The 144,179-nt window shown below is 44.3% G+C and overlaps 1 protein-coding gene across 3 annotated transcripts; it reads right to left on the bottom strand.

Moving 5' to 3' along the window:
- Positions 1-23,507: 23,507 nt before the first annotated feature.
- On the bottom strand, positions 23,508-104,882 carry LOC122553818 (transmembrane protein 121). Of its 3 annotated transcripts, none has more exons than XM_043698185.2 (2): positions 104,769-104,882; positions 23,508-26,600 (listed from the first exon to the last, which is right to left on the bottom strand). In XM_043698185.2, the coding sequence occupies exon 2, from the start codon at positions 25,903-25,905 to the stop codon at positions 24,967-24,969; it is 939 nt and encodes a 312-aa protein (XP_043554120.1). In that variant the 5' UTR covers positions 25,906-26,600; positions 104,769-104,882; the 3' UTR covers positions 23,508-24,966. The 3 variants fall into 3 exon arrangements, with proteins under 3 accessions (XP_043554120.1, XP_087846233.1, XP_087846234.1); XM_087990107.1 differs by lacking the exon at positions 104,769-104,882 and adding an exon at positions 103,987-104,373; XM_087990108.1 differs by lacking the exon at positions 104,769-104,882 and adding an exon at positions 96,222-96,689.
- Positions 104,883-144,179: the final 39,297 nt, after the last annotated feature.

Raw genomic sequence — 144,179 nt, 5'->3', positions numbered from 1 at the left:
ACAATTGAGAGTCAACCATATGTAGGCCAGACTCTGTAAGGATAGCAAAGGTCCTTATTTGGAGGATATGAGTGAGCCAGATGTTTTTGTTTTGACAATCGACAATGGTTCCTTGGTCATCAGTAGATTCTTAATTCCAGATTTTTATTGAATTCAAATTCCACCATCTATCATGATGGGATTTGAACCAGCATCCCTGAATATTAGCTAAGTTTCTGGATGAGTAGTTTAGTGATAATACCACTAGGCCATTGCTTCTCCATTAACTGTTTTAAAAACCAGTGTTTAAAGGATCACTGTATGTTTTGAAAAGTCAGCAATCTGACTCACAAGGCAAACATCATGTAAACAGCTGCCTGGAACAAGCAGGAGTTGAAGTCTGGGTTCCAGACGAACTTGAGCTGAGGGGTTGTGCACAGATGCAACTCTAGCTGGCAACAAGGAGTTGATTGGTCTATGGACAAATGACAAGTTATCAAAGACACAAGCCTTTGGTTACCAACAGCTGTACGGTTGGTTCTTGGGTAACTGAACAGCTTGTGACTGGGAACAAGACAGAGAGAAGTGTTGATCTCCATTAGCTCAGGAGCTGATTTTCTGTTCTTTGCAGTCAAAAACCACTTTAAACCCGAAGAGATCCTGTTTAATCTTTTCTTCAGCAGTTGTTGCAAGCTGCAAACTGATAAATTAGATTTTTCTTTATAAATAAATCAGCTACCTTGTGTGTCTTATGAACTAGTGGAAGCATCCAGAGAAAGATAACTGAAAAGCCAAAATTCTGAACAGCATAAGAATGCTAAGGATCATCTCAGCAACCCATGAATAGAAACCACTGAATTGTCTTCCCAGTTTTTCTCCATCAAGAACTTACTTTCCCTGCCTGTCTATGTGTGTGTGTGTGTGTGGGCGCGCGCGTGTGTGTAAGCAGGAGTTTAAAAACAGGTGAGAGTTTTAATTTGCATCATATGCTCTCAGTTTATAATTGTTTATCTCTAGCTAGGGTCTAATTACTCGGAACAAATAACAAACCTTGTCAACTACTGAAAGCTGGTCTGTTAACCTGGGACTGGAAATGGATAAATTGAAGAATTTTGTGTACTTATTTTAACATTTTTAACTTTAGTGACAAGTCCATGAATCCTGGGGCTTGTGCACTCCCCGAGTGAGGTGTAACAGCATTTAAATATCCACTTGGATTGCCATAGCCTGCAGGACTATGGGTCAAAAGCTGAAAAATGGGAATTTCCAGTAATTCGGAGTGACTATACGTCAAAAAGTGCTGTGAAAGGTGGAAAGCAATTTGGAACATTCTCAGAATATGACATGTGCGATATAAATGTGACTCTTTCTTTCAAAGTATTGCTTTCACTGATCTGTGCTGAATGGATTATGCCAGTGAGTCCAATGGGTTAACAGCAAGAGCTTTCTACCAGTCATATTACATGGTAATCTCAGAGGTCCATCAGAAGATGTACACACGCAACATTATCGAGTTACAAAGCCAGGATCTGTATTGTAATGTAATTTCACCGACATGATGCAACCTGGCCTTTGCTGCCTTGTCTGTTTGTTTGAGTGAAGGGGGATGATATCATCTCCATATTGCTCATTATCTCCAGCGTTTCGCTACTTTGAGATTTTGTGGTGCTAGTGACTCACCCTCACTGAGTAGAGGGGCCAGTCAACTTTCTCTCAGGCTAGAATACCTTGTTATTAGATTGCGGGCAGACAGCTAATGGGGAACGAACGATTACCGATCACAAGAAAAGACAGTCAGGCGGAGGGAAAGAGATCACAGGAAATGAGGGGTTGCAGCTTGGATCACAAGATGCAAGGAAACAGAAGCCTAAGGGAGAGATCCCAGGACGCAAGAGGAGAGAGAGGTTGTGGGGGGCTGAGTTCATGAGGGAAATTGCCCACAGGTCACGCAGCAGATCACAGCAGGTTTACTTGAGGGATGGGCCTGGGGCAGAAAGAACCATGAATAGTGTAGTGCCTCACTTTAATATGATAATTGCTTCTCCTCAGGCTGAGGCTTGAGGTCCTGGGATGTTTTCCTTCCAGTCTGGTTCAATGTGTTCAGAAATGGCTGATAAGGCCATCTGCATGATCTGCAGCCTCTGCCAAAGGCAGGGCACATGCTATTGGGAGGTTTGCGCTGGTGGTTTATTGGGAGGTTTGTGCTGGTGGTTTATTGGGAGGTTTGTGCTGGTGGTTTGTAGGGAGTTTGTGTCCATGCGTTGTTGGGAGTTTGTGTCCATGCGTTGTTGGGAGTTTGTGTCCATGCGTTGTTGGGAGGTTTGTGTCCATGCGTTGTTGGGAGTTTGTGTCCATGCGTTGTTGGGAGTTTGTGTCCATGCGTTGTTGGGAGTTTGTGTCCATGTGTTGTTGGGAGTTTGTGTCCATGCGTTGTTGGGAGTTTGTGTCCATGCTTTGTTGGGGGTTAGTGTCCATGCATTGTTGGGAAGTTTGTGCTGGTGGGTTGTAGGGAGTTTGTGTCCATGCTTTGTTGGGAGTTTGTGTCCATGCGTTGCTGGGAGTCTGTGTCCATGCGTTGTTGGGGGTTTGTGTCCATGCGTTGTTGGGGGTTTGTGTCCATGCGTTGTTGGGAGTTTTGTCCATGCGTTGTTGGGAGTTTGTGTCCATGCGTTGTTGGGAGGTTTGTGTTGGTGGGTTGTAGGGAGTTTGTGTCCATGCGTTGTTGGGAGGTTTGTGTCCATGCGTTGTTGGGAGGTTTGTGTCCATGCGTTGTTGGGAGTTTGTGTCCATGCGTTGTTGGGAGTTTGTGTCCATGCGTTGTTGGGAGTTTGTGTCCATGCGTTGTTGAGAGGTTTGTGTCCATGCGTTGTTGGGAGTTTGTGTCCATGCGTTGTTGGGAGTTTGTATCCATGCGTTGTTGGGAGGTTTGTGTCCATGCGTTGTTGGGAGTTTGTGTCCATGCGTTGTTGGGAGGTTTGTGTCCATGCGTTGTTGGGAGTTTGTGTCCATGCGTTGTTGGGTGGTTTGTGTCCATGCGTTGTTGGGAGGTTTTTGTCCATGCGTTGTTGGGAGTTTGTGTCCATGCGTTGTTGGGAGGTTTGTGTCCATGCATTGTTGGGAGGTTTGTGTCCATGCGTTGTTGGGAGTTTGTTTTCATGCGTTGTTGGGAGGTTTGTGTCCATGCGTTGTTGGGAGTTTGTGTCCATGCGTTGTTGGGAGGTTTGTGTCCATGCGTTGTTGGGAGGTTTGTGTCCATGCGTTGTTGGGAGTTTGTGTCCATGCGTTGTTGGGAGGTTTGTGTCCATGCGTTGTTGGGAGGTTTGTGTCCATGCGTTGTTGGGAGTTTGTGTCCATGCGTTGTTGGGAGGTTTGTGTCCATGCATTGTTGGGAGGTTTGTGTCCATGCGTTGTTGGGAGTTTGTTTTCATGCGTTGTTGGGAGGTTTGTGTCCATGCGTTGTTGGGAGGTTTGTGTCCATGCGTTGTTGGGAGGTTTGTGTCCATGCGTTGTTGGGAGTTTGTGTCCATGCGTTGTTGGGAGTTTGTATCCATGCGTTGCTGGGAGGTTTGTGTCCATGCGTTGTTGGGAGTTTGTGTCCATGCGTTGTTGGGAGGTTTGTGTCCATGCGTTGTTGGGAGTTTGTGTCCATGCGTTGTTGGGTGGTTTGTGTCCATGCGTTGTTGGGAGGTTTGTGTCCATGCGTTGTTGGGAGGTTTGTGTCCATGCGTTGTTGGGAGTTTGTGTCCATGCGTTGTTGGGAGTTTGTGTCCATGCGTTGTTGGGAGGTTTGTGTCCATGCGTTGTTGGGAGGTTTGTGTCCATGCGTTGTTGGGAGTTTGTGTCCATGCGTTGTTGGGAGGTTTGTGTCCATGCATTGTTGGGAGTTTGTGTCCATGCGTTGTTGGGAGGTTTGTGTCCATGCGTTGTTGGGAGTTTGTGTCCATGAGTTGTTGGGAGGTTTGTGTCCATGCGTTGTTGGGAGGTTTGTGTCCATGCATTGTTGGGAGGTTTGTGTCCATGCGTTGTTGGGAGTTTGTGTCCATGCGTTGTTGGGAGGTTTGTGTACTCTCTCTACCACCTCAGCTTTGTGTTTTCATGTTCCCGATTAAATCTCTTGATATTTGTATTGGTGCTATTCTGTTCGAACTGATTTCATTTTGCTTAGTTACACTGCTGTGTCTCCAGTGAATTAGTGTGAGTATGTAATCTCTTCAGGGATGCATCCCTTAAGTCTTTTACCACTGGACTAGTCTTTCAGTGTCCCCAGTGAATCTCCTGATGGCAGCTGTTCAAATCCCACCATTGCAGATGGTGAAATTTGAATTCAGTAACAAGTTGGAATGAGAGAGAGAGTGTGGTGCTGGAAAAGCACAGCCAGTCAGGCAGCATCTGAGGAGCAGCAGAGTCGATGTTTTGAGCATAAGCTCTTCATCAGGAATGGGGAGGCGCCCAAGGGGGCTGATTGATAAATGGGATGGGGGTTGGGGCTTGGGGGAACGTAGCTGAGAATGTGATAGGTGGATGGAGGTGCGGGGTGATGGCAATAGGTCGGATGGGAGGGTGGAGTGGATAGGTGGGAAGGAAGATGGACATGTAGGACAGTTCAAGAGGGTGGTACCGAGTTGGAAGGTTGAATCTTGGATAAGGTGGACGGAGGGGAAATGAGGAAACTGGTGACATTGATCTCGTGTGGTTGGAAGGTCCCAAAGCGGAAGATGAGGCGTTCTTCTACTGGGCATTGGGTGGCTAGAATTTGGTGGTAGAGGGGGCCCAGAACTTGCGTATCTTTGGCAGAGTGGGTTAGGGAGTTAAAGTGTCCAACCACAGGGCGGTAGGGTTGATTGGTGCCTGTGTCCCATCTCCCCACTGTAGAGGAGACCACATCGGGAGCAATGGTCACAGTAGATGAGGTGTTTGGATGTTCAGGAAAATTTCTGCCGGATGTGCAAGGCTCCTTTGAGGCCTTGGATGGAGGTGAGGAGGGATGTGTGGGCACAGGATTTACATTCTGAACTTGCAGAACTTCCAACTTGCGGAACATTTCAGAATGCCATAAATTCAAACAGCCGTAATTCCTGGACCTTGAGTGTTGGCTAGAGACACAGAGATGCATGCTCGAGACTGAAGGCTACATGGATACCATGTTTTCTGAGGCGGTCACCCTATAGACAAAGCAGCTGCAAGCAGAGAGGAAATGGGTGATCACCAAAAAGAGGCAAAGGGTGAGGCAAACAGAAAATCCCCAGTGGCTATCCCACTCAAACACCATTTCTCTGTTTTGAAAACTGGTGATGGTGTGGGAGAACAGCAGTGTGGATTGCCTGGCTATGCAAGGAGGGAGAAGCTGGAATTCAAGGGAAGTAATGTGGATGACTCAACAGTGGGGGTTGCAGACTGGCATTTCCGTGGCCACAGATCTGACTGCAGGATTGTGTGCTGACAGAGATAGGGACAGGGATGGCAATTGTACTGTTCTTGATCATCATGGGGATCAAAGTTTAGGAGAAGTAGGCAGGAGAATGGAATTCAAGCATGATCGAATGGGGGAGCATCTTGATGGACTGAAAGGCCTAATTCTGATCCTACATCTTATTGTCTTATGAAAGGCTGCAGGAAGTCCAGAAGGGGAAGCATAATAAGTTAGAGATTGTGGTACACGTTGGTATCAATCATGTAAATAGAATGAGGTCTTACAGCAAGAATATAGGAAACTAGGCAATTAAAAAATAAGACCTCAAAAATTGCAATCTCTGGATTTCTCCCGGTGCCACTTGTAAGGAATTACAGCAAAAGAAGATGAGGGCAGATGAATGTGTGACTCAGATGTTGGCGTAGGAGGGAGCAGTTTAGATTCCTGGATCACTGGGACTGTTTCTATGGGGGGAGGGGAGCAGGGATGAGTGACTTGTACCAATGAGATGGTCTGCACCTGAATCAGAATGAGACCCATGTCCTCCCAGAAGGATTTCCTAGTGCTGATGGGAGGAGCTTAGACTGCTACAGCAGGGAGAGGGGACACAGAAGATCAGTACAATATGAACACAGCATAATAGAGTCAAGGGACCAGAACAGACAGAGTTCAACAATATTGTGATTCAGGGGAGTAAGGCGAAGCTGGTTGACCTCAGCTTTCATGTTAGGGGTATTATGGATAAGACCGATACATTAAGGATATGGGTTGACATGTGGAATTGCGATAATGTTGCCATCACAGAGATGTGGCTGAAGGAGGAACAGGACTGGCAACTTGACATTCCAGGGCATAGGCTCTCCAGACAAGACAGGGTAGAGTACCTAGTGGAATACCACAGGGATTAATGCTGGGGCCCTTATTGTTTGTATGAGAATGTGGGGAAAGGGGGTGATAAATATGTTTGTGGATAATACAAACAGCCAGGTGGTTGATAGTGAGGAAGAAGGTCTTAGGTTACGGGAGGATATGGACAAGTTGGTCAAATGGGCAAATCAGTGCCAAACGGAACTTAAGCCTGGAAGTGTGCGGTGATGTGCTTCAGAAGATGGAACAAGGGGAAGGTGAGAGAGTACACAATGAATGGCAAGACAATAGGAAGCTTAGAGGACCAGAGGATCTTTGGGGTACTTGGCCACAGATCCCTCTTATTGGCAGGGCAGGTTACCAGGGTATGTAAGAAGGTATACACTAGCCCTTAGCATTCATAGTTTGGTTTTTAGAGCAGAAGGGTTATGCTGGAGCTGTACGAAAGTTTGGTTTGACCTCAGCTAGAGTATTGTGTGTTGTTCTGGTCACCTCACTACAGGAATGATGTGATTGCACTGGAGGGGGTGCAGAAGGGATTCGCCAAGATGTTGCCGGGTTGGATTAGCTTTGAAGAGAAGCTGGATAAGCTCTTTTCTTGGGTTGTCTTTTTTGAAGCAGAGAAGGCTGAGAGGGGACTTGATTAAGGCCTAAAGGTGACAGGGACAGAGTAGATAGGAGGCAGCAATTCCCCTTAGTTGAAGGGCCAATAATAATAAGGTGTAACTTAGTGATGAAAGGCAAGGGATTTAGAGGGGATTTGAGGCAAAACAATTTCTCCCAGAGGGTTTTGGACATTTGGAATGCAGTGCCTTGGAGGGTAGTTAAGGCGGGAAACCTCACAATCTTTAAAAAGTACTTGGACAAGCACTGACTTCAGGACTACGGGTCTGGTGTTGAACAATGGGATTGGTGTAGATAGGCAGGCACAGACCCAATGAGCTCCTTCTGTACTGTATAACTGCGTGACTCGAAGAGTTGGCATCAGGTTTCCCAGTTTTACCAACTTAACTTGATCCTCTCCAACTGTCCGGGTGGGGTTCAAAGATCATCAAGGAGTTTGTTCGCTGTTGTTTGGTATGATGTAGAGGGTTCCATGAGGTTGGGCTTGAGTCATGGGAGGATATTAAGGGACCAAACGGTCAGAAGTGATGAGATGTCATGACAACACCAGTAGGAATATATCCAGTGACAGTTAGCAAACGGCAGTTTTAATCAAATCCCCAACACAAACACCCATCAGTGTACAGCCAAGTCAACTGCTGAGTTGTAATCTGGTTTGCCAAGGATTTCTGAGATCCATATGTGACCTCCATTCATTGCGAACAACTTACAAATAGGCATAAAATAAAACACTCTTAGGCCACAGACATGTTTCTATTTTCAGTTTTATGATGGAAATGGGATAAGGTTTTCCATCAAACCCAATTTACCAGACATGATTATGAGGCAGAAATCGGCTTACTGAGATTACATGAACTTCCAGCAACAGGTAAAGAGAACAGAATAAGGGAAGTAATTGTAAATTTTCAAGCGAGGCAGGAGGGCAGGCAAAGCATTTTTAGAAAAGCAAGAAGCAATTTGGTCAGGTCGAGGGAAACGCGAGTTTAGTTTATTCACAGAGCCAGGAAATATGCAAAGTTAATGATGGCTGATTGCAAGATCAGCACTGAAGTGTTACAAATGGCAATTTGCAACTTAGATAAGGAAAGCAGAAGATACAATCCTTTATTAACCTCTCTAACTCCATTTTGATTTAGTTCCTTCCTGCTTCCCTCCCCATGCTGCCGGTGTTTCATGAGAGATTCGTTTGATATCGACAACAAGTAAAGCAGCAATGAATCAAACATTGTGTATGAATAGTTGGCAGTGGTCATATACTGTTATTGCTGTATTACACTCCAAAGTACCTTTATACTGGTTGTGAGCTTTGGTCACAAGGTTATAGGGTTCAGTGGAAGGATGATTTACTTGAGGCTGAATCTTGTGGGTTTTTTTGGCTAAGTGAAAATCACGTGCAGTTTGGTGAAGTGATTCTCGCCGTGAGGCTAAGCAAGCTGGGGATGACAGTGGTTAGCACTGCTGCCTCACAGCGCAAGGGACTCGGGTTTGATTCCAGCCTCAAGCATCTGTCTGTGTGGAGTTTGCACATTCTCCCGTGTCTGCGTGAGTTGCCCCTGAGTGTTCTGGTTTCCTCCCACTGTCCAAAGGTGTGCAGGTTAGGTCATGGGGAATTGCCCCATAGCGTGCAGGGATGTGCAGGCTAGGTGGGTTGGCCATGGTAAATGCAGGGTTTCAGGGATTGGGTGGGATGCTCTTCGGAGGGTTGGTGTGGACTCGATCGGCCGAATGTCCTCTACCTGCATGCTAGGGATTCTATGATTCTAAGTGTTCTCTCTCAGTTGTAACAAACTGGCCACATTAATTGGGGTGTCATTCCTCACGGTGAGAATCACGTCCAATGTTATGCCTCATCTTAATCACATGCCTTTCCTGAAGTAATTTGCAATTCATTGGAATTGACTGGCAACTACAGCCCCAGTACCATTGCTTTCAAAAGACCATTGTGTACCTGGACAAGCCCTGTCAGTCTGGTGGTGCCCTGCATGGTTACTGACATTTACCCTGAGCATTGTCAGACAGGGGAACATCAGTACCTTGCTTGGCCCTGGGTTTCCCGTTGGATGGGGTGATGCACGGACAGGATTTTCTTATCAGCCCCTCTGGGACTGGCAGTGGAAGCCACAACACCAGACCATATCAGCCCCGGCCCAAGGTTGACCAACCCCCACGCCGGTTAGTGCAGTCTCAGCCGCCTGCAGGAAAGCCCATTCTGTAAGGAGAAGGTCGATGTTCATCTCCACTCTGCCAGTGTAGGTGGCACCATTTTCTCTCTGGCACCTCTTACTCTGCCCCACCTCCCATCAAGGCTCCTGCTCTACCAATCTCACCATTGCCAGTAACACCTTCCCCTCATCCACCCCAACCCCAACACCACCTAGCCCTGCATACCCTCTGTGCGGCATGCCCACTCACCAGGGGAACCTCCCCAACTGGGCTGACAGTAGCACCCACTTCCATCTCCCGTGAAACCCGCCTCTCTCTCTCATTCCAGGAGCACAACAGCTCCTAATAGGGCGGAAAGATTCAAGACATTTGGTGTGTGTTGCCCCTCCTTCAGCACCCCATCCCTTATCAGCATAGGGTACTGAGGCGAGCAGGGACTGGCCTCCGAGGATGGCATCTCCTGGGCGAAGGCTATCCCCCATTGACTGGACTGAAACTGGCTGAAACTGGCAAAACTTGCCATCCTTGCAATTCTACTGCATGTATCTTAGAATTTCTCAATAATGTAACAGATTACTGTTTAAGCATGGTGGTTTCAGTGGTTCGCAAGGCTGTTGCACACCGCCAGGGACCCGGGTTTGAATCCAGCCTCTGTGTGGAGTTTGCACATTCTCCCCAGTGTCTGTGTGACTTTCCTTCGGGTGCTCCAGTTTCCTCCCACAGTCCAAAGATGTGCAGGTTCAGAGGGTTGGTCGTGCTCAATTGGTCAGAGTGTCCGGATATTGGCAGGTTGGGGTGTATTAACCATGGGAAATGTAAGGTTATAGATTAAGATGGGGGGTGGGTCTGGATGGGATGTGGTGTGGATTTAATCGGCTGAATGGCCTGTTTCCACATTAGTGGTTCTATGATTCTAAGTAGATTCTTTATCTAATCTCAAATGTTCATGTGCAAAAGTGTTTAGTGATATGAAGTTAAACTCGACAGCACATGAGCCTCCCTCAGTCACCCTGCTCTTCCTAAGTGTCTCATTAGCCACCAAATCACAGATTAGAAATCCAAGTATTTTAATATTATGCAGTGTAAACACTGAGCATTCATTTCTTCTCGTTGGGATCAACAGGGATTAGTTGATTAATTTCACCCATTATTGTCGCGTTTTTATACCCACCTATAAGTGTAATAATCCAAGGCTAATCACAATTAATGATTCTGTGTGAAACATATTTTAAATGGTTTGAGGGAAGGAAATCCTTAAACTGATCAAAATAATCCCCCCATTGACACACAGAAAAATTATACATTTTGCAAACTGATTTGTATAAAGCATTCCGTTCAATTCTTTGTCTTTCCAGGCAGACTCTGCTGTCTCCACTTGGGCAATGATGACTGCACCCTGTATTAAGAGAGTCTATAACTTCAGACCAGTCCCAGTATTAGCTTTGGAGACACCCAGAGGCTCAGATTACAGGGACGGGTGAAATAACTGCACAGAGGCTGGTATCTTGTCACCAAGTCACCCTTTATTCACATGCGCACAGTACATGGGCTCTGATCAGACATCTGAGCCAGTTCCTAGAGTGAGGAGAATTCCTGAGACACAATAAAGAAAAATAAAGAAATCAAAGCAAAGTCCACCTGAAACAAAGGGGAGAGACAAAAGAAAAACCTGCTCAGTCGGAAACCCAACAGCAGTAATAACATACTGACTGTGTGGTTCAGGCAGTTCGGAGGTCAGTCCCTCTCCCTAACACTCAAAATGGAGAGTCCTTCATACACTGATCCAGCTTCCTCAGAGACAGCTCTCAGAAGCTCTGACACTCCTATTTATTTTTTCTTCTTTCATTTTGTTTAGTACCCATGTCATGTGTGTGTAGGTGTGATTCTTGTTTTTTTTTTAATTTTTTTCCCCCTGTTATCCCGAATGAGCCCTCATTTGTGGGCGGCACGGTGGCACATGGTTAACACTGCTGCCTCACAGCGCCAGAGACCCGGGTTCAATTCCCGCCTCAGGCAACTCTCTGTGTGGAGTTTGCACATTCTCCCTGTGTCTGCGTGGGTTTCCTCCGGGTGCTCCGGTTTCCTCCCACAATCCAAAAAAATGTGCAGGTTAGGTGAATTGGCCATGCTAAATTGCCCGTAGTGTTAGGTGTAGGGGTAAATGTAGGGGAAAGGGTCTGGGTGGGTTACGCTTTGGCGGGTCGGTGTGGACTTGTTGGGCCGAAGGGCCTGTTTCCACACTGTAAGTAATCTAATCAAGTAATCTAATCTAATCTTATTTAAATCTTTGAACAGGATCCCTGACCCTCCTGTTTATTATGTTTTTCTCTTTTTTTCCTGACACTGCTTTGTTCATTGCTTTACCGCCTAGTTGCGGTAGTGCTTATTTTTTTCCCCCCAGCACCCATGTTGTGTGTGTGTGCAGGTGTTTCTCTTCTTTTTTTTTCTTTTTCTTTGTTTTCTTCTTTTCTAGCATCTGACCCTCCTGCTTAAATTTTTTTTTCGACCATCCGGTTTATTTTTTTTGACCCTCCTGTTTATTTTTTTTCCTGTTTTTTTTTTAATTTTATTTTTTCCACCCCCACACTACTGCCTAACAGTGGTAGTGCTTATTTTTCCAGCACCCATGTTGTGTGTGTGTGCAGGTGTCTCTCTTGTTTATTTTTTTCTTCTTCTTCACACTGGTCCAGCTCCCTCAAGAGCCAGCTCTCAGATTGAACAGAACCTCTGACATTCCATTTTTTTTCCTTTTCTTACACTACCACCTAACTGCGGTAGTGCTTATTTTTTCCCCCAGCACCCATGTGTGTGTGTGTGCGCAGGTGTCTCTCTTGTTTATTTTTTTCCTTTTTATTTTCTTCACACTACAGTTTTTTTTCTTTTTTTTGTTTTTTTTTCTTTTTTTAAATTAACCCCCACACTACCACCTAAGTGTGGTAGTGCTTATTTTTTCCCCAGCACCCATGGTGTGTGTGTGCAGGTGTGAGACACAGCGAAAGTCACAAAGTGCATGAATCTTTATTCAAGTTCCACCACAAGGAAGATAGGAAAACACCCGGGTGGCCAGTGACAAACACTGCCCTTCACATCAAAGGGCAGTGCTGTGTGATCAAAACAGTGAAGGGGAGGGTAGGGACTCTCTCTTGTTTATATCTGTCAGCCAGGGCTCCCTGATTGGGGCTTTAACCTGGGACCAATCAGGAAATTCATACTCAATAAGATCCACTTGGCCAACCTTTTTCCAGTCCCAACAACAGGTTCATAGCTTGCATTGCCTTGCGATAAGAAGATTGACAGGCGATTTAATCAAGATGTTTGAAATGTTAGTCTACTTCCTCTGGTGGGGGGTCATCAGCAATGCAAACATAACTTTAATGTCAAAGCTGGTCCAAGAGACATATCAAGAAAATGGGGTAAAGAAATTGGGATTCTTGTCCCCTGCTGGGGAACTAATGATGGCTCAGCTTCACCTTTATTTTTGGGAGGGCCCACTTTTCACAGACAGGTCCCCTCCCTTCCAGATCAGTAGAATGTGTTGTCCACAGATCACCCATCCTAAAGACCCTGTTGATGATGGGAGGAAATTTCAGGGTTTGGGTGAGGGGACATGTCAGCAAGGGTAACCTCAGCTGGTGCAGGATTTGAACCCACACTGTTGGTATCACTCTGCAAATCCAGCCATCCAGTTAACTCAGAGAAAGTGAGGATTTTTTTTATTTCAAAAATATACTTTATTCATAAATACTTTGATCTATACAACTGGGCATGCCATACATATGTACACATTCCATTTCTTTGCGTATTGAAACAGAGTAATCGTTCTTATTTACAGGTTGATGCGATTACATTGAGCTGAGGCGCCAGCGGAGCCCAAATGACCGCGTGGGCCCCCTGTTCTTCTTAGGCAGGCAGATGTTACACGGTGGTCTTTCCCCACCGCACCTTGGCGGCAGCTGCCCCAAGCTTCAGCGCGTCCCTCAACACGTAGTCCTGGACCTTGGAATGTGCCAGTCTGCAACACTCAGTCGGGGTCAACTCCTTCAGCTGGAAGATCAACAGGTTTCGGACCGCCCAGAGAGCGTCCTTCACCGAGTTGATGACCCTCCAGGTGCAGTTGATGTTCGTTTCGGTGTGCGTCCCGGGGAACAGGCCGTAGAGCACGGAGTCCCGCGTCACGGCGCTGCTCGGGACGAACCTCGTCAAACACCACTGCATTCCTCTCCAGACTTCTTCTGCATTGACACATTCCAGAAAGAGGTGTGTGACAGTCTCGTTCCCCCCCCCCCCCGCAGCCGCTTCGAGGGCAGCGTGCGGTGCGGCAGAGAGTCCGGGCGTGCATAAAGGATCTCACAGGCAGAGCCCTTCTCACCACCAGCCAAGCCATGTCTTGGTGCTTGTTGGAAAGTTCTGGCGATGAGGCATTCTGCCAAATGGCTTTGACAGTCTGCTCAGGGAACCGCTCGACAGGATCCGCCCTCTCCTTTTCCCAAAGGGTCTCAAGGACACTATGTGCTGACCGCTTCCTGATGGACTTGTGGTCAAAGGTGTTTTTCTCCACGAAGGACAGGTGATACGGAACGGTCCAACTACTCGGAGCGTTCCGCGGCAGCGAGGCCAGGCCCATCCTTCGCAACACCGGTGACAGGTAGAACCTCAGTACATAGTGACACTTGGTGTTTGCGTACCGGGGATCCACGCACAGCTTGATGCAGCCACACACAAAGGTGGACATCAGGGTGATGGTGGCATTGGGCGTGTTTTTTCCCCCATTGCATCGGTCTTTGGACATTATGTCTCTTCGGACCCGGTCCATCTTTGATCTCCACACGAAGTGGAAGATGGCCCGGGTGACTGCGGCAGCACAGGTTCTGGGGATAGGCCAGACCTGTGCCACGTATAACAATACTGAGAGTACCTCACACCTGATGACCAGGTTTTTTCCCGTGATGGAGAGCGACCGTTGCTCCCATCTGCCTAGTTTCTGTCTCACCTTCCTGATCCGCTCCTCCCAGGTCTTGATGCACGCCCAGCCCCCCCGAACCAAATACCCAGCACCTTCAGGTGGTCAGTCCTGACGGTGAAGGGGATATAGGATTGGTCGGCCCAGTTCCCGAAGAGCATGGCTTCGCTCTTGCCTCGGTTTACCTTGGCCCCCGAGGCCCGTTCGAACTGGTCACAGATACACATGAGTCTGTGCACGGACAGCGGATTCGAGCAGAAAACGGCGACGTCATCCATGTACAGGGAGGCCTTAACCTGCAGACCCCCGCTGTCAGGAATAGTCACCCCTCTCAGGCTCGCATCCTTCCTGATGGACTCGGCAAATGGCTCTATGCAGCACACAAACAAGGCAGGAGAGAGAGGGCAGCCTTGCCTGACTCCAAATCTGACTGGGAAGCTATCTGATTCCCACCCATTGATTGAGACTGCACTGACAATGTTGGTGTAGAGCAGTCTGATCCAATTACCGGTTCCCTCCCCGAAGCCCATTTTGGAGAGAACATCTCTCATGTACCTGTGTGATATCCTGTCAAAGGCTTTCTCCTGGTCCAGGCTGATGAGGCAGGTGTCCAACCCCCTGTCCTGCACGTGGGCGATCGTATCTCTGAGGAAGCTGTTGCAGGACGGTCAACCCGTTCACTCTTACCCGCTGGGGCGTACACGTTGATTAGTCTCACGGGAGCGTTTCTGTAGGTAACATCAGCAACGAGGAGGCGCCCGCCCATCACCTCCTTAACCTCGGAGATGGTGAAGTTGCCTCCCCGTAACAGGATACCCAGGCCCGAGGAGCGGTTATCGTTACCCCCGACCACACTGACGGCCCATGGGCCCACAAGCTCGACCATCTCCTGTAACTGCTGAGGTGCGGTATCCCACACTCCTGCAGAAACAGGACATTGGCTTTCACGTTGGCCAGGAAGGCCAGTGTTGAAACACATCGCGCAGATTTTATTCTGCGCACATTGATAGTTGCAATTTTTAACCCCACTTTTTTAACAAGTTGTAAAGTTACCCATGTCCGATTGTCGCTGGTCCTGCCCCTCTGGGGTAGCTGTCTACTTCCCCATGCAGAACACAAACTGCTGGACCCTCGCAGGGCTGAGGTAGCTGTCCAGCTCCTCACTCGGCCCATTTGCCCGCTTCAGTGTCATCGGGCCGCAACCAGGGTCCACGCTGTCTGTTTCTATATCTGACAGCGGGGCTGTCAGAGGGTCGCTGCTCCCAGTGACCTGGAGCTGTGTGGCGGTGGGGCCCTCCTGGCTTTCACCTGGTAGGGGGTGGTGGTTTCCCATTTCCTCAGGAGGTTCATCCCTTGGTTGGCAGTTGCTGCTCTCCTTTCTCCTCTTCTTTTGGTGGCGGCCCTCCTTACGCCCGTCCTCACCCTCCGAAGAACTGTCCGTGTCTTCCCCATGCAGCTGCCTTTTCCCCTTTTTCTGGGAGGTCTTGGTGGCCGGGTGGGTTTTCCTCCTCTTGTTTTGCACCACGGTCCATTCCTCTGCCTCCTTCTTTCCCTTCTCTACCTCCTCTTCCTCCACCTGTCCTGTCGGAGCTTCGCTCGGCAGCTGTCCCTCTCCAGTAGCTGTCATCTGCTCTGCTCCGGCCTGTCCTTCCTTTTGCGTGCCCCCAGACACCATTCCCTTGCTGGTTTGCGGTGCCTTGCCGTCCTTTTGTGGCCCACCTCCGGCCATCTGCGCATAGATGGTGGCCCCTCGTCTTGGGCAGGCCTTGTACACGTGGCCCGCCTCCCTGCACAGATTGCAGTTTTTTTCCTCCTTGCATTCTTTGGTCGGGTGGCCAACCACTGGCTGATTTGAGGTTTTGGTCTCCACCTAGGTGAGGTCCTAACATTTCAGTACAATTCTGGTGTCCCCTTGGGTATGTGGTCAGGTGAAGACCTCAGTAAAAGTTCTGTTGTAAGGCAGTAATGGATGTCTTATTGGACAGCGTGTTTTGAGCAACATATTACTGTGTAACACGGGACACCCCTTTAAATCTGGTTTACATATTAATGTACCAGCAGAAAGAATGTATGGATAAAGGCATTAAATAATAATTTACAAATTGATGTAATTGTAGCCATTGATAATATTAGTTATTGACAAAATAGTTTTTAATCAAAACAATAGTCCAGATGTTCAAGTTGGTTTTGGAAGCAAATATATTTTCGTGGTGGATACTGTGGGTGACTTTTTCACTGTTGTTGACGGAGTTAGATCAGCAAACTTGACAGACTGGACAGTACTGCAAGAGGTTTTGTAATATTTGAACTTCGAGCTTTATTACTTTATTTTCAACTTAAGGTCTGCAATGTGTAACTTCTAACCTTGTTTCATACAGTTTACACTATAATCACTGCAATGTTTAACTTTAAACTTAGTTCTTTCCTTCTGCCTTGATCTTCGGATTCTGTGTGTAGGTATTTGCACCTAAGATGCAAAGATGGCACCGTGTGTGGCGACAGTTTACACTTTTCAATGTACTTCTGTATTTCAGTACATGTAATAAAATCAAGTTCCAGATATAGGGAGACTTGGCCTTGCTTTAAATAGTAAGTCATGATTATCTTCTTGTATTCAAAATTTGGCTAGGAGTGCCGACTGATATTCTATAATTGGGTGGTATGAGTGAATTTAAACATCTCCATGACCCTTTTTCAATGAAAAAGGTTGTGGAGTTGTAAACAAAGGATGCCTGCAATTGAGCATTTTGCTCTTGCACTCATCAGAACTCAAATGCAAGAAAAGCACTTGGAAAAATGGGGACACCAATTTATACAGCATGAGAAGAGCATGCTACTTGGTTGGGCCCTAATAGGCACCAAAATGCAGCGGGAACAGTTGACTGCCGATCTTATTTTTCTGACCAGGCAAGTAGACGCTGAATGGTCCAAGTGGTGCCATGGAATTGTGGCAATGATTGGCAGCTTTCGTGAACCCACTCTTCAACGGAAGGTGTAATGCATGTCCAAATTCCTTTTGGTCCACGTGGAAACGGAGTCCTCGTGCTATCCTGAGAGGTGGGCAGTTCTCTCCTGAACCGCAGGTGAAGCGAGCTGTCTCACGCTGCTGCTTTGCGATAAACACATGTAGTTTGTGAGCTCACTAACAGGATGCTACCATAAAGTCAAAACGATATTCTGCCCACCACACTAACTGATACGTGTTTTAGTGCCAGAACGATGCTAGATATGTAGGCCATATGCCCCAAGAAATGGTGGACCTTATCCTATGGAGTAGTCACAGTGGAAAACATGTCAATCACGCTTAAGCCTCAGAATACTCTGTGCCACCATTAGGTGTGATTCCTGTATTGGTCATTATTTATTAAATAACTCCGACTGTGCTAAGAAATAAATTGGAAAATAATTCAAGATTCTCATGTATTGTGATGCATGTACTAACAATAGGACCCTATCTTGAGTACGCAAAAGGAATTTGCACACACTTCGCAACTTTTTTCATTTCCCTGTAAACCCATTGAACGGGCCTGGTTTTGTGGGCGGCACAGTGGTTAGCACAACTGCCTCACAGCGCCAGAGACCCGGGTTCAATTCCCGCCTCAGGCGACTCTCTGTGTTGCACATTCTCCCCGTGTCTGCGTGGGTTTCCTCCGGGTGCTCCGGTTTCCTCCCACAGTCCAAAGCTGTGCAGATTAGGTGAATTGGCCATGTTAAATTGCCCGTAGTGTTAGGTGAAGGGGTAAACGTAGGAGTATGGGTCTGGGTGGGTTATGCTTCGGCAGGTTGGTGTGGACTTGTTGGGCCGAAGGGCCTGTTTCCACACTGTAAGTAATCTAAAAGGGGTCATGGAGACTATCAAGCTCTGTTGCATTTCCATGGCAATACCGAGACCAACTGCTTCATCTAAGAACCAAGTCTGGGGATTTGAGGTTTGTCCTCATTTCCCTGTAAACTGGTTGAACGGTAGGGTTTGGGGCCTGGTTTTGCTTTTCCTCTCCCTTGTAAAATTTGCTGTCTCCTGTATACAGCTGTAAATGTTAACTGCATTTTATAAACTCTTTTGTAATTGTTTAATAAAATAATTTTTATAAAATAATTTTTACAAAATAAACAGGGAAAAACACAAACACAAAAACAAATCAGGGGCATGTGAATGATTTCTCCTCGAGTAAGACGCCTCTGACACTGCCCGGTCTCTGAAAGTGAACAAAAAAAAGAAAAAAAAAGGAATCAAGTCTGACAGTTAACTGTTCTTACTGCATCTCCATGCCAACGATGGCTCGACCAAGCAGTGCCCTTTTCCTCAAACTGTAGGACTTGAATTGTAGGAATTGATATCCCCTTTTTTCCAGTTGGTTTCTTGCATCCTAATTCTGATGACTGCAAATAAAAAGCTTCAACTTGTCTCCTTTTATCGTGTGAGCCTTTTTCACGTTAGGTAACCCAGTGGAACCACAGACTCCTTAGCACAATTGGTGTGAGGGGTTTATTGATTACGGAGGCCAGTTGGTATTGAATTTATTGCTTACAATCTCTCTGGAAAGTTAATACTAAATTTGTTCATTGGCATTTCAATTGCCTTTTGTCTATTTTCTGTGAATACATTATACTTAATAAAAAACATAAATCAAAAGCAATTAGGTTTTTCTTAAGGTGGAATAATGATTACCATAATAAACCTAGGCAAGTGAATGGAGGGGAATCATAACCCAGGGTGGTATGGTGGTTCAGTGGTTAGCACTGATGCTTCACAGCACCAGGGACCTAAGTTCACTCCTAGCCTCGGGCAAGTGTCTGTGTGGAGTTTGCACATTCTCCCCGTGGGCGGGTTTCCGCTGGGTGCTCCCGCAGTCCAAAAATGTGCAGCTTAAGTGGACTAGCCATGGGAAATGAAGGGTACAGGGATACAGATGCTCTTTGGAGAGTGGGTGTAGGCTAGATGGGCTGAATGGCCTGCTTTCACGCTGCAGAGATTCTATGATTGTTGCACGGAATGAGTTGCTGGATACATGAGTGAGTTTCCCAAGAAGTGGACGCGTCGCGGGAATTTTAACTTTCACTGTGTTGAAGGCCTGTTAGATTTGGCTGACATTTTTATTCGGTCTGTAATTTCCAGGTAAGAGGAAGCTAAATATGAAATATCAAGGAAGATAAGGATAACACCCAGCAGAGGAGCATAAATATCACCACAGAGATGTTGGAAACTGTTTCTGTGTTGCCAGTTCAACGTAATTCTATTTGGAATGTCAGTTGTGTGTTAGCTGGGAGCCATATCACTCGAATCAATGCTGACAAAATCTGAACTCTATCTTGTGAAGCAGTGATGGCGTTCACATTAATAGACCTCACGACTGGCAGATACCTTTGTCTGTTACTGGCTGTTGGCAGTAAGGTTACCTGCTGGTATGGATATTGCTACATACTTCTATTAGTTTTGACAATGACTGAAAGCCTGAAGAGGAAGAAATGGGGGCATGTCTGTGGCAGTGAGTGAGTTATACCATTGCCTTCTCCCTGCCAGGTTAACATCTCTTAAGTTTCATTCTAACCCAGATGAAAACGTTGAAGCCAAGATTTAAAAAAAAAAGAGATGATTTTCATATTTCTGACAGACCAAATTAATGGAATCAAACAAGGAAATACAATAAGATTGTTAAAATTGTGGGAAAACGCCTACTTCTATATAGCACCTCTGCAAATCTCAGGCCGTCCCAGTTCTACTGACAGCAAATACTTCTGAAGTTGTCTTCACTGTTGTGGCGTGGAGAAATGTAGTACCTTATTGTGCACAGCAGCAGCCTACAAAACAGCAGAGTGACAATGACCCAGAGTGTTGTCTGATTTGAAGGAGATCTATAGCTCTAGAATCCCAGCTCCCCCCTCGCCATCTTCAAACTGGTGCAATGGGACCTTCTGGTGTCTTGTCCTGCCAGTGCTGGCCCCTGCTTGATTGCTGGTTCCAATCTCATTGACCAGCAGCTCACTAGGTCAGGCCATCCCGTCTCTGAGGGGGAAAACTGTGAGACGTTCCCATTCTGGAATTCATCTCTGCTTTCTCAACGTGGGGCTGTGGGATTTCAGATCGGGTTGTTCACGGGGTTTAATACCACCCCACCCACCCCACCCCTCCAATTCTTTCCAACACTGAAGCAAGAGCACGATTGGCTGAATCACATTCATTTGAAACAAGTTGTGACCGATGACCCAGGTTTTATTGTGAATCGATGAAGAAATGCAAACAACGAGCTGAGGACCCATTTTTGTGCAGACAACATGAGCGAAAATCAAATGCAGAGTTTTAATAGCGTTGATTGTATTAATGATCATCATCTAAACCGTAACACATTCTTTAGCTACGTGGTTTTGCATATCTTATTTATCCTTTGATTACTTCAGTATCAGGCCTGTGGTGTTTGTCAAACAAATAAGGTTAATTTTGCTTCAGCAAATCAACTTGGTTTTCCAATAATCTCCCTGTTAGACAAATCACAGACAGCCAAAATAATGTCTTGCAGTTCAGAAAGTGACAGGGTTAGAGTGACTGACAGTTTTCCCAGTAATGGCAAGGACAGTCTGAGAACATAACACAAACAAGCACAGGACCTTGAAATCATGTGGCTCCGGACTGAAAATTAAATAAGTGCTTTGCTCTGCCTCAGTGTTCGTCCTTTACAAACATTAGCTTAACAATATGCTTCGTAAACCCCAATAACGGGTGGCTACTTATTAAAAATGGTGGTTCATTCTTTAATTCTTTTCACAATTTCACATCTTTGACCAATGAGGGTGCTTCATCACCACTGTCAAATCATAGAATCACTGAACTGGTTTGATGCAGGAGGAGGCCATTCAGCCCATAATGTCTGCAATGGCTCTTGGAACATTTTAACCTCGTGTCAACTTTTGCCTTTTCACCCAACCCTGTTTAAAAAGAATCAATCATCCAATACCCTCTTGAATACCTCACTTCCAGGCAGTGCATTCCAGACACTAATTACTTGCTGAGTGTAAAACTCTGATAGAGTTTTCAAAACGTATCTCCTCTTTCTAATCTACCCTCAGCACTGGATCGATTCTCGTAAACCTCTTCTGTATGCTGGCTAGTGCATTCACATCTTTCCATAGCGTGGCACCCAGAACTCTGGATAGATCTCACCTGGAATGTTGTGCAGTGTCTCCTGTGATTTCAGCTTAACCTCCCTGCTCCACTACTCTATGCCTGTCATATTGAAACCTGAATACTGTATACCCTCTACTTGACCTGTCACATTTAATAACTTATACACATATACACCCTGTTTTCTCTGCTCCTGAACACCTTTTAGAATAGTCCCCTTTCCTTTGCACTGTCTCTCCATCTTCTTTATATTCCATTTACACTTCATATTTCCCTTATCCACCTCATCCATCAATGTGTCTGCTGTCCTTTTGAAGTGCCACACAGTCCTCCTCAAAGAATTGTAGAATCTCTAGAGTGGGGAAGCAGGCCATTCAGCCCATCAAGTTCACAACAACCCTCTGAATAACCCTCTCAGACCCACCCCTCTAACCTATCGCTGTAACCCTCCATTTCCCATCGCTAGCCTGAACACCATGGGACACGATGGGCAATTTAGCATGGGCAATCCACCTAACGTACACATCTTTGGACCGTGGGAGGAAACTTGAGCAGCCAAAGGAAACCCACGCAGATGCAGGGAGAATGTGCAAACTTCATACAGTCACCCAAGGGTGGAATCAAACCCTGGCCCTGTGAAGAAATACATCTAACCACTGAACCACCGTGTCACACTAAAGTTTACAATTCTCCTAAGTTTTGCCTCATTTGCAAACTCAAATTGTCTCGTGCATCCAAGTTCTTGATCATTTATGTATATCATGCAAGGCAAAGTTCCTAACATGACCCCTGATGAGCTCCATTATCTTTTTCCAGCCTGAAAAATACCCATTAGCCATTATTCTATGTTTCTTATCCCTCAGCTAACTCTGTATCCACTTTACTACTGTCCTTCTTCATTCTATAGTCTAACTTTCCATCCAGGACAAAGCAGCCCACTCGATTGGTACCATATCCACAAGTATCCACTCCATCCACCACTGCTGCTCAGTAGCAGCAGTGTATACTATCTACGAGATGCACTGCAGAATTCACCAAGGCTCCTTAGACAACACCTTCCAAACCCACAACCACTTCCATCTAGAAGGAAAAGGGCAGCAGATGCATGGGAACACCACCAACGGCAAGTCCCCCTTCAAGCCGCTCACCATCCTGACTTGAAACTTTATCGCTGTTCCTTCACTGTCAAAATTTTGGAATTTCCTCCCTTAACGGCATTGTGGACCAACCTACAGCGGGTGGACTACAGCAACTCAAGAAAGCAGCTCATCACCACCTTCTTAGGGATGGGCATTAAATGCTGGTCCAGCCAGTATTGCCCACATCCCACGAGTGATAAAATAAAACCACAAGTCTCGTGTCCACGTACACCTCACCAATAGCCTTCCCCTCAGCAACCCTCTCTGTTGCCTCTTCTAAGAAGTTAGACAGACATGATTTTCATTTAATAAATCCATGATGACTCTTCCAATCAATCCACATTTTTTTCCATGTGACTCTTAATTCTGTTCCAAATGATTATTGGTTTCAGAAACAAAACCATAAGACATAGGAGAACTAGGCCATTTGGCCTAGAGTCAAGATTCGAATCCGAGGAGCAGGAAAATTGACATCCAAAAAGTTGATTTTCCTGCTCCTCGGATGCTGCCTGACCTGCTGTGCTTTTCCAGCAACACTCTAATCTCCAGCCTCTGCAGTATTCACTTCCGCTCATTTGGCCTTGAGTTTCCTCCCGATGATTTCATGATAATCCTCAACACCACGTTCCTGCCTTTCCACCATAACCCTTGATTCCCTCCCTGATTTAAAATTCTGTCCATCTCAGCCTAGAACCCAGCCTCTATAGCCCTCCGCAGTACAGACTTCCTCAGATTCACTGGCCTCCTGTGGGTGGGGGTGGAATTTTCCTCATCTCTATCCTAACCAGGTGACTCCTTTTCCTTTGAGTTTGCTCTCTGGTTTTAAACTCTCCCAAAATGGATAACAATCTCCTCACATAGAGCCATACGGCATAGAAACAGACCCTTCACAGTCCAACCAGTCTATACCAGATATAATCCCAAAACTCAACAACTCCCACTTGCCTGATCCCAGCCCATGCTCCCCCCACCCCTCCCAAACCTTTCCCATTCATGTACCTATCTATGTGTTTGCAACATCTACTCTGTCAAGTTCCCTAAGAATCATCCATGTTTCGATGAGGTCGCCTCGCATTCTTCTGAACCCTAGTGAGTACAGTCCATTCATTGCTGAAAATGTATTGCTGGAAAAGCGCAGCAGGTCAGGCAGCCTCCAAGGAACAGGAGAATCGACGTTTCGGACATGAGCCCTTCTTCAGGAAACGTCGATTCTCCTGCTCCTTGGGTGCTGCCTGACCTGCTGCGCTTTTCCAGCAATACATTTTCAGCTCTGATCTCCAGCATCTGCAGTCCTCACTTTCTCCTCACAGTCCATTCATTCCCAGGATCTGCCTTGTCAACCCTCCCTGGACTGCCTCCAATGCCAGTACATCTTTCTTTAGACAAATAATTCCAAACTGCTCCAGTTTCACAGCATTCCAGCTCTGGTCTGTAGGATGGGGTGGAAAGGGGTGGTGGTGGGGGGGGGGGGTAGGTTTGGAGGTGAAGTGAGGTAGGACTCACCTCAGAGGGGCTGGATCAAGGTTCCCAGTATTGGGGGTGGGGGGGTTGGTGTATTTGGTGGCTGGAGAACCACTTAGTGTCACCTTGCTGCCGAGCTCCTTCCCAATCATCCCTACGGAGTAATCTCGGCAACTCCCTGGCCCCCCCCCACCCCCCCCACTCCATGACTCTGGTCTGGGATCTATATTTGGACTTGAATGGGTAACACTGACCAGCAGCTCTTGGTGGTTTGGATTTTCACATGATAATCAAGCATACGGTAGACCTTCATGATAAAGAGGTCAAGTGGGACTCACGGCAGTTTCCTTCACATTGAGGGAGAACTCCCTTCTCTTATCCATAAGGAAGAGTGACCCACTGCTTGGAAGAGTTGCAATTCATGGTTTACTCATGATGTAAGCTGGAGCCTAACGTCAATGTGTTGTAAGTGCTGGGGCAATAGTATGAGACAGCAGCTTCCAATAAGAATGATTCAGGTCAACGTTTCAGAAGTACTGAGCAATTTTCACTAGAATTGCAGAAGTCCAGGTTTAATTACAATCGTGAGTTTGCAAGTGCAAAGGAAGTGAAGGACAGCACATGAGGTGTCACCAACCCCAAAAGAAAAGGGTGATGATTCAAGGGCGATATGTCACATATCAAAACATGTTTCGCTGTTTGCCTTTCCACCTCCAATCTTCCTCCTGCCTTTAAAATTTGACAGAGATTTATGAAATAATTTAAATATTCTGTTCCGAAAATACAGCTGCACCTCAAAATATGTTTGTAAAACAGTCACTTAAACATGTTAATTCGTACATTAGAAAGTTGAAAAGTCTCATGTCTTTAGAACGACAAACCAATGCGCCGTCAGCTGTGGAAAATAAATGCATTGTGTTGCAGCCTCTCGTGGTGAGTTCAAGCTAGAGTTTCCATCCAAACCTTTAGTTATAGTTTGAAGAATTTATGGTACCATTCCACAGCTCCGTTCATTCCCTTGGTTTTCCACATTGTACCTGAGATGTAGTAAGAGGCTGGTGACTGAAGACCAAAAGGAGGAGGGGGAAGTGAGAGACAGGATGAACACAGATCATTGGCTGCCCATCCACACAACATTTTTGGACAGGGCTAGCTAAAGTCCGGCGTTGTTTCCTTCCAGTTGGCCCACCAACTCCTCTGCCCAGGCCCCCAGTGTGTTACGATGCACTGCTTTGCCACATTTGTGTCATGTGTCCACTATTTCCCTCGTTGGCGTTTGGTCCTGTGGAATGGCTTGTGTTTCATGGATTGTCTGATTGTGCGGAATGGAGTTCTGCTGCAGTTCAAGGGCTATCGCATTCTCTGGGAAATTCTTGACCTGCTTCTGGTACTCTACAAAAGTGCAAGTCTTGGTCGCGATCGCGATGACGTTCTTACCGATAAATATAGTCGAAACCCGGCTGTCTCGAAACAAGACCATGTTAATTGCCCGGATGAATATTGTGACCACGTTGATGGTTACCAGACTTAAAACAGGGTATAGCATCATCTTTTGAGGGGCTATGTACTCACCTTGCATGCTGATCTCACTGAGAGATACACACGGCAGAATGAGCAAGAGAATATAGCAGTAGAAAAACATGAGGCCCTCTGCCCACATCGGAAGGCCAGACTTATGTGGCTCCCAGAGATTGGCCTGGATGTCCAAAATATCCAGCAAGTCCAAGGCTACCCAGAAGAGGCGTCCTCGCAGGTCTTCCTTCTTCCTGAAAGTCCTGACATAGTCCATGCTGTCCAGGGCGATCAAGATGAGGTACAGTCCAGGCACACAGATGGAAAGGAGTAGGGTCAAGGCCTTCCGTGCAACAGTGTCCGTGCTCTTCTTCTCAGCCTTATAGTTCTGAAATATAAAGTAGAGCTTAATCTCGAGGACAAATATATACAGGAACCAGAGGATCATGGCGTAGCCACGCTTGGCGGTCTTCACCTCGGCTCCAACCCAGACAGCCACGTACCGCAGCACGATCAGGAAGCAGATGTCTCCGACCAAGACAATGATACAGACGCCAATTTTCCGAGGCCCCTGGTTCTGCTCCACCAGGTAAGCGTCCATGAAGGCCATGCTGCTCATGATGACGATGGTGGAGAGGCAGACGTGGCGCCGATCCGGTGGTGGCAGCACCATGTTGGTCCGTCAAGGAGCTCCCGGCACTCCAAGGGGGTCCTGACCAACTAATGAACTAGACAGCTCAGCCAAAGCGTCGCAGCTCCTACAGAGTAGGATGGCTTGCATGAAGCCGATAGCCTCCGATTCTGTGCTCTGAAAGGAAGACGAGTATTTCCTCCGACGTCTGATCCTTTAAAGATTCAGTAACGTTAATGAGCAACTTCAACCATCCGCAATCCTACTGCGGGCGGGGTGTATGTTTCTTGGCTAAACCAACGCTCCGAGGTGCTGTGCACTTCAAAGGGAAAGCAGTGCACAATTTCAAATGGAAGAGGTAAACAGATCACAGGAATCCATTAGCCCTGGTGAAAAGCATTATACATCTGACCTGTAGACACAAGCTAGGATTAATGACTTGGAATGTTTAATCCAGGAGATGGTGTACCCATTCAGTGCAGTGAGAGTGGAATCAGCCTGAGATGCATTCCGAACTGATTGATCACCAATTTGTAGGCGGAGTGTGCAGTGGGCTGGAGTAATTCATCAGCTGCATTCTGTGCACTGGAGCTGTGATCTTCCACTCTGCTGCACGGCCTGTGCCATTGTGCTGATCATTGTTTACCATGAGAGCGAAGACCTCCTCTCTGGAATCCTGATCCTGGTTTTCATCTTGAAATCCATCTCCGCACTAATTTGAAACAATTGGATGAGCTCTGGGAGAAATGGGGTTGGGGTGGAGAGAGAAAAGAGAGAGAGAGATGAGTTAGTGTTGAAAGATTGTACTGGCTCATGCTCACGATGGTAGATTGCTGTACTGCTAGTTCAGCAGAGAACGGTGTACAATTTTGAAAGGGCTAGTTTATGAATAGGAAAGGTTTAGAGGATCTGGTCGGCATGGACGAGTTGGACCGAAGGGTCCGCTCCCATGCTGTACATCTCTATGACTACGACTCTACAGCTTTCACAAATAAAACACAGATTTAAAAGTCCCTGGCCTTTGAACGGACATCTAAATCTTTTGTCATGCAGCCTGTGGTGCTTGGAGCTGGTAATATTTCAAAGGATGTCTGAGGGTCTGTCCAGGGCAAGTTACACACAGGATGGCCAAGACACTTATACATCTGACGTGGTAGCGCTGGGATCCACCAATGAGGTGGGATAGGAAATGCAGAACAATGCACCGTTCAGAAATGCAAGGCTATCATTCATTCCCCAAACACTGCAAATATGAGCAATCAGATTTCTAAATCAGGGAGAATGGGAGACTGATAACACATTCAGTTGGGGCAGGAAGACAGGTAACAATATTACCCCTGCCTCTCAATGCAGCAGAGTGACAGCCATGGGCTAGAAACTACTCAGAAACTGTTCTCCACGAAGCTGGCCTGGAAATAGGAGAGGAAAGCGGGGGGATGGGGGTGGGTGGGGTACCACTTTGACCACCTGTTCTTGATCATTAGCCACAGCTTTAGGTTGTGTCACTTCATCTGTCCGAAAAGACTCGATATATCCTTCAAAGATGTCACCCATTTACAGGGCTCTCGACAGTTTGGTCATGCAGTGCTGGATAATGTTTGTGGATCAAGATGAATGAACACTTGTTACGAGACTATGAGCATTTTCCTCACTAGCCTGGTAGAAAAGCAACATACATAGCACCAGACTCACGGCCTTCAATATAACATTTTCATATGTTACCCGCCAGAAATCTTCTTTAATTGCTAATCGGAATGTGATTTCCCTTAACCATGAGATTTCCCAATGAGATTTGGCTGTCAGACCAAAGTACATCATCCCGTTCTTATTAGCACACCTGCTGTATCATACTGTATTTGATCACTTTTGCCTGTATCTTTCTAATTCTAAAGCCAGTGACAGTGAATGGCAGCTTTAAACTAAACACATTCCTCTCTGAGGAACCCCAGCACAGCTCCTTACAGACATTGCAAAACAAATTTGAACACGATAAATAGGTCATTAGAGATCAGGATCTGAGAATACAAGATAGAAATGGTAGCATTTATCTCACAATAAACTGTGTGAGGTCCAAATAAGTTCACTTAAATAGGTGTCCCAGTACAATCTTTCAACACTAACTCCTCTCTCTCTCTTTTCTCTCTCCACCCCAACCCCATTTCTCACAGAGCTCATAATCCTCCATTGAAAAGGATTACATATTCTTCCAGCTTACTTCATCCATCCCAAAAGGCCCTATACATCCTCCATTTACGTTATAATCAGGCTGGTTATCTCCACTGCCTTCTTCTGGAGTTGCTGCATGTGCAGAACACAAAGAAATCCAGTTAACCAGAAATTGCATTGACTGACATCTTCCATGTTGAATCATAGAATCCAATCTTTTAAGTTTTTCTCATTCTGCACTTTTATCTCATTGCATTGGTTACATGTACACTCTTATGATGGTGAACCATGCTCTACAATGTCCATGCCTAGTCTGTGTTCAATCTCACTGATGACAGCAACGGTAAGGAGTAAGTGAAGGTGGGGTACAATAATTAATCTCAATGTCCTTGGTTGGGGGGGTGATAGAAACATCTAAGATCCTCAACCAACTGTTGGAGATGAGGACAGAATTTCCACAGGCTAATGCTCTCCTCCTGGCACACCTTCCTCCCTCTTTCCCTTCCAGCATTTTTAAAGGACAATTCTTATCACAACAACCTGATACAATCAACTATTCCCAGAATTCCCTTCCCACTGGCACCACTCTGCTAGAATGGAGCAGATGCAACACTTGTTCTTTCACCTCCTCCCGTTCATTGGATGAACGTGTCATTTATTGTCGCTCCCTAATTGCTCAGAGGGTAGGTTAAGAGCTAACCACACTGTTGTGATGATTCAGAGATGCCGGTGTTGGACTGGGGTGTACAAAGTTAAAAATCACACAACACCAGGTTATAGTCCAACAGGTTTAATTGGAAGCACTAGCTTTCGGAGCGCCGCTCACAACCACCTGATGAAGGAACAGCGCTCCGAAAGCTAGTGCTTCTAATTAAACCTGTTGGACTGTAACCTGTTGTGTGATTTTTCACATTGTTGTGGGTCTGGAGTTACAGCATTCCTGAAGAAAGGCTCATGCCCGAAACGTCGATGCTCCCACTCCTTGGATGCTGCCTGACCTGCTGCGCTTTTCCAGCAACACATTTTCAGCTCTGGAGTCATATGTAGGACAGACAAGAAAGAATGGCAGTTTCCTTTCTTAAAGAAGGACTTTAGTGACCCACTTGGGTTAATTTCCCAATAATTGACTTGGATTCATGGTAATCATTAGACTCTTAATTCCAGATTTTTATTGAATTCAAATTCCACCATCTGCCATATTAGGGCTCGAACCCAGGTTCCCAGAACATTACCTGGATCTCTGGGGTAACAGTACAGCGATAATACCACTAGGCCCTTGCCTCCTCTTTATAGTCTTGCAGTCTGCATTTGGATTAAGGAGGAAGAATGCCCCGGTACTGCCCCAGCTAGTGCTGCACTGCCTGACCTCATGTCCTCCTCCCATTTCTCACCTGAACCAAAAGGAGGCTGGAGCTAGATACTCGAGATCACCATCTCCCGCTGATTCTGATAAACAGCAGCAGCAGCACACCCGTGACATTTGTTTTTGGCAAAATCCTGAGAGAATTTGTGGAATAAACGTTATGGTGAAGACTGACTAAATAAATTGCCTGATTTCCTTCAGACATCCTCTGCACTTCTCTCAAAGCGGGTGAAGGTGAAATGGAGAGCATGCTAGGAGAGGTACTTAAACTCTTCAATAACATCCTGTTTACTTCAAAACAAGTGCAAAAGGCTACTTTAATGAGTGCAAGCAGATATTTCAAGTGAAAGTCAGTCTTAATGAGTCTCTCCCTGGCTGTTAACAGGACAGGCACTAGACTAGGAAACCAGAGGACAAAGGTAATGGTCAGCAGCTAAAGAAACTTCAATACACTTCGTAAATCTGAAATTAAAGCTAATCTAAGAGCAACCACTGCAAATTGTCATAAAATTCCATCTAATTCGCATGTGTCCATTAGGGAAGGAAATCTGCCTTCCTTACCTAGTCTGACTTACACGTGACTCTACACCCACTGTAATGTGGCTGGCTCTTCAATGTTTTCTGGGGTAGCATAGCAAGTAACACAGTAGTACCAAACTGCTATGACGCCTAAGTGAAACAATGAAATTGGATGGATCACTTGGCAACGACCAAAGCACCAGAAACAAAGCCAGCCCTGTCAATTGTTACCAATATCTGGGCTGCCGAAATAGTGAGAGCTGTCCCACAGGCTAGTCAAGCCTATCTTGGTGTTTCTTACGGAGTTGTACCTTAAAAAGTTTCAGACATCACCGCCATTCTGGGTATGTTCTGTCCCATTGGTAGGACAGTCCCAGTGGAGGTACAGGCACACTGGTACACAGTTGGGAGGAAGCTGTCCTGGGAGCCCTCAATATTTACTTTGGACATCATGAAGTTCCACAGCATAAGGCCAAAAATGGACAAGGAACCGTCCTGCTGATTGCCATGTACCATCCGTTCGCAGTGGAAGAATCAGTATGCCTCATGTTGAACACCAAAAAAAGAGGACTCAAGGTAACGATAGAAGGTACTCTGGGTGGGAGATTTCAATGTTAATCATCAAGAATGTCTCAGACACACAACTACTGATGATCTGGCCAAGTTCTAAAGCGGCTGGACTGAGTCTGTTTTAAATGGTGAGGTAACCAAGACAGAAAAATCTACTTGCCCTCATCCATATCCATTTATCCATCACAGATGACAATCCACGACAGTATTGGTAGTAGTGACCACTTCACAGGCCTTGTGAAGACAAAGTTCTTTCCTTACAATGAAGAGATCCTTCACTGTGTTGTGTAATGCTACCACCACATTAAACGAGAGATCTTTCGAACAAATGTCGAACCTCAAAGCCGATCATCTGTAAGATGCTATGGGCCATCACAGCAGCAGAATAGTATTCAACCAAAATTAGTAACTGCATGATCCAGTGGATCCCACACTCTACCAATATCACAGAGTGATCAACTCTGGTTCAATGAAGGATGCAGGATGGCATACTAAAAGCCCACAACAGGCATAGATAAAACTGAGGCATCAGCCTGGTGAAGCCACAATACAGGATGACTTACAGACCATGAGGAGCTGTGGGGGATCATATGGTTGATGACATGAGGTGGCCTAAGTTAGGAACGAATGGTGCGTGGGGAACATGAAGGCAAGTGAGGGCTGGAGAGAAAATTCAAATTTATTCTTTCAACTTTGGATGTACTGCCACATCCCTGAGGCAGGCGAATCTGCCTCTGCATCTGGCTGTCCCTTCAATTCTGCCAGGGTCACCCCACCCCAAATTCTAATCCAGCCTGCAAATCCAATGACAATTTGAAGGCTCATATTCCTGAAGCCAGGAATCCTCCTGTCTTTGCTCGGCTGGCCCGGAAGTGAAAACCCAGGTTAGGACAGTGGAGATTCTGTAGTGCTAGATCTGCAACTGAAAACATCACCCCCTCACCCTGCCAGCCACAGTGCTTGGAGTAACATATCTCACACCTCACTTTGAAAATATGCACATCCTCTGGAAATTGGATTGTCTGACTCCCAGTCCAGAGGCATCTAATTGGATTAAAAAAAAAGTTTTCCCACTCTCTGATAAGCATAGGAAGCATGGCTTTGGCAGATGGGTATGTTTGATTGATCAGTGATGAAGTGCGAGAGCAGAGTTGTTAGCAAAAGGAGATCATGTATTGAAACCTCCAGGAGTAGATCCAAAAGATTCTGCCTGACCTGCTGTGCTTTTCCAGCACCACTCTAATTTTGACCATAGTTTCTCCCTGTCTACCCTATCAAAGCCTCATATTTCTGAACATCTCTAAAGAACCTTCTCATTCTGAAGAGAACACTCCCAGATTCTCTATACTGTTTTCAAAGCAAGAGGCTCTGTGCTGTTATGAAGGCACAAAGAAAGCCAACGTTGGTCCTATAATACCTTCACGTAGGCCTCATTAATAACAGAATCTTACAGATCTGCAACCTGTAGGAGCTAAGTTCTGCTTTAACTGATGATTAGTGACTGCATAATGCCACTATCCCTGCAGTCCTTTTCTGATAGCAGTTTAATTCTGTTAAGCTATTGAACCAGACTTGTTTCTCAAGACAAAGGGACACATTAATACAAAGACATTTGAGTAGGATCCGGGGACATTTGGTCGAGATGCCATACTTCCTTGTGTAGGAAGTAAAGTGGCCTGCTTTGATTCTGTTGTCTATTTGATTTTTTTTTCAGCTAGCAAATTAACATCCCCCGTTAAAACCCCCATTGAGATTAAGTAACCTGCTGCACAGAAAGTTTGAAAATCAGTCAGGGATATCTTGGTGTTGCATTTTTTGCATACCCTCTTCCAATATTTGGTTTAATCAGTCCCCAACGGCACGCAGTCACCTCTACGAGCGGTGGATTTTGAGGAGATATAGTTCAACAAAGAGGCGGCAATGGCCGGGTGGTGTTATCACTGGACATTACCAGAGACCTCAGATAATGTTCTGGGGACCCAGGTTCAAATCCCACCGTGGCAGATAAAGGAGTTTGAATTCAATAAAAATTGGGAATTAAGAGTTTATTGACGACTATGAATCTATTGTTGATTGTCAGGAAAACCCATCTGATTCCTTAATGTTCTTTAGGGAAGGAAACTGCCATCCCTACTTGGTCTGGCTGATAATGTGACTCCAGACCACAAAGAAATGTGACTGACTCTTAACTGCCCATTAGGGATGGGCAATAAATGCTGGCCTGGCCGGAAACGCCCACATTCTGTGAATGAATGATTTAAAGAAAGGTCATTCGACAATAGGATGAGTTACGTTTGTACAATGCAACCCTCTTGGGGAGAAACTGTACTCCAGGGGGTTGACCTTCCATCTATTGTATCTGGATGCTCAGACTGACTGGTTGGAGGCTTTCTACATCTGTTGATCATTGGGTTTGGACTGCCTCAATCTCATGATGTGTGGGTTTGAGTCTACACCGGATAGCAAGTGAGAGACATGGGAGAAACTGTGCTCCATTGCTGCAGTGGGGAATGTGCTTCTAAGATTGTAACTGAGTCGTAGTGTTGGAAAAACATAAGAAAAATGTATCCGGTTTCGAGGGGGTGCAAGTACACACTTCCAGGATACCATGTGGGCAAAAAGGGCTACATCATAAGGACAGGTTACATAAACTAGGCTTGTATTTCCTTGTTTAAGGGATGTCAAATGACACAGTTTACGATGTTAAGATATTTAAGTTTAACTCATTCAATCTTGATCAACTGGGTCAATGGGCTGAAGAGTGGCAGATGGAGTTGAAAATTTGTATAAATGCAAGGTTATGCCTTTTGGTAAAACAAACAAGGGCAGAACTTACACAATTAAAAGTAGGGCCTTGGTAGTGTTGTAGAACAGAGAGCCATAAGAGTTCAGGTACGTAATTCTTTGAAGTTTGCATCACATGTAGACAGGGTGGTTATGAAGGCATTTAGCACACTTGCCTTCATTGCTCAGCCCTTTGAGTATGAGAGTTGGGAAGTCATGTGGAGGTCGTACAGAACATTGGTGTCCTCTTCTGGAATACTGTGTCCAGTTCTGGCCGTCCTGTTCTAAGAAGGAAATTATTACGCTGGAGAGGGTTCACACGGAATTTACCAGGATGTTGCTGGGAATGGAGGGTTTGAGTTAGAAAGAGGGACTGGGACCTTTTTCACTGGAGCGTAGGAGGTTGAGAGGTGACCTTCTAGAGGTTTATACAACATAGATGGGTGAACAGCAGGTGTCTTTTCCCTAAGGGTGGGGGATTTCAAGACTCGGGACACATTTTTAAGGTGAGAGGAGAAAGATTTAAAAAAAGACATGAGGGTCACTTTTTTTTTAAAGAGAGTGGTTTGTGTGCGGTATGAGCTTCCAGAGGAAGTGGTGGATATGGATACAGTTACAACATTTAAAAAACAGTTGGATAAGCGCATGAATAAGAAAGGTTTGGAGGGAAATGGGCCAAGCACAGGAAGGCGAGATTAGTTTAGTTTGAGATTATGGTCTGGCTGGACCAAAGGTTCTGTTTCCATGGTTTATGACTCCATGACTCTATGTTAAAGGAGTTAGTAGCATAGATACAGAGGAACTCTAGTCTCTGGTGACAGACTGCAGGCAAGAGAGCACTAACTGGAGCTATGTGGCTCTGCAGTGATGTTCACAGAAAGACTTAGTGAAATCCTGGAAAACACGGCTCTCGAAATCTATCGAGGCTAAGCATCAATTGAAAAATTCCAAGCTGAGTTTAATTAGATTGTTAATAACTAAAGGTATTAAGGGCAATGGAAGCAAGGGACAAAGACAGTATTTAGATACAAATCGGCCATAATCTAACTGAATGGTTTAGCAGGCTTCAGCAGTAGATGTGAGGCTAGAGAAGCACAGAGGGTTGGGCAGCTTCCAAGAAGCAGGAAAATCAATGTTTCAGGCTGAAACGCTTCATCAGGGCTGCAGCAGGCTTGATGGAAGGGCCTTAGCGGACCTACCTGTTACTGGGCCAGGGGAGGAGGGGGATCTTTTCCGGCCTGTTCGGGTTGGGTTAAAGAGGCAGGAGTAGCAGATATCTGAAGGTCTGTGCGGACCACTTTGCCGATGAGTTCCCATCTCCGAATGTTTTAGTGTGGGGCTTTATGCATTATCAGGAGCCCATTATCAAGACTCACTGTGGTAGTGTGCTGGAAATCAGATAAGCTGGTTTTCTTCAGCTTCAGAGTAGCTTACTGCAGAGAAGAGACAGAGAGAGAGGTAGAGAGAGAGAGGGGCTGCTGTAGAACTGCTGGTTTCTCTTTGGGGCTATCAAAGCTTCACTCAGTCTTTTTTCACAGCCTGACTTGGTCAGCTACAGGGCAACCAAACACATGGTTGTTGGCAGGTAGAGTACTTCTGTCATTATTAATTGGTCCCTAGTCAACAGTTTCAGTTGTAAACAACCCCTTGGTTCCAGTTCATCTGCATACTGAACTCAACAGCTACACAAAAAAAGGGTTCACAATAGATATCAAATCCCTTGCTTTCAAAACGCGCAGCCACCTTTGTAAATCCCTGGGTTCCAAAACACTTGTCTCCCACTTCGCTCCACACGATTAAAAAGCATCAAGTAAAAAGGAACTGTCTTTATGAGAGGCAATTATCAGACATGTTTCACCATTCTCCAGGTGAACAGGACTTCCTCCCTCCCCACAACTGCAGTGTCCATGACCAGTCCATGGTGAAAACGGAAGGTCCAGGGGCACAGGCTTGAAAGTGATTGTCCAGGGGCACAGGCCAGTTGCCATGGAGACTGCTGTCAGGGTCAGTGCTCCGGTTTAGCATCATCAGCCTTATTTCCCGTTTACCATGGTTCCCTCTCATCTCCCAGACACACTCGCTGCTGCCAGTTGCCCCTCACATTGCAGATTGGCTCTCCTCCTGCCATCCCTCTCAGTCCACCCACCATCGCCAATTGGATAGCGATCTCAGAGGCATGCTCTTGATCGCCAAGCTTCCTGGATGGCTGTGGTTGAAACCTAACTCACGGTCAAAATCCAAAACAAAAGCTTGCAAATTGGGGGAGGCAGTGGTACAGTGGCAATGCCTCTGGGTTAGTATTCCAGGATAACGTCGTAGGGGCTTGGGTTCAAATCCCACCAAGGCAGATGGTGATGTTTGAATTAACTTTTAAAAAGCCACCATTCGTCATGATAACCCATCCGGTTCACTCATGTCCTTTAGGGAAGGGAATCTGCCTTTCTTCCCTGGGTCCGGCCTCCATCTCACAGCAATGTGACTGACTTTTAAACGCCCTCAACTCTATTGGATATGAGCAGTAAATAAGCCAGTGAACCAATAAACCATAATCTGCAACCCATGAATAAATAACAACAAAAAAATGTCAGCATCCAGAAGATTCCACCTGGAGCTGCAATGAAAGGACAGGCTTAGCTCCAAGGCATTCTATTTAATTAACTGGAATATGCATCGACTACCAAGAGAGTAGCTAGGGTCTGATGCAGGAATAATTGTCGTTCCTTATTCTGTTTGCCTGGAGCGAGCTTTGTTCTGCAGAACTGCTTGCATGGAACGTAGCAAAGGAGAAATGTAAAGAGCAGATGCCAGCAAACGGCAGCGATGTCAACTGAATACGCCAAGCCTGAAAGTGGTCCATTTTTTTGGGTCAGATTATTAAGGCATAAGGCAAGTGAACAGAGAACAGGCCCATATTAGCTCACTGTACAGCAGAGCATGCCTGAGGGGCTGGATCGCTCGAGGGACTGACCTGAACCAAGTTGACGCTGACACTGCAGGTCAATTCAAACTTGTTCCTGAGCCGCTGCGGTGGGCACACAGGAGGGTCGAGAGGGCATGTCATCCCAGCAAGTCTAAAAGCTTGCAATGGCGGTAATTTTGAATGAATCGACCTCATTTTAAAACCTGACTTTGATTTATTGTTCGCACACGTACCTAGGTGCAGAGAAAGGTTTTGTTTTGTGTGTAGTACAGGCAGATCATACCGTACAAAGATCACAGAGTAAGGAATACAAAGTTACAGCTGCAAAGACGATGCACAAAAAGGGAGACCAATGTTAGATTTGAAATTTGAGAGGTCCACTCAGAAGTCTAATAACAGCAGGGAAGAAGCTGTGCTTGAACCTGTTGGTACTTGTGTTTAAGCTTCTGCCTGACTGTGGAGATGATAACCAGGGTGGGTGAGGCCTTTGATGATGAAAGGTCCTTCCTGAGGCAGCGAGCAGTGTAGCTGGAGTCAACGGATGGGAAGTCGAGAGTGTGGTGCTGGAAAAGCACAGCAGGTCAGACAGCATCTGAGGAGCAAGAAAATTGACATTTCGGGCAAAAGTCCCTTCATCAGGAACGAGGTTGCTGCCTGACCTGCTGCGCTTTTCCAGCTCTTGACCCCGAGCTCCAGCATCTGCAGTCCTCACTTTCTCCTAGTCAATGGATGGAAGGCTGGCTTGTGTGATGGACTGGGCCGTGTTCACAACTCTCTGTAGTTTCCTACGGTTCTGGGCAGAGCAATTTGCCGTACCCAGTAGTGATGCACCCAGACAGAATGTTTTCAATGGTGCATCTACAAAAGTTGGTGACAGTCCTTACCTAAAACCAGCCCCATGTGAAGGAACGGAGATGAGGATAGGGACAGGGCTCAGTGATTGGGGGTTCCTCTCAGCCTCCTGGGGAATTGAAAGTGTTACTTACCGTGGCCGCTCGGGCCACTGTCCAGCGTCCCATCCTATTTTCCACAAGCGGGCATATTAACATCACCCCCCAACACACTGGTGCTGCCGGGCACATGTAAAAGTCAAGCCAAAATTGAATGTATTTCTCTGGTCAACACCGATCCTCTCCACAAAAGCTGAACACTGCAGATGCTAGAAACCTGAAATCAGAGCAGAAACTTGAGGAAATCGTGGGGCAGGCAGCGTCTACAAAGGGAGAATCAGACTGATGACCTTTCATCGGGAAGAATTAGAGATGCGTTAGGTTTTGGACAAGTGGGAAGGTGGGGAAAAGAACACAAGAGGATGGAAGGCAGGAGAGGTTAAATGACAAAAGTCATGTTGGTGCAGGGCCAGATGAACAGCAATGGAAAAGGATCAAATGATGATAGAGGTGGTGTGAATGGCAAATAGCCATTGTCTGGAAGCAAAAGCAGAAGTACTGAAGAAGGCCTGCAAAGCTTTTAAAACAAAAAGAAGCAAAATGGAGATGGAAATTACCAGCTGTGATTGTTAGACCCAATATCGAGACCAGAAGGCTTCAAGGTTTCAAATCAAAAGATGAGTTGTTGTTGCTCGAACTTTGTTGAAACACTGCAGGAGGTCAAAGGTAGAGAGGCCAACTCGGGAGCAAGGTCAGGAGCTAAACTGGCAGGTAGTCAGGTAAACGGAGGCGTTCAGCAAAGCTGTCACATCCAATCTACGTTCTGTGGAAACACCAGCAATAAGTGCTGGCCTAGCCAGAGACGCCCACAACTTGTGATTTAAGAAAAATAAGAAATAGGAACAGGAGTAGACTATTTGGCCCCTTGAGCCATGGGTGGGGCAGTATGGTGGCTCAGTGGTTAGCACTGCTGCCTCACAGCGCCAGGGAGCCAGATGACTGTCTATGTGGAGTTTGCACATTCTCCCTGAGTGCATGTGCGTCTCCTCCAAGTACTCCAGCTTCCTCCCAAAGTCCAAAGATGTGCACGTTGTATCGATTGGCCATGGGAAATGCAGGGACTGGGTTCGGGTGGAGTGCTCTTTGGAGGGTCAGTGTGGATTCGATGGGCCAAACAGCCTCTTTCCGCACTGTAGGGATTCGACAATTTGAGCCTGCTCAATCATTCAATAGGTTCACAGCTGATCTGACATTCCTCGTGTCTGTTCCTGCTTTTTCCCTGGAACCCTGAATCCCACTGTCGATCAAGAGTATATCTATCTTCACATTTAGTATACGTAAAAGATTTCTCTGGATTTTTTTTTAAGCTGGATTTCTTGCATTTTTATTTTAGCTATTCATTCATGGGTTAAGGGCATCACTGGCAAGACCAGCATTTATTGCCCATTCCTAATTGCCCAGAGGGCAGTTAAGAGTTGACCACATTTCCGTGAGTCTGGTAAGCCAGACCAGATAAGTTGAAACTTTATTGCTGGAACAGCACAGCAGGTCAGGCAGCATCCAGGGAACAGGAGATTCGACGTTTCGGGCACAGGCCCTTCTTCAGACCAGATAAGGATGACAGCTTCCTTCCCAAAAGGACATTAGCGAACTAGATGGGTTTTTCCAACAATTGATTCACAGTCATCATTAGACTCTTATTTCCAGATACTTATTGAGTTCAAATTCCACCATCTGCCGCGGTGGGATTGAAACCCGGGTTCCCAAAACATTATCTGGGTCAATGGATTAACAGACCAGCGATAATACTGCTAGGCCACTGCCTCCCCCTTGTGTATCAGAGAATTTGTACGTCTTCCCAGCCAATGAGCCACCCAGGATTGCTGTGTGCCAGCCAGTGCCAGCAGAGCACTCCTCCCTACCCTCAACAAAAGTGGGTGCCCACAATTAATCTGGGCGTTTCACAGAAACGTGTACGTGTGACAGCTCACTACTGAAAGTTTACTTCGAGGTGGAGAGCAACCACTTGCACTAAACGGCAGTTGCTGGAGACTAACTGCGCTCTGCATAATTAGCACAGCACACGCTGTGATGAGCAGGTTAACTGTTGGTACACAGTGCGTAGGTTGCAATAACAACATTTGATGACTGCCCTGAGCTCCCCATTTCCTGGTGTGTGTGTGGCTTGCGGTCAGGAAATTAGCCCTTCATGGACATTGCACCTTGTAAGGAGCACTGACTGACATTAATAATGTATATGCTGCACTCCATGAATGTATTAAATTTAATTCTTTGAGAGCCTAAGGGGCGTGAAGGGATGGGGGTAATGTGGGGATGCAGTTTGCAGTCAGCAAAAATGCAATAGTTCATAATAAATGAATACTCTCTGTCCTGTAGTAAAAGGAACAGCACATTCTAGAGGAAGCATTTCTGCAACAGGAGATTGTGGCAGCGTTAATGTCACTGGATAGTAATCTCCAGACTCTCACTAATGCTAATGCTCACTATGATTCCCCACCATCATAGCTCGTGGAGTTTAAATCCAAGCTAATAAAAACTGGAATTGAAAACTAGTCTCAGTTAAGGTGACCATGAAACTATCACTGATTGTTCTTGTGGGAATAAAAAGCCTATTTGATTCACTAATGTCCTTTAGGGAAGGAAATCTGCCATCCTTACCTGATCTGGCCTACATGCAGTGGTACCTCAAATGGTGATGGACAATTAAACAATGTAACTGTGGTGGAGGCTCCACAAATATCCCCATCCTCAATGATGGAAGAGACCAACACATCAGGACAAAAGATAAGGCTGAAGCATTCGCAGCAATTTTCAGATGCCAATCTTCAGCCAACTGAATTTGTTCCATGTGAGGAGTTCAAAACTGGAGGGCATAATTTCAGTGTGAGAGGAGACAGGGTCCCAGGGGGGCAACTTTGTCACACAGAGGGTGGTTCGTATGCGGAATGAAGTGCCAGAGGAAGGTGTAGACGCAGGAACAGTTACAGTATTTAAGACGACACTTGGACAGGTATATGAATAGGAAATATTAAGAGGGATACGGGCCTGATCGAGTTGGACCAGAGGCTCTGCTTCCGTCCTGTATGACTCTTCTGAAATGACGTAAACAGCCACTCAGTTCATGGTTGGGTGGGGAACAACAAATGCCAGCATTGCTTGTGACACCAACATCCCATGAAAGAATAAAAGGGCAAACAAACAACAAGAACACAGTCCGACAGAAAGCATCATTTTTCATCACGTGTGCCACATAATGAGGAGGACTGGGTTTACAGAATGTCTCTCAAGGCCTCAGGATATCCCAATTACTTCTCAGATAACAAAGTACTTTTGAATTGTAATCATGGATGCAATAAAGATCTAGTCACCATAGTCTGACCAGCCACAGAGCTGTTCCCTCTTTGAAGAGAGACGACCAGTGGTGGTTTGACCTGAAGGTCACCACACCTCAGGTGAGGGGAGAGATTGAGAAGGAGAGTTCTTCATGGTAACCTCAGTGGGAGCAGAAACTGAACCCACTCTGCTGGCATCACTCTGCATTGCAAATTCCCCAACTCATACTGTACAGGACATGCAACTAGCAATTTACACAGCATTTACATACTAATGTCAAACGGATAACAGCCAGAACACATTTCTTGGTGAAGCTCGTTGAAGGATAAATATCAGCTAAGCCGCTGGAGAAAACTTCCCTGTTCTCCTTCGGAGTACAGTTCCTGGATCCTTTATGTTAACTGAGAGAGAGTGGACAAATCTGAAGCCTAACATTTCATTTCAAAACTCTGCTCCTCCAAGTTTGCACTGCTCCCTCAGTACAGGCAAATTGAAATGAGGACCTCGCTTCTGTACTGAAGATTCTAGAGTGAGACTTGAATTCAGCCATGGAACCCAGGGGCGAGAGTGCTTGCTATTGAACTGCTTCAAAGTGGGTTACATCCAAAACGTAGACGTCTCCGCCTCCTGAAGCTGCCTGGATTGCTGTGTTCTTCCAGCCTCCTGTTGGTCTACTTCCTATTGAACTGCGACTAGCAACTCTATTGGCACCTTCCTGCCTGAATGACAATCCAGCAGAAGTTATGGCCAAGAAAAACTGGCATGAAAAATGGCATCAGTTTGCCTTCCCTGATTACAGATCTATGGAATCTATGCAAGATTACATGATGTTGCAATTCCATTCAACAAATTAAATTGTTCTAAATGCAAGGAATCACTAGCCTTTGTATGGTACCATTCTAGTGCACTTCCCGGACTCTTGCTAAGAACAAGGAATTCTCCCGAACCGACATTTTACTACTCAACCCAAAGCTTCAAATACTCATCAAGGCGTCATAATTGCATTTGCCAATGTTGGGATCTTGCTGCGAGAAAATTGGCTGGTCTGACAGCCTGCAAACCAAAGCTGTGAGAGGAGAAAGATTTAAAAGAGACCTAAGGGGCAACTTCTTCACGCAGAGGGTAGTACGTGTATGGAATGAGCTGCCAGAGGAAGTGGTGGAGGTTGGTACAATTACAACATTTAAAAGGCATCTGGATGGGTATATGGATAGGAAGGGTTTAGAGGGATATGGGCCAAGTGCTGGCAGGTGGGACTAGATTTATTTAAGTATACCTGGTTGGCAGGGACAAGTTGGACCGAAGAGTCTGTTTCTGTGCTGTACAGCTTAATGGCTCTATGACATTTTGTTGGGAATGTACGGGTGCTCTGAGAACGTGACTTTTGATTCACGTTCTTACGGTTTCTCACATCCTCATTACCTTCAAGTCCTGTCCCCCTGTGTTTATTATTTATTTGGTCCGTTTTTTGAAGAAATTTAATCAGTATCAAAAAGGCAACCTTGGTGAGCTGGGAGAGAGGATTTATAAACAGCAGTAAACAGGAGGTGCTAGCACTGAACAGATTCATTGCTTTCTGTGATTCAAATGGTGGATTCTGCACAAGGTCACATTCAGGGTGATGTTTTTATGTCGCTCCTTAATTAGGTTGCCTTCTCCCACTGTTAGTTTGAGAATGAGAAAACGTGTTGTTTAAAAGCCAGTCTCATTTCTGTTCAACAATTTTAAAAAAAGCTCCATGATGTAGATCACAGGAGGAAAGACGGGGTACTTGTTCCTTCACCCTTCTGGATCCTGATTAGATCAGATTCCCTACAGCGTGGAAACAGGCCCTTCGGCCCAACCAGTCCACACTGACCCCCTGAAGAGTAACTCACCCAGACCCATTTCCCTCTGACTATGGGCAATTTAGCATGGCCCATTCACCTGACCTGCACATCTTTGGATTGTGAGAGGAAATCGGAGCACCCAGGGGAAACCCACGCAGACACGGGGAGAATGTGCAAACTCCACACAGACAGTCACCCAAGGCTGGAATTGAACCTGGGACCCTGGTACTGTGAGGCAGCAGTGCTAACCACTGCGCCACTGTGTCACCCTGAGCTGAGGCGTTTCTTCCCCAAACTCTCTTCATCCCTCGTATCCTTTTAGAACCACCCACAACTGTATAATATCTCCTCTTAATTGTTATCAATCGTTAACTCAACATTCCTGTGAAACATCCAGTGATACTTTACCACATGCAAGGCACTGCATAAATACACATAGTGCACTGTTACCTAACCCTCGACTTGGATCCAGGTTTAGAGTTTGACTCAGTCATGAGCTTACTTCTAATAAATGACTACCAGGGGTGGGGAACCTGCGGCGCTCTAGGCCATTGTGTGTGGCCTTTTGAATGAATCCAAATTTTTCAGAACAAATCTTTTACTTTTTATTAATATGGTTTTTTTCGTCCTTTATTATTTTTATTTTAATCTTAAAATGAATGTATTTAAAATACCAGAGAGTAAAAGAAAATTCAATGAAATCATCCTCACAGACTGACCGCCACAATTTAAAAAAATGTGAATTTTGAAGAATATATAATTGAAGTTTCTTGGATGCGGCCTTATTAGATTACAACTAACAAACATGAAAAGGTTTCCCACCTCTGGACTAACCTATTGCTGGAAACGATTTCTGGCACACAGTGGTGGGAGCTGCAAGGCTGAATCATTTCAGAGTTAAAGATTTATACATATTGTAAGTTGATGCCTCCATGTAGACACCAGACATTTCCATCAATGCCCCAGTCACTGATCGTTAAAGGAAAGTTTGCGGAAATGGAGTGTAGAGCACTGTATTAAAATGCGAAAATATTGATACGTTGGAAACATTTGTGCATCCAATCAGGAGCTGACGAATATAGCAAGCACACTGAGGAAGCAGATAATAGACCCTCAAGAGCTTTGGAATATATGGAGCACATACACTGGCGACATGTAGCTTAAATAATAAATGACAGCGTGGCACATTCTGAATTTGGTGACTGTAATGCAAGAAAGCACTTTGGCTATCTATACATCACACTGTGAATTAATGAATTATATAGACAATATATGTCTGCTTCGACCGGGGTATACAGAGGATTCAGGCCATGCATAGCAGGTAAAGACAGAATATACGGAGGGGACCATAAGAATGTACCCTTGACCCTGTATGTGAGGCTTCTGTTGTCCTCATTATTCCAGGTATACATAACTCACATCCTCCCCCTGGTTGAGCATAAAGCAGCTTTAACCTAGTAAAGCATCCCCAGTCAAGTTTGCAGGAATGTTAACATATTACGGGCATGGCTTGCTGCATACACTTGTAATGGTGGGTTATATACAGGGCACATTGTGTGGAACGATTGGGTATATGGATACGTGCCTGTACATACAATACATATTACTGTAAATATTGGGATATACAGGATATAGTCTGGGTCACAACATAGGAAATACATGATGGAAAATAATAGCATATACCAAGGCTTGCAATTTTTAAAGTCCAGGCTTTGCCAGTCTGAAAGCTGAGGAGACCAGTGATGACAGAGTTTTCCATCCCTGACCTTCCACTCCAAAGTGAAAATCAAAAGGAGCGCCGGTTTAGAAAAAAAACTGCTGGCGCACAGATTTTGAGAAATCAGACGCAGAAAGACCAAACGATAAACCTGCAGTGACTTTTCTCTTGCAGAGAACCTCATTAAGGAGCGAGCAGTACAGTCAGTTAAACATAGCTCCAGCCATGCTAATAAAGACAAGAAGCATGTACATGACCATATTACTTATAAAACAGAAAGCATCAGCTCCAGTGTTTACATTAGTGTCCTTTCTCTTTAGCAGATGTTAATCGGAGGCTTTATCTGCCTTCTCCAGTCAACATAAAAAAAATTCCACAGCAATATACAGAACAAACAGAGGGGTTTTAACCCAGTATCCTGAACAATATCTATGCTTCCACCAACATCACTGAAAAAGTGATCATCTGGTCATGATTACATTCCTGTCAACGGCATCTTGTTGTGCCAAAGTAGCTGCTTACAGCCCTTTTATATTCATTCACGGGATGTGGATGTCCCTGGCTGGACCAGCATTTATTGCCCATCTCTAATTGCCCAGAGGGCAGTTGAGTAAACCACATTGTTGTGGGTGTGGAGTCATGTGTAGGCCAGACAAGGATGGCAGTTTTCTTCCCTAAAAGGACATGACTGAGCCAGATGGGCATTTCCAACAATGGAGTTGTGGTCATCATTAGACTCTTAATTCCAGAGTTTTATCAAATTCAAATTCTACCATCTGCTGCAGTGGGATTCGAACCTAGGCACTAGCTTTCAGAGCGCCGCTCCTTTATCAGGTGGTTGTGGCTAGTGCTTCCAATTAAACCTGTTGGACTATAACCTGGTATTGTTATTTGTAACTTTGTACAACTCAGTCCAACACCGGCATCTCCAAGTCATTTCTATTTTAAGATAGGTTACCTTGATCAAAATTTGTATTAGGATTTTGCCCTTCATGTGACAGTTGGTGACTATGCAGCTTATTGGTGTGCCCAGTACAGGTAGCCCCCACCCTATCCGAATCTACAGCTTTCTTAGGAAACCTTTCATAAGCCGAAAATGGCGCAGAGCGAAGGTGTATGATTTATATGGGAACAAGTATCGCCGTTTTTCACAAAACCAAAAACCCTCTTTGGATTCGCAAAAACAGGTACTAATTTAATCTTTTGTAAAAGTGAAATTACATAAAGCGAACGTTCGAAAAGCAGGGGATACCTGTATTGGTGAGTAGATTTGTCAATTTTTATTTGAATAACTAATCTAAATAACAGTAATCAATTTCCAAAGTAAGGGCTTTTTAAAAAAACCATGCATTTCATAGTAACACAATTAGAGGAGTCCATTTCATTCTGTGTCTTTTAGCACCTTCATTAAAAAGGTTTTATTTGAAGGCCTCAGGCTTGCCAGGATATTTTTACCCTGTGCACTCTGAGCACGTGCAGCGTGCAGAAAATTCCAGAAAGGAATCTAGGCTTTCGCAGAATTTGATGGCTCCTTCTCATTTTGACATTTCCTTGTTTCTTGTTATATCCTAAATCCTCAAAGCTTTCACTCCAGGCCTGTGGCAAAATCATATAAATATTTCACAAGCTTGCTTATTGGTTGTGAACTTCTGTCGGAAAGCTGAAGCAGCATACATGAGCAGAAACATAAGAATATGTGAAGAGTTAAGAACTGTCCTTTTTAGTTCTGGAGAATTTCTTTTTCAGTCAATCACCATTTTCTGTAGTACACATTCACCTTAAAACAAATCTTTCAAACCATTTCTTGACCTGGTCTTCACAAAAAGGCTTACATAACTCTGAAATTTGCTTCCTTAAAAGGCCGTGGATGCTTGAAGCCTACAGCAGTTGGTAAATACATTTTCGTAAAGTCTGAACTTCACGGAGAATGGAGCACAGGCAGGTAAATGGAGTTGAAGTACGGGTCAGCCACGATTGAACTGATTGGACTCCAGGGACTGAGTGACCTACTCCTGTTCCTACATTTCCTTATTTTTTAAAATATCCGTCAGTCAGCCAACACCACAAATATGCAGTCTCCACAGACAATGATTCATATCATTACAAGTGCAACAAACAGACATGTCAATCCAGACCAACTTGACCAATCAGATACTGAAGCTCTACGTGGAGCTGCCCTCAGACGTGGCGAATGGGGCATAACATTTGGATGAAGTACAACAAACCAAATGGAACTGAGGACACATCTTTGGATTCACAACGCTAATTATGTTTCTCTCTGCACAGAATGCTACCAGATCTGCCGAGTTTCTCCAGTATTTTCAGTTTTTAATTTCCGGCAGGAACAAACCTTCCTCTCAAATAGTGGGACAACAAAGACTGCCAGTGTAGATACTCTGCACAGAAAGGGATTACAGAGCTCCTCATCAAATTGTGGAGCACATCACTGAAAAACAGCTTCAGTGGAAATCCACAGGCAGCCTACAGAAGACCCATGTTCTTACATGGCAAGCTTTGTCGAGGATATTTGATTTACTGGCATTCGATTTTTTTTTTTGCTTTGCACAATACAAAAGTAGTCAGCCAACATCCAAAAACAGATTATCTGTTTAACTGATTGATTTGTAAAACCACACTGTGCACAAATTGACAAAACTATTGTTGCTCACGACAATGGCTGAATCATCCTCTATTGTGGCGAAGACTTGTGGTGTCACTCTCTGCAGTCATTAACTGAGATGCAGCGTGAAAGATAAATACTTTGTGATATTGATATTTAAAAAAAAAACACAAGCAGTTAATGCATGCCACAACAGAAAAGAACAGCAATGGGAAACAAAATCTCATTCTTATTCGATTCTGAAATGTTGCTTTTCCCTTTCTCCGAACCTGTGCCCTCCTGTAGCGAGGGTCTCAAGAGTTTCCCGGTATATTGAGGTGTAATCTGATTGAGGTCATAGTCATAGAGATGAACAGCATGGAAACAGACCCTTCGGTCCAACTTGTCCATGCTGACCAGATATCCCAACCCAATCTAGTCCCACCTGCCAGAACCCGGCCCATATCCCTCCAAACCCTTCCTATTCATATACCCATCCAAATGCCTCTTAAATGTTGCAATTGCACCGGTCTCTACCACTTCCTCTGGCAGTTCATTCCATACACGTACCACCCTCTGCATGAAAAAGTTGCCTCTTAGGTCTCTTTTATATCTTTCCCCTCTCACTCTAAACCTATGCCCTCTAGTTCTGGACTCCCCAATCCCAGGGAAAAGACTTTGTATATTTATCTCATCCATGCCCCTCATTATTTTATAAACCTTTATAAGGTCACCCCTCAGCCTCCGATGCTCCAGGGAAAACAGCCCTGGTCTAGTCAACTTCTCCCTATAGCTCAAATCCTCCAACCCTGGCAACATCCTTGTAAATCTTTTCTGAACCCTTTCAAGTTTCACAACATCTTTCTGATAGGGAGGAGACCAGAACTGCATGCAATATTCCAACAGTGGCCTAACCAATGTCCTGTACAGCCACAACATGACTTCCCATTTACTCAATACTCTGATCAATAAAGAAAAGCATACCAAATGCCTTCTTCACTATCCTATCTAACTGCAACTCCACTTTCAAGGAGCTATAAACCTGCATTCCAAGGTCTTTTGTTCAGCAACACTCTCTAGGACTTTACCATTAAGTGTCTTAGTCCTGCTAAGATTTGCTTTCCCAAAATGCAGCACCTCGCATATATCTAAATTAAACTCCATCTGCCACTTTTCAGCCCATTGGCCCATCTGGTCAAGATCCCCTTGTAATCTGAGGTAACCTTCTTCGCTGTCCACTACACCTCCAATTTTGGTGTCATTTGCAAACCATGCCTCCTACGCTCACATCCAAATCATTTGTATAAATGATTAAAAGTAGTGGACCCAGCACCGATCCTTGTGGCACTCTACTGGTCACAGGCCTCCAGTCTGAAAAACAACCCTCCACCACCACCCTCTGTCTTCTACCTTTGAGCCAGTTCTGTATCCAAATGGTTAGTTCTCCCTGTTTTCCATGAGATTTAACCTTGCTAATCAGTCTCCCATGGGGAACCTTGTCGAATGCCTTGCTTAAGTCCATATAGATAACATTCAACGTTCTACCCTCATCAATCCTCTTTGTTACTTCTTCAAAAAACTCAATCAAGTTTGCAAGACATGAGTTCCCACGCACAAAGCCATGTTGACTATCCCTAATCAGTCCTTGCCTTTTCAAATGCAAGTACATCCTGTCCCTCAGGATTCCCTCCAACATCTTGCCCATCACCGACGTCAGCTCACTGGTCTATAGTTCCCTGGCTTGTCTTTACCACCCTTCTTAAACAGTGGCACCACGTGAGCCAACCTCCAGTCTTCCGGCACCTCACCTGTGACTATCGATGTTACCAATATCTCAGTAAGAGGCCCAGCAATCACTTCTCTAGCTTCCCACAGAGTTCTAGGGTACACCTGATCAGGTCCTGGGGATTTATCCACTTTTATGGTTTCAAGACATCCAGGACTTCCTCCGCTGTAATATGGACATTTTTCAAGATGTCACCATCTATTTCCCTGCATTCCATTTCTTCCATGATCTTCTCCACAGTAAATACTGATGCAAAATACTCATTTAGTATCTCCCCCATTTTTTGCAGCCCCACACAAAGGCCTCCTTGCTGATCTCTGAGGTGCCCTATTCTCTCCCTAGTTACCCTTTTGTCCTTAATGTATTTGTAAAAACTCTTTGGATTCTCCTTAATTCTATTTGCCAAAGCTATCTCATGTCCCCTCTTTTGCCCTCCTGATCTCCCTCTTAAGTATACTCCTACTGCCTTTATACTCTTCTAAGGATTCACACGATCTATCCTGTCTATACCTTACATATGCTTCCTTCTTTTTCTTAACCAAACCTTCAATTTCTTTAGTCATCCAGCATTCCCTATGGTTACTAGCCTTTCATTTCACTCTGACAGGAATATTCTTTCTCAGGACTCTCATTATCTTATTTCTGAAGGCTTCCCATTTTCCAGCCATCCCTTTACCTGCGAACATCTGCCTCCAATCAGCTTTTGAAAGGTCTTGCCTAATACCATCAGAATTAGCCTTTCTCCAATTTAGAACTTCAACTTTTAGATCTGGTCTATCCTCTTCCATCATTATTTTAAAACTAATAGAATTATGGTCATTGGCCCCAAAGTGCTTCCCCACTGACCACCTCAGTCACCTGCCCTGCCTTATTTCCCAAGAGTAGGTCAGGTTTTGCACCTTCTCTAGTAAGTACATCCACATACTGAATCAGAAAGTTTTCTTGTACACACTTAACAAATTCCTCTCCATCTAAACCCTTAACACTATGGCAGTCCCAGTCTATGTTTGGAAAGTTAAAATCCCCTACCATAACCACCCTATTATTCTTACAGATAACTGAGATCTCCTTACAAATTTGTTTCCCAATTTCCCTCTGACTATTAGGGGGTCTATAATATAATCCCAAAAAGGTGATCATCCCTTTCTTATTTCTCAGTTACACCCAAATAACTTCCCTGGTAGGATTTCCGGGAACATCCTCCCTCAGCACAGCTGTAATGCTATTCCTTATCAAAAATTGCAGTCCCCCTCCTATCTTGCCTCCTTTTCTGTCCCTCCTGTAGCATTTGTATCCTGGAACATTAAGCTGCCAGTCCTGCCCATCCCTGAGCCATGTTTCTGTAATTGCTATGATAGCCCAGTCCCATGTTCCTAACCATGCCCTGAGTTCATCTGCCTTCCCTCTTAGACCTCTTGCATTGAAATAAATGCAATTTAATTTATCAGTCCTATCTTGTTCTTTGCTTTGTCCCTGCCTGCTCTGACGGTTTGACTTGCTTCTGTTCTCAACTGTCTCAGATTGATCTCTTTCCTCACTATCTCTCTGGGTCCCAACCCCAAACTTACTAGTTTAAATCCTCCCAAGCAGCTCTAGCAAATCTCCCTGCCAGTATATTAGTCCCCTTCCAATTCAGGTGCAATCAGTTCTTGTTGTGGTTCTGTTCGCCGAGCTGGGAATTTGTGTTGCAGACGTTTCGTCCCCTGTCTAGGTGACATCCTCAGTGCTTGGGAGCCTCCTGTGAAGCGCTTCTGTGGTGTTTCCTCCGGCATTTATAGTGGCAATCAGTTCTTCTCGTACAGGTCACTTCTACCCCAAAACAGATTCGAATGATCCAAAAATGTGAATCCTTCTCCTACACACCAGCTCCTCAGACATGCATTCAGCTACTCTATCCTCCTATTCCTATCCTCACTAGCTCGCAGGAATAATCCAGATATTATTACTCTCGAGGACCTGCTTTTTAAATTGCTGTCTAACACTCTGTAATCTCCCTTCAGAATCTCAATCTTTTCCCTTCCTATATCGTTGGTTTCAATGTGACAATGACCTCCTGCTGGCCCCTCTCCCCCTTGAGAACATTCTGCACCCTGTCTGAGGTATCCTTGATCCTGGCACCAGGGAAACAACACACCATTCTGCTTTTTCTCTGCTGGCCACAGAAATGTCTGTTTGTGCCTCGGATTAGACAGTACTTTAACACAATCGCTCTCTTGGAACTTGACGTACCTCTCATTGCATTAGAGCCAGTCTCAATACCAGAAACTTGGCTGTTCGTGCTACATTCCCCTGAGAATCCATCACCCTCTACATTTTCCAATACAGCATACTTGTTTGAAATGGGGATAGCCAAAGACGACTCCTGCACTAACTGCCTACCTCTGTTACCTTTGCTGGAGTTAACTCATTTATGTTGCTGTACCTGCGACTTTTCCCCCCTTCCAATAACTGCCATCCATCACATCCCCTCAATCTTGTAAATTCCTCATTGCCTCTAACTGTCTTTCAACCAGTCCATTCGATCTGATAGGATTCACAACCAATGGCATTTATAGTAGATATAATCCTCAGTAACCCATAAACTCCCCTTAAACTCCCACATTCGACAAGAACAGCATATCACTCTACTAAAGGCCACTTTTGCTAATTTCAAACTACAGACCCAGAAAATAGCACTGTTTTATTCCTCTACAAAACACTGCTCCAGGTTAAATCAATGCTTATGACTCATATTTTTACGTTTAATCAAGAGACGTATCTCAATAAAACATATTTATCAAGAAAGAACCCATTCTACTCATTACTGCAGACTTAGTGTAAGGCCAGGCTTAAAATATTCACTTATCTCTTGCTGTGCTGTGACCTCTCCCAAACAGGTTCTTCCAAGGTCAGTTGTGAAGTTTACTGTTTGTCAATTTTCCCAGACGTGCTCCGATGTCCAGTGATACATGAATTCAAACAGCAAAGGCAGTAACTGTGAAGGTTCACTGCTGTGTCAGTTAGCAATGTGGGTTCTTTTCTCTCGCGCTCTCTCTCTCTCTCTCCTGCATTGACCTGACCATGTGCTTCCTTTATCTGTCCCTCTCCCTTTTAAAAGTGCTGTTGTTTTGACTTTTTTTCCTGCAAAGGTCCAGTAACTGCTGCTCCTGGATTCGAGGAAATCACCTCCAACACCTAAAAATACCTCAACAAAGGAGCAGCCTGTTACAGCCAGAAAGTTTTCCAGTCTTCCATCGAGGTGTTTCAAATGTGTAGAGTAATTGCTGGAAAAACCTCTGGTGCAGGAATCGAGACAAAGGCGCACTGAATTAGTGCTAGTTTGTTGAGAACTGAAATCAGGAAATATCTTTTTACAGAGATGGTAATGGAAATCTCTCTCCCTAAATGCTATGGATGCTGGACCTCAATTGAAGTGAAGACTGAGATTGATCAGCTTTTGTTGGAAAGCAGAGCTAAGTTGGGTGAATGGTTTGAGCTACCATAAGCTGATTAAACAGTGGAATACGTTTAGGCAACAAAATGGTCTACTCCTAATCTATTTTCCTTGACAACTACTGAGGTAAAGACTCAACCATTATGAGCTTTGAACATTTTGCGCAGTAGTTCTCCAGGGGTGCAGTCTCACATTGACCTTAACCTGCTGGACAACCTACAGGATGATTTCTCAACAATGAGGACTGTCATAGTATTTGAGTTGAATCACCCACTAACACAGCTATCCTGTCTATACACGTAGCAGCAGCCAGCAATGTACTGCACCCCCATCGAACCCCAGAAACCCCCAGGCCAGACCCCACACAACTTTCTCAAGCCTCCAGGTCACTGATAATGAGTCCTCTTCACTCACTCCTTGCCCACGAGCGATCAAGACTCATCAAAGCTTTAGCATTCAATTCCCTTGCGTGTCAGTGGGAAGCCTGAGGTTAAAAACCAAGTTGCCTCCGCTCTACCAGCTGCTATTCAGTTCTGGCTTATATGTTCAAGGGACTAAGCTCAACTTAAGGCAACACAGTTAAAGCTACTACTGCGATATGGGACTATTCGTGGATATATTTACTTCTCTACTTCCTAATCATCCCAAATGGGCAGATATCTTAAGCACCTCATTAATAATAAACAAAGCTAACGTTTGGAGTACAGCATTTGGCCTCTGTGTAAAACATTTCATCCCTTTAGCACAAAAACACAGGAAAATAGGGGCAGGAATAAGCCATTCAGCCCATCGCGCCTCTGCCATCCCATTTCAGCACGGCTGACCATTGGCATCACTCCATATCCCTTGATTCCCTGAGGGACTAAACCTCTTCTCTATCCCAGCTGAAATAACTCCATGAAGGCTGGAAGTAAAGGATCACCAAGTCACCCTTTACTTACATGCGCCTCGTACGTGTCAGTGAGCCAGTTAGCTCAGAGCCAGCTCCTAGAATGAGGAGAAGCCCCGACACTCCTATTTCTATCTGTCAGCCAGGACCCCATGATTGGACCAGACTAACAGCTTCAATCGGTGGGCCTCTATGAGGTCCACCGGGCTGACCTCATTCAATCACTGCACCAGCCTTAACTGCATTCAATGTTGGAGACTCCACAATCCTCTGGGGCAGAGAATTGCAAAGAGTCACCGCCCTTTGAGTGAAGAAATGTCTTCTCATCTCATTTCACTTACATGCAATTTTCAGCTCCCACTATAAGGGAAAGGTCTCTGAACGTAGGTAATCAGCCAATGGATCAGTGAACATTTCCACAAGCAAAATGGCCCAGAAAACAACCGCTAATAGCACATTCTCATGATGGTGAGATTTACCGAGCCAGGTAGAACTCTTGGCACTCTGAGAACGCTGCATTTCTCCAGCTCTAAATCACTCCAGCACACTTCATTGTCAAAGGCCAATTTTAGCTTCAGGGTCTGCTAACTATTCCATTCAGTTGGCATTCATCAAGAGTAAACATTCACAGATTGTTGCATTCTATATGCTTTTCCTGCTTAACTGTTATTTTTAACCCAGATTTATTTCACACAGCAAATTCCATTCACCCTTGATTTTGATTACAACAAAGGCTCCGTACCTCCATTTTCAAATTCTTGTTCAATCCCTCTACAGCCTCACTATGATTTCATAACCTCGTTCAATCCCCATGATCTCCCAGTTCCTCCAACTCTGACATATGTGCTTCCCCACTTCCCTCACCTCATCATTTGTACTGAACTGTCTTCAGCAGTTGCTTAGGCTCTGATATGCCTTTTGTTATCCTTTCTGGTTCTCTGTCGTTCTTCTCTCACATGCTTGTTTCAGACCTGTCCCCGTCACCCAATTTCATATCTAGCTCCATGTCAAAACTTGGAATACATTCTTGCATGTCAAGCACCTTACGACAATTTTACTAAATTAGTGGTGCTAAGAACTAATGGCTATCAGGAGGAAAATCAGGAGAAGTGTTCAAAAACAGAGTTCATTATGGACACTACAACAGCAGAGATTCTGGCAAGAGTAGAAATTCAGTGCAGAAAGGAAAGGGAGAGATCCCAATCTTGAGATAATGCTTCAGGTAAGCTTGAAGCTGTAATTGTTGAACATTTTTCGTCTGACGTTTTAAGGCCCGATGCGAGTTATTGTATATGAAAAGAAAACAAAACAGAAAGTGTACAATAAGCCAAAAATACATACATATAAATAATCTAGACTACGAGATGGCAGGGTAGGTTATGTTTTTGGACCGCCGACTGTGTGGGAGTTTATGGACAGCGAGACTGCTCCAAGTGGATAATTTCTCCACCTTGAACCTGTCTTGCTCCGTCAGATTTGGGTTTGATGGAGATACTCTGATGCACAAGAGAGATGGAGTTACATTTGGACAACAGATATTGTGGAAATGCAGGATCAGGTATGATAGAAGTTTATAAAATAATGAGGGGTACAGATAGAGTTAATGGTAGTTGTCTTTTCCCAAAGATGAGGGATTTCAAGACTAAGGGGCACATTTTTAAGGTGAGAGGAGAGAGATTTTATAAAAAAGACTTGAGGCAAATTTTTTACACCGAGGGTGGGCCATGTGTGGAATGAGCTTCCTGAAGAAGTGGTAGATGCGGATACAATTGCAATGTTCAAAATACATTTGGAATGGATACATGAATAAGGAAGGTTTGGAGGGATGTGGGACATGAGAGGGCAGGTGAGACTAACTGAGTTTGGGATTATGTTCGGCATGTACTGGTTGGATCGAAGGGAATATTTCTGTACTGTATGACTCTGTGACATGCGGCACAGTGGCTCAATGGTGAGTACTGCTGCTTCACAGCACTAGGAACCCGGGTTCAATTCCACTCTCGGGCAACTGTTTACATGGAGTTTGCACATTCTCCCAGTGTTTGCATGGGTTTCCTCCCGGTGCTCCAGTTCCCCGCTCCCACCACAGTCCAAAGATGTGCATTAAGGTGGATTGGCCAGGAGAAATGCAGGAAAGGGGGTTAGGTCTGCGTGGGGTGCTGTTTGGAGGGTCAATGTGGATTCGAAGGGCCGAATGTCCTGCTTCCACAATATAGGGATCCTCTAATCAAGAGTGCACACAGCAAGTGAGACTCAGGTGAAATGGAGCATTAGTATCCACAGGAACAGACTCTATTTGACAGGCATCATATATTTGCTTCTCATGTTGACAAGGATAAAGACAACAGGACGTTCTGATATAACACGCATGAACGTGAATTCGCTGGAACACAATTGACAAATTGGGGACAGTTTCTAAAGCACAGACTTTTAAAACGTGTGTTGGCTGTAACGCGATTACATTGCTAAAACTTTAAGCGTCGTTTCTAAAGTGTGATTTTTCTATAACGCAGGGTTGCACAAGTACACAATCATCACGTTACAGAAGAACTACCTGAACTAAAATTATTGACATTAGGGAATATCCTTGGGTGTTATTTACATGGATTTCCAGAAGGTATTTGATCAAATATCTCTGAAGAGACTTTTGGCTGAAAATCTGAGACAAATTACTGACCTGCTTAGGAAATTACTAAATTGATAAGATATAGGAAGTATGGATATTAGACTGGCAGTGTAACTGGCAGAATGTGCTTAGTGATATCCTGCAAGAATCTATTTCAAATCCTCGACTATTCCTGGTATTCAGTCACACCTTAGATTACAGGATAGAAAGCACACATTCACTTGTGTCTCTGAACACAAAAGTCAGGAGGCTTGTAAGTAGTGCAGATGGCAGTACAAAGTTACGATACAATATTAATAGATTAAATAAATCAGCAAAGCTGGAAAATTGATTTCAATGTCAGAAAATATGAGCTCATCCACTTTGGATGTTAAAAGGAAATTACAGCAGAATACTTTCCAAATGATGAAAAGCTAAAGCTTGTAGATGCCCAGATAGTGTTGGCTGCCTAGGTTCATAAACCATTAAAATGCCATGAATAACTATAGAAAACAAATGAAAAGACTAATGGAATATGATAGCCAATATATTTAGCCATCTTGAGTTTATGGCTATAGAAGCCATGCTTCAGCTGTACAGAACTGCAGGTGAGACTACATTGGGAGTACTGCAAGCAGTTCTGGGCACCACATCTTCAGAAACATATAACAATCTGGGAGAAACTCAGTACTGATTCACTAATCAATGGACAGTCATCCTTGGGGATTCCAAGAGTTACATTAGTTAGAAGAGATTTCGCAACATAGATTTGCAATATTTGGAATGTAGAAAGTTAAAGGGTAAATTGATCCAGATCTTTAAGGTCTTAAGGGAAACAGATTTCTCATATTGAAGAGTCTAGGATGAGGGAGCAGTGTCTAAAAATTACAGTCCGACCTCCCAAGAGTGAAATTGTCAAGCATTCCTACACACAAAGGGTAGTCATAGTTTTGAACATTTTTCTGCAAACAGTAAGTAATGCTAGATCAATTGTTAATTTAAAATCTGAGTTGGACGTATTCTTGTTATGTCAAGCCTTGAAGGTTTTGAAAAGCAATGGCATCCAAATCAGTGAAAGAAACTGGATTTGGATCTGGCCAGATGTTTGGCTAATTTTAGAGCGGGTGACATTGCCAAAAGCACAGAATAATTGATCCCATAAAGCCAAGCCTCAAAAGTGCTCCTAGAAATGTTTAGATGAAGGTTTTTGTGAATCAGCGGCCTAAAAATGGAGAGGAACTGTTTGGTTACACCATAACCAAAGGTAATCAGATATGATTCCATTGCAAAATTGAGAAGTATATCAAAAATCAAAATGAAAAAGAATTGTTGGTATTAGTGGTAGGTTACACAAAGTCCTTAGATTCAGTCAAGGGCTGAGAACATTATGTCTGAGGTTTAACAACTTTGCAATTCATCTTTTGTAGAATTGAATCCCTACAGTGTGGAAGCAGGCCATTCAGCCCATTGAATGCACACTGGCCCTCTGAAGAGCATCCCATTAAGACCCACATCCCCCACCTTTCCATGCACCTTATAACCCTGCATTTCCCATGGCTAACCCACCTACCCTACACATCCCTGGACACTATGGGCAATTTAACATGACCAATCCAGCTAACCTGCACATCTTCAGACTGTGGGAATAACCAGAGCACCCCCCCCCCCCGCCCCCCACCCACGAGAAAACCCAAGCAGACACAGGGAGAACTTGCAAACTCCACACAATTGCCCAAAGGTGGAATCGAACACAGGTCTCTGGCGTTGTGAGGCAGCAGTGCTAACCACTGAACCACCATGCCACCCACTGAACATTAATAATAAGATATATTCAATGACCAGTCACGGAGAGAGCAGTGAATCAAACAGTGGGAATGCACCAATCCTGGGATTAAAAGTAACCATAAATTGGATAGCAACACTGAAGTCAGGACTATTCTGCAACCCAACAGCTGATTGAAATGTGAAGTGCATCCAACGTTGCCCTTTACATGAAAAAGCCACTTGCAAAATCCTTGATATGAAACTTTGTACTGGGCGAACATGAGAACTGAACCCCCAATCAAGTTGATCAGAACAGCTTCTGAGAAACACCAGAGAAGGGTGCTCAGAATCAGCCAAATTGAGCAAGGAACCTTGAAATTTCTCATGGACAAATGAAAAAAAAAATCTCAACATCATATGGGCCTTGAGTTGAACCAAAGAAACAGAAACCAAGAGTGTAGAATGATGGAAAAACAATTTGAGAATCTGGTATTAGCGACAAAAGGAGATAATTATTCAGAAAGAAAGCACATACCAGGTTAAGGATTGGAGAACTATCGAAAGCTGGAGATGAAGGAAGAATGGCAGGAGTGCACAGAAGTGCACAGAGATTTCTGTGGCTCCCTCATTGACTCTGACTAATTATGAATGGATGGTAGAACAGGCTTTAGAATTTGCACAGTCTCCTCCTGTTCTATGATCCTGAATTGCAATAAACGCTGAATGATCCAACAGTGATGAGCTTACAAATATTTTGCCTTTCAATGAAAGATTGTTGTTTGCAGAAGTTTCTATTATCTTGAATTTCTTTTCCGTGTCTTTGCAAGAGTAAATGCTTAAAAGAAGCAATTCACTGGAAATTAAAATATACCCTTCTACCAACTGTCAAATGGCAGTTTGATATTTACAGATCAAAAGTTGAAGTTCAAAGTTGTGAGAAGATTTGTAGCTCGGGTGCTCGTTGCTGTGGTTCTGTTCGCCGAGCTGGAAGTTTTTGTTGCAATCGTTTCGTCCCCTGTCTAGGTGACATCCTCAGTGCTTGGGAGCCTCTTGTGAAGCGCTTCTGTGGTGTTTCCTCCGGCATTTATAGTGGCCTGTCCCTGCCGCTTCCGGTTGTCAGTTTCAGCTATAAGTTGAAGTTATAAGTAGATCAAAGCCTCTTCCCTCCTAACTATATTTTGTAAGTGATAAAGGAATAGAGACCCACCTGTGTGTCAGTAGAGGACATGAAGTGTTTAGTGAAAGCGTAGGCAAGAGCAAAAGGTTTCAAAGAGCCATTGATTGATTAAGTCAGCAGCTAATGATGTGGAAAACGTTTGGCGGTTATCCATTTAGGACAAGAGAAAGATAAATTAGGATATTTTCTAAATGGCAAGAAACTAGAGTTAGGGCAGAACGGAAATGAGCAAGTGTCCAAGTACAGAGATCACCAAAAGCTGATTGGATGATACACAAATGTAACTGAAAAGGCCTCAAAGTACATCGGGATGGAAGTTGTGTTAAAACTGTACAGAGCTCTGGTTAGAACCCCATCTGGAATACTCCAATCGCCTTTGGGCTCTCCACTCCAGAAAGGGTATCTTAGCCTGGGAGAGGTTGCAATGAACATTCATCAGAATGATACAGGGCTAAATTACGAGGAAATTGACTAAGCTTGCATTTCTTTGAAATGGGGTCATACAATTGATGTGCTTGGATTACTGAAGGAGACATTTAAGAATAAGTCTGTTCAGTCACCTGAAGACCCACGCTGTAAACTCATGACTCTGAATATGCTCAAAATGAGGGAGAGCTGTCACTGACAAAGCAGCTGAATGACTTAAAATAGGGAAGGAATTTCCTTTGGTGGGGGAGTCCAAAATAAAAGAGGAATAGAACTTAGAGCACTTTAGGGGTGAGATCAGGAAGCAATTCCTCATCGAAATCTGTTCATTCCTTACCCAAACATTTGTGGATGTTGAACAGTGGCTCAGTGGTTAGCACTGCTGCCTCACAGTGTCAGGACCTGGGTTCGATTCCAGCCTCGGGTCACTGTCGGTGTTGAATTTGCACATTCTCCCCAAGTCTGTGTGGGTCCCCTCCGGATGCTCCAGTTTCCTCCCACAGTCCAAAAATGTGCAGGTTCAGTGAATTGGCCATGCTAAATTGCCTGTAGAGTGCAGAGATGTGTAAGTTAGGTGCATTAGCCAGGGGTAAATGTAGGGGAATGAGCCTGGGTGGGTTACTCTTCAGAGGGTCGGTGTGGATTTGTTGGGCCCAAGGGCCTATTTCTGCACTGTAAGGATTCAATGAGAAAACTTTAAGACAGTGACTGACATATTTTTAATCAGATATTGGTGTTAGACATTACAGAAACAAGGCAGCTATGATCTAATTGGTGGAAGGGGTTAAAATACCCTACTTCTGTTCCTCTGTTCTGTGGTGTTGATGTTAATGGTCTAATAATCAATTGTCCATCAGGGATTAAATAACTTAATGGATTAATTCATTGAGAAACAAAAACATAAATTATGAAGCAGATATGTCCACAGCTATCTGAATTCTGCGTGCATAGCTTCTAGACTCATAGTAGGCTAACAGTTAGAATTGAATTTTTTAATTCATTCATTTGGTATGAGCATTGCTGGGCAAACATTTATTGTCACTTCCTACTTGCCTTCTTGACTTCATTTATTCCCTATTCCTTATAGCCCTTCAGAACTTGGTGGTGAATTGCCTTCTTGAACAACCGCAGTCCATGTGCTGTAGGTTGACCCACGATGCTGTTGGGGAGGGAACCCCCAAGATTTTGGGGAAGGCGGAGGGGTGGACTTATACAGGTTTATAAAATCATAAAGGACATGGATAGGGTGAATAGACAATGTATTTTCTCTGGGGTGGGAGAGGCTAAAAGGACATAGGTTTAAGGTGAGAGGGCAAAGATATAAAAAGGACCAAAGGGGCAACTTTTTCACAAATAGGGTGTGTATGAAATGAACTGCAGAGGAGGTGGAGGCTGGTACAATTACAACATTTGAAAGGCATCTGGATGGGCATATGCATAGGAAGGGTTTAGAAGGATATGGGCCAAGTGCTGGCAAATGGGACTAGATTAGATTAGGATATCTGGACAAGTTGAACTGAAGGATCTGTTTCCATGCTGTGCATCTCTTTGACTCTAAATCCCGCCACATCAGATGATGACATTTTAATTCAATAAAAAACCTGGAAGTAAAAGTCTAATGTGAGTGTTAAACATTAAGAGTTAAAAGTGACCATGAATCCAATGTTGAAAACCCATCTGATTCACAAATGTCCTTTAGGGAAGAAAATGGCTATCTTTACCTAGTCTGGCCTATATGTGATTCCAGACCTACAGCAATGTAGTTGACTCTTAACTGCCCTCTGGGCAATTAGGGATGGACAATAAATGTCGGTCTAGCTAGTGAAACCCTCATTCTATGAATGCATTAATAAAATTCAGTCAGTCGTGCCGTTTCTGAGGCATTCTTTGTGATCGACAGTTGAGTCCTCTACTAGGGTACCTTGCCAGTCCTTAATAGTGGATTATCTTAAAGGCAATGTACTCCATACAACTAAATAGCCTAGCCTTCCAACAGAAAATTTCAGGATTTACAATAACAAGTGAGAGTTTCAGTAAATTTGCTGATACTTGCGACGGGGATTTTGGCTGGAGGAACTGTCAGGTATTTTCTATCACGGAATGCAATTGCTGTTCCAGAACTAAGTTACCGAGGGATGACATCCAAATTTTGTTCCAGATTAGCCAGTGACGGATCTCATTTCTCAAGCTATTTTGAGTGGTTCAAGTCTTTTGTGGACTTACTGTTTGCTTTCTAAGAGCTTCCATCTCATTTTGGAACTCCTGGTTTTACACCCTGTTGTCTATCAAAGTTCTGTCCTTCTGTTGATTGAGAATATTATTTCCTGTATAAGCTGCATTTTCATCTTTTTTTTCTTGTTTTCTGTGAAACCTGTTGCTGTTACTGTGTTAGTGAAAGAGTGCACCCATCCTACAATCGCCTTCCTGTATTTTTTGTTGTCTCATCTCAACTTTCTATTCCCTTTCCTTCCTTTCAAAGAAAACTAAAGCGAAGGCTAGTACAGGTACACAATCCTTTATCTGAAAAGTTTACCGTGGAGTGGGGAGCATTATTTTGGCATGTGAACTGGTGACCCAACTCCACGCTCACTCGAACCACGTCACTCAGATGTGACATGGCGGTGTAGCCCAGCACTGGCAGGTGTCAATTATTCACACGTGTTTCTGCTGTTAGGTGATTTTTTTTATTTCACTGTGAAAATGTCATTTATTCCAAAATCCGAAAAATTCCAAATTCCAAAGAACAACTGGCCCCAAGGATTTCGGATAAAAGATTGCGTACCTGTAGTAACACCTATTTGTCTGCCCTGTAATTTTATTCTATTATTTGTGTTTCGACAATAGTGAAGTGGACATGACTCTCAATCCCACGGCAATCCCTATACCACAGTTACCTGTGGGAAAAGTCTAGCTGAGGTTATGCAGGGGATAGGGGTTAGCTGCATCCTGTGCCTCACAGCACCAGGGATCAGGGTTCGATTCCAACCTTGGGCGACTGTGTGGAGTTTGCTCATTCTCCCCGCGTCTGCATGGGTTTCCTCCGGGTGCTCCGGTTTGCTCCCACAATCCAGGTGAATTGCCCTCGCTAAATTGCCCATGGTGTTAGGTGCATTAGTCAGGGATAAATATAGGGTAGGGGAATGGGTCTGGGTCAGTTACTCTTCAGCTGGTCGGTGTGGACTTGTTGGGCCAAATGGCCTGTTTCCATACTGTAGGGAATCTAATTAAATAAAAAAAGTCTGTTTCCATGCTGTATATCTCTCTGGTTTTATGACACATAGTCAATAATTTCTTAATGAGGTAACACATTAATGCTTTAAAAGAAAGAAAAAAAGTACACAACTCACCACTTACGGCACCATCTTAGCAATAAAAGGTACCGAGGTACAGATTCTAGAGTACAAATTCTTAGGAAAAATAAAGAAATTGAAAGTTTAGCACTACAGACCTTCAAAAGTACAAAATCACAGTAATAAGTTGGAAAAGTACAGAAATGTGTAAGAAGTGAAGAAGTTCAGGGAGCATTGTAAAACGAGTGGAAGTTAGGGAGATGGAACGGGGAAGGTAATGGAGTAGACTGAGAAGTAAGATCAGAATTTCAAACTGAGGTATTGCTAAATTAGGAGCCAATGGAGCCAGCCAGCGTAGTGACGGAGGACATATGGGACTTAATGCACATTAGGCTGTGTCTGGCAGAGCTTTGGGCTTCTCTGGAGGATGAATAATTGAAAGCACAAATTCCTCGGAGGAGCAGAGGTCCTTTGTAACAGTGAATTCAGTCAGAGTACTTTTCAACTTCAAAGCATCAGCTCATCAATAAATGATTGCACAGACAGGAACCATGTCACACTTCAATCATTCTATTCCAAGTTGTCTGTCATCAATAACAAATTGGATCCATATATCAGGAGTGTCAGTTCAGTGAGTCGACTCTTGCTTAAGAGAACTCTCATAGTGCACTGAAAGTACTCTCAACCAGGAGGCCCAAGTTTAAATCTCACCTGCTCCAAAAAGTGGATAATATCTCCAAATAGGTTAGTTAAAAAACAACTAGACCTCTTCTAGACCAGACAAAACCACCTCAAAATATATTAAGAAGATATCCTAGACCATAACCGTTTCTTATTTAGAATTAGAATCCCTACATTGTGGAAACAGGCCCTTCGGCCCAGCAAGCCCACACCGACCCTCCAAAGAGTAACCCACCCAGACCCATTCCCCTATAACTCTACATTTCCCCCTGACTAGTGCACCTAACCTACACATCCCTGAACACTATAGGCAATTTAGCATGGCCAAATCAACTAACTGCACATCTTTGGACTGTGGGAAGAAACTGCAGCACCCAGAGAAAACCCACGCAGACACGGGGGAGAATATGCAAACTCCTCACAGACAGTTGCCCGAGGCTGGAATTGAACCTGGCTCCCTGGCGCTGTGAGGCAGTGCTAACCACTGAGCCACAGTAAATGCCAGGTGTTGCATTTCAGATGCAATTTGATTGCTCAAACTACCAGTCTTGAAGCAAAACACTTCATTCATACACTGTAGTTAGAATACAACAAAATAAAGAAGAAATTGGTAAAATTTAGATTAGATTAGATTAGATTACTTCAAGTGTGGAAACAGGCCCTTCGGCCCAGCAAGTCCACACCGACCCACCGAAGTGCAACCCACCCAGACCCATTCCCCTACATTTACCCCTTCACCTAACACTACGGGCAATTTAGCATGGCCAATTCACCTAACCTGCACATTTTTGGACTGTGGGTGGAAACCGAAGCACCCGGAGGAAACCCACGCAGACATGGGGAGAATGTGCAAACTCCTCACAGACAGTCATCCGAGGCTGGAATTGAACCTGGGTCCCTGGCACTGTGAGGCAGCAGTGCTAACCACTGAGCCACCGTGCCACCCATTAACTCCACTGGAAAGCTTAAAATCATGGATAACCTAACTACTAAACAGTAACAGTTCTAATATAGTAACATCCCATAAACACACCCATGGCAAAGGCAAATTCAGTAAAATAGATTGCCTCATAGGAAATCCTCCAGTCCAGGTGGAAAAACATCAAGAGAAAAATTCAGAGGGACAGATGCTCTGCAGCTTCCTAACTCAGCTTCAAGGTACAGCAACTGCTGCTGAAAAGCTAAAACTAAACATCTTGGTTCTGTGGGAGCTTGCCTCCACCCATTCAGGCTGCTTCTATTGTTCCAACATTAAAAGCAGCATCACCAGCTGTTTCGTTCATAGGATTTAAATAGACACCTTGGCGCCTCTGTCCTAAAACCTCTTTACAAAAAAAACCAAAAAATACATCTCTTAAAGCGACAGTTTTGTCACACTGTTGCCTCTGAACCTGAATAAAGCACATCATCCAGGCAGACACGCCCAGTACAACACTGAAGGGTTATGCGATGGACAACCAAATTGCTGGAGAAACTCAGCAGGTGTGTCAGCGTGCAAGGAGAGACAGCTAAGCCAATGTTCAGTCCAGGAAGTACTTCAGAACTAATAGCATCTAGGAAAACATGGTATTTATCTTGATAGTATGGAGTGGGGAGGAAAAGAAGAGGATAGATGAGACAGAGTTCAGAGGGAGAAATTTAGGCAGATGAAGGAATTGTAACAGAATAGCTAGATCGACGATAATGGGGAGTATGAATAGCTGAAAATAGACTGTGCTGCTCTATGGGAGGTGCTACCTTTCAGATAAAATACTAAAGCTCAGTCTGATCTTCTAAGACAAGCAGAGTATGCTCCCCAATGTCCCAGGAAATATTTATTTTTGGAGTAACATCCATTAATTAACAGGTGACATAGCATTTACCATTCACTGTTACTGTGTGCAAATTGGCTGGCCTGCTTTCGACGTTACAACAGTGACTACACATAAAAAAAACAGTTAATTAGCTTATACAGCACCCCGAATGCATAAAAGGGATGATAGAATTGCTGGTCATCTTTTTCATAGTAAGTACAATGTAAATAAAACCTGAGAGATGGGTATGTGCTCCCACTACACAATTATTTTCTGTTCAGCTTCTCAGTGGAGAGCACAGACTCATTTATTTAGAAGTGCTGTGTTTCAGCTGACCTCATTACCACCTCCTCTATCTTGCCACCCATCTCATCTTTTAAAACCAGGTCGTACCGTCATTATCAGTAACCTGTGTGCCATCTCCTAATCTGCTCATTTTTGTGGTGCAGTGCTGGTCATCTGAAGAATTTTGTAAGTCTCCAACGTGCACCATATCATGCCGATAGCTGTTGTATAACTCAAACTGACTTCACCTCAGACAGCTTGTGATTTTAAATAAACCTGTTGGATGGTAACCTGGTGCCATGTGACTTCTGATTTTGTCCACCCGAGTCCAACACCGGTGCCTTCACACCATAACATTGATCGCTAATTCACATGCCTTTTAAATGCAGTAATTGTACCACCCTCCACCATTTCCTCCGGCAGTTCATTCCATACACGCACCACCCTCTGTGTGGAAACAGTTGCCCCTCAGGTCTCTTATAAATCTTTTCCCTCTCACCTTGAACCTATGCCCTCTAGTTTGGGACTCCCCTATCCTGGGGAAAAGACCTTGTCTATTTACCCTATCCATGCCTCTCATGATTTTATAAACCTCTAGAAGGTCACCTCTCAGCCTCCAACGCTCCAGTGAAAATAGCCCTGGAATAAGTGATCAATGTTGAGCTAACAGAGATGTCCTGGTATTGACAGTCATTTGTCAAACGGGCCTTGTTTTGTAAAGATACACATTTCCTGAGCACCAACTCTTCACAACACCTCACAGTGACTCAGTGTTTTTCCCCCGTTCTTCATGTCAGCTGCTGCTCAGTGGTAAAGATAGGTGAGGGTAAGTCTCAACTTAAAAATGTGTTGCTGGAAAAGCGCAGCAGGTCAGGCAGCATCAAAGGAACAGGAGAATCGACGTTTCGGACATAAGCCCTTCTTCAGGAATGAGGAGGGTGTGCCAAGCAGGCCAAGATAAAAGGTAGGGAGGAGGGACTTGGGGGAGGGGCGTTGGGAATACGATAGGTGGAAGGAGGTTAAGGTGAAGGTAATAGGCCGGAGAGGGGGTGGGGGCGGAGAGGTCGGGAAGAAAATTGCAGGTCAAGAAGGCGGTGCTGAGTCCGAGGGTTGGGACTGAAACAAGGTGGGAGGAGGGGAAATGAGGAAGCTGGAGAAATCTGCATTCAACCCTTGTGGCTGGCGGGTTCCTAGGTGGAAGATGAGCCGCTCTTCCTCCAGACGTCGTGTTGCCATAGTCTGGCGATGGAGGAGTCCAAGGACCTGCATGTCCTTGGCGGAGTGGAAGGGGGAGTTAAAGTGTTCAGCCACGGGGCGGTTGGGTTGGTTGGTGCGGGTGTCCCAGAGGTGTTCTCTGAAACGTTCCGCAAGTAGGCGGCCTGTCTCCCCAATGTAGAGGAGGCCACATCGGGTGCAGCGGATGCAGTAAATGATGTGTGTGGAAGTGCAGGTGAATTTCTGACGGATATGGAAGGATCCCTTGGGGCCTTAGAGGGAAGTGAGGGGGGAGGTGTGGCGCAAGTTTTGCATTTCTTGCGGTTGCAGGGGAAGGTGCCGGGAGTGGAGGTTGGGTTGGTGGGAGGTGTGGATCTGACAAGGGAGTCGCGGAGCGAGTGGTCCTTCCGGACCCCACCACCAAGGATATATTTCCCTCCCCATCCCTATCAGCGTTCCGGAAAGACCACTCCCTCCCCTCCCCCAAGTCCCTCCTCCCTACCTTTTATCTTAGCCTGCTTGGCACACCCTCCTCATTCCTGAAGAAGGGTTTATGCCCGAAACGTCGATTCTCCTGTTCCTTTGATGCTGCCTGACCTGCTGCGCTTTTCCAGCAACACATTTTTAAGCTCTGATCTCCAGCATCTGCAGTCCTCACTTGCTCCGGGGGTAAGTCTCATGCAGACACTAAAAGCTGATATGCCAATGCAGAACTGTAGTAGTGCTGGGCTGTCAGAGATGCTCTTCTAAAACACTGAATGGGACCTCCCAACCGAGAGGCTGGGTCAGGCTTTGGTTTAATGTTTCGTCAGAGAAGGGCTGGTTCATAGTTCCTTGCAAATGGAGTCCCAGGTAGGTAGGATAGTGAACAAGGCAGTGTTTGGTATGCTTGCCTTGATTGGTCAGTGCAGGAGTTGGGAGGTCATGTTGCGGCTGTACAGGAGTTTGGTTACACCACTTTTGGAATACTGTGTTCAGTTCCGGTTTCCTTTCTCTAGGAAAGATATTGTGAAACTTGAAGGGGTTCAGAAAAGATTTACAAGGATGTTGGAGGGTTTGAGTTATGGGGACAGGCTGAATAGACTAGGGCTATTTTCACTGGAGCATCAGAGGCTGAGACGTGACCGTCTGGATGTTTATAAAATCATGAGAGGCACGGATAGGGTGAATAGACAAGGTCTTTTCCCCAGGATAGGGGAGTCCCAAACTAGAGGGCATAGGTTCAAGGTGAGAGGGGAAAGATTTATAAGGGACCTGAGGGGCAACTGTTTCCACACAGAGGGTGGTGCGTGTATGGAATGAACTGCCGGAGGAAGTGGTGGAGGCTGCTACAAATACATTTAAAAAGACATGTGAATGGGTACAGGAATAGTGGGATATGGGCCAAATGCTGGCAAATGGGACTAAATTAATTTAGGATATCTAGTCGGCATGGATGAGTTGGACCAAAGGGTTTGTTTCCATGCTGTACAAGCGTATGACTCCCTCAGTGCTGCACTGGCAGCATCAGCCTGGATTGTGTTTAAAATTCTTTGCTTTGACACTTCAAGCAGAATACCCTCTACCCTCTCAGACTGACAGGTGCAAAAGATTGTCACCAGTCCATGAATGAAGCAACACACTCGCTGGCCCAGGGGTGAGACACAGTGGACCCCGTTTTAACTCTGCACAATTTCAAATGAGTTAAAGATCTGGCTTGTTGTTAGGGAAGGAGGAAGGGAAGATCTGTTATCGAACATGCTTCGGGAGTCCTTTATATAGCCCTCACCTCTGAATACACAACTCACCGGATAATGAATTAGTAAACACAGCCTGCAGCTCACATGCCTGCCTTTCCCAGCTGAAGGAGTCCAAGTGACAGGGAAAGGTTCCCTTGAGGATAACTCAATAAACACGGTGTCAGTGTTGTTGCATTCCAGTGATTGACATCAGGCTGCTGTTATAGTCTTTTGACAACCAGTAATAAATCATGTCTACCGCTCCATGGTGTCCCTCAACATTTAACGGCATGCCATGCAGCTCACCGCCTGACTTAGAATCAATGCCTGGTGTGGAATTGAGGTAAATTAGCTGATTTCAGGCAGGTTCAATACTGCACAAGACAGGAAATGACAAATGGATCACAGCTTCTGCTCCTGATCATCATCGGGTGACTGTTTTTCAGTAGGGCATTGACTTTCTACACGACGGGTGTTAGATTTTTGATGGGTACACAGTCGAGGTGCACGGGAGTCATGATCTAACTGAGTCGCAGTGAGCAAAAAGGCCAAATGGCCGACTCCTGTATCTATTGAAAACTGAGAGAACTGCGGAGGCTGTAAATCAGAAACAAACACAGAAATTGCTGAAAAAGCTCAACAGGTCTGGCATCATATGTGGAGAGAGATCAGAGTTAACATTTCAGGTCCCACTTGGAGACCCTGCAGCTTTCTGGACTCCATATCAAGTTCAATGAGGTTAAGGCTGGAGGTGTCCTATGTCCTTACCCCAACCCCCACACATCAGGCCTTGCTATCACATAGTCTGCTATTACACACAATCCACTGTTAAACATTAACAGACTCAATTAATTCACCTTCCTGGCCAAATTGTTACCCAGTCCTTCGTATAGCCAACCATTCTTCTCTCTCTCTCTCTGGGCTATATTCTTACCCATTAGCTACTCCCCACACCCTATCTTCTCCATTCAAAAAATGACATTTTCCTAGTTACTATCAGTTCTGTGGAAGGATCACTCGACCCAGAACGTTAACTCTGATTTCTCTCCACAGACACTGCCAGACCTGCTGAGCTTTTCTGTTTTTGTTTCCTCCAGTCTCTGACTATGTTCGTAGAGAACAAAGTGAGAGAACCATCAGGACCACTAACTCACTTGAAGATTTGTACGCCCATTATTGCAGTGCCTGCTAACCTACACTATCTCCTGACACAGCACCGTGTTTAAAATCCTCCTCATTGCTGTGTCCATAAGCTCCCCCTCTGTATCGGTATAACCTCTTCCAGCCCCATCATGCCCCATGGATAATATATTTCTCTAATTTTGGTCCCTCACTCATCCCTCTATTCTCATTACTCCACCACTGATGGCCATGGCTTTAGCTGCTTAGCCCCAACCTCTGGAATTATCTCTCTGTACCTCAATGTCTCTGCACCCCCTCCTCCTTAAAAGGTATAGGTCGTTCTGCTACACCACACAGTTTGTTAACCCAAATTCACTATAACATGATTGACGAATTTGAGACACTGTTCCTACAGTGTGAAGTTTTAAAGCATGTATTCATTATAACGCGATTCCAGCCCCATTAGTTTAAATGGTGCTGATCCTACACAATTTTCTTATTGCACAACAACAGAACTATGCATTATAGCAGAACTGAGTGGATTTCTTAAAATGTGGCCGTTTAAGCTTTTGGTTACCTGCCCTAATATCTGCTTGGGTGCCACATTTTGTTGGCTTGTCCAAAGTGTCTTTGAAGTCTTTTGTTGCTTCAAAGGCACTATACAAATGCAATCAGCTTTCCCACTGATTAGGCCAATGGTGTGGGTAACCATAATCTTCATCAATAAGTAATGGTGATGTCTGACTGCTTGGAAATTAGAACAGTAAAATTATGAAGGGCATGGATAGGATGAATAGTCAAGGTCTTTTCCCTAGGGTAGGGGAGTCGAAAGCTAGAGGGCATAGGTTTAAGACAAGAGGGGGAAAAGGGACCTAAGGGGCAACTTTTTTTACACAGAGGGTGGTGCATGTGTGTATGGACTGAGCCAGAGGAGGTGACAGGGGCTGGTACAACTACAATATTTACAATCTAGATTAGAGTGGTGCTGGAAAAGCACAACAGGTCAGGCAGCATCCGAGGAAGAGGAAAATCGACGTTTCGGGCAAAAACCCTTCATCAGGAATCAATATTTAAAAGGCATCTGGATGGGTATATGAATGGGAAGGGTTCAGAGGGCTATGGGCCAAATGGGACTAGATTATTTTAGGATATCTAGTCGGTATGGACAAGTTGGACCAGAGGGTTTATTTCTGTGCTGTACATCTCCATGAATCCAACTAATGAATGAAAACAAAGTGCTGGATGTATTCAGCAAGTCTGGCAAAATATGTAGAGAGTAAAAACGGTTAATGTTTTAAGTCCAGGGGTCCTTCATCAGAACTGAAAATAGCTGGTAAAGGGTGATATTTATACTGAATAAGGGGGTAGGGGTTGAGGTGCGAAGAGAGTAAACGGGGCAGCGGTGAGGGAGAGAGCGAGAGAGAATAAAAGGGAGAGGAAAGTAAAGAGATTGTTGCTGATAAGCGAAGGGATTTATAAATGTTGGATAGGGTGCTAATGAGAATCCTAAGTGATTGAAGTCGGGTTGGTGCAGCACATGTCCAGACTTAGGGGAGTGACAGACAATAGTGATGGAGGACAATAAATATCTTAGAGTGTCTTCATGTTCTGAAATTGTTAAATACAATGTTGAGTCCTGAAGGCTGGCAGATATCGAAGGCAGAAGAGGGGGTGTTGTTCCTACAGCTGCTTTGAGCCTTGCGAGAAAATTCCAACAAGCCTGTGAAAGTAATGTTGGCATGGGAACACGGTGATGAGTTAAAGTGGCAGACATCTAGAAGCTGAGGGTCATTTTTATGGGTAGGCGTTACTTACTACATTGTGAGCAGCGAGTACACAACAGGCTGAATTGAGTGAAGTGTGGGTAAAGTGCTGCTTCACCTGGAAGGTGTGTCTGGGGCCATGGATAGGGAGGAGGGATAAGGGAAATAGGCACGTGTTGCACTTTCTGGGATTGCATGGGTAAGTGCCCTGGGAGTGTGGGGAGTGAAGGAGGAGTGGAGCACAATGTCCCAGAGAGAATGGTCCCTGTGGAAGGCTGACAAGGAATGGGAGGGGAAATGTGTGTCCGGTGGTGGCATCCTGCTGGAGGTGGCAAAAATGGTGACTCGTGATCCTTTGGATGTGGATGCTAGCGGGATGCAAAAAGTGAGGACCGAGAGAGTGAGGACTCAGCAACTAAGGAGCTTTTCAAATTGCACACTTAATGCAATCACAACCCACAATAACGGCCCTGAATTATAAACGAGATACCAGCATGTTCTTCTGCGGATCACAGCGATTTCCTCTTTTGCAGCGAGTTCTTTAAAAAAAGAAAAACGCTGTGCCTGCGATTTAAGGTCATGAGTATGACCTGGAAGCAAACGTATATTCATGGGGAGCGGTCACAATGCTTTGAAGTTGTACACTTGGCTTTCACACAGTGGGGGTTGTTTCATTCCGGTTTTCAGAAGTCTGAATTCCACCCAGCGTCAGCTAACAGAACACATTCCGAGTTCCCTGCCGTGCTATCACTTTCCAAAACTGTCGGTTCCACAGTGCATTCTAGCCAGTGTTCATTAAACAAGAGCTCTATTCAATCTGCCGTGCCTGCACTGTACTCCCTCTTAGAGTCTTCTAACTTGATCCATTCCACTGCTCCTGGCCGCATTATACAAATATTTCCTTCTCAGCTATTTCTGACCCCTTTCTCAAGTTACTACCTGAAGTCCTTTCAAAATCTACTAGTGAGTGTGCTTCCACCACATAGACATTGTATTCCAGAACTCCTCAGAAATTCACTAGTGCTTCTTTTGGCCAATATCTTTACATTTCCCTTCCCAACTCTTATATTGGTGGGACTAACTTGCCCAACTCTGTTGTCAAAACACTTTTTAATTTTGAACATGCCTGTTCCTGGTTGTGTCTGTCGTAAAAAATCAGTTTCTCTGGTCCTTTTCACTGAAGCAAGGCTGTTTGTACTCTGGACAAGCCAAAGTTACCACAAATTACCTCAGCATACTACTCTAGGCCAGTTAGCGTTGGGATGCAGTCCACTAGACAAGGATTTGGTGCGTTTACTGAGATGTGCTCCAATTCTTCAGAAATTTACAATCCCTATAGTGTGGGAGCAGGCCATTCGGCCCACTGAGTCAGCACTGGCCCTCCAAAGAAAATCCCACTCAGACTCACCCCATGCCTACAAACCTGCATTTCCCATGACTAATCCACCTTGCTTGCACGTCCCGGACGTTTTAGACAATTTAGCACAGCCAATCCACCCACCCTGCACATCTTTGGACTGTGGGTGAAACCTGGAGGAAACCCACAGAGAGACGGGGAGAAGGTGCAAACTCCACACAGACAGGCAGTCGCCCAAGACTGGAATCAAACCCGGGACCCTGGTGCTGTGGGGCAGCAGTGCTAACTCTGCAGGCTCACATATTGCCTGGTATTGTTCCATAGGTCCCAAAGAACAGGGACAGGAAGGACCTGGGATGACTCTACAGCAATCCCTGGTGAGTAGAGCAGATGTGTGGATGTCCAACGTAGAACTAGGACCACAGGTAAGGATGGTTCAAAACCAGAAGCGGCAAGAACAGCAGAGGACAGTATTGCCCCACAGAACTGAGCAACAACAATGGAACTGAAAAAGCAGGAAGGATATTAAAAAACAAAGAGAAAGCAACAGTGAAAAATAAATAAAATGTAGTCTATACACACACACAGTCTATTGAAAAACATAGTAGTTAAATGAATTATAAGCAACTAATGCAACTTCAGCTCAACTAGTGAATAGTGGATCACATAGTGCTTGTGCTATGACCTGTATCACCGTCCAGTTCAAGGGAGTGAGTGAGGGGTCACCTCCAGTTGAGTGGTGCCTTCCTCACTGGTTTGTTGCCACCAACTGCAGGCCCAACAAAGTATAGCACCCAGTAAACCGACTATACCCCAATCCTACCCACTGCCAACTCAAACTGATCCAAGGTTGGGGTAATGGAGAACTCGAATTCTCTTTGATGGGTCCACGTCACATTCCAGCCAGGATTTCCCAAGACCTAGCAAGGTTTGGCTTCACCTCTTCAAGCAGCCGGGACACTCCTTTGTCATCGACAGATATTCCGATGTGAACTGGGTCACTGAGGCCAGTGTAACTAGAACTACCTGCAGGGGGAGTTGCCGCACTCCACCTCACATCTTTCAAAACTCAACACTCAGGTGCATGGAGTCATATCCCAGTACTGAACTCTGCTGGAAGGTAAACAAATCTGAAATGTTCATCTGCAATATCTTGGAAAATGTCCATATTACAGACGTGGTGGTGCTGGTCGTCTTAAAGCACGTAAAAGGTGAACAAATGCCCCCAACCTGATCAGGTGTACCCTAGAGCTCAGTGGGAAGATATGGAAGTGATTGCTGGGCACCTTGCTGAGATATCTGTATCATTGATAGTCACAGGTATGATGCTAGAGGTCTGGAGGTTGGCTAATGTGGTGCCTCTATTTAAAGAAAACCAGGGGACTGCAGACCAGTAAGCCTGACGTCAGCGGTGGGCAAGTTGTTGGAGGGAATCCTCAGGGACAGGATGTACATGTATTTGGAAAGGCAAAGACTGATTAGGGATAGTCAGCATGGATTTGCACGTGGGAAATAGTGTCTCAGTAACTTGACTGAGGTTTTTGAAGAAATAACAAAGCGAATTGATGAGGGCAGAGCAGTGGACACGATCTATAGGGACTTCAATAAGGCGTTAGACAGGGTTCCTCATGGTAGACTGTTTAGCAAGGTTCAATCACATGGAATACAGGGAGAACTAGCTATTTGGATACATAACTGGCTTGAAGGCGGAGGGTGATGGTGGAGGGTTGTTGTTTAGACTGGAGGCCTGTGACCAGCAGTGTGTCACAAGGAATGGTATCGGGTCCATTACTTTTTGTCATTTATACAAAATAATGTGGATGTGAATATAGGAGGTATAGTTAGTAGGTTTACAGATGACACCAAATTTGGAGGTGTAGCGGAAGCAAAGGAGGTTACCTCAGAGTACGAGATCTTGATCAGATGGGCCAATGGGCTGAGGAGTTTAATTTAGATAACTGCAAGGTGCTACATTTTGGAAAGGCAAATTGGAGCAGGATTTATACATTTAATAGTAAGGTCCTGGGGGAGTGTTGCTGAACAAAGAGACCTTGGAGAGCCGGTTCATAGTTCCTTGAAAGTGGAGTTGCAAATGGATAGGATAGTGAAGAGGGTGTTATGTATGCCTTTATTGGTCAGTGCATTGAGTACAGGAATTGGGAGGTCATATTGCAGCTGTACAGGACATTAGTTCGGCCACTTTTGTAATACTGTGTGCAATTCTGGTCTCCTCCTTATTGGAAGGATGTTGTGAAACTTGAAAGAGTTCAGAAAAGACTTACACGGATGTTGCCAGGGTTAGAGGGTTTGAGCTACAGGGAGATGCTGAATAGGCTGGGACTGTTTTCTCTGGAGCATTGGAGGCTGAGGGGTGACCTTATAGAGGTTTATAATATTATGAAGAGAGTGAATGGCCAAGGTATTTTTCCCTGGAGGTGGGGAGTCAAAACTAGAGCAGATACAGGTTTAGGGTGAGAGGGGAAAGATTTAAAAGGGACCCGAGAGGGAACTTTATCACACAGATGGTGGTATGGAATGGGCTGCCAGAGGAAGTGGTGGAGGCTGGTACAATTACAGCATTTAAAAGGCATCTGGATGGGTATATGAATAGAGGGGTATATGCCAAATGCTGGCAAATAGGACTAGATTTATTTAGAATAACTGGTCAGCACGGATGAGTTGGACTGAAAGGTCTGTTTCTGTGCTGTACATCTCTATGATTATGACTCTGCTTCTCCCTGCTGAGTTTCCAGCATTTTCTGTTCTCCGTCTCTCTCTCTCTCTCTTCAAGGTGCTCCCTAATTCTAGCAGAGGGTTGGGGATTTGCAATGAGCTCCCACTTCTGGTTCCCAATCCCTGAATGAAAACTCATGCCTGAGAGGCAGTGACACAATTTATAATTACTGTTTCTCAAAAGGAAATATATAGAGACCTGCCTTTGAATAGCACCTTCCAGGGCATCCCATCATGCTATATGGCGAACTTCTAAGAAGAGTAATCATTGTATCGCAATAGTCAAGGTCCCAAAAATATTAATGACCCAATTACCAATTTTAATGGGAAAGGGATAAGCTTGCCCACTCTTCAACAAGCGCCAAGGGATATTTCACAATGTCAAGAATCAGACAGCACCTCGGGATAATGTCGGGATATAGCACCTTTGACAATGCAGCACTCCCTCAAGTACTGTATCAGGCAGGCAGCAGGTAATAAGGGCTCAAGTTCCTCGAGTCAGACTCAGAACCATGACAATGCAACTCAGAAATGCGGTTTTGTACATGGTTTATAAATAACTCATTGTCCTGGATATGGGACTGGTCGTCCGCAGCAGCTTCCCTGCTGGGGTAAGTTTGAAGTCTTCAGCACACTAAACCCAACGTATTTACACGGGAGGGGAAAACCAAGACACTGATTAGAATTACTCAGCGCTGGAGTTATCCGTAATGAAACAGCTGGCATTGTCAGTGCATCACACAAAACATTAAATCAAGTCAAGGCACAGTTTCGACATTTGTGTCTACCTTATTCAATTCTCCTTGTTATCTGACTCAAATGCCAATCTGCAATGAGGAAATAGTTTGGAGCTGAAGCATTTATTTGATAAGATTTTCACTTTGGACCAATTCAATCTAGATGCTCTTTTTAAAGATAAATCATTGATTACTCCAGAGCTGAGTAGAGTGTTTCTAACCTTGACATCAAGTCAGCAGTTGAACAAAGGAGCCTCAGTAAAACGGAAGTCAATAGGACGCAGGAACACATTCTGCACTAATTGGAGTCGTACCTAGCAGAAAGGAAGAGGATTCTAGTTACTGAGGCAAATCATCCTGCCTCACATCATTGCCACAGGGAGGGGTGCCTCAGGGCAGTGCCTGCAGCCTAACTCAACACAGCTACGGTCCCTCAAATAGAAGGGCCAGTAGTGGAATGCTTACAGAGTGTTCTATTCATTTACAATTCTTTCGGTAGTTTTTGAATCTTAATTTTAATTCTTTAAACAGCCCTCGTTCACCCGCAGTAATACTTGGATGGGATGCAGGTTTGGGTTGATAAGTATCAAGCAAACATTGAGTCATACCAGCGTGGGGAAAAACCACCATGAACAAAATTTACACAATACTGCCTTCCCTTGGAATTTAGCGGTTTTACCATCATTGAATCTCCCACCCCCAACCTCCTGGAGGATACCAGCAACCAGACAGTGAACTGGACCAGCTATATATATGCTATAGAAAGGCTGCAAGAGCAAGTCAAAGGCTGGGCACTCTGCAGCGAATAACTCACCTCCTGACTCCCCTGGATGAGCCCAGTTCCAATAACACGGAAGAAGCCTGAGCCCATCCAAGAAAAAGCAATCTGATTAGATTACCTACTGTGTGGAAACAGGCCCTTCGGCCCAACAAGTACAAACCAACCCTCCGAAGAGTAACCCACCCAGACCTATTTCCCTCTGACTAATGCACCTAACACAATGGGCAATTTAGCATGGCCAATTCACCTGACCTGCACATCTTTGGACTGTGGGAGGAAACTGGAGCACCCGGAGGAAACCCACGCAGACATGGGGAGAACGTGTAAACTCCACAGAGTCACCCAAGGCAGGAACCGAACCTGGGTCCCTGTGAAGCAGCAGTGCTAACCAGTGAGCCACCGTGCTGCCCTAAATCTGCTTGATCTGTGATGATGCTATGGCATTAAGAGGTATATCTTGTCCTGGTATTGTTTTGAAGAGAGGTTTGAAGACAGAGGTATCTCATCCTGCCAGAATCGCATGTGAGACAATCTAATTTTACTGAATTTGCCTTTGCCAAGAGTGTGTTTATGTTAAGTTACTATATCAGAGCAGTTACTGTTTGGTAGTTAAATAATCCATTTTTCTGTTCAGTTTTCCAATAGAGTTAAGTTATTTTAATTTCTTCTTTCTTTTGTTGTATTTTAACTATAATGTATGAATAAAGTGCATTTTGTTGCAAGACTGGTAGTTTGACCAATCAAATTGCATTCTGAATGCAACACGTGGCATTTGCCTTTAAACTAAGAAGAGGTTACTAGTCTAGGCTATCTTCTTCATATATTTTGAGGAGGTTTAATCTAGTCCATAACAGATTGGCATCCAATCTACCATTTTATTATTTACTCCTGCCACCATCTGTATATCTTTCCTACGGGGAGTGCAGAGAGTCAGGCTGATTCATGGTCGGCAAGAGCAGTGTGGTTGCTGTAGCACCATAACATCCCCATCAAAACAAAACACTCCACATATAGGTTTTGCTCTAGACCAAGTATCATTCTCATTCTAAAAGGCTACTATAGACTCAAACACACAGCAATAATTCCCCAAGCCTCCTGCGACAGCACCTTCCAAAGCCATTATCTCACCCACTGAAAAAGGTCAGGGGCTGCTGAGGCATTGGAACACCCCCACCAAGGGCACACTCTTGCCTGATTGGGAGCTGTATAAGTGTTCCTTCAAATGTCACGGCATCAAAATGCCGCAGCTATCTTAACATCGAGGCCACACTTCACAGAGTGTGGCACCAAGCAGTCTTTCTGGAATTCAAGAAGCTAGCTCACCATCATCTTGTTAAAAGCAATTAGGGAAGGACAATAAATGCTGGCCTTCTCAGCAACACTCAAATATTCCATATCCATTGAATGAATTTAAAATAAAGTCCAATTCTTTAATCAACTAACATTATCAAAATCCCACATAGTTTGGAAGTCAAGATTCTCCCATTCAATCGAATTTGCATGGAAATTATTCATGTGTTTACATTATTCTCCTTCCATTCTCTTAATTCCTTTTTCATTACCATAATAGGGTGATTTTATTTAGTGCCTTTAGTGCAGTAAAACAATATAGCATATTTCATAAATGTGCACACAGCTAACAATGAATGTGAAATGAAAGAGGCTGGAGTTAGGAGGGTTGACCAGGACCTTGGCCAATGGGTTGGGTTTTACGCAGGGGAAGGAGGTGCAGATGCAAGCTAGGACACAGGCAAAGTGCACTCTGAAGTTCATCAAGCCTGCAGACTGGGAGAGCACTGAAACAGATGTACGGATGTTATAGTACAGCCAAGCGGAAGCTGTAGTGATTCACATTGATCCTGTACTTGTCTACAGCATTTGGCCCATGCGCTTCTGGTTCCTTTCCTTGTAAATTCTCTCAACCCCATCTCTCCTTGCTGGAGTTGTACCTGAACCAAGTGTCTGCAAACTACTGTTAGCCTAAAGACTTAAATGGTTCGGTAGTTTAACAAGAGGCTCTTATCTCAAACAAGATGCTGGTTATTGCAGGATAGCAAGTAGGTACAAGTTACAATGGTCTAATAAATCTTGTTACTAAGACCATGAGGAGACTGAGATGATAGATCAATCTCCTTCACGATCCACAGTTGTTTTCCCATCCAAGTCCATCAGTATACTGGGTGGTGCTTGATGCAATCCTCAGCATTAACCCTTACACAGCCTTACAACTTCTACAACAACCCCTCACTGTGTCGGAGAGTCAGGTATTCCAGTGTGTTAATGCACCTTGTCTGCAAACCACCCAGCTAACAGGGTGAAGTAGTAAAGCAGAGTGCTCCACAATAGCTACTTGTACATAAGAGCAAGATAAGTAGGAGCTGAAAGAGGCCATTTAGCCCTACAAAGCAGCTTTGCCATTCAGTAAGATCCTGAGTCCGAGTTCCAAAGAAGAACCGTGCCAGACTCAAAACATCAACACTCTTTCTCTATCCACTGATGCTGCCAGACCTGCTGAGTTTCTCCAGCATTCTGTGTGTTTGCTTCAGGTTTCCAGCACCTGAAGTATTTTGCTTCTACCCGAGTTCATGCCAGCTTAAATTGGGGTCAACCTCACCCGCTGTCAGCACCAATCAATTGAGCCGACTAGCCACCGCAAGGAGTCCGGGTTGCTGCGGCAACCTATACTTTTACATGAACAGAGCTGCAGACAGTGATGGGAGAGACGCCAAGTTCATTCTGCTTCATGGCTGATCGGGAATCTCTCTCAGTCCTGCCTTCCATTGTTGTATGTTAGAAGGACTAACACACTGACATTCAGCCTATTTGATTTCATTGAGAATACACTTTCCTAAGCTCGAACAGGACTGGAAGGGACATATCCAGTTTTCCTACAAGACCTCCAGTACCCCGAAGTAAGGCTTCTTTCCATACTGAAAAAAATTGAGATATTTACAGCTTAGTGCACTGTGCGAAAGTGAAAATGGTAATGAATATTCAATTTGTTCATTGGCACACACAATGTAGGTTTTGACTCTGAAGATGTCCAAAGGGTCTGAAGCAGGTATTTAGAATCTTAATTTTATCTAGGATTGCCCTGGTCCAGAGCCAGGGTTTAATGCACAATGATAATGAGAATCTTGAGATTGTCCTGAGAATCCATTTTAAAGTTACAATTCACCAGAAAGAAACATCTGCTGCCAAAAAAAAATTGGAAGTGAAGTACTAATTAATTCAGCACCTTGTTGAACTCAATGGCCCTATTATGTAATTAATTAATGATAGAAATGGTCTGTCTCAAAGAAGTGGGGGTGGGCAGATCAGTCTGAAGGACAGGACTACTGCTACTATCCTTCACTGTCGCATTGTAAAAGAGAAAGCTCCAAAATCTGCTTTGGAAAAGGATTTTGCCTCTTGTGATGCTGGACGGTAAGAACAAACAAAATGTGTGGCATGGCTGCCAAACAGCAATTTTTCCAGCTGACATTTTAACCTCAGAGGTCTGCAACCAGGACCAATTAAAAAGGGGAATTACTCTCAGCATCAACACATTTTTCTTTCCTTTTACCATGTTCCTCTATTTGAGCACTCACTGAGCATGTGTTTTAAAGGGGACAGCCTCACCATGAGCACTTTTTCAAATTACATTTCTCCATTGTACTTATCCCTTCTACACTCAATTTCACATTAAGGAGAATCACACAGAATTTTACATTTAGAAACATGAACATTCAGCCCAGATGTCCATGCTAGTATTTCGGAATCAGACACAAGTGTAAGATGGCGGCGGAGCAGCAGTGTTGAGCATGGGTTCCTGGCCTGGGGCTCATCTGCTTCCATCTGCTTTCTTTATACTTTTGCTCTTTTTATTTTTTTCCCCTTTTTTGCCTCTTCAAAAACCTTTTCCAGTGTCCTCGGCAGGGCAAGACCAGGTCCGGCCTCCTGTGTAACTGCAGCAGTGACAATACCACAGGCGGCTCCCCCTGGTGAGCAGAGGCGGCACTGGCATCAAAGATGATCAGTGCAGCATGCTCCAGGAGGAGGCTGAACAAACTCTAGGCCAGGGTAGGCCCAGAGAGCTAAGATTTTAAAATCTGGACTCTTCCCTTTTCTTTTGGATTTGAACTGAGGAATAGAATAAGCCTTGACTACTTACGAGCTACTTAGCAGTGTGTTTTTCTTTTCTTTTTCTGTTTCTTTTACATTTAAAAACAAAATTCTGATCTTGTATTTTAAGACGACGCCAATAGAATGGCGACATTGTACACTTTTCACTGCACTCCCGTACTTGAGTGACAATAAAATCTGATTGTATTTCTCCCCAAGCCTCCTCCCACCTTAATTTTAACCCTTTCAAAAGATCCTTTCTTACCTTCCACTTAATTAGCTTCTCAATTAATACATCATATTATTCTCATTAACTACCACATTGCAGCAAGCTCCACATACTCAGGCTCCGGTTCAAGTTTCTTCTAAATACCTTTTCCTCATCTGGAGATGTTGCCAAATTATGATACAGCCTTCAACAGGGACTAGAGCTGAATATGTGCATTACTGGGGCAAGAAGCTGGTTAACTCCTACGTAGCTCGTAAGTAGTCGTAAGAGGATACAATGTGTGGATTGAAAGGCCGAACTGCAGTAAGAGCAGCGACAGAGTGACACAACGGTACACCAGTGCAGTGAAAGCACTGAGGAGTATTTCTAATCGTTAAAGGTCCAAGTAAAAATAATATCATTTTCACTAAAATAACTTTTCAAGCATAAAGATCGATTCTGGTATAACAAAAAAATTGCAATACAATTTAAAGAGCAGGGAGACCGGAGTAATGAATAATTAATTTTAAAATTAATTCCCTCTTTATGGGCATTTAAGAGGGCATTGGATAGGTATATGGAGGATAGTGGGTTAGTGTAGTTTAGGTGGGCTTGGATCGGCGCAACATCGAGGGCCCAAGGGCCTGTACTGCGCTGTATTCTTCTATGTTCTATGTTCTATGTAAAAGATGATAGTCATGAAAGGATGGTTATGTGTTGCTGCTGCGGCATGTGGGAGCTGCTGGATGCCAAGGTTCTTCAGGGAGAACACAGCTATGGTGAGTGTTCGCAGTTGTAGGAATTTCAGATTCCAGCTGGAGTCCCAGCTGCAGATGTTGTGCCACCTTAGTAAAGGGGGAAAGCTACCTGCATACTTACCTCCGGTACACAATCACACCCCTCAGATTAGCTTATTCAAATTTGGCCTGCAAGCAAGATGTGTGGACAAAACTGGACTGGTTGGATCGAAGGGTCTGTTTCAGTGATGTATGATTCTATAGCTCAGGACTGAATGACATGACCACAGCACCACGGAAGGCAATGGTCTAGCGGCATTACTGTTAGACTATTTATCTGTAAACTCAGCTAATATTCTAATATACCTGCCCATCTCCCTTCCCACCTATCCACTCCACCCCTCTGACCTATCACCTCCATCCCCACCCCCATTCACCTATTGTACTCTTTGCTACCTTCCCTCACCCTCCTCTCTGACCTATCACCTCCATCCCACCCGCATTCACCTCTTTGCTATCTTCTTCCCAGCCCCCTCCCCCCCCCCCCATTTATCTCTCCATCCTGGAGGTTTCCTGCCTCTATTCCTGATGAAGGGCTTTTGCCCAAAACGTCGATTTTCCTGCTCCTGGGATGCTGCCTGACCTGTTGTGCTTTTCCAGCATCACTGTGATCTAAACACTAACATTTCAATGACCTAGGTTCAAATGTCAGATGGTGGAATTTGAATTCAATTTTTAAAAATCTTGAATAAAGAATCTATGACACCATTGTCGATCGTCAGAAAAACCCATCTGGCTCACTAATGTCCCTCAGGGAAAGAAATCTGCCATCCTCACCTGGTCTGGCCTACATGTGACTCCAGACCCACAGCACTATGGTTGACTCTCAACTGTCTTCTGAAATGGCCTAGCAAGCCACACAGATGTACCAATCACAACCATGGTAACAGGGAGGCATTGAAGTGGAGGGAGGAAACAGGAATATAATAGGGGTGGGGCAAAGTAAAACTAGGGGAATAGATACTGCCCTCTGCAGCCATGAGTGAGAGTCTCAATGACTGTGTTACCTGCCCAGTTCCAAGGCTAAGGACATCGCTTTGGGGCTAGGAAGGAACATAGATTTTAAAAGGAGCGATCCATCGTGGTCGTCCACTAGAAAAGAGGTTTTGCTCAAAGATTTTGATTAGATTGGAGGTAAATTAGAACTCTGAAGGTATTAACCTTTGGATTTCCAGCTGAGCCATAGGTAAATAATATCAAAGGGTTAAATGCATGGCTTAAAGATGGATGTGGGTGGAATGGTTTCAGTTTGTGGGGCGCTGGCACTAGTAGTTGGGTAGAAGGGAACTGCTCTGGTGGAACAGACTTCACTTGAACCATACCGGGACAAGTGTCCTGGTGAAGGGGATAACCAGAGTAGTAGACAGGGATATAAAGTAAAGAGAGGAAGGGTAGGGGGGGGATGCTTGTGAAGAGTGGAATCGTACACTTACGAAAGGATATCCGGGCATTACAGGGCAGTTATTCAGAGAGTGATAACCACAGTGGAATTGAAAAGGACAGAGCGTGCAAATACGAAAAGAAACACAACAGCAAACAAGGTCAAAACTGGGAAAAAATGGCAAGAAAGCAAAATTAGTGTCTCTTTACTTGAATGCGTGCAGTATTCAGAACAAAATAAATGAATTAATGACACAGATACAGTTAATAGTTCTTATAGCCATTACAGAGCCAGGTACAAAGAGATCAAAGCTGAGAACTAAGTAATAGGGGGTATGTGACTTTTCAAAAGGACAAGTAGGAAGGAAAGGGTGGTGGGGTAGCATTGTTCTTTCTATCCATCCCTGACCAACAATGTTGGATTGGAAGATGTAGAATCCATATAGGTGGGATAAAAACGGGTTAAAAATACTAGAAGAAGTCTATAGGCCCCCTAACAACAGCTCTCTGGTAGGTCAGAGAATAAATCAGAAAGTAATGAGGGGATGCAGTAAAGACAGTATGCTAATCTTCATGCAGATTGAGATGGTCACATAGGCACATGTAGCTAGGAATTCAGGAAATGTGTTCTGAAGTTTCCCTGAACGATGTGTTGTGGATCAAACCAGGGATCAAGCAATTTTGGATCTGGTAACGTGGTAGATTTATTAAGTGGGCTCAGAGCAAATGATCCTCTTGAAAACAGTGACCCGTAACAGGGAGGAATTTAGCATTCAGCCTGAGAGTACAGAAGCAACTTTGCTAAACTGAAACAAGGATAATTAAAGACTGGAATGGGACAGGAGCTTAGCAGAAAAGCCAGCCGGGGAATATGGCAGATGGTTAAGAAAATACTGTGTGACTCTTCAGCAAACATTTATCTCGGTGAGGAAAAAGGATACTAGGAAAGCAATAAACGAGCAATGGCTTACTAGGGAAGTTAGGGATAGCATCAAATTGAAGGAAACACAAACAAATAGTGGCAAGGATTATTAGTAATCCAGAGAATTAGTAAAGTTTGAGGGAAAATAAACAAAAGATAACCAAGAAAATAATAAAGTGGATGATAATAAACTTTGAGGATGAGCTTGCAAGTTATATCAAGATCGACAGCAAGGGCCTCTTTAAAGTAGAAAAGAGAGATGGAGGCCAGTGTGAAAATAGAGTCCTAAACAATGAGGCAGGGGAAATAATAATGGGGAACCAAGAAATGGCACAGGTGCCGAATAATATTTTGCATCAGTCTTCACAGTAGAATACACTAACAGCATGCCAAAAATACTAAAGAGTCCAGGAGCAAAAGTTGGAGAAGAAATAAATACTATAGCTCTCTCTAGAGAACAAGAAACCAATGACTGCTAAAGACTGCTAAGTCCCCTGGGCCTGGTGGAATGCATTGTAGGATATTAAAGGAAATAGCTGCAGAGATAGTGGGATACTCTGGTAATAATTTTCTAAGAATTCTTCCAAGAAAATCTGGAAATGTGCCAGGCAATTGGAAAACTGCCAAATATAACACCCTTCTTCACAAAAGGAGGGAGATCTGAAACAAAAACACAGACACAGCAATAGGCCAATTAGCTTATCATCTGTTATTGGGAAAATGTTAGAGTCTATTAGAAAGAATCTCATATCATAGCATAGCATAGCATTTAGAAAATTAAAATATAATTAAGCAGCATCAGTATGGCTTCATGAAAGGGAAATCACACCTGACAATTGTTTGCATATTCTTTAAGGAAGTAATAAACAGGTTAGGTAAAGGGGAGCCAGTAGATATTTTTGTATTTGTTTTTCCAAAAGGTGTTTGAGAAGGTACTACACATTGGGCTGCTTAATAAGGTCAGAGTTCATGGTTTTGGAATTAGCATATTAGCATGGATAGAAGATTGGCTAACTAATAGAAGAGAGAAAGTGGGGACTGCAGATGCTGGAGATCAGAGCTGAAAAATGTGTTGCTGGAAAAGCGCAGCAGGTCAGGGCTCATGCCCGAAACGTCGATTCTCCTGCTCCTTGGATGCTGCCTGACCTGCTGCGCTTTTCCAGCAACACATTTTTCAGATCAGTAATAGAAGAGAGAGTTAGGATAAACAGGACATTTTCCGGATGGCAACTTGTAGGTAACAGAGTGCCACAGAGATCTATGCGAGGACCACAGTTATTTACAATACATATCAATGACTTGGATGAAGAAAGTGAATTACTTTTTGCCAAGTTTGTAAATGTCACAGACGTAGGTAGGAAGGCAAGTGGTGTAGGTGAAACAAAGCACCTGCAGAGGAATAAGGATAGGATAAGTGGGTAAAAGTGTACAAAAATTTGGCAGATGAAATATACCGTGGCAAGTGCCAGGTTTTGAAGGAAGAATTGAGAAACTGAATGTTAATTAAGTGGACATAGATTGCAGAAAGTTGCAACAAAAAAAGATTTGGAATCACAGACAGCTAAAATAGAAATTAAACAGGTAAGAGAGAAATCAAATGGTACGTTGGCCTTTATTTCAAAGAAAATGGAGTATAAAAATAAGGAAGTCTTGCCAAAACTATACAAGGCACTAGTCAGACCACAGCTAGAATAACACGAGCAACATTGTCCACCTTATCTAAGGAAATATATGCTAATATTCAGTGTAGTCAAGGGAGGTTCACTAGATTGACCTAGGTCTGATGTAATTTATATAGGAAGACAGGTTAAGTGGGTTGGGCCTGTACTCATTAAAATTTTGAAGAATGAGAGGAGACCCTATTAAAACTAACAAGATTCTTTGTAGCCTTAACTGGCTGATGTCGAAAAGTTGGCTCTGCCCTTGTGAGAGAGTCTAGAACTAGGAAGCATAATGTTAGAGGAAGGGACACCCAGTTAGGACAGCGATAAGGAGGAATTTTTCTCTCAGATGGTAGTGAATCCGTGAAATTCTTTACCACAGGTGGCTATAGTGTTTCGGTTGCTAAGTACATTTAAGGCCGAGATGAACAGATCTTTACATCAGTAAGAGTGATTCAAGGGTTAAGGGGAAAATCTAGGTAAGTGATGTTGAGGATTCCGCTGAATGATTCCATTGAATGGCTGAACAAACAGAATAGACTATCTCTGCTCCTGATTCTTATAATTATGGTTTATAGGACCATGTAACTGCAGGAAACACCCAGTAACAAGAGCCTGTCTGTATGTCATTTCCAACTTGGAACATTTTCTAAAGCATCGATCACTACCTCTACAAGACTACACACTGAAGGGAAATGCAGCGCAGTAGGGTAGGGGAATGGGTCGGTGTGAACTTGTTAGGCCAAGTGGCCAGTTTCCACAACGTAGGGGTTCTATGATTCAATGATTCTATGATTGAGGAATAGCCTAAGATTGCACAGAGAGTTTTTGTTAAAATCACATTCAGGTTTATACATGAGGTAAAAGAGTTGGGTTTTGCCTGTTGCACGGTTCAATTAAATAATGACTGATCTGTACCGTAAGTCTAATTTTCCTGCCTTCCTCTCCATGTCCCATTACCCTAACCTAGTCTCGAAGGCTACAGTTGTCGGCCTCAGCATCTCCACATCATTTTGAGGGGCACGTTTCCAACTTTCCGCTACTTTATGTCAGAATGAGTGCTTTCTGATCTCACTGCTGTGGTTATAGAGGATTCTCTTTTTTTTCTCCCCCCCCCCCACCCCCCACACCCAGATTTTCCCAGGGAAATTGTTTATTTTTTAGATAAAGGATACAATAGGTTTAAGAGATAATCAACTTAAACACCTTTGTCAGAACACCCCACAACTTCCTGAATTCAGTGGAAAATTACACCTGGGCTATAAAGCCAAACCAACAACTCCCAGCTCATATCATCATCAGGGAGGAGAAAGTGAGGACTGCAGACGCTGGAGACCAGAGTTGAAAAATATGGTGCTGGAAAAACACAGCAGGCCAAGCAGCATCCGAGGAGCAGGGGAATCGACGTTTCGAGCATAAGCCCTTCTTCAGGAATCTGAAGAAGGGCTTATGCCTGAAACGTCGATCCTCCTGCTCCTTGGATGCTGCCTGGCCTGCTGTGTTTTTCCAGCACCACACTCATCTCACCATCAGTCATGATATATGCTTCGAGTGACGGATTTATAGAAGGATCCATTAGTGGCATTGGTACAAAGTGATGTCTTTGGAAATATGGTTCTCACCCACTAGAATATAGAGTAATAGAGATGTACTGCATAGAAACAGAACCATCAGTCCAACTCGTCCAAGCTGACTAGATATCCTGAATTAATTTAGTCCCATTTGCCAGCACTTGCTCTAAATCTTTCCTATTGATATTCCCATCCAGAAGCCTTTTAGATATTGTAACTGTACCAGCCTCCACCACTTCCTCTGACAGCTCATTCCAATCACATATTACCCTCTATGTGGAAAATGTTGCCCCTTAGGTCTCTTAAATCACCCCTCTCACCTAAACCTACGCCCTCCTAGTTTTGGACTCCCCTAGCCTGAGAAAAAGACCTTGACTATTTACCCTATCCATGACTGTCATGATTTTATAAACTTCTATAAGGTCACCCCTCAACCTCCAAAGCTCCAGGGAAAATATCTCCAGCCTCTTCAGCCTCTGCCTATAGCTCAAACTCTGGCAACATCCTTGTAAATCTTTTCTGAACCCTTTTGTGTTTCACAACATCTTTCCTATAGCAGGAAGACCAGAACTGAACGCTGTATTCCAAAATCAATGTCCTGTACAGCCACAACATGACCTCCCCAACCCAATGCATTGACCAATAGAGGCAAGCCTACTAAATACCTTATTCACTACACTGTCTACCTGCAACTCCACTGTCAAGGAACTATGAACCTGCCTTCTCTGCTTGTTTTATCCTTCCTTTATGAATGGGTCTTTTACAAACTCACGTTAGATTATAATTAGAAAAAGGTGGATTTAGATTAGAGTGGTGCTGGAAAAGCACGGCAGATCAGGCAGCATCCGAGGAGCAGAAAAATTGACATTTCGAGCAAAAGCCCTTCATCAGGAATAGAGGCAGGAAGCCTCCAGGGTGGAGAGATAAATGGGGAGGGTGGGGCTGGGGAGAAGGTAGCAAAGAGTACAATGGGTGAATGGGGGTGGGGTTGGAGGTGGTAGGTCAGATGGGAGGGTGGAGCGGATAGGTGGAAAGGGAGATTGGCAGGTAGGACAGGTCATGGGGACAGTGCTGAGCTGGAAGGTTGAAACTGGGGTAAGGTGAGGGAAGGGGAAATGAGTTAACTGGTCAAGTCCACATGGATACCCTGGGGTTGAAGTGTTCCGAGGTGGAAGATGAGGTGTTCTTCCTCCAGGCGTTGGGTGGTGAGGGAGTGGCGGTGGAGGAGGCCCAGGATCTGCATGTCCTTGGTAGAGTGGGGGGAGAAGTTGAAATGTTGGGTCATGGGGCAGTGGGGTTGATTGGTGCGGGTGTCCTGGAGATGTTCCCTGAAGCACTCTGCGAGAAGGCAGAGGAGACTGCATTGGGCGCAACAGATACAATAAATGACATTGATGGATGTGCAGGTGAACCTTTGATGGATGTGGAAGGCTCCTTTGGGGCCTTGGATGGTGGTGAGGGAGGAGGTGTGGGCGCAGGTTTTGCAATTCCTGCGATGGCAGGGAAGGGTGCCAGCTCGGGAGGATGGGTTGTTGGACCTGACCAGGTAGTCACCATCTCCATCCCCACCCCCATTCACCTATTGTAATCTTTGCTACCTTCTCCCCAGCCCCATTTATCTCTCCACCCTGAGGCTTCCTGCCTTTTTTCCTGATGAAGGGCTTTTGCCCGATACGTCGATTTTCCTGCTCCTCGGATGCTGCCTGATCTGCCGTGCTTTTCCAGCACCACTCTGATCTAAACTCTGGCTTCCAGCATCTGCAGTCCTCACTTTTGCCTCTATAATTAGGAAAATTACTTCATTATCCTTCCATCAGCCAGTTACCAGATGGTAGAAGGCCAACAAATGGACCTGGCCTCTTGTTGTCAGCCATTCCCGTAATCATAACATCTTTTAGGTGTAAACTTTAAATAACAGAAGAACTTCAATAGATTTTTGTCATAATCTCTGCTTCACTTTCAGCTGCTGTAAGCACATCTTATGACAAATTATATTGCCGATTGTGAGAACAGGGCCCTCTTAATAAAGTAAGAGAGGTATTGATTTTTATTATTAAATCAATGGGACTGAAATATTAAAGTAGACTTTCTGCCAAGTTCACTTGACATTTCATGCGAGAATGGAATTTTGTTGCACAATGCCTTACAGGGAGAGGGATAACCCGGCAGAAATTTCAACTGAAGCTTTCCTGATCTCGAGTTGTAAAATGTGGATAAAAATTAACAGAACCCTGAGGAAATCACTGAGATTACACAAAAAAATTGGGAGGGACCCCTGCAGGAATTCTACACAATCCATTTGTTGTGTTGATGGCAACACAGCACTATTTGTCTAAGGTCATAAGGTAGCCACTGGGTTTATAAATGCTGTTCAAATATTTTGTCTTTGTTTTGACAGTGATGTCCCTTTAGTCTCAGCTGTCTGCCCCCTCCATTTCTCTTTTAACATCCAGTTAACATCCACGTGAGGTGATCCACTTCAGAAGAAGAAACAAGATGAGGGAATATTTAGTGAATGACAGGACACTGGGTAGCTTGGAAGAACAGAGGGATCTTGGAGTGACTATTCACAGATCCCTGAAGTCGGCAGAGCACGTGAATAGTTAAGGAGGCTTATGGGACACTTGTCTTCATCAGGTGTGGCATGGAGCACAAGAGCAAGGAGGTAATGTTGGAGTTGTACAGTGTGTTGGTCAGGTCACAGTTTGAATACCGTGTGAAGTTCTGGTCACCTCCCTACAGGGAAGATATGATAGCATTGGAGGTGGTACAGAGGAGCTTCACCAGGATGTTGCCTGGGATGGAGAAATTGAGCTATAAGGAAAGACTAGTTAGGCTTGGATTGTTTTCTTTAGAGCAGAGAAGACTGAAGAGACACGATTGGAGGTGTATAAGATTATGAGGGGTATGGACAAGGAGAATACAGAGTAGCTGTTCCCCTTGGTTGAGCAGTCAATCAGGAGAGGGCACGGTTTCAGGGAAAGGGGCAGGAGATTCAGAGGGCATTTGAGAAAAGGCCTTTTCACTCAGCGGATGGTGGGAATCTGGAATGCACTGCCTGGGAAAGTGGTGCAGGCTGGAAATCTTACAGCCTTTAGAAGATATTTGGAGGAGTACTTTTCAAATATCATAACATTCAAGAGTATGGGACAAGTGCAGGAAGTTGAGATTTTAGTCCGTTTTAGTGGTAGTTATGTCGGTGTCGACTCGATAGGCCAAAGGACCTTTTCTGCGTTGTATGAATCTATGTATCTCTGTGTTCTCAGAGCTGTGACGTTGTCCTGGTCACTTATCTTGAGTTGCAATGGTTATAGCAAACACATCAGTCAATGTATGTGGTATTTTCTGTTTGAAATTTCAAACTGATCCTGGCTCCCTTGGGCAATATTTTTGTGCATTCCCTGCTCCCTGTAATATTGTGCTGCGCAGACATTCATCCAAGAAATATTGCACAGAATGTAGATCACTGAGCCAGGCTATTTAATTCACCACATGAGCCAACTGCGCCCTTCTCGTCAGTTCTGATATCACCTCAAGGGCCATTTTAAAACATGGAGGTCAGAGCTACGTGTCATGCTCCAAATATGGTATAGCCATAGCTCAATACAAATTCAACATAGCTACGATATGGTAAGTGTCCAGATTATTTCACCAGGATTTACAAAGGTTTCAAGATTATATCAAAGGTGTTTGATTCCTATGTTTCTGACCACTTTTCGCGGTTTCAGCTCCTTCTGCTATTCCAGTTAAATATAGTGTTCAGATTCGGCAAACATTGGTCTATATTTTCAGAATGCCGAGAAACTTAGCTATGCTTCAAAAAAGGCTAGTGAACCAAGAATTCAGAAGTGATTAAATTATTTCAGAGAAGATTCGCTTGATTAGAACATAGAACATTACAGCGCAGTACAGGCCCTTCGGCACTCGATGTTGTGCCGACCAGTCATACCAATCTGAAGCCCATCTAACCTACATTATTCCATGTACATCCATATGTTTGTCCAATGCACTAAAAGATGGCAAATCTACTACCATTGCAGGCAAAGCATTCCTTACTACTCTCGGAGTAAAGAAACTACCTCTGACATCTATTACCCCTCAATTTAAAGCCCCCTCGTGCTCGCCGTCACTATACTTGGAAAAAGCTCTTCCTGTCCACCCTATCTAACCATCTGATTACCTTATATGTCTCTATTAAGTCACCTCTCAACCTTCTTCTCTCCAACAAAAACAGCCTCAAGTCCCTCAGCCTTTCCTCCATACCAGGCAACATCCTAGTAAATCTCCTCTGCACCCTTTCCAAAGCTTCCACATCCTTCTTATAATGTGGTGACCAGAATTGTACACAATACTCCAAGTGCGGCTGCACCAGAGTTTTGTACAGCTGTAGCATAACCTCATGGTTCCGGAACTCGATCCCTCTATTAATAAAAACTAAAACACTGTATGCCTTCTTAACAACTCTGTCAACTTGGGTGGCAACTTACAAGGATCTGTGTACGTGGACACTGAGATCTCTCTGCTCATCTACACTACCAAGAATCTTACCATTAGCCCAGTACTTTGCATTCTCGTTACTCTGACCAAAGTGAATCACCTCACACTTGTCCATATTAAACTCCATTTGCCACCTCTCAGCCCAGCTCTGCAGCTTATCTATGTCTCTCTGTAACCTACAACATCCTTCGTCACTATCCACAACTCCACCGACCTTAGTGTCGTCTGCGAATTTACTAACCCACCCTTCTACGCCCTCATCCAGGTCATTTCTCAAAATGACGAACAGCAGTGGACCCAACACCGACCCTTGCAGTACACCACTGGTAACTGGACTCCAGGATGAACATTTCCCATCAAACACCACCCTCTGTCTTCTTTCAGCAAGCCAATTACTGATCCAAACTGCTATATCTCCTACAATCCCATTCCTCTGCATTTTGTACAATAGCCTACTGTGGGGAACCTTATCGAACGCTTTGTTGAAATCCACATCAACCAGTTTACTCTCATCTACCTGTTTGGTCGCCTTCTCAAAGAACTCAATAAGGTTTGTGAGGCACGACCTATCCTTCACAAAACCATGCTGACTATCCCTAATCAAATTATTCTTTTCTAGATGATTATAAATCCTATCTCTTATAACCTTTTCCAACAACTGAAGTAAGGCTCACTGGTCTATAATTACCAGGGTTGTCCCTACTCCCCTTCTTGAACAGGGGAACACATTTGCTATCCTCCAGTCTTCTGGCACTATTCCTCTTGACAATGACGATTTAAAAATCAATCTCAAAGGCTCGGCAATCTCCTCCTTGGCTTCCCAGAGGATCCTAGGATAAATCCCATCTGGCCCAGGGGACTTATCTATTTTCACACTCTGCAGGATTTCTAATCCCTCTTCCTTGTGAACCTCAATCCCACCCCAGTCTCGTAGTCTGTATCTCAGTATTCTCCTCGACAACAGTGTCGTTTTCTAGAGTGAAAACTGTCGAAAAATATTCATTTAATGCTTCCCCTACCTCCTCTGACTCCACACACAACTTCTCACTACTATCCTTGATTGGCCCTAATCTTACTCTCGTCATTCTTTTATTCCTTAAAAACCTAATGAAAACCTTAGGGTTTACCCTGATCCTATCCGCCAACAACTTCTCATGCCTCCTCCTGGCTCTTCTGAGCTCTCTCTTTAGGTCATCAGGTGATGAAGGAGCAGCGCTCCGAAAGCTAGTGTGCTTCCAATTAAGGAGAAAGTGAGGTCTGCAGATGCTGGAGATCAGAGCTGAAAATGTGTTGCTGGAAAAGCGCAGCAGGTCAGGCAGCATCCAGGGAACAGGAGAATCGAAGTTTCGGGCATAAGCCCTTCTTCAGGAATGAGGAAAGTTTGTCCAGCAGGCTAAGATAAAAGGTAGGGAGGAGGGACTTGGGGGAGGGGCGTCGGAAATATGATAGGTGGAAAGAGGTCAAGGTGAGGGTGATAGGTCAGACTGGGGTGGGGGCAGAGAGGTCGGGAAGAAGATTGCAGGTTAGGAAGGCGGTGCTGAATTCGATGGATTTGACTGAGACAGGCTGGGGGGAGGGGAAATGAGGAAACTGGTGAAATCCGAGTTCATCCCTTGTGGTTGGAGGGTTCCTAGGCGGAAGATGAGGCGCTCTTCCTCCAACCGTCGTGTTGTTGTGGTCTGGCGATGGACGAGTCCAAAGACCTGCATATCCTTGGTGGAGTGGGAGGGGGAGTTGAAGTGTTGAGCCACAGGGTGGTTGGGTTGGTTGGTCCGGGTGTCCCAGAGGTGTTCTCTGAAACGCTCCGCAAGTAGCCGGTCTGTCTCCCCAATATAGAGGAGGCCACATCGGGTGCAGAGGATGCAATAGATGATGTGTGTGGAGGTGCAGGTGAATCTGTGGCGGATATGGAAGTTTCCTTTGGGACCTTGGAGGGAGGTGAGGGGGGAGGTGTGGGCGCAAGTCTTGCACCTCCTGCGGTTGCAGGGGAAGGTGCCGGGAGTCCAATTAAACCTGTTGGACTATAACCTGGTGATGTGTGATTTTTAGCTTCACATTGAGAATATCCTTCATCATGTTGTGTAACACCATCCTGGTGTTAAATGAGACAGATTTTGGACAGTTCGAGTAACTCGAGATTGGGCATTCAAAAGGTGCTGTTGACTAACAGCAGCAGGGAAAAATATACTCCAACAAAATGTGTAACCTCAAGAATCAGCATATCCACTCTACCATCAGAGAATCAACTTTGCGCAATGGAGAGTGCAAGAGCACATGCCAAGAGCAGCATCAGGCATGCCTAAAAATGAGATATCAATCTGGTGAAGCTACAAAGCAGGACTATTTGCATGCCAAACAGCATAAGCAGTGAGTCTTGGACAGAGCTAAGCAATCCCACAACCAATGGAACAGATCTAAGCTCTGTAGTCCTGCCACATCTAATCGTAAACTGTAGTGGACAATTAAACTACAGAAGACAAGGTTCCACAAATATTTCCATTCTCAATGATGGGAGAGCCGAGCACATCATTGGAAAAGATAAGGCTGAAGCGTTTATAATAATGACAAGGAGAAAGTGAGGACTGCAGATTCTGGAGATCAGAGTCGAAATGTGTGCCGCTGAAAAACCACAGCAGGTCAGGCAGCACCCAAGGAGCAGGAGAGTCAATGCCTCAGGTGAGGGGGCACAAGGGAGCTGAGAGACACACAGGAGGGGGGGGTGAGGCTGGGGGTAAGGCAGCCCGGAAGGCGAACACAGGCCGGGGGTAACGGCGATAGGTCAGAGCGGAGGGTGGAGCGGATAAGTGGGAAGGAAGATGGATAGGCGGGAGAGGTCCCAGAGGGCAGTGCCAAGCTGGAGGGCCAGATTCGGGACAAGGTGGGGCTTCAAGTCCTCTCCCACTCCGCCAAGGACATGCAAGTCCTGGGCCTCCTCCACCGCCAAATTCTAACCACCTATCTCCTGGAGGAAAAACGCCTTATCTTCTACCTAGGGACACTCTAACTACATGGCATCAATATCATTTTCACCAGTTTCCTCATTTCCCCTATCCCCACCCAATCCCAGATCCAACCCTCCAACCCGGCACCGCCCCCCTAACCTCCCCCACCAACCATCCCCACCCCATCCACCCCAACCCACCTGCATCCACCCACCAAGCCAACATCCCCCTCAGCAACCCACCTACCTTCCAGCCCGCACGGGCCTGCGCCCTACATCCCTGTTGAAGGGCCCATGCCCAAAACGCCAACCCTCCTGCTGCCCGACCCACCGTGCCCTTCCAGCATTTGCAATAATGCTGAGTCAATAATCTCCAGAAATCCCAAGTTTATTCACATTATTTATGAACAACTTAATAATGACATAGAAAGTTGATATTCAAATATGCTAATGACACAAAGTTACACAACACAATAGATATTGTTGTTGATGACATAAAATTATAAAGGTATATTGATAGACTAAGGGTATGGGCAAAACTGTGACAGATGGATTTCAATGTAAACAAACATGAGGTTATCCATTTTGATCCAAGGAAGGGTAGATCGGGGTACTCTCTAGATGGCATTAAGTTAAATCCAGTGTTTGTCCAAAGAGACTTGGGGGTTCAGGTCCATAGACTTCTGAAATGCCACGAATAGGCACAGAAAATAATCAAGGCAGCTAATGGAATGTTGGTCTTTATGATTGGAGTATAAGGACACAGAAATTATGCTGCAGTTATACAAAGGCCTGATTAGACCCCAATTGGTGTACTGTGAGCATATCTGGGCACCTCACCTTAGGAAGGACATATTGGTCTTGAAGGGAGTAAGAGGTCGGCTTACAAGAATGATATTTATTTCATTATCTGTTCCAGATTTGAAAGGCTTCTCTTATGAGGACAGATTGAGCAGATTAGGCATTTACAGTGCAATCTCGATTATCCGCACATGGATAATCCAAAATTTGGATAATCAATCAAGATTTCCAAGTCCCGATGCTTGAGTAAACTATGTTATCCGAACATTTGATTATCTGATCATTCGATTATCCGAACAAAAATACTCCCCGCGCCTGTGTCGTTCAGATAATTGAGGTTGCCCCTGTATTCACTAGAGTTTCGAAGGATGACAGGAGATTTTACTGAGGTAAATAATATGCTAAAGGGGGTTGACAAAGTAGACATGGAAAGGTTGTTTTCCTTGATGAAAATCTAGAACAAGAGGTAATACTTTTAGCCTAAGAGGTGGCAGATTTAAAACAAAGATGAGGGGAAATTATTTCTCTCAAAGAGTTTTAAATCTGTGGAATTCACTACCCGAGGGTGCTGGGACACTGAATAAATTTAGGGAGGAGATAGACAGATTTTAATTTGTAACAGGCTGAAGGGTTATGGGGAGCGGGCAGAAAACTGAAGTTGAGGCCAAGATGAGATCAGCCATGATTGTATTAAATGGCGGAGCAGGCTGAGAGGGCTGAATTGCCTACTCCTGCTCTTAATCCTTATGCCTTTATCATAATGCATTGGCTATACAATTATTCCAGTTTAAGTGAGGAGATGAGAAATTAATCCTTTTTCCATCAAACTGAGAAACCTCACACCCATTGGAAATTGGTGCTTGAGCTAATTCAACAATATATTTGGTGTGAATCATCATGGGCTTGCTAATGGCTTACCCGATTTTTAGATCGTTCACCATTACGCTGGTGCAAAGTCAGCATAAATATTAGAGGAGCAACATAAGTGGCTTATTTTGCAGATACAGCAGTTTGGAATAACAGCATCGAAATGAATGGGCATAATATGGAAGAATTAAGAAAATAAACAGATACTGCATTCACTAAGGTGAGTGTTATTGGGCAAATAATCTGAAGTCTTAAATCTGCTTACAGAAAAAGATAAGGAGGGCATTCAGACACTCAGTCAACTTAGTCACGGCTTCTCCGAATCCTCACTCCAGCTACTTACCTTGGTTCTGTGGCACTTAACATCCTGACTCAACAGAAGTCCATAAATCTCACGTTTAAACTTGCAGTTGACCCCCATCTCAATAGCCTTTTAAGGACAGAATTCCAGATTTCCACTGTGCTTTGTATGAAGAACTGCACCTGGCTTCACCGCAGACAATTCTCCTATTCTCAGGCTCGTATCCTTAATTAGTCAAGGGTCGATGAACTCCAGAATCTGCTGTTATTTTATAATGGTAAGGTTAAGCCATATACTACAGGCCAGGGAAACCTCAGCAGCGAGAATCCTTCTGGCTGTCACTTTTAACTAATGAGGTGAATTTTTCCACACGTTTACCACTGCCAGCACAAGATGTGCAGGATGAGAACTGGGCCACAGGAACAATGTTGGAGTGTAAGGGAGTTAAACAAATTCACGGTTCATTTATTGATTTAGAGCAGGTACTGACCAGTTAGCCTTTAAAGCCTGTTCCCCCATTTCAATTAGATCATAGATAATATAATCTGTACCTCCAGCCCATTTTACTTTATTTTGCTCCCAATCTTTGACAAAAGTTGAACAACAGAAGTCTCATGTTTGCAATGATTAGATTCCCTACAGTGTGGAAACAGGCCCTTCGGCCCAACCAGTCCACATCGACCCAATGAAGAGTAACCCACCCAGACCCGTTTCCCTCTGACTAATGCATCTTACACTATGGGCAATCTAGCATGGCCAATTCGCCTGACCTGCACATCTTTGGACTGTGGGAGGAAACCGGAGCACCCGGAGGAGAATGTGCAAATTCCACACAAACAGTCGCCCGAGGCTGGAATCGAACCTGGGACCCTGGTGCTGTGAGACAGCAGTGCTAACCACTGAGCCACCGTGCCGCCCCGTTCAACTAATCTCCAGGTTCGACAGCCTTTTCAAGGGAGAGGCTTCCACAACGCTGCGGGAAGAGTTGTTTCCTGACACAAACAGGTTCAAATTTTAAGGCTATAGCCCCCTTCTTCTCGATGCCTTCAACAACGGAAATGGTGTCTCCCTATTTACTCTGATCATTTTAAGCACTTCAATCAGACTGCCTCCTTAATTGCCCCTTACATTTATACTCTAAAACCCTGCCACACAAGCAAACCAGTGCTAGGTGATGTGAAAAATCCAATGCAGGTCAGAGGTGCTGGAAGATTTGGGAAGAAAGGTGATTGTGAAATCCACGGTCAGCTGAGCCCTTGGAATAAGCTATGAGAGGATGACCACAGTTCGGAATGGGCATGGGAATGAAGTGGATGCATCCAGAGAGCATCCAAGGCCCAAAGAGCCATTAGACATGACAGCAAGAGATTCTGTGTGAAGTTGTTGATTTCCTCATGAACACAATCAGAATAAATAGTTGTATTAATAGAGCACTTGCACTTCCTCAGGACTTCTCAAAATCTCTAATGCAGTGTCTTTGAAGTGAAGTTACTGTTGTAGTGTAGGAAATCAATGTAGGAGATAATCAATGTCTATGTTATTGATTGAAGGATCATATTGACCACAGCACCAGGGAGGATTCTGTAAAAATACGGCTGTGAAATAATTTCCATTCACCCATGAGAGCAGATCGGGTCACGTGTTCATGAAAGAGGGCTTGTCAAGCGTGTTGGTTTTCTCCCATTTTCATTCTCCACCTTGCCCGTGCTCTAACCTCTCTGTTCTCCACCTCCTCCTGCAATGTTCGAATGAAGCTGAACATAATCTCAAGGCATTGCACCTCGGCTTTCAATAAATGGCTTGACAGCTTCTGGACTCAACACCAAGTTCAATGATTTAAGACGGTTCCTTCCCGCAGTCCTTCCGTTTTGTTTTCTCTGTTGCTCTGGATTGTGATCATTTCTTTCCTGTTTGCTTTTGGATCGCAGCTGTTCATCATTCTACCATTCACACCTCCCCCTGACACATGCTTTAATCTCTTACATGTACTACACCCAATCCCTCTTTCGCGCCTTTTATTCTATGACAGATCTTCCCTTTTGTATTTTTTTTTCCCCTCTCGCCCTCCCACTTTGACTTGCTTCAAGCACACTGCATTTCCGACTTCTCCCAGTTCTGATGAGAGGGCATCAATTAGCAACCATTCTCGGGGTTCTTTTCACTTAATATCTTTATGTCCAGATCTGGCAGTGACAAATAGTTTTTAAAAGCGATGGAATTTGATGCTAAGCAAATGAGGATTTGGGTCTGCCGTCCCCTCTGCCTGGAAGTGTGATGGAAGCAGGTTCAACTGAGGCCTTCAAGGAGGTTATTATATGATCATTTAAATAGAACCAATGTGCAAGGTTATGGGAGGGAAAAGGGAGGAGTTTGGCATTAGGTCAAAATGCTGAAACAGCTCAGGCCTTCTTTTGTAGCGTAACAATTCTGTGACTGTGATTTGAACAGCAGCAGTCAAAGCTGCTATAGGGTAAGCAAAGGGAAAATTTGAACATATTTTGTGAACTGTGCAGAAGGACGTACAGTATATGAACCTTCCTGCAGAGAAATGCAAAGTGCTTCACATGGGAGCAGAATAAAATCTTTTGGATCCTGTAAATTGAAGTTTTCGTAGCAATGCTTGGCAGCAGTGAATCAAGCAAGTCAGATATTAAATGAAGCCAGCCTGGTAATCCTGTCGTTATTACTGGTGTGACAGCAGTTAAAATACTTTATACAGTTCTGTTTGCCACTTTACAAAACAAAAGGATATCAGTGCTGATAAAAGGGTGCAGGACAGAGCAATCAGGACAACTGAGTGATGGGATTATGGGAAATGATTATTTAAATTGGATATGTTCTCACCGGAAAAGGAGGTGAAATCATTGCTGTTCATGGAATCCAATAAGGATAGATAATGTCAACCATGACACCCTACTTCAGTTTGCCCAGCGCAGTAGAACGCAACAATGTCAGAAATAGGAGCTGCTGCAGAACATTTGGCTTTTAAAGTTTACTCTGCTGTTCCAAAAAGTCACGGCTGCCGAACTGCCTCAACATCACCTTTCTGGAGCAGAAGTTGTTCAAAGCTGGAGGGGTTATTTGGATAAGAGCCAGTAGTAAATCTATGGAAGATCCTCGCTGGGAGAAAGCAGAGCCAGGAAACATTGAATCAGCCCAATAAATCTTCACCTCTTCGAGAAAATACTTGGGCAGAATTTTCCAAAGGGTAGCAATCTCACCCAAGTTACCACTCCAGCCCTTTGTCTTCGAGAAAGAAGGGAGGCCACATCTCCAATAGGAGATTCCAATCAGAGGAGTTCCCTCAAAAATGAAGAGCTGTACTTCCATCCTGAGAGCTCTATACTGGTGCAGAACTGGTGGGGGAAGGCAAAACAACTGTATTTTAAATGTAAAGGTGCTGACAGCCATTGTGACATCTCCAAGGTAAGTGTAATGTAATGGTACAGGGAGGGGAGGGAAGGTGTCAGTTGGGTGGGGCGTAGGGCGACCTAAGTAGCATGTGGGGAACCAAGGGCGGGATGCCAGTTGAGGAGGGTAGGGTGCCAGGATCCAAGTGGCAAAGTAGGTGATGCAGTGTTAAGGGTAGGTCTGGCAGAAATTGAATCCATTGGGGTTGGGTCTGGCAGTATGGGGGTGGTTATGCATCAGGATCCCAAGGGAGCATTGGGTCCCAGGGCTGGTCAGAATCTGGGTACTGTAAAAGTGGTCTGGGGAAGATGTAATTGGAGTGTGTGTGTGTGTGTGATAAGTACAAGGTCAGTAAGAGTCACACTGCATGGGAAGCAGACATTTCAGTCCAATATGTTCCAAACTAATCTAGTCCCACCTGCCTGCACTTGGCCCATATCCCTCTAAACCTTTCCTATTCATGACCTTATCCAAATGTCTTTTAAACACTAACTATACCCACATCCACCACTTTCTCTGGTCGTTCATTCCACACACAAACCACTCTCTGTGTAAATAACATGTTCATGCCTTTTTAAACCTTTTCTCCTCTCACCCGAAAATATGCCCCCTAGTTTTAAACTCACCCACCCTCACGAGTAAGTCCTTGTCATTCACCCTATCTATGCTCCTCATGATTTTTATAAACCTCTAAGGTTTCACACCTCAACCTCTATACTCCAGTTAAATAAGAAGTCCCAGCCTTTCCAGTCCGTTTTTATACCTCACACCATCCATTCTCGGCAACATCCTGGTAAATCTTTTCTGAACCCTCTGCAGTTTAGTAATATCCTTCATATTACCATGGTAACCAGAACTGCACAAGACCAGGCTTCATCAGCATCCTGTACAACCTCAACATCACGTCCCAACTCCGATACTCAAAGGTCAGTTGAAGTATTACTCAGGCGTTAGACAATATTCTGAACAGTCTCACTTTGCCCGAGTAACTATTTTACTTCATTTCATCAGGACCATCCAAAGTCTCTGATGCAGAATCTTGGAGGGTTTCAGACATAGAGAATGCCCCAGTAGAAAAATCTACCTCCCGGGCAACTTATTTACAGCGTGCCATTTCGGGATTCTGCAAAATCCCTAACAGGCATTTCCTTACCTCATGTCAGGGTTTGTGGCAGACTAACCAATTTCTAGATTAGAGTGGTGCTGGAAAAGTACAGCAGTTCAGGCAGCATCCGAGGAGCAGGAAAATCGACATTTTGGGATTCCTGATGAAGGGCTTTTGCCCAAAACGTTGATTTTCCTGTTCCTCAGATGCTGTCTGAACTGCTGTGCTTTTCAAGCACCACTCTAATCTAGAATCTGGTTTCCAGCATCTGCAGTCCTTGTTTTTACCTCGCAGACTAACCAATAGCAATTGATTCTATAATACATCAACAACTCCAGTCATGCATAGGAAACCTGGTTACCAGGATTCTTCAGGGTGAACTAGATGTACCTTGGCCTTTTGCCACCGAACATATAGGATGATTCCAACAATATAAAGCTAATAATCCTACTTTCCCACATGTGTCACTGGGGTCAACGTTAATCTTTGACAGGACCTTATTATTGTACTATTCCAAAAGGATAGCAATCTAAGAACAGGAAAAAAAACAGAAATAGCTTTGCTTTCTTCAGACATGACTACTCTCCTGCAGCACAAGAAAGGATACAATATTACTGGCTTTCCTTGTAATGAAATTTACTACAACTGTGTTCCAATCTGTTGTACATCTGAAGGACAAGAGACTGCTTACATATAAAATACTCTTCACTCAGAAGATTGGTACACGTTTTAAAGAGTACATTAATACCTTCTCGAAAGAGGGTATCCAACTTTGTAATGATTTCTAATCCACCGGTTTCTACTTCCTTGCATTGTTGATGATGGTGCACTGCTACATTCTGATGGGGTTCCTGAGCTGGCACCTGTAGAGGATTGGCATCAGGGTGGATAGAGCAGGGCACTGATGCCATCACAAACAAAATGAGAAAACCCTATGCCAGGAGTGGCACGGTTGTCCTTGTCTCCAGAATTATTGTTCTTGTGCCTGATTTACTCCTGATGAAGATGTTGAACAGTTTCTTCATGTTATGACAACTCCACAGCCAGTGGGACTTGAATCTGGACCTTCTGGCCCACAGTTATGGACGTTACCAGAAGATAGCATAAACTACAACCTTCTCCACAGCCAATCAGCCAACACCCTATTTTGTAAACCTGTACATGACTATCATCCTTAAGGAAGGGAACTCACTGACAGGATCCAGGTAAAAACAGGCAACTATATCATGAACACCCCCTGGTCTTATCATCAATACCACTTCTGAAAAATAAATAGCTATTAGAAAAGGGCCGATTAATACTAAAAAAAAATTCTTTGACACCATCCAGAAACACTCCACGCCAGGGTGAACTATCGAACACCATTTAAATTACATTATTGACTAAGTGCTGGCAGATTTAGGGACTGAATTTTTACTGATAATCTAGCACACACACTCAGGTCACTCAACACTCTCCCAGCCTGTGTATCTCTACTGATGTTAATCCTGCTGTCTGTCAGTAACCCCTCCCAATACACAAACAGGCCTAGCTTTGTGGATCCTCAAAGGAATCAGAAGAAATATTGATCTGATTATTTACTGATCAAAGTGCATCACATTCAAGCTCAGCACCAATAAATCTGCACATCTTAAAATCAGCTAGCAGCAAACAGGTTGGCATTTTGTTTTGCAGATGTGGTTTTGTGTGTGGTGTTGTCTGAGAGCTGGTTATGCATGAACATTCAATCCCACAACCATTTGCATATCCTTCAAACTGAATAATATACAGTAATGCATTTACTGACCATGAACCAAAACAGAAAAACACTGCTGCAGAGGTTATTTTAATTTTCTGGCTGGAGGGTCATCGAAAACTCTTGCTACCACGTTGTGCAGTGGAATGGGCACTTCAGGGTTCAAAGTTCTAGCTGCTCCAGAGATGTGTTAATAACATCTCTGAATAGGTTGCTGAAAAGAAAAATCTCAGTCACACTGTGTATGGCGGAGTGTTGCAGAGTGAGCAGTAATGGACTATTTAATAGAAAGCAGCAGGAACATCTCACAGAATACTGTCTGACACACTGCTAACTGCCGTTCCTGTGTACAGTTACCATTCCTCCAACCCTCTGCTCCTGACATGTTCTCTTTCACCGCCTGTTACACAAGACTTTGTCTTTCTTGATTAACATCTTTGCATCAAATTTATTTGCACTGAATAGATTTATTTTGGGCAGGTTTAAACTATGTTGACCTGCAATACTTAGGCTTGTAAGAATATTTATGTCTCCATTCCACTACCCCCACAAAGCGACCTAGTGCTGCCACCTGCTGTGGGATGTTAACCAACCCAACTTTCAGCAAAATAAGCCTGACTTGCTTTCCCTAAGATAGAAAGCTTTCAATTGGCATTTGTGAGACTGTGTGTTTCGAAGGCAAGTCAGCATCGGAGCGCTGGGTCTCCTTTCCTCTGTATTGGCTGAATCCAATCCGAATCTCGCCCTCTGGGGATGGGGGCAATGTCCCATGCGGCCGCTCCGCCCCTTTGTTGCTGGCAGCCCCTCCTGGTCGTGAGCTGGGCTAGCGGCTGCTTAAGAATCAAGTGGCACTTTCTGGCAAGAGGTTGCAAAGGGAAAACTCTTTTTCCCGTGGATCGATGTTTATTCCCCCCAAGTCTTGGGATAAAAGTGACTGGGGGAAGTTTCCCTTTTAAGTCCAGAAACCGTCTCTGCTTACCCGCACCATCATGTGGGTCCGGATATCCACAAACCTGATTTACATAGTTAAAATCTCCGATAGACCAGAGTTTATATACGTACACAAAAAAAAAATGAAGCGTGGGTGTAATCTCCAATCATGCCAAAATCGCACAGTGTGATTTGAACATGCGGTGCCATAGGAATGCAACATAAAGCAAAGCCCTGCTCTCACTGTACAAACAGTATAAAGTTCAAAATGTCCCCAAAAACCCAAGCCTCGCTATCTAACGATTGTTTCCACCCCCCATCCATATCACCCAGGAGGTTGTGTTCATTAATTCCCACAGACACCAGTACTCAAGTATCTCTGCAAAGTGTCAGAATTCCTCGATTTTTAACTACAATGCAAACCCCAGAGACTCCAATAAGCACCAGTCTGCCCGATAAGATACAACTGGACGGAGTACATTATTTCAGGGGCATATATCCAACCGGTCCAGTCACTTACACATATACATTTTGATTTTTTTTTCTTGCATTTGAATACCAGCCCCAGCCTCCGCAGCTATGCAAAGTTAAACCGATTCAAAGGAAAATTGCACGTTCTCTCTTACCCCGATGTTCTGCTTCTAGGACTCAGTACATTGGCGTAGCTTCCCAATTCCTCACTGCTCGGGCGATGAGAAGCTGCTGGTAATCTCCGCTTCGATAGACCTCTCCCGGGTAGTGAGTGGGACCGTGACATTGAGGAGCCCTGAGGGGGTGTTGCTGTCTCCCCGGCGGAGTGACCCTCGCCTGGCTCAAATCTCCCACTCTCTCCCTTGCCGGCAAACCGCCCTGGGTTCCTGCTGCTGAACGAGGCTTGCAGCTGACTCTGTGCAGTTCAATGTGCATAATTTATCACCAATTTGCTTTTTGTGTGAAATACTGCCACACTGTCCATGCACTGCCTGAGATCAGTGTTCTGCCTATGCAACCATCCCTCCTTCCTTTTCTCTCTCTCTCTCTCTCTCTCTCTCCACCAAGACTGAACGCTGTCTCTTTTGCAGTCATTTGTGAGACGAATGGCAGCACAACACTACAGTCACATCTTTCCACCCTGTGATGCCCTACAGGTCACACAGTTTTTTTAAAAAATCAAGCGTGTGTGGGCCCCACCAGGAGAATAGACAGCCCTGTACCCTGACATGGAACAGAGAAGTTGTTTGTAGATTGACTCGTGATTTTATAAAAAAAAATAAGCCCACCTTCTTTGTGCGGGTATTGATAGCAATAATGGAGTGGAGTTGTGGAATTTATTATGCTTTTTCTGCTACATTTATTCCAACTTTTGGGAAGTGCGAGATTTCCCTGGGGACGGTTGCAACTTGCTGTTTTGCATAAAATCAATACTTACTCTTCATAAAGGACAGACTCAATGGGAGGAGGGTTTAGAAAAGGAGAATGCAGGCCAGCGAACATGCCTCTGTCCATTCTTAGTTGTTACCCGAGATTTGCCTGGTCAGTCGATTCACAGCGAATTCATGCTATTGTGAGCTATAGTTCAGCAACTCACCCGGAAGTCTTAGCAAGGCAGTCTCAATGACAGCAGTCCTTTGGAATCGAGTTTTTAAAAGACTCATTTCTGTTGTAATGGCTCTGAAGGGGTTAATGTTCATGTTAAATTGGTTCCACTCATTCGACTGATGTGACACATTGGAGACTGGATATACTGCTTTAGCTGTCTGAGGGAGCAGATGTATGTGTATCAGCTCCCTAAATCCCTATAATTAATACTTGACCAACTGTAGTTGTACTTGTTGATGTCAATGCAATACACTTTCTTGTTATCTAAGGACAGTGTCTCTTCTGTACAGTGGTATATCCTTTACTGTAGTCACACTGTAGCCTAAGAATAAGGAGGATTTGAGGCAGTGGAGTACTCAAACAACACATAAACAATTCCACACACACTGAAACAGATGCCAAACACTACAGGGTACTACCATTGGTCATCTGGAAAAATGCCACCACTTCTACTCCAGGCCAATGGGTTCTGAGACAGCTGGTAAGTTCAATGCATGACCTGCAAACTTTGCCCCCTGTGCTTGAAGAGTTTGAGTAGATGAGGTGAGAGGAGGATCATTCCACACTTTCACCTCTTCTCAACAAGGTCTCCCAATGTGCTCGGTACCTTCCTAAATGAATCTCTGTTTTTGTTGGTTTACAAACCATGAACTCCCAAAGGTCAGTGAGGGATGTTTGACTTCCTCATTAAGGACATTCTTAAAACATGCCTGCTGCCCTGCTGGAGGCTCCCATGATAACCAAGTCCCAAGTAGAGGAATTGTTTCAGGGCTCTAGCGAAGCAATAGGAACAACATGTCCTGCCCAGTAGAGTTTGTTTTGAGTGATTGGCAGCTCAATGTTGGGCATGTTGGTTTGGAAGACGGATTTGTTGTTGTTCTTCTAAGCAGGTTTGAGGAATCTTGGGAAGGCATTGCTAGTGGTACTCCATAGAATCCATACTACAGTGCAGAAAGAGGCCATTCGGCCCATTCAGTGTGCACTGACCCTCCAAACAGCATTCCACCCTAGCCCCATAACCCCACATTTCCATGGCTAACCCACCCTGGACACTATGAGAAACGTAGCATGGACAATCCATCTAATCTGCACATCTTTGGACTGTGGGAGGAAACCAGAGCACCCAGGGGAAACCCACACAGAGACAGAGATAACGTGCAAACAGTCGCCCGAGGGTGGAATTGAACCTGAGTTCTTTGTGCTGTGATGCAGCAGTGCTACCAACTGAGCCACCATGCCACCCTTCTCCTGTGCTTTGAGTTATCTGCTGTAGATTGTTCCCTGTAGGAGTATAGGGAATGCTGCTGTATAGTAAACCATGACCTTTGTATTGAGTTTACCTTAGCTGGCTGGAGACTGAGCTGCCATGTTGGAGGTGATGACTTCTATTGACCATGTCTGCCTTTGCCACAAGGAAAAGATATAAAAACATTTTCCAGGCTCTCATCTTTGATACTAATCAGCTTTCTGCTAGTCTTGATGAACAAAACCCAGACCACAACTCTGCTAAGCCAATGGGTCGAGACAATTGCCAAGGGTCCTTGCAATGATCTCCCCTGTGACAGACAGCAGACAGGTTCCTCTGAGATACAGCAATCGGATATAACCCTCTACTTGACTAAATTTACGAGTAGAGTGCGTGGAGCTGGTTGGAAGAGAACATTAATTCTCCAGGTGTTTTATGAAAGGCCCATTTTCTCATCTGTTATAGGACACTAGTGATCCAGATGGGTTTTTAACCAACAGCATCAACAATTACACGCTCACCATTACATTACATTGTAATTTCAGATTTTATTGAATTCAAATTTCACCATCAGTCATGGTGGGATTCAAACCCATGTTCCCCAGAACATTAGCCTGAAGCTCTGCGTTACTCATCCAGTGACATTACCATCTATTCCCCCAACTCCCTCCAGATGTGGTGATGATCCTAGTTTGCATATCATCATAGAGTAGTGGTGGTAAATTACTAATGGCAGCCAAGTTTGAGAAAAAAACCTTTGCAGGTGACAGAGTCCAAGGCTTTCATAAAATTGAATAATGTAGACTGTGCTATTCCTCGTTTTTTTCTTGGATTGGCTGCACAGTGAAGGTCATGGTCTGTAGTGCCTCTTGATGGATGAAAACCAGTGATACCAGAAGGAGCTCTTCAATCACTAGGACGGAACAATGGATGAGGGTCCTTGCAATGATCTACTCTGTGACAGAGAGCAAGGAGATTCATGTATATAGTTCCAGCAATCAGATATGAGTGCCTTCTTGAATATAATTACAATCCCGGTGTTCCTGAGATCCCATGGCATGCACACCTCTTCCCAGATGTGGGATATACGATTATACGTTTCTTTGCCATGTTTGAGAATTTCAACAGGGGTTTCATTTGCCCCGAAGGCCTTGTTTTCAGTATTAGAGTGTTTTTCTCAACTTCTATCAGATTGGGCTGGTGCTGAGATTGAGTAGGGTATAGGATTGTGGAATGGAATTGAAGGAGTTCAAATCAAAAACAGGATGTTTGGGAGTTCTTCAACATGTTCAGTCCAGTGAGCAGTGACCGCCTCCCTATCCATGTTGAGCTCCTTGCCTTGATTACTGTCCTCAGTTCTTTGGGCTATAGATTGTCTTGACAATGCTGAAGAACTCACGGTTGTCATTAATGTCTGTGAATTGTTGGATTTCCCCCCTCATTTAATCCATACTCCTGCCTCCTGTCGCCTAAAGAACTGCTGCTTTTCTCTTGAGGTATGATGAAGTTTCCAGTAATTGAAAGTTTCATGCATGCACTTGATTGGGTCTGCTGGATCTCTCTGTGATTATTTTTGTCAAACCAAACTGGTAAACAGACAATGGACCTCTTTGCAGGTGCTTGTTGTGGTGTACTTAAGGTGCAGTGGGCACACTGGAGGTTGAGAGATTGGAAGTGAGGCACTGATTGAGAAGAACCATCTTGGTGGCCTTCAACACTAATGTTCTTGCAGCTTCACTTTAGTTGTCTTCCTGTTTGGGGGCCTGGCTGATGGTCCATTGGAAAACATGGTGATCTGTCCAATAGATGGTGTTACCTGTCAAAATACAACTGATGGCGGTCACCTCTGTAGCCCCTTGCTCAGGTGATGATGTAGTTGACCAGTTTGTGTACCATCATTGTTGCCATAATATCTTGTGACTTGTCTTGCTACTGACAAAGTCATGTCCTAGACATTCTATCAAGAGTATATCAGAGTTAGCCATTCTGCATTGATATGGGGGAGAGGTTGGTAGTTTTAGTTCTCTTTCTCACACAAAGAAGAAGTGAATGAACATAAAGCAACAATGATATCCAATTCTATTTGTTTATTTTCCTCGTTCAATCTTTACTTGAAGCTGCACAATAGTGTAGTTGGTTTCCCCAATTTTAAAAAGGTTCCACTTCTTAAACACCGTTCTTTCCCTCTGGATAGGGGTCGTCAATAACGTGTTCATCTGGGAAGTAAAGCTGATGTGGATTTTCAAACTTTTTCTTGTCCAGACTCTCACTGTGCTCTGAGTTACCAATCCCACGTAAATCTTCCAACTGTTCCCATTCCCTTAAGTGGACTTTCAAGTTGCTCCTGGGATGGTGCCAGTCCCTGCCCAAAACTTTGAAAGGATCTTCTACTCTTTCATTTTGTAGATACAAAAGGGTTCGCGAGGAGCTGGTGGAACATCCCCATTCCCTCAGGCTCTCACCAGAACATTCTAGGCCCTTGTAATTAGTTGGACGTGGGTGACTTCAGAATTAAATATCCTTCAATTTAAGCAGTGAGATGAATGTCACAATAGATCCAATTCTTAAGAATGCATCTTTGATACAATAAAAGGGCGTGGCCACCAAATTCGACCAGGTCACGAAACGACCTGTTCTACTGTCACCTATCTGCTGAGTCACTGGGATAGTTACTTGCACTTGGATCGGTATTTGATGGTTGAACTCTGCTGAGGAGATGTTTCCTTTTTGTGATCCTTTACGTTCTGTAAAATAAAACAGCACAAGATATCTACACTGTCCACAATATCTATGCAAGCTCCTCCCTCTTGAACATCAGGCTAACCAATTCTGTTGAAAGCTTGGTTCAATTCGCTGCAGTGCTATTAATCACCGATTACTGACGAAAGTAGGCCAACCTGTTGGTTCAAGTCTACTCATCGATCTTTATCCTAGCTCTGCTGCCTATGCTAGGATTAGGTGTCTGTTGGTGTGTGTGTGTGTCATTTTCATTAACAGATTCTATACTGATTTCTTTTTTGATTCGCATCAATTAATAGCATCAATTAACATGTGTCTCCAAATTACTCTTGACAACACACGCAAGTGAGGATATGGCAGATTCATGCATGGCTAGAGAGGTGCCACACTTTTCAAATGTGACCTTAAGGAAAGGTAGCACTGGGTACAAAATATTCCAAGTTACAAGGTGTTCAGGTAAGAGGGGGAAGTTAAGTAGATTAAGTAGAGAATTACCATTCTCTATAGAAAAGATGTTCCAGAGGGGTGAAGGATAAAATCTATTTGATTAGACTTCTGGAACAATTGAGATTCTGTTACATTCGATCAATGTAACAATTGAGATTCTGTTACATTCGATAGATTATAATCCATTAATGAGTGGAATAGATATAACAAAGAACAGTACAACACACCTTTGGCCCACCAAGACTGCAGCAACACATGACGCTTTTTAATGCTCACATTGCTTCACACTCCAGAAGGTCACGTCAAAATACGCCCCACTGGGGAAATCCTGCAGACAGCAGGTATCTACTACTTGAAATCCGCAGTAAGATCTCCTTATAGAGGGAGACATTCAGAAAGATCAAAGGTTCCAGAAGAGAATAAGATCATTATCCAAAGCCTGTGCAGACCATGGCAATAGGAAGGGAAGTTTCTCTCGCAAAGAGCTGACACCAATACAAGACCCGAATGGCCTATTTCTGGGTTGTAACCATTCTATGTTACTATGGAGTTCCTTGAGATGTTTTACTGCAGTAAAGGAGCTACGTAAATGCAAGTTGTTACTTTTCTTGCATATCACATGACTTCCTACCAACAACCACTTTTCCTGGTCCAACATGATATGTAGATTGATTGAGATGAAGTAGATGGAGGCTGATGTGGAATACAAAAAGGTTATTTAATTTGCAGTAAATTCAATGTAATTCCACATAAAAGAGCCCACTTTTATTTTGTGACGAATACTTTCTGTGTAATAAGTATGAATGAAAACATCACTTTCTGTTGCCACTATGATTTTCACATCAGGTTTCTTTGCAGCCATGTCCAGGGGCTTCATCTTGAATAAAAACAAAACTGGGGCACAGGCCCTAGATATGCCTGGCTCTCTGTGGAGGATATGGAACATTCTTTGTTCAAATCCTAGTCAGGACCCTCCTCACAATTCTTTCTCCAGTACACCAGTGCATCATCGGTGCTGCTTCCCTCTCTCGTTCTGAACTTGAACAAGTTATCAATTTCACTTCCAATTTCCACCCCGCTCTCACCTTCACCTAGTCCATCTCCGACATTTCCGTTTCCTTCCTCAACATCTCTGCTTCTATTTCTGGGGATAGGCTGGCCACCAATACCGACTACAAACCCACCAACTCCCAAAGTTACCTTCACTACACATCCTCACATCTTGCTTCCCATGAGGAACTCCATCCCATTCTCCCAGTTGACCCACATCTGTCATATGTGTTCCTGATGATGCCACCTTCAGCTGGATGGCCTTAGAAATGCCTTCCTTTTTCATCAAACAAGGATTCCTCACCACTTTGGTTGAGGGCCTTCAGGCGTGTTCAACCCATCTCCTGCATGTCTGTCCTCACCCCTTCCCTCCCCTCCCACAACAGGAATAGGATCCTCTTGGTCCTCACTTACCAGCCCACCAGCATCCAAAGGATTGTGAGCTCATTTCTGTCACCTCCAATTGGATGCCACCACCAGACACCTATTTCCCTCCCCTCCCTTGTCAGCATTCCACAGGGACTATTCCGTTTGTGCCACCCTGGTCCACTCCTCGGCACTTTCCCCTGCCTATTTGTTTTCTCCCTCCTCATTATCTAAGGGCCCCAAATGTACCTTCCAGGTGAAGCGCCAGTTCATTTAATCTCATCTACTGTATTCGCTGTTCACACTGTGATCTGCGTCACTGTGAGGGTGGCATGGTGGCTCAGTAGTTCGCATTGCTGCCTCACAGAGCCAGGGACATGGGTTTGATTCCAGCCTTGAGCGACAGTCTCTGTGGAGGTTGCACATTCTCCCTGTGTTTGTGAGAATTTCCTCCGAGTGCTCCGGTTTCCTCCCACAGTCCAAAGATGTGCAGTTTAGGTGAATTGGCCATGCTAAATTGCCCTATAGTGTTCAGGGGTGTGTAAGGTGCATTAGTCATGGGTAAATGTAAAGTAATGGAGTAGGAGAATGGGTCTGGGTCGGTTACTCTTCGGAGGGTCGGTGTGGACTTGTTGGGCTGAAGGGCCTGTTTCCACACTGTAGGGAGTCTATGATGATTCTATGCTGTACATTGAGGAGACAAAAGACAGACTGTGTGAGCGCTTTGCAGAACACCTATGATCTATCTGCAATAATACCCCGAACTTCCAGTTGCCTGCCATTTTGACACACCACCCTGTTCCCTGACGGACATCTCTGTCTCGTGCCTGCTGCAGTGCTTCAGCAAGCCTCAGCATAAGCTCGAAGAGACTTGGGGACCTTGCAGCCTTTAGGAATCAACAATACGTTCAATAACCTTAGAGCCCGATTCTAAACTGCTGTATTTTTTACCCACCCCACACTTGGTCCTTTTATGACAAGGGGCTGCTTTTAGTATGGTCACGCATCCTCCTGTACTGCTAGGCCCATTATCGCATTACCTGGGTTGCTTTTAGTACAGCACACCTGTTTTCTCCATGGGGGAAATAGACAAGGTCATTTCCCCAGGGTGAGGGAATCCAAAACTAGAGAGCATAGACTTAAGGTGAGAGGGGAGAAGTTTAAAAGGGACCTAAGGGGCAACTTTTTCAACAGAAGGTGGTGCGTGTATGGAATGAGCTGCCAGAGGAAGTGGTGGAGGCTGGTACAATTACAACATTGAAAAGGCATCTGGAAGGGTACATGAATTGGAAGGGTCTAGAGAGATATGGGCCAAATGCTGACAAATGGGACTAGATTCATTTAGGATATCTGGGCAGCATGGACGAGTTGGACTGAAGGGTCTGTTTCCGTGCTGTATATCGCTTTGAATTTACTCTTAGTTCTTGTTATCACTTATTCAGCTTTTCTTCAGTATCACCCGCGATACATAATTTCCTTGTTTACCTACCTCTTCCATATCTCTCTTTCTCTGAGTTCCATCTCCCCCTATCCACCTCCCCACTCCACATCTTCTTGAGCATAAACACTACCTTTTCCTAGCTGCTGTCAGTTCTGATGAAGAGTCATAGGACTTTCTTCCCACAGATGCACACCAGCAATCTCTGTTTTATTGCTTCATCTTTAATGTACAGGGTCTTCCCAACTAATCCTGGGTCATTGGTGCTCCTCTGACAGAGCTCTCCTTTCTGAGCTGACACTGCACGTTCAGGGAATGCATCAGAAATCCAGGCAACGTTGTTTTCCAACCATACACACTGCAGGATCCCAACAGGTCAAGCTCCCCTCTCAACGTCAAGCAGTTGTTCCTCTAGTTGCCGGAATCAACAACAACCTACCTGCATTTGTGTAGCCTTCTGACAAAGCAAACCACCTGGAGGCTCTTCTTGGGTATCAATGAGAAACTGATGCTGATCTGCGTAAAGAAAGGTGTGCCTTCATCCAGCACCTTTCTGAATGTTCTGATTCTCCACAGCCAATCTATACATTCCAAAGCACAGTCATTGCTATAGTGTTGGAAATATAGCAGTCAACTTGCATACAGCGAACTCTTGTACTTACACATATTGAAAAACAGTCAGATGTTAGTTGAGAGCTAAGTTTTCATGGGGGAGTCAAACAACACCTATGTTCTTCTTTGAAAGAGTATCTCAGGATATTTCATAACCTCTTGAGAGGCCTAGCATTCCACATCCTTTCTAAAATACAGCCCTTCAGAGAAAGCAGTGCTTCCTCACCTCTCATCAGTGCAGATAAAAGGATGGAGGGGATCTGAGGATCGAGCATTCGGGGTCAAAGAGATCGGTTGTACAGAATGACATAAATAGGCAAGTTGTGGTAAGCTAGAGAGAATTAGAAACGGAATTTGAGCTTAGAGCCAAGGCAGCTGAACCCTCAACCAGCAATGATTGTGTTAAGGGATTCCTGAGAGGGCAGACTTGGAGGAGTGGAAAGATGTGGGAGGCTGAATAAAGCTACAGAGCGGGAGGGCACAGAGATCTGTGAAGACTGGGATGAGAATGTTGACATTGTGAGACATTACTCAACAGAGAGCTGGTTTAAGAACGCTCATGATGCATGAATTGATGCAACCTTGAATATAGGCAGCAGCTCTGGAGGGTGGCAGGTCGGAGACTGACCACGACACCACGGAATTGGCAAGTCTGGTAGTAATACATGGTTCCAGAGGTAGGCAATAAGTTTCTAAGTTACTCTTTAGGCACACTTACCAGCCCCCTCGGAAAGATTTTTCTCCCTGCTCAGTAGGTAAGTGGTAGCAGTTCTCATCATACACTGTAATTCACGTTGAGCCCGTTTGCTTTGTATTCAGTGGCTCTGATCCACGGAGCCAGGCAGGCAGCTGGGAGAAAAATCTCTTTGTCTGATCCAGTTTTTTCCGAAGGGCATTAATCATTTTGTAATGGGATCTTTTTTTACATGATGTACTCAGTATTCATATTCAAGGTCAACTTTGGTTGGAAATCAAGGATATGAAAAGAGGTTCCAGCAGGTAACTGGCCACTCACAAGACACCATGTGGTTATAACTCTGATTGGACTTTCTGCCATTTTGCAACAGAGCGGGAGAGAGAGAGAGAGAGACAGAGAGACAGAGAAACTCAGATACTGCACCAACAGACATCCACTGAGACAGACACACACACTTAGATAGAAAAACACACACATATAGAAAAATAGGCAACACTGACAGACACAGATAGAAAAACATACACAACATTGACAGATACACACAGATGGGAAACACACACACATTTACAGATACTTACACATAGATAGAAACACACACGCACATTTTCAGACACACTCATGGAAAAACACACACACAACATTGGCATAAACATACAGATAGAAAAGCATACACACTACATTTACAGACATACATACACCAATAGAAAAACATGCACACAGCATTTACAGACACGTACACATATAGATAGAAAACGCACACATTGACAGACATACACACACACAACATTGACAGGCATGCACTGAGATAGATACACACATAGATAAATACATATGATCACAACATTGACAAGCACGCATACACACACACATACACTGAAACAGACATACCCCCAGGCATACTCTGAGACAGATAAACACACAGATCAACAAACACTCATCACCTCCAATATTGACTGAGATAGGAAAACATGCAAACACACGGATGCAAAAAGCGACAAACTGGCTGGAATTTTGTCAACTCGGCTTTTGCTGAAATGATGAGAACATTTTCAGGTCAGGAACTTGATTGTTCAACTTTAATGGGTTTCCCCATGAATTTGCTGCAGCAGGAGGCCATTCAGCTCACCGTGCCTTCATTTTTTTTTTAACCAAACCATGGCATCAATATCTCACCTGGCTGTTTAACCAACCAGGGAGGGCAGGTGGGATGGCATGCCTCAGCAATAAATGAAGGATGTCTATTCCAGTCAGACTTAGCAGCACTAAGTGAGCCACTGAACTTGGATGTGGGGGGAGGAAGCAGGTGCAGAACAGAAGGAAGACGTACACGGGAAGATTACGTTCTTTTTTTAAGCTCAAACCCATCTCTAGAGGTCATGTTGCATGCATTGAAGACAGAGAAGTCCTGTTTCCTGAGGATGGGAGGAGGAGGACATCAGCCAACATTACCAAGTAGATGTGACTGCAAGTTGTAGTAGAAATGGTGAGCAGCTGGCATTAAGTACCCAGGATCTACACCTAGTGGTGAGAGAGGTGTAATAGCTGGATTAGATCTGTCAAGGTCAGTGTACTACAAGTTGCCACTCTCTCACCTCACTAGCTTTCTTCTACATAGTTGTCCTCTGTCATTGTACATTGCTTTCTCTCCTGCCTCCTCACCCAAACCTCTTCCTCACCAGACAACACTTGCACTCATCATCAGGCTATTGCCCTCGTTCCTCTTCTCCTCACAGTCTGTCTCGAAAAATGAGTCATGTTCAACCTCCACTTTTGAGATTTCTCACTCTCTACCATTTCTCATTGCAGGTGAATAGAGTTAAAATGTAAAGGAAAGACTGAGAGCCATGGAACTGACTTGCAGCCGTTGTCACTGAGCACCGTAATGGATGGTGCCCTTCAGATTGGCACGGTGTTACTAGTACAGGTCCTTGGCGATGGACAGATGGGTATAGTCCAGAAACAAACATAGTGTCAGATCATAGCCTAAACCCTACAGTTTACTTCTTGACTCTCTCTCATGCTGAATTGATGTCACCAATACATGAGAAGTTATAATCTGCACTGCACTAACTTGGAAACGTATTTCACCAATTTGTGCCACCATATAATGTCTTTCATCTCCCTCGGGCACATTGCAGGTCTTGATGGGAGAGAAGCACAAGGATCCTTCAGAGAATGGGACTGAAAGGGTTAATACTGAGCTGTGCCCGCAAGCATCGCCCACTATGTGGATGCTGTATGGACTTACCGGGGAGAACAACTTAGGACCTTGAAGGAGTGTGGTCCTCGCCATAATTATAACAGTACACTAACAATCCTACTGTAAAGAACAATTCTAAAGTGAAAACCTGTCATTTGTGGTTATCTGAAGAAACTAGAGAACACATCAAACTTAAGGAGAGTGTTTACAATGGTGTAAAGATGTGTAGCAACTCAGATGATTGCTGAGATCATAAAGAATGGCAGAGAATGATGAGAAGGTTAATCAGGAGGAACAGGTCTCAGAACTCAGGTCACTGGACCTGAAACATTAACTCTGATTTCTCTTCACAGATGCTGCCAGACCTGCTGAGCTTTTCCAGCAACTTCTGTTTTTGTTCTTGATTTACAGCATCTGCAGTTCTTTTGTTTTATTTTATAGCATGTTAGAGGAAGCTGGCGAGGAATATCGGAATGGATAGCAAGAATTTCTAAAGGTATTTAAAAAGTCAAATTTTAAGTATTTAGTGTTGGTTCTCCAAAGAGTGAGGATGGGGAGTTAAGAGTGGATAATTGGGAAATGGTGGATGAAAGTCACAAATATTTTGCTTTTGCCTTCAGTACAGAGGATACAGAAACATTCCAGTAATAGCTGTAAATCAGAAAGTGGAAATAAGAGGAAATGACAATAATAATAGAGGTCAAACTAATGGTGCTGTAGCTGTTATGTCTCTGGGTCCCAATGGATTTCATCCTGGGATCTTAAGACTGCTGGTTAGTGAGCTGGTAGATGTGTTTGTGTTAATTAAAATTTCTGGAAAGATTACATTTCACTGCAAAATAGCAAGGAGGAAGGCAGAAAACTGGAAATGATGAGCCAGTTGATTTAATGCCTGTTGCGCGGAATACGGTAGAATCAGTCTTTGAAGAGATTATGGTTGCTCACTTAGGAAAGTTTAAGGTGATTAGAGAGAGTTGGTGTGGTTTTATCAAAAGGAAATCATGGAGTTATGGAGTCATACCAGACCCTTCGGTCTAACTAGTCCATGCCGACCAAATTAAACTATCCCACCTGCCTGCACTTGGCCCATATCCCTCCAAACCTTTCCGATTCATGTTTAACTAATTTATTGCACTTCTTTGAAGGAGTAACATGCAGTGTGGATAAAGAGGAGCCTGTGGACATATTATCTTGGATTTTCAGAAGGCATTTGATAAGGTGCCACATCAAAGATTATTGGAAAATAAAAGCTCATGGTATGGGGGCTAACATAGATAGAAAACTGGCTGGTTTGGCAGTAAACAGCGAGTATACATAATTGGGTCTTTGTCTGATTGACAGGATGTAACAAGTAGAATCCTGCAGGGGTCTGTGCTGGGTCCTTAGCTTCAATGACTTGAATGAAGGGAGTAAAGGCTTAGGAGCTAAATTCATAGATGACACACCCAAATAGTGGGAAAGTGTGTTGCGGAGTAGGCATAAAGAAGTTGCAGATAAATATAAATAGACTGAGTGAGCAAGCAAAAATCTGGCAGCTGCAGAGTGCTGTGGGAAAATGTGAAGCCTAATGGAATGCTACCCTCTATTATGAGAGGAATTCAACATGAGAAGAAGGCTGTTATGCTTCAGTTATACAGGGAATTGATGAGACCATGTAGAATCCCTACAGTGTGGAAACAGGCCATTCAGCCCATCAAGTTGATACTGCCCCTCCAAAGAGCATCCCACCCAAACCCAGTAATCCTGCATTTCCCATGGCTAATTCACCTAGCCCACACATCCCTGGACACTATGGGCAATTTAGCATGGCCTATACATCTAACCCACACACATCTTTGGACTGTGAGAGGAAACCACAAAGATAATGTGCAAACTCCACACAGCCAGTCGCCTGAGGCTGGCAGGTCCCTGGCATTGTGAGGGAGCACTGCCACCCTGCCACCCAACATCCTTTGCAAATCACTGCATTAGATCAGGGTTGGTGGTGGAGTTTTGCTTGCATTGTTCTGCATGGGACTAGAGGAACTGAGTATAAGCAATCACATCGTACTTACTGGACCACAAAATCCTGGCTACAGTTTGGTACAGAGGAACTGCTACAATGTTGAAAGTGCCATGTTTTGGCTGAAATATTAAATCAATCTGGAATACTGTGTTCAGTTTTGGTCTCCATATTTAAAGAGGGATTTAAAGACATTGGAGGCAGCTCAGAGGAGATTTACAAGATTAACATCTGGAATGAGGGGCTTGTCTCATGAGAATGGGTTGGACAGGCTGGGCTAGTTTCCACTTTTTCAGAAGAGTGAAAGGTAACTTGGTTAAAGCTGTAAGATTCTGAAGGATCTTGAACAAAGTAGATATGAAAAGTATGTTTCCTTTTGTGAATCAGTCCAGAATTGGGGGTGGGGGTTTAAAATTAGGGGTAGCTCTGTCAGGACAGAAATTAAGAGAATATTTTTCACACCGAGGATTGTGATGGATAGATCTTTGTCAGACAGGGAATGGAGGGTTATTCAGGAGAGATGGAAGTGTGAAATTGGAATTATAAGGGTGAGTTCTGATCTTACTGAATGATGGAAAAGTCTCCAGGAATAGAGAGGTTTACTTCTGCTCATATTTCTGTTGGATTCAACCTGATAAAGGGTCAGCGTTCCAGAAACTTGTGATTTCAAATAAATCTGTTCAACTATAACCTGGTGTCACGTGACTACTGACTTGGTCCACCCCAGTCCAACGCTGGTACCTCCACATCAATACTAGACAAAGCAGACACTGTCGTTTCCTACACATGAAATGGCTGGTTGGAGCAACCTTCATCGTGAGCAGGTGCTATAGCAATGCCGTGACCTGGCGTGCCCATAGAACACGTTGTCCTAGCCCCTCCTCTGCTTCACTGGTGCCATGCTGCAGGAGATTAGCGTTAACCTTGTCAACACACAGATGGATAAGAGAGGGAGACAGACATGGAGTCCCAGACAGTGAGAGAAGGCAGTGCATTATGTAGATAAACTGTGACATGGGTAGGTGGAGCGATACTTCAAACAAAGTGGCCAATTTCGTGAAGAAATTGTGGTGTTCATTAATGAAAATTAAATTCACTATTTGATTTGTTCAAGTGCCAAGAAACTCATTTAAAAAATCAAACAAAAGCCTAGGACATTTCAGAACCTTGAAGCTTTCCTGTTGGAAAGTAGCCAACCAGCTGTAAGATAAAAAAAGAAAAATAAACAGTGGACCTCAAGCAGTCATAAAGAGGTAGTTTTAAACAGAGTGGTAAGACCTATTTTTAAAATGCTTTTAAGGGCACACAATGGAGAAGGAAAGCCTGCTCTATAACCACAGTGGCTTTTAAAAAGTCAATGCACAGACATGTACACAGAGACTTAGGGAAACCGCATCAAGACACAAGTGGTCCCCAAATCTCCCTGAAGGCTGAGACAAAGATATTCGAAAGAGTTTATCGCCCAGTTGGTTGGATGATTGATTTGTGCAGCAGGGTGCTACTCAGAAAACAGGTTCCATTCTCATTACCAGCTCAAGTCACAATGAAGGTCCCACCCTCTTGACCTTGCCTGTTGCCTGAGATGTGCTTACCCTCAGGTTAAACCACCACCAGTTATCTCTCTCTATTGAGGATGGTAGTGTGATGACTGCTATGACTGGAGTGAGTGTGTGTGCGTGTGTGTGTGTTCAAAGAATTGTCATTCAACATTTATAACTGTCTTTAATTGACTGTAGAGCTGCCATTCAGTACTGAGATAATAGAGCACTGAATGGTTATTTTTGTTTTGAGCAGTCAGTATGTATATAAATGAAGTGAGTCACTTTGAGATTGTATATTCTGTAATGCAGCATTCTCTTCCATGATGAAATGTAGAATTGCTTCTTACAATGAATATTCATAAGCAATTATAATCAAGTGATATCCTCACAGCCCACATCTAGATCACATTGTCCTGGAATTCTTAGGTTAGGATTTTAGGTTTTGATGTTGGCACTTTTAAAAAAACAATTGGTCCTGGTTTTACAATCGTCAGATATTTGTTTCTGAAGCATAGGTGTTGTACATGAGGATCCTGTGGAATCCTCATCATAAAGGACTCCAAAGAAATTGCAGGAGAAATTGAAGATTCAACTTGGAAATTCTATATTTTTGGAACCCTCTGGAAGTATCCATTTAAATCGGTGGATTCAGATGGGTTCGGCTGCAGTTAGGTAAATAATTACTTCAGAAAAGTTAAACCATTAATTACCTAGTCTAACTCCTGAGGAACTATTCAGCTGAATCCTTATCTTACTTCACACACCCTCTCCCCACTACAGTTCCCCTAGATCCCCAACTGGGCATGTCCTCTCTCCTTCCAGGGCCTGAAGCCACCCCTCTGTCCCCAGGCCCAACCTCCCTCTTTGCCACAGCTGGGCCTGGCATAACATCCTGCCCCTCACATCCACCCCTCCCCACCACCATTGCCCCCAACCCCAATCCCCAGTGATCCAATCTGCTCCACAGCTAACCCCCTCTCCCAGCCACCCAGAGACAACACGATGGACAGATGAGCAAAGTCTTGGTCAGGTTGGGGAGCTGTAAGAAGAAAAGAGGAATAGAGGGGCAGTGAGGCATTGTGAGGGTACTCCAGGCCTTAGGCCTAGCAAGCTGGTTTAACAGACACCAATGGTACAATAATTAACATCAAAAGACAAGATATGGAAAAGTGCAGATCCTTCAGAGGAAAACAGAGCCAAGGAGAGACTTGATCGATTTGAAAATAAGCATGGGAATTTTCAAACAAGATGCTGCTTGACCAAGTGTCAGTGTGAGTGAGTGAGCACAGGGGTGATAGCTTGAATAGGCTTCGTTCAAGTTAAGGCATTGGTAGCAAATGTTTGAACAGCTATTTACTTAATTGCAGCAGAACCCATTTGAATTCAAAATTCAGGACACCATAATGGTTTTACTGACTGTCTCCCACCACTCACTGATTTACAAGATTAATTCTGCATTTTTAACACTTGTTTCCAGATTATTCCTATTGTCTTCAGTCTTGATAACGATCTTCAGTTCTCTAGTGGTATTTTCCTGAATTGTTCCTGCTCTCTGCATTTTAAATAAATACTTCTCACATTTAACAGAGTTTCAAAGAAGGATCTGTCTGTTTTGTGGCCCCCAGTGGGCGGCACGGTGGCTCAGTGGTTAACACTGCTGCCTCACAGCGCCAGAGACCCGGGTTCAATTCCCACCTCAGGCAACTGTCTGTGTGGAGTTTGAACATTCTCCCCGTGTCTGCATGGGTTTTATCTGAGTGCTCCGGTTTACTCCCACAGTCCAAAAATGTGCAGGTTAGGTGAGTTGGCCATGCTAAATTGCCCATAGTGTTAGGTGAAGGGGTAAATGTAGGGGGGTGCGTCTGGGTGGGTTGCTCTTCGGAGGAATCGGTGTGGACTTGTTGGGCCGAGGGGCTTGTTTCCACACTGTAAGTAATCTAATAATCTAATCTATCAACTCTCCATACCTTCCCCTTCCATTAGATCATATGTGGTCAAGCCTTCCACTCCTCCTCTTTGTAGCTTTAATGTTGGCTTTGTGCTGACCCTGGGCGGCACGGTGGCACAGTGGTTAGCACTGCTGCCTCACAGCGCCTGAGACCCGGGTTCAATTCCCGCCTCAGGCGACTGACTGTGTGGAGTTTGCACGTTCTCCCCGTGTCTGCGTGGGTTTCCTCCGGGTGCTCCGGTTTCCTCCCACAGTCCAAAAGATGTGCAGGGTCAGGTGAATTGGCCATGCTAAAATGCCCGTAGTGTTAGGTAAGGGGTAAATGTAGGGGTATGGGTGGGTTTCGCTTCGGCGGGTCGGTGTGGACTTATTGGGCCGAAGGGCCTGTTTCCACACTGTAATGTAATCTAATCTAATGTAATCTAATCTAAAACCCCTGTTTAGCTTATTTTGTAGCCCTTAATTTCCCTTGTTATAGACATGCCTTATATTGTCAGCCCTCAATATTGTTTGATCTGAACAGTAAGTACTTTCTTTCCTTTTCATGTTCCCAGCTTATACTATAGAGTCATAGAGTCATGGAGATGTACAGCATGGAAACAGACCCTTCGGTCCAACCCATCCATGCCGACCAGATATCCCAACCCAAACTAGTCCCACCTTCCAGCACCCGGCCAATATCTCTCCAAACTCTTCCTATTCATATACCCATCCAAATGCCTCTTAAATGTTGCAATTGTACCAGTGTCCACCACTTCCTCTGGCAGCTCATTCCATACACTTACCACCCTCTGCGTGAAAAAGTTGCCCCTTAGGTCTCTTTTATATCTTTCCCATCGCACCTTAAACCTATGCCCTCTAGTTCTGGACTCTTCCACCCCAGGGAAAAGACTTTGTCTATTTATCCTATCCACGCCCCTCACAATTTTGTAAACCTCTATAAGGTCACCTCTCAGCCTCCGATGCTCCAGGGAAAACAGCCCCAGCCTGTTCAGCCTCTCCCTGTAGCTCAAATCCTCCAACCCTGGCAACATTCATGTGAATCTTTTCTGAACCCTTTCAAGTTTTACAACATCTTTCCTATAGGCAGGAGACCAGAATTGCACGTAATATTCCAACAGTGGCCTAACCAATGTCCTGTACAGCCGCAACATGACCTCCCAACTCCTGTATTCAATACTCTGACCAATAAAGGAAAGCATACCAAACGCCTTCTTCACTATCCTATCTACCTGTGACTCCACTTTCAAGGAGCTAGGAACCTGCACTCCAAGGTCTCTTTGTTCAGCAACACTCCCTCAGACCTTAACATTAAGTGTATATGTCCTGCTACGATTTGCTTTCCCAAAATGCAGCATCTCACATTAATCTGAATTAAACTCCATCTGCCCTTCTCTGCCCATTGACCCATCTGGTTCAGATCCTGTTGTAATCTGAGGTAACCCTCTTCGCTGTCCACTACACCTCCAATGTTGGTATCATCTGCAAACTTACTAACTATACCTCTTATGCTAGCATCCAAATCATTAATATAAATGACAAAAAGTAGTGGACCCAGCACCGAACCTTGTGGCACTCCACTGGCCTCCAGTCTGAAAAACAACCCTCCACCACCACCCTCTCTCTTCTACCTTTGAGCCAGTTCTGTATCCAAATGGCTAGTTCCGTGAGATCTAACCTTGCTAACCAGTCTCCCATGGGAAACCTTGTTGAACGCCTTACTGAAGTCCATATAGATCACATCTACCACTCTGCCCTCATCAATCCTCTTTGTTACTTCTTCAAAAAACTCAATCAAGTTTGTGAGACATGATTTCCCACGCACAAAGCCATGTTGACTATCCCTAATCAGCCATTGCCTTTGCAAATACATGTACATCCTGTCCCTCAGGATTCCCTCCAACAACTTGCCCATCATTGACGTCAGGCTCACTGGTCTATAGTTCCCTGGTTTGTCTTTACCGCCCTTCTTAAACAACGGCACCACATTAGCCAAGCTCCAGTCTTCCGGCAGCTCACCTGTGACTATCGATGATACTAATATATCAGCCAGAGGCCCAGCAATCACTTCTCGAGCTTCCCACAGAGTTCTCGGGTACACCTGATCAGGTCCTGGGGATTTAGCCACCTATATGCATTCCATGACATCCAGCACTTCCTCCTCTGTAAAATGGAAATTGTTCAAGATGTCACCATCTATTTCCTTACAGTCTATATCTTCCATATCCTTTTCCATAGTAAACACTGATGCAAAATACTCATTTAGTATCTCCCCCATTTTCTGTGGCTCCACACAAAGGCCGCCTTGCTGATCTTTGAGGGCCCTATTCTCACCCTAGTTACCCTTTTGTCCTTAACGTATTTGTAAAAACCCTTTGGATTCTCCTTAATTCTATTTGCCAAAGTTATCTCATGTCCCCTTTTTGCCGTCCTGATTTCTCTCTTAAGTATACTTCTACTGCCTTTATACTCTTCTAAAGATTCACTCGATCTATCCTATCTTTCCCTTACATATGCTTCCTTCTTTTTCTTAATCAAAACCTCAATTTCTTTAGTCATCCAGCATTCCCTATACCTACCAGCCTTCCCTTTCACCCTGACAGGAATATACTTTCTCTGGATTCTCGTTATCTCATTTCTGAAGGCTTCCCATTTTCCAGCCGTCCCTTTCCCTGCGAACATCTGCCTCCAATCAGCTTTCGAAAGTTCATGCCTAACACCATCAAAATTGGCCTTTCTCCAATTTAGAACTTCAAATTTTAGATCTGGTCTATCCTTTTCCATCACTATTTAAATCTAATAGAATTATGGTCACTGGCCCCAAAGTGCTCCCCCACTGACACCTCAGTCACCTGCCCTGCCTTATTTCCCAAGAGTAGGTCAAGTTTTGCATCTTCTATAGTAGATTCACATATTGAATCAGAAAATTTTCTTGTCCACACTTAACAAATTCCTCTCCATCTAAACCCTTAACACTATGGCAGTCCCAGTCTGTTTGGAAGGTTAAAATCCCTGACCATAACCACACTATTATTCTTACAGATAACTGAGATCTCCTTACAAGTTTGTGTCTCAATTTCCCTCTGACTATTAGGGGGTCGACAATACAATCCCAATAAGGTCATCATCTCTTTCTTATTTCTCAGTTCCACCCCAAATAACTTCCCTGAATGTATTTCCAGGAATATCCTCCATCAGCACAGCTGTAATGCTATCCCTTATCAAGAACACCACTCCCCCTCCTCTCTTGCCTCCCTTTTTATCCTTCCTGTAGCATTTGTATCCTTACTTTTTCATTTTTCTTTGAATCGTCCACAATGGATTTTAAGTTTATTCATTGTAACCCGTCAATGTTTGTTTGTTCTCCAGCTGAACCCCAATTTAGGACAGCTCATTCAGATCGCGTGATGTAGGTCTATAATCTGCTTTGAAGCAATTGATTCTCCACCTCCAGGGAGCTCCTAACTCCCCTGCCACCGCTCATCCCTTACCACGTCTGAAATGCTTTTATCATTGAATGTCGATGCTTCTTTGCGGAAGTCAGTAAGGTCCTTGAGTGTTCAGCTCTCGCCTGCTGCTAACTGGCTGTGTGAGCAGGCGAACTGAGTTGGTGAAAAATCTTCAGACCTCCCCTGCTACCAGTGTGTGGTGCTAAATGGAATCCTTCCCACTGCCCATCATCTTGGATGTGTAGCTAAACCAAGTCTGCACATCAACATCACAAATGTTTAGTGTCACCATCCTCTTTAGGTGTAGTGTTCTATAGGACCTGCTTGGCCTTGTGTGCGAGAGCAAGCCCCCTCATGGCCTAGGTAAAAGAGACTTGAGCAAAAAGTAGTCACGGATGGCACGGTGCCGCAGTGGTTAGCACTGCTGCCTCACAGAGTCAGGGACCTGGGTTTGGTTCCACCCTTGGGCGACTATCTGGGTGGAGTTTGCACATTGTCCCCTTGCCTGTGCGGGTTTCCTCTGGGTGCTCTGGTTTTCTCCCTCAGTCCAAAGATTAGATTAGATTAGATTACTTACAGTGTGGAAACAGGCCCTTCGGCCCAACAAGTCCACACTGACCCGCCAAAGCGTAACCCACCCAGACCCATTCCCCTACATTTACCCCTTCATCTAACACTATGGGCAATTTAGCATGGCCAATTCACCTAACCTGCACATTTTTTTTTGGACTGTGGGAGGAAACCGGAGCATCCGGAGGAAACCCACACAGACACGGGGAGAATGTGCAAACTCCACACAGAGAGTCGCCTGAGGCGGGAATTGAACCCCGGTCTCTGGCACTGTGAGGCAGCAATGCTAACCACTGTGCCACTGTGCTGCCCGTACTGTGCCACCGTGCTGCCCGTTGTGCAGGTTAGGTGGATTGACCATGGGAAATATAGAGTAGTGGGATGGGTTCGGGTGGGATGCTCTTTGGAGGGTTGGTGTGGACCAGTTGGGCCAAATGGCCTGTTTCCACACCATTGGGATTCTATGATGGTTACATGTTTGTCATGAGTTACATGAATATAATAGATATTGTTACAGATTTTTTCTGATGACTGTGTGGATGGCACGTATGGATTGAGATCCCCATATGTATGTACCCCTTGTTGGTGCCTTCAGAGTATGGTGCTGAAATCATTCACACGGCAGACCATGAGCTTGATTTCACTTTTGGTGTCATGTTCCTTCAACATCTTCTCCCGGTAGCCAAAGATTGCTTTCGCAACTGTTGGGTGATGCTGGATTTCTGTGTCAGCCTTCTATAGACGGGAACTTCAAACTCTAGGTCTTCCAAGCACTCACCGTGAATTCTAGTCAACTAGTGGGCACAGGTTTAAGGTGAGAGGGGTAAGATTTAAAAGGGACCTAAACGGCAACATTTGCACGCAGAGTGTGGAGCGTGTATGGAATGAGCTGCCAGAGGAAGTGGTGGAGGCTGGTAAAGTTACAGCATTTAAAAGGCATCTGGATGGGTATATGAATAGGAAGGGTTTAGAGGGATATCGGCCAAGTGCTGGCAAATGGGAAGAGATTAATTTAGGATATCTGGTCAGCATGGACAAGGTGGACCGAAGGTATTTCCGTGCTGTACATCTCTATGACTCTGTGACTGTGGATACTGGATTTCATGCTGTCAAGAGTCAAAGCTGATCTGTCCACAGGCCCCTTTGTCATCATGGTGGGTGATGCTTGTGCCAATCTTCAGCATTAACCCACTCAGACTCATATACAGTCGAACTCACAACTGCTTTTCCTTTACAAATTCTGATCCCCAGCCACTGACTCACTCCCTTTCGATGATCATTGTTTGAGACTGAAGCAATTTTATCACGTTGTTGGTGCTGCAATTGACCCTCTGTTCTCCATTAAAGTGCTTTTCAAAATTTACTTCTAACCGAGATGGGATGGATCTTAATCTCCTCCTGATGTAAACAGATGGACACAGGCGTCAAATGAAGTCGGACTAAATGACTCACAACCAAGTGGATTATGAGAGCAATTGAACTCAGTCCTAGATAATGAAAGAGTGGAGTGTACAGAGACAAGCTGCACTTTAAAAGGCTGTGTCACAATATCTTCTTTCCATTCATCCCTTGCTACTAACTGAGACATTCAAGTGTGTATTGATTGACTATTTGGATGAAAATAACGTGTGAGGATGTGAGGGTAAAGCAGATTGATACTGGGTAACAATGTTCATTTAATGAGCTAGGCAAGACATGATGGGCCTCCTTCCTCACCATAATGCTTCTGTAATTCTGCAAAATTCTAATCACTTGCCAGGTGGCATCATGGCTCAGTGGTTAGCACTGCTGCCTCACTGCGCCAGGGACCTGGGTTTGATTCCAGCCTCGTACATTCTCCCCGTGTCTGCGTGGGTTTGCTCTGCCTGTGGAGTTTGTACATTCTCCCCGTGTCTGCGTGGGTTTGCTCTGCCTGCTGGGCACACTTTCCTCATTCCTGAAGAAGGGCTCATGCCTGAAACGTCGATTCTCCTGTTCCTTGGATGCTGCCTGACCTGCTGCGCTTTTCCAGCAACACATTTTTCAGCTCTGATCTCCAGCATCCGCAGTCCTCACTTTCTGCTCCCACAGTCCAAAGATGTGCAGGTCAGGTGGATTTGCCATGGGAAATTCAGGGTTACAGGGATAGGGTAGGGGGCACAGGTCTGGGTAAGGCGCCCTTATGAGGGTCAGTGTGGACTTGATGGGCTGAATAGCCTGCTTCCGCACTGGTTCTATGATTTGCCATTTTACACCATTACAGCCATGTTCCTTGGGACTGACATTATATCTGTCGCTGTTCTTTAAGTAAGTCAAGGGAACGTGCAATCAGGCCAGTGGATCTAATCACAAACTAAACAAAGACTAAAATAACGGTGAGAGAGTGTTGCACAGTTAACGGTGATGATCATATAGTTGAGAGGTTGAGCCAGGACACCTCTGTTCCCTCAAATGAATACAAAACAACCTGTGGCAGAAGTGCAGTGGAGTTCTCCCCACCATCTTGGCCAGTATTTAATGTTCGACCAACATCACATAAAAGAGATTGCCTGATTATTGGAACATCGTTGTTTGTACGAGTTCACTGCATATAGATTGGATGCTGCAACACTCTCGTTACAACAGTAAGTGTAGTCACTTACATAATACTTCATTGGTTTTAAAATGCTTTAGGACTTCATGAGGTCATGAAAGGTGCGATGGAAATGCAGGTTCATTTCCCAGGACTCTGTGAGTGTGAGGTACTGTTTGGTCTGTGATCGTAAAGTCTGTACTCACTCCAGACTGTGTTTGGCAGTCACCTGGAATTTATTGTTGCGTTGATGGCCTCATCAAGTTCTGGAGAACTTGATCAGATGGGCCGATGGGCCAAGGAGTAGCAGATGGAAAATTTAGATAAATATGAGGTATTGCATTTTGGTAAGGCATATCAGGGCAGGACTTATTCAATGAATAGTCCTGAGGAATCTTGCTGAACAAAGAGATCTTGGAGTGGAGGTTCATAGTTCCTTAAAAGGGGAGTCACAGGTAGACATAGTAGTGAAGATGGAGTTTGGTATGATTTCCTTTCTTGGTCAGTGCATTGAGTGTAACAGTTGGAGTGTTATGTTGTGGCTGTACAAGACATTGGTTAGGCCACTTTTGAAAGATTGCGGTCAGTTCTGGTCTCCCTGCTATCGGAAGGATGTTGTGAAACTTGCAAGGGTTCAGAAAGGATTTACAAGGATGTTGCCAGGATTGGAGGCTTTGGGCTATAGGGAGAGGCTGAATAGGCTGGAGCTGTTTTCTCTAGAGTGTCAGAGGTTGAAGGGTGACCTTATCTAGGTTCATAAAATCATGAGGGACATGTGTAGGGTGGATAGCCAATGTCTTTGGGGAGTCCAAAACTAGAGGGCACGGGTTTAAGGTGAGAGGAGAAAGATTTAAAAGAGATCTAAGGGGCAACTTTTTCACGCAGAGCATGGTGCATGTATGGAATGAGCTATCAGAGGAAGTGGTGGAGGCTGATAAAGTTATAGCATTTAAAAGACATCTGGATGGGTATAAAAATAGGAAGAGTTTAAAGGCCAAATGCTGACAAATGGGATTTAGATTAACTTAGGATATTTGGTTGGTATGGACAGGTTGGATGGAAGGGTCTGTTTCTGTGCTCTACATCTCTATGACTCTCTGACTCTATAACTAGTGGGACATATGCACTTTGTTGGGAAAGCTCACCATCAGGAACTTAATTAGCCAGGGTATTTGGCCTTTAACTGGGATTAAGAACTCCAGGGTCAGAAATCCTACCCCATGAGAGCTGCTGGTCAGTTCGAGGCCAGCAGATCCTACATTGCCATCACTAACATTGGGAGCAGTGTCAATTACCAGCAATGTTTCCACTAGTGGACCAGAATCAATGAGGGATCCCAGACCAGTTGAGTGGGATGGCTTCAGGAGACAGAGCAAGTGGCTTTCAATACCTTTCCGAATACTGAGTGCCACAATCAAGCACTGAGTGCCTTTCAATGAGAGACAACCCACAGCCTTCCCAATACTGCAGTAAAATGTACAACTTTGGTCGTTTATTTGAGGAGGGTTGTTGTTGTGTCAGAGGCACAGGATTGAGGGGTTTGTCTTGTGAAGTCAGCTCAGTATCACATTTTATCTGATTGTGCACCCCGAGCATTTTAACATGTTAAAAGCGCTATATAAATGTACATTGTTGCTTCCACTCACATTACAATTAGGAAAACCATCATCTCTTCACGAATTCTTCCATTATAGTTGTGCATTCCGTAATGCTCGTGTTCTATTCTGTCTTTGTTTTATAAGAAGCAGTTATCATTTTGATTGAAATTCTTTCTGCTTCCAGCTTCAAAATTATTTGTCATTAATTTCAATATATGTCTTTCTGCTCAGTAGTTTCAATATCCTGCTGCACTCATCTGAGCTAAAAGACCCACCACTGGCTGATCAAGTGCTTAAGTGCCACAGGAAGTGGCAGACATTCTCAAAGCGCAGCTGCCAACTAGGAGCTGAGACCCCTGTCACTAGCACAAGATATCACCCACATTTCCTCTGCTGATTGCTAAAGTGACCTTAAAATATATGATGACAATAAAACATAATGAGGTTCGATTTTCAAGACCTGCATAAAAATGTTCAGATTAAATTGCACAAACTGCCTTGATTCCACAGCTCCACAAGTATTATATCCAACACAATCTTCGCGCTGCGTATTCCGGTCCCCTATAATGGCTGAGGAAATTCACACACATGCCGTTATATTTAATGTCATATTAGATACATTCATGCCACACATCTATCAGGTAATGATCATCTCCAGCAGGAAAATCTACCCCATCTCCACTTGGCATTCAATAGCATCACTCTTTCCAATTCCTCACCATCAACATCTCAGGGGTTTGCTGTTGATCCAGAAACATAACTGAATTAGCCACACAGGTCCTGAGGTGAGTGAGGATCTGGAAATTTCACCATAAGTAACTCACCTCCTCAAATCTGTCCATCATCTATAAGTCAGGAATGTGATGGAATAGTCTCTGCTTATTTGGATGGGTGCAACTCCATCATTCCTACCCAGGTCAAAGCAGCCCACTTCATCAATATTCCATCCACCACCTTAAATATTGACTCCACCCATCAATAACATGCCATTGCTGCAGTGTGTGGACAGTCTGTAGGATGCCTTACATCAATTTGTCAAGGCTCCATCAATAGCACTTTCCAAACCCATGCTGTGTACTAGCTAGAAGGGAAAGGGCTGCAAATACATGGGGACAGGAGCATATGCAACTTCCCTTACAAGTCACAAATCATCTTGACTTGAAACTATATTGCTTTTCTTTCATTATCACTGAGTCAAAATCTTGGAGCTCCCTTTCCCAAAGTACTGTGTATATCCCTATACCCCACAGACAGCAGAGATTCACAAGCATAGCTCACCACCATTTTCTTGGGGGAAATGTTAATGATGAGCAATGAACATTAGCTTTGCCTTAACAAACCCACATCCCAACCATAAGTGATGTTTTGATAAATAGAGAATTCAGCCTAACATATGTATGGAGTTTATGCTGCATACAAGCATCGACTCACTCTATTTTATATAACCTGCTTGCATACCTTTCTACTCCATTTGTGATGAAACATTTGCGAATTATTGAAATATTAATATAATTTTTATAGTGTGGATTTTGGAAAATGGGTGTCAATTACTTTTGTGAAGTTAATATAAATACAGTGACCAAATCCAGTGTTTGTCAGAGAGCAGAGAACTCTCTGGAGTATAAATGGAAAATTGTTTACTCTCTGGTGGTTTCCAATTGATAGATTATAAAGGTCATTAGCTTGTTTTTCATTCAAGATAATCAAGGATCGAAAACTTTCTGAAAACTCAGAGATTAACAGTTTTTCGGGCAGTTGGGAGGAGACCTGACTAAGGTTGGAAGAATGTGCAGTCTGTTTCTTGTATAGTTAAGGGAATAAGTAGAAAAGTTTACTCTGTGCAACTTCCAGAAATCTTCAGATTATTAGAAGCTAAGAAAGTCTAAACTCTTAGTTTTGTGAGTATTCATGAAAGAAGAGACCACAGTTCACAGGAAATAACTGAGGAAAACCAGCTAAGTTGAGCTAAAAGATTTGATTTGGAGATGTAATTTCTCTGGATTTAAATCATTGTAAAGTGATGGTGTTGGAGAATAGATTGAAACTTTGCTGTATGTTTTAAGATGTTTCTAACTATACACCTTATCTAGATAGTTGTATGTTTTTAGTTTTCACCTTTTGTGTAATGAACTTCTGTGCAATTGCTGAATAAATGTCATGTGACTATGTTTCAGTGAATGAATATCAGTAACTCATATTTTTAAAACAAATCTACCAGGTTTCATTCTGGAATCAGATTTGTCCAGTAGTACCATCAGCTGGGATCATACCACTTTCTCCCTCATGAGCTTATAAATCTCCTTAATGCAACTATGTTAATTGTGTCAACACCTCTGCGTTGTTGTAAGTTCTATATTTTCTGCACTGATTGAATGGAATTTAATGGGGTGCTGGAGAGGGGGTTGGAACATAGGGGTGGTGCAGAGAACTGGAAAAAGAGACAAGAGATGACATTCCTGCCACTTATCCCACACTGTACAATTCTCATAGTGGTCTAGAGGATGAAAGATAACCTTTCTTCCCCCAGGATCTCTGAGACTCAACTGACCAGGCAACCTTGTTGGAACGTGGCACCTCTCCGGGAACTTGACAGGGTAGATGTGGCGAGGTTGTTTCTCCTTGTGAAAGAGTCTAGGACCAGAGGGCATAGTCTCAGAATAGGGGATTTACACATTTAGGTCAGAGATGAAGAAGGATTTCTTCCCTTAGAGGGTAGTGAATCTGTAGAATTCTTTACCACAGAAGGTAAATGTGAGGGATAGACCATTATGTGTATTCAAAACTTGAGATAGACCGATTTTTAATCAGTGTGGGAATCAAAGGCCAGGGGAAGAGGCTGGAAACTGGAGCTGACAATGATCAGATCACAACCATGATCTCGTTGAATAGTGGAGCAGACTTGATGGGCTGAATGGCCTACTTCTGCTCCAATGCCTTAACCATGACATTGGCAGCAGGCCCGAAATAGATGGTGAACTTACTAACCAGACAGTCTATGGTCCCATAGAATGGCCCCTTGCCGGCATACAAACAGCTCTCAATCCTCATGACCATTTCAACGGTCTCACTATTTCAATGTTTGTCTGACTGGCAGTGACCACTATCCCCATTGGTGATACTAGGATGCCCTCTGATTGACCGACAACGCTTGGAGATCTCTTTGTAAAAGATTTCACAGCCCAACAACAGATCATCACAGGAACCATCCACAGGCAAAGATGTCATTGCCCCTGGCTCTCCAGTCCCCACCTCGAGACTCTCTACTGACCAACAAAATTCTGATCATTCAAAAAAGGATTTTCCTGCATTCCTCATTGAATTCTATCAATAGGTGTCTTATATTGAAGGTGTTTAGCTTCAGATAACACAACGAATGAGATCATCTTCTCTATGTCTACTCAATCAAATCTTTTCATCAAATTATGTTCATCACAACCTTGCCTTCTCTGTGCGAGAGTAAAGAGCCCTGCTCTGTTCAACCTTAGCCGTAAATGTGTTCTCTCAGTTCTGAATCATTTTTGTGCTTGCAGTTCCATGTCCTTTCTATAATACAGATACCAACAGAAATGTGCACAGTACTCCGAAGGTAGTCTGATTAAATTTCTATACAGATTTATTGTAATCTCTCTGTTTTTTTTCAATTCTATCCCTCAATAAATGATGCCCAGTTCTCGGTTTGCTTTCCTTTGGTCCTATTAACCTGCAATGATACTTTTTTTGGGACTTGTGAATAGGTAGCAAAAATTGCTTGCTCCTTTTTCACATTAGTATTTTTCAAAGAGCTGGTCAATTCTGCACTTTTCTTACCACAATGTTACACTAAACCATATTGAAGTATATCAATTGTGCATGTCTTTGGTGTTTTCCATTATAGGCTAGATCACACAGAATACAGTGGGAACTAACCATTTGGTTACAAAATTGGCTTGAAGGTAGGAGATAGAGGGTAGTGATAGAGGGTTGTTTTTTGAATTGGAAGCCTGTGACCAGTGGTATGTCGCAAGGATCAGTGCTGGGTCCACTGCTTTTTGTTATTTATACAAATGATTTAGATGTGAATATAGAAGGTCTGGTTAGTAAGTTTGCAAAATTGATGCTGCGATGGACAGTGAAGAAGGTTTTCACAGAGTACCACAAGTCCTTGATCAGATGGGCCAATGACCGAAAAGTAGCAGCTGGAGTTTAACTTAGATAAATGTGAGGTGCTGCATTTTGGAAAGGCAAATCAGGGCAGGACTTATACACTTAATGGTAAGGTCCTAGGGAGTGTTGCTGAACAAAGTGACCTCGGAGTGCAGGTTCATAGTTCCTTGAAAGTGGAGTCGCAGGTAGACAGGGTAGTGAAGAAGGCATTTGATACACTTGCCTTTATCGGTCAGTGCATTGAGTATAGGAATTGGGAGGTCATGCTGCGGCTGTACATTGGTGAGGCCAATGTTGGAATACTACGTTCAATTCTGGTCTCCCTGCTGTAGGAAAGATGTTGTGAAACTTGAAAGGGTCTACAAGGATGTTTCCAGGGTTAGAGGGTTTGAGTTACAGGGAGAGTCTGATGAGGCAGGGGCCATTTTCCCTGGAGCATCGGAGGCTGAGAGATGACTTTAAAGAGGTTTATAAAATCATGAGGGGCGTGGATAGGGTGAATCGACAAGGGTCTTTTTCCATCGGCAGGGGGCAAAAACCAGAGGGCAAAGGTTTACGGTGAGAGGGTAGAGATTTAAAAGGGACCTGAGGGGCAACCTTTTCATGCAGAGGGTGGTGTGTGTATGGATTGAGCTGCCAGAGGAAGTGGTGGAGGCTGGTACAATTACAACATTGAAATAACATTGTATGGATACACGAATAGGAAGGGTTTAGAGGGATGTGGGCCAAATACTAGCAAATGGAACTAGATTAATTTAGTCGGCATGGACAAGTTGGGTCAAAGGGTCTGTTTCTGTCCTGTACATCTCTATGACTCTATGAATGCATTTTGTTACAGTCCTCCGATGCATTAACTGCACACCCCTACTTCGGTTTTATCTACAAATTTAGAAAGCGTATTTTGATCCCCACATCCAAATTATTCATGTGAATGGTGAACAATAATCTCAGTATGGATCCCTGCTTTCCCACCATTCACTAGTCTGAGTGGCTGTCTTTATTTTTGTCGTTTTGTATTTTGCAGCCTGCTTGCTAAGTGCAGAGTCCAGTAAAACATGGTTTATTGAAATTTCACGAAACCTGAACCCAAGAAAGCATGCCTCCTGAATTATCCTATTAATAGAGAAAGGTACACTGCAGAGAGAGAGGTCAAAAGCTTGAAAATTAACCTTCAGCGTAAATGGAGTAGTTTGTTGTGACTTCCAGCATGATGTTTGCAAAGGAGACAGGAGGCTAACAGTTTGTTTGGAATTAATAGCGAAAGGTTTCCATAATGATCAATCTTAACATACGGGCCTGAGCAGCAAATGTCACTGGGCTATTTAGTGACAGGAGACATAATGGCCTGGGGTGGAAATTTGCACATTATTTATGGGAAACGAAGCTGTGAAAATGGCATCGGACAGGAAATTTGTCATTGAAAGTATGGCCAACAGAAATAATAGACTGCAGTTAGATGGAGTGAAGAGAAAAGCTGGCATGGTTCTTCTTTAAAGCAGGAATTATGAAGCGTTTTGGTACATTAAATAAAGAGGAACTGTTTCTACAAGCAAGGGCCAGTAAGCAAATGACACAGACAAAGATAGTTGATGAGAAAATAATTCACTGGGGCGGTTAGAAGGATTTTTTTTTAACTGCTGGAGCATTAACTAATTAATTACAGATCCAGAATGCACCATTGGAAGGGGTGATGGAGACACACTCGATAGTAACTCTCAAAAGGAAATTGAACTAGAATAAATGGGTATTGGGGATAAACTCTCTGCTGGTTGGACTCATACCTGGCACATAGAAAGATGGTCATGGTTGTTGGAGGTCAATCATCTCAGCTCCAGGATATCTCTGCAGGAGTTCCTCAGGGTAGTGTCCTAGGCCCAACCATCTGCAGCTATTTCATCTGTGACCTTCCCCTCGTCATAAGGTCAGAAGTGGGAATGTTCACCGGTGATTGCACAATGTTTAGCACTATCCATGACTCCTCAAATTCTGAATCAGTCCATGTTCAAATGCAACAAGATCTGGACAATATCTAGGCTTGGGTTAACAAGTGGCAATTATCATTCATGCCACACGAATGCCAGGCTATGATCATCACCAATAAGAAACAATCTAACCACTACCCCTTGACATACAACGGTGTTACCATCACTGATTTCCCCCACTATCAACATCCCGAGGGTTACCATTGACCAGAAACTCAATTGGACTCACCATATAAACACGGTGGCTATAAGAGCAGATCAGAGGCTAGGAATATTGCGGCAAGTTATTCAGCTCACGGCTCCCCAAAGCCTGTTCCACAACCTACAAGACACAAGTCAGGAGTGTGATGGAATACTTCCCATTTACCTGAATAGGTGCAGCTGCAACAACACTCAAGAAGCTTGACACCATCCAGGACAAAGCAGCCTGCTTGATTGGCACCACATCCACAAGCATCCACTCCCTTCTCTACCAACAACTGCTCAGTAGCAGCAGTGTGTACCATCTACAGGATGCACTGCCAAAATTCACCAAAGATCCTCAGGCAGCACCTTCCAAAGCCACGACCACTTCCATCTAGAAGGACAAGGACAGTAGACACATGGGAGCACCACCAGCTTCAAGTTCCCCTCCAAGCCACTCACCATTCAGACTTGGAAGCATACCGCCATTTCTTCAATGTTGCTGAATCAAAATCCTGGAATTTCCTCACTGTGGGCTGCGGTGGTTCAAGAAGGCAGCTCACCACCACCTTCTCAAGGGCAACGAGGAACAGGCAATAATTGCTGGCCAGCCAGTGATGCCCAAATCCCACGAACTAGTAAAAAATAATACTTGAGAGGGAAAGAAATGCAGGAAGAAAGAATAGATATGATGGGCTGCATGGCTTCTCAGTTGTTGGGTCATTAGAGTTACCCTAGCCAAGCAACAGACAGCTTGAGAAAGAGGGAGAAGGAGAGACATACAGACTAACTTAGCAACAATATGGAGGCAAGACTTGAAATATTGTGAATAACATATTCCAAACAATGAATATTATCAAACACAAAGCAAGGATGCAAAGACTTGCTAAGGTTATTGTATATGGACATTGTAGTAAATATAAATGTATTTACACTAGTTAAGTGTGCAGTGGAGTTTACTCAGAATTGCTAGAGTTATTACAATTATAGTTTGATGGTAGTGTTCTGTGCAGTCTGGTTTTGTTTGACAGACACAAGAATATCTGCTGAAATTCGAGTGTTCTTTGTTAACAATACTCCCTTTTAAATTGCTTTCTTTCAGGAAAGAAATGAAAAGGAATAAAATGCTAATCAAGCCAGAGTGATTATTTGAGACACTTAATGGGCTAAACATTGCTAAAGAGGTTGTATTAGACAGGCAAGTGGTGCTAAGGGAAAAGTTGAGATTCTGAAGGGACATTAGTTAGGCAGGAATTTAAAAAGGAGGTCCTTGACAGTAGTAATATCTGGATTACTCCTGGTGCTACAAGCTAGTGAGGGGAGGAATAGGAGAATAGAGCAGATGAATGCATGGCTGAGGGGCTGGGGTATGGGGGAAAGATTCACACTTTTGGATCATTGGAAGCTCTGTACAAGAAGGACAGATTGCACCTAAATTGGAAGGGGACTAATATATTGGCAGGGGATTTACGAGAGCTGCTCAGGAGGATTTAAACTAGTAAGGTTGAGGGTGGGGGGTTGGTGTTAGTGTTGGGACCTAGGGAGATATTGAGGAAGGCTGAGAACAAAGGCGAGTCAAACAGTCAGGGCAGGCAGGAACAAAGCAGAGAACAAGGTAGGACTGATAAATTAAACTGCATTTATTTCAATGCAAGAGGTCTAACAGGGAAGGCAGATGAACTCAGGGCATGGTTAGGAACATGGGACTGGGATATCATAGCAATTATAGAAACATGGCTCAGGGATGGACAGGACTGGCAGCTTAAAGTTCCAGGACACAAATGCTACAAGGAGGATAGAGAGGGAGGCAAGAGAGGAGGGGGAGTGGCATTTTTGATAAGGAATAGCATTACAGCTGTACTGAGGGAAGATATTCCCGGAAATACTTCCAGGGAACTTATTTGGGTAGAACTGAGAAATAAGATGATCACCTTATTGGGATTGTATTATAGACCCCCTAATAGTCAGAGGGAAACTGGGAAACAAATTTGTAAGGAGATCTCAGTTATCTGTAAGAATAGCGGGGCGGTTAAGGTCAGGAATTTTAACTTTCCAAACATAGACTGGGACTGCCATACTATTAAGGGTTTAGATGGAGAGGAATTTGCTAAGTGTGTACAAGAAAATTTTCTGATTCAATATGTGAATGTACTTACCATAGAAGATGCAAAACATGACCTACTCTTGGGAAATAAGGCAGGACACATGACTGAGGTGTCAGTAGGGGAGCACCTTGAGGCCAGCGACTATAATTCTATTAGATTTAAAATAGTGATGGAAAAGGATAGACCAGATTGAAAAGTTGAAGTTCTAAATTGGAGAAAGGCCAATTTTGACGGTATTAGGCAAGAAGTTTCAAAAGCTGATTGGGGGCAGATGTTCGCAGGTAAAGGGACGGCTGGAAAAAGGGAAGCTTTCAGAAATGAGATAACGAGAATCCAGAGAAAGTATATTCCTGTTAGAATGAAAGAATGAAAGCATTCTCCCAATTCCTTCGTCTCCGCCGTATCTGCTCCCAGGAGGACCAGTTCCAAAAACGTACAACCCAGATGGCCTCCTTCTTCAAGGACCGCAATTTCCCCCCCGACGTGGTCGACGATGCTCTCCACCGCATCTCTTCCACTTCCCGCTCCTCCGCCCTTGAGCCCCGCCCCTTCAACCGCCACCAGGACAGAATCCCACTGGTCCTCACCTACTACCCCACCAATCTCCATGTACAGCGTATCATCCGCCGTCATTTCCGCCACCTCCAAACGAACCCCACCACCAAGGATATATTTCCCTCCCCTCCCCTATCAGCATTCCATAAAGACCACTCCCTCCGTGACTCCCTCGTCAGATCCACACCCCCCACCAACCCAACCTCCACTCCCGGCACCTTCCCCTGCAACCACAGGAGGTGCAAGACTTGTGCCCACACCTCCCCCCTCATCTCCCTCCAAGGCCCCAAAGGAAACTTCCATATCCGCCACAAATTCACCTGCACCTCCACACACATCATCTATTGCATCCGCTGCACCCGATGTGGCCTCCTCTATATTGGGGAGACAGGCCGCCTACTTGCGGAGCGTTTCAGAGAACACCTCTGGGACACCCGGACCGACCAACCCAACCACCCTGTGGCTCAACACTTCAACTCCCCCTCCCACTCCACCAAGGACATGCTGGTCCTTGGACTCCTCCATCGCCAGACCACAACAACACGACGGTTGGAGGAAGAGCGCCTCATCTTCCGCCTAGGAACCCTCTAACCACAAGGGATGAACTCGGATTTCACCAGTTTCCTCATTTCCCCTCCCCCCACCTTGTCTCAGTCAAATCCATCAAACTCAGCACCGCCTTCCTAACCTGCAATCTTCTTCCTGACCTCTCCGCCCCCACCCCAGTCTGACCTATCACCCTCACCTTGACCTCTTTCCACCTATCGCATTTCCAAGTCCCTCCTCCCTACCTTTTATCTTAGCCTGCTGGACACACTTTCCTCATTCCTGAAGAAGGGCTTATGCCCGAAACGTCGATTCTCCTGTTCCCTAGATGCTGCCTGACCTGCTGCGCTGTTCCAGCAACACATTTTCAGCTCTGATCTCCAGCATCTGCAGACCTCACTTTCTCCTCCAGAATGAAAGGGAAGTCTGGTAAGTATAGGGAATGCTGGATGACTAAAGAAATTGAGAGTTTGGTTAACAAAATGGAGGAAGAATATGTCAGGTATAGACAGGATAGATCGAGTGAATCCTTAGAAGAGTATAAAGGCAGTAGGAGTATACTTAAGAGGGAAATCAGGAGGGCAAAAAGGGGACATGAGATAACTTTGGCAAATAGAGTTAAGGAGAATACAAAAGGTTTTTACAAATACATTAAGGACAAAAGGTAACTAGGGAGAGAATAGGGCCCCTCAAAGATCAGCAAGGGGGCCTTTGTGTGGAGCTGCAGGAGATGAGGGAATTACTAAACGAGTATTTTGCATCAGTATTTACTGTGAGAAAGGACATGGAAGATATAGAATATAGGCAAATAGATGGTGACACCTTGAAAAATTTCCATTTTACAGTGGAGGAGGTTCTGGATGTCTTGAAACAAATAAAAGTGGCTAAATCCCCAGGACCTGGTCAGGTGTACCCAAGAACTCTGTGGGAAGGTAGGGAAGTGATTGCTGGGCCCCTTGCTGAGATATTTGTATCATCGATAGTCACAGGTGAGGTGTCAGAAGACTGGAGGTTGGCTAACGTGGTGCCGCTGTTAAAGAAGGGCGGTAAAGACAAGCCAGGGAACTATAGACGAGTAAGCCTGATGTCCGTGATGGGCAAGTTGTTGGAGGGAATCCTGAGGGACAGGATGTACATGTATTTGGAAAGGCAAGGACTGATTAGGGATAGTCAACATGGCTTTGTGCGTGGGAAATCACGTGTCACAAACTTGATTGAGTTTTTTGAAGACATAACAAAGAGGATTGATGAGGGCAGAGCAGTAGATGTGATCTATATGGACTTCAGTAAGGCGTTCGACAAGGTTCCCCATGGGAGACTGGTTAGCAAGGTTAGAACTTATGGAATACAGGGAGAACTAGCCATTTGGGTACAGAACTGGCTCGAAGGTAGAAGACAGAGGGTGGTGGTGGAGGGTTGTTTTTCAGACTGGACGCCTGTGACCAGTGGAGTGCCACAACAATCAGTGCTGGGTCCACTACTTTTCATCATTCATATAAATGATTTGGATGTGAGCATAAGAGGTATAGTTAGTAAGTTTGCAGATGACACCAAAATTGGAGGTGTAGTGGACAGTGAAGAAGGTTACCTCAGATTACAACAGGATCTTGATCAGATGGGCCAATGGGCTGAGAAGTGGCAGATGGAGTTTAATTCAGATACATGTGAGGTGCTGCATTTTGGGAAAGCAAATCTTGGTAGCACTTATACACTTAATGGTAAAGTCCTAGGGAGTGTTGCTAAACAAAGAGACCTTGGAGTGCAGGTTCATAGCTCCTTGAAAGTGGAGTCACAGGTAGGTGGAATAATGCAGGAGGCATTTGGTATGCTTTCCTTTATTGATCAGAGTATTGAGTACAGGAATTAGGAGGTCAAGTTGCGGCTGTACAGGACATTGGTTAGGCCACTGTTGGAATATTGTGTGCAATTCTGGTCTCCTTCCTTTCGAAAAGATGTTGTGAAACTTGAAAGGGTTCAAAAAAGATTTACAAGGGTGTTGCCAGGGTTGGAGGATTTGAGCTATAGGGAGAGGCTGAACAGGCTGGGGCTGTTTTCCCTGGAGCGTCGGAGGCTGAGAGGTGACATTATAGAGGTTTATAAAATCATGAGGGGCATGGATAGAGTAAATAGACAAAATCTTTTCTCTGGGATGGGGGAGTCCAGAACTAGAGGGCCAAGGTTTAGGGTGAGAGGGAAAAAATATAAAAGAGATCTGAGGGACAACATTTTCATGCAGAGGGTGGTACGCGTATGGAATGAGCTGCCAGAGGAAGTTGTGGAGGCTGGTACAATTGCAACATTTAAAAGGCATCTGGATGGGTATATGAATAGGAAGGGTTTGGAGGGATATGGGCCGGGTGCTGGCAGGTGGGACTAGATTGGATTGGGATATCTGGTCGGCACGGATGAGTTGGACCGAAGGGTCTGTTTCCGCGCTGTACATCCCTATGACTCTATGTTGTCAGCGTAGAGTGGCATACATCCACAGCTAATGAGGAAATAATAATAGTGTTGATGGAGGCACAGTTCATAATCTTTCAAGCATCGTCAGATACAGATGCAGTGCCAAAGAAATGGAGAATTGCAACCTAAAAATGTATTGCCCTCAGTGATGAGAAGGCTTTCGGACAGGCAGATGGATGGGACATTTGCTTAACATCTCATCCGAAAGATGGTTTCCAAGATGGAGACTGACAATTAGACCACAAAGCTTCCTCAGACTGTTTTAAATCTAAAAGAACCACTGTAATGTGCATTATAGTTTAACATGGGCTGGAATGTGTTACTTACGGTAATTAAAACAGAAGTAGAATAAGCATTGTTTCATGGCCAATCTTAACATATTCTGTTATTTAATATATTTGCTTGCAAGGCAAGGCTTATAGCATAACGCTGTGTTGGCATCATCTGTAATTGAGAATGATTGCATTAGAGTATTTAATAAAACAAAGAAGCTGATCTTTATTGGTCAGAGTATTGAGTACAGGAGTTGGGAGGTTATGTTGCGGCTATACAAGACATTAGTTAGGCCATTGTTGGAATATTGTGTGCAATTCTGGTCTCCTTCCTATCGAAAGGATGTTGTGAAAGGGTTCAGAAAAGATTTACAAGAATGTTGCCAGGGTTGGAGGTTTTGAGCTATAGGGTGAGGTTGAATAGCTCGGGCTGTTTTCCCTGGAGCGTCGGAGGCTGAGAGGTGACCTTATAGAGGTTTAAAAAATCATGAGGGACATGGATAGGATAAATAGACAAAGTCTTTTCCCTGGGGTCGGGAAGTCCAGAACTAAAGAGCATAGGTTTAGGCTAAGAGGGGAAAGATATAAAAGAGACCTGAAGGGCAACTTTTTCACACAGAGGGTGGTACGTGTATGGAATGAGCTGCCAGAGGAAGTGGTGGAGGCTGGTATAATTGCAACATTTAAAAGGCATCTGGATGGGTATGAATAGAAAGGGTTTGGAGGGATATGGGCTGGGTTCTGGCAGGGGGGACGAGATTGGGTTGGGATATCTGGTCGGCATGGACGGGTTGGACCGAAGGGTCTGTTTCCGTACTGTACATCTCTATGACTCTATGATTTTTTATGCAACCCTGGATTCACAAACCCCCACCTAAGGTATTAAATTGAGCCTGTCAAAGCACAAATTTGGGCTAATATTTTCCAGCCTATCCACATCAGCAGAATCTACTAGACTGGGTCTGGGGTGGACAAATATTATGGCCTGGGTGCACCTTGTGTGTTGCGTTTCAGTTTTTCCAGGAGACGGAGCGGGAAAGGGTGTCCGTCAAAAATTAACCCGGAATGGAACAAAAATCTGAAAGAAGGAAAGTTGAATCATGCGGTAATAACACACATTCATCCCTCAGAGAAAATATATCTGGGCTAGGAGAGAGAGCTAGGAGGAGACCCATGAGGTGCTTTAACACTGGCCCAGATTGATTGGGCCAAATGGCCTATGTTTGTTCTGTAATTCTACAGAGGAAATTACATTTTGTGGAAGTGATCCAAAGTATTGAATTGCCAAAAATATCCAGAGTAAATGAAGAAAACAATTCTGCTTTTAATGGTTGTGATGGACTGCAAATTGACCAAAATATACCTCCGTCTGACCTTTAAATAGAAGTGGTAGAGAACTTGCAAAGAGAGAAAGTATTTAAATGACTGTCTCTGGGGAGGATGATTCATCTGCTTTGATTAAGTCAGTTTTTGAATTCTCCAATGAGGGAAGAGAACTGGGATTGGCAACCCAGCAGTCTTTTTGTTCAGATGTCCCTTGGTATATGCACATCACCATGGCAACCCCAAATAGACATTTATATCAGAGCATAGGTAATTGATGTCCTTGGACAGCAATTCTTTTAAAATAATTCACAAACTAATATTGCAGGAATTTTTCATCTTTTAGAATTCCTCCCAACTATAACGGTCTGATTTTGCATAGTAAGAGCCTGGGCCACTCAGAAAGGAATTTCCAAAGACTGGTGACAAATTGGAAAAGGCCACTGCACTAAAATGATGAACTATATCAGACAATTTGTATTTACTATTCAGTGTAGGGTAAATTCCTAATTCCATCCAGACTGGTAAAGAATAATGCTAAAATTAAGGTCAAGTGTCATCTTGCAGGGGAAAAAAAAGACTTGCATTTGTAGAGTGCCTTTTACAGATGTCCAACATGAGTTGCAATGAAGTGCACTTGAGATGTGGTCGTTATTGTAATGGAAGAAACGCAGAAGCCGAGTTGTTCACCAAAATTTCATATAGACACAAATGAAATGAGTAGCTAGTTATCTTGATGTTAGTAACTCTAGTTGAAATATAAATATTGGCTTGGGAGATCAATCTTTTCTTTGAACTGTTACTGCAGGATCTGGTACACACCCAATGGAACGTTCAGGCTCTTGGGTTTAACATCTGACTCAAGCATTATCATCTCAGAATTAAAGCTTTCCTTATTTTTCAAAACTCGGTCTTTCCTTAAATAGGGGGACCCAAAAATGCTCATGATACTCCTGTTATGGTCTCATCAGCACCTGGTACAGTTGCAATAAGACTTCCTTACTCTTAGCCACCAACCCTCCTTGAAAAATGGGCTAACGCTCCATGAACCCTCCTGGTTACCTGTTGCACCTGTATGTTGGCTTTCTGTGTTTCATGCACAAGTATCCCCAAGTCCCTTTGTGTCGCATGTTTTCTGCAGTGTTTCACCATTTATTTTGTTATTTTGTTCTCTCTGCCAAACTTCACATCTGCCCACATTACACTTCATTTGCC

This window comes from Chiloscyllium plagiosum, unplaced genomic scaffold (assembly GCF_037043375.1).
Source record: "Chiloscyllium plagiosum isolate Xiang-an unplaced genomic scaffold, Cpla_swu_hap1 HiC_scaffold_8, whole genome shotgun sequence".
Lineage (NCBI taxonomy): Eukaryota > Metazoa > Chordata > Chondrichthyes > Orectolobiformes > Hemiscylliidae > Chiloscyllium > Chiloscyllium plagiosum.
The sequence above is the reverse complement of the archived record's forward strand: the minus strand, read 5'-3'. Positions and strand labels throughout refer to the sequence as shown.

What these genes read in the sequence shown, in the direction of transcription:
- LOC122553818 (XM_043698185.2), bottom strand. Translation starts at nt 25,905, where the DNA reads ATGGTGCTGCCACCACCGGATCGGCGCCACGTCTGCCTCTCCACCATC.